Below are 135053 nucleotides of genomic sequence, written 5' to 3'. Positions count from 1 at the left end.
TTACTGTTTGGCAGAGAACAAAAGTAACAAAGGGTTAAAATTGGCGTAGCCGGCAGGATGTCATTTAGTAATTTGCACTGAAAGGTTTGATCATGTTGGTTCTAGCTTTTGGTAAATCAATTGTGTATGTTTTGCAACAGTGTATGCATGCAAAGGGGATAATTGCAATATTTAGCAAAAGTGATAATTTGTTAAAATATGTCTAAAGGGGTAAATTGTTGGATTGGAACGATTAATGCGATGTAGAAACAACTGAAATAATAAATACAGAGTTTGGAAAAAAGACAGCAAAAAATATGTTCATAATAGGTGCCCAAATCAATATGTTGCTTGCACTATCTGTATACAAACAACAACAGAGTTGAAATTGTATTAAAGAGGATGTTGAAATACACAGAACACAGTGTAAAGTTTTAGCACACTCACATATTGTAGATTAAATCCCTGCTATCAATTTCCCAACAGGAGTATTGGTTCAGAAACTGTTTTATTATGGCTTTAGAGGAACTCTAGGGATGTTATGGTAACACAGCAGGCTATAGTATAGAATTCCAGATGGGCACTTGAGAGTGTCCCCGAGGCAGCTTGGGGAACTTAGTTATGAGGATACACAGACATCAGGAAGCTTGCTTACCAATTTTAAATGCATACCACACAGTTAGCAAAGATGCTCTAGACGAGTAATATTGTAGCACTAGCACGTAGCACTTTATATCTATGTTTTTTGCGCATATGGATAAGGGCAGACTATGGTTTTGCCATTATTCCAGATGCGCACGGAGGTCTATTCTTATAGTAAATGTATTATCAATCAATTGATTGTGTAATGTGTTTTGTATTATATATCATTTTGATTTTTTGACAGTGTATATGGAGTACCAATTTGTCACTGAGTCACATCAAGCAAAATATTCACTGTTTTTATATGTAATAGTATAATCTGCCTTTTACATTTGCAATTATATGAGTTTGTCCTTTGAAATTTTGTAGGGGTGGTCCGATCTCCATGGCAACCACCCAATTGTGTACGAGGGCTGATGGAGCACTGGACCCGGAAGTTCTGCGATGCAGGGTGGATGCTGGAGGCGACGGGGGAGTGAGAGTCCTGCCATCTCCCTAGCGACCGCCGGGTTATAGGTGACACTTCCGGTGGATTGGCTCTGGCGGACATCCAGAGAGACGGGGAGGAAACCTTGGAGACGCGGGAACACCGGTGGGCGGGGTAAGAGATGTTTGGGTATTTATTTCTCACTATTTGCACATTCTTGTTGTCCTAATGAAGGGGTGAATTTCCTTGAAACTGTTGACCATCAAAACTTCACGTTGTTTTCACCTTTATGGAGTCTCAGAGTGCCACTATGGCTACAAGCATGGGGTATTTCGGGCTCACAGCCCATACAGATGGCAAATGACCAAGTTACCCCACAGGGTTTTGAGTGCCGGGTATAAAAAGCTGGAGATATATATATATATATATAGTTCCTTTGATTGCTTGGCACTCCGGACGATGGGGGTAATTACCGTGGTGCCGTCAATGTATTGGTACAAGCTCCTGTTCCCTGGCGTCTTGTAAGGACCCAGAAAGAAAACTGACAGCGGCACTCCAACGGATTTTAGAAAGAAATCACCGTTTATTCAAAGTGACAAAAGTGGCATTATACAGGCTTCATCAACGTTTCAAGGCACGGCGGCCTTTTCATAAGGATGCGCCCAAATGAGTATATAGTGCCAGTGTGGATAATAAAACCTAGTTAGGTTTGGGATCTGCATTTTCATGAAAAATCTTGCTAGCTTACATTAGTTCATTTCAGAAGTATAAATATAATAAAGATATAGGGTGCATCAGACAGAGGAACAAGTGAGGGTAAAAAGAAGGACAAACAAGAATGCAAATATCCATTCATTGCATAATAGGAGATATGATCGTATAACATACCAAGAAAATGATTTAGATTCAGTATACAAATATCTTCAAAGAAACCTTGATGCTCCTTGGTATAACCACTTTTTTTTTAAAGTACTTGTATACTGAATCTACCCCAATTTCTTGGTATGATAGTATCTTATTTTATAGAATGAATGTATATTTGTATACGTCTGTATTGGCCTAGGTCACTTAATGCCTTTCTGCCATTTTATTTTGAATGTGATCTAGCTACATCAAAATTAACAATTAAAAAAATAGCGTTAATTATATTTTCACCAATAAATAGTAGTTAAAATCTGATATCTCTATCAAGTGACATCCTTGACAATGAACTTTCCTTTGTTCCCCACATTCAATCTATATTTAATAAGCATGTAAAATAACATCAAAATTATGGCCATACCTTACCCAAGACACTAAAAAACTCTAATCCATGCTTTTGTCATCTCCCACATTGATTTTTGTGATCTTACTAGTCTTACCAAATAGAACCTGTCACCCCTACAACCCATCATGAATGCAGCTACAAAGCTCAATCCCTCCAATGGTTACCTGTATTCTACCATATTCAATATAAAATACTTTTACACACAAGGTGATAAATAGATTGTTAGCTTGAGAGCAGGGCCCTCCTACCTCCATGTCGGTTTGTATCTACCCAGTTTGTTTAATCACTGTTGTTTCTAATTGCAAAGTGCAACGGAATATTTATTTCGTTATAAGAAACAAAATAAAAATAACTGTAAATAATAAACCAAACTACACCAACATACATCTTTTTGCTTATCTCAAATATCTCCGAACCAGACCTCTTTGCTTATAACAGGATCTATGTATCTCATCCACAGGCATTATTTGCTCCCATTCAAGATTGCAAGACTTTCTTTGGGCTGCACACACTGTGGAATCCCCTCCCACGCATAATACGACTCTCCTCTAGTCTACAAATTTTCAAGCATTCTATGAAATGTCACCTCTTCAGGAAGCTTATCACATTCTGGAACTGCCCACATAAACTTCTTAAACCTTTTGTATCCAATTATATCCCCAATGTACAGTCCTTTGCATATCCTCACTTATGTTCTCTTTCCCATTCTCCTGACCCCAGCCCTAATTTGGTTAATACCGTCATCTGGCAGATACTAGCCAATATATTGTAGCGCCACAGAGCAAAATCTATGGATATCAGTCATTATTATAACATTTCATTTAAAAGGCACTTCAAGTAGTTCGTAGCACTGTACATAGGGCACACATTAGAACAATACTGGGTACACAGAAGTGGACATTACAGTTATTGTAAAGTGGGCACAGAGCACATGTAACAATTATACAACAAATCTCAGTACAAAATGAAGCTTAGATGTAAGGAAGTAAAGGCGTTGCGTCATACTAGTAGGTGCTTTTGGAAGAGTTGAACCATTACAAGTGAGAAGACATGTGGGTGTAGATGGTTACAGAAAAGGAGACATCTGTAATAGAAGTCCAAAAATGAGGGCTGTGAAAAAATGAGAGAGGAGGGCTCTGATCCAAGGAGCTTACAATCTGGAGGGAATGGGAAGAAAGGCAGGTGACACGAGGCACAAACAAGTTGGTCTGGAGTATTCTATTGGCTAATGCATCTTTTAGCAGTTACTAAGAACATTTCAAAACAGGTACAAAATGTCAGTGGAACAACATCAAGAAGTTCAATTTAACCACAGGCATTAATGTCACATAACTTTCTCTTACCTCCCAACTTTCTAAATAGGGGAAGCAAAACTTCTCAGCAAAGCCATGCAGTGCAGATATGAGGGAGTGGCATCTACAAAAGTGGGTGTGGTCTACCCGGAAGCTGCACCACTATCCATGCCTCCACTTTACTCACAATGGTGGAATGCCCAGGGCTATGTGAGAATGGTAGGTATACTTTCCAGTACTTTCTATGTTTCTGTGTCAGACCCAATACAGTTACCAACCAGATTCTAATTATTTTAACGTAAGGACAAATATCTAAGATAGATGGTTATGCATAAACAAAAGCAAAATACAGTTGGATTATGGCACATTGTAACGTATGATTATCACATGGTGAGGTCACATATTTAATCATCAACAACAACAATTCTGCCAAAGGTGATACATTCATAGTCAGGTGAGTACGAGAACATTGTGATGAGAGTAGATAACTCATATAGTATATATAAAGGGAAAATCCGTACATGTTACACTATATAAAAAGAGAAGAGCCATACATGTTACAGATCAGATATCCAGACTGCACTGTGTGACAGAAGACAAGAGGATGGAAGCCAGACCTGACCTGAAGCTTTACCATGTGCATGGGATGGATTCCAGGGATCACCTGAATTATTTTGGAGCAGACAGTGTGTTCAGAGATGAGACAGTGGTGTTTGTTATGGAGAAGCTGCACTGCGCATTAGCACCAGGTGAGTATTCAGCTTACATTGTTTCCTCAGATATATACAGTACATGGATATTGTATATGACTGCTGTTATAGAATACAGGGTGAATACATTTCTCATCAGCTGGGGAATGGGAACAGGAGAAACGTTCCTCTGGAGAAGCTGATTAACCAGGGAAACGCCACATAGGATATTCCCTCAGCAAGTGCTTTGGTTGCACCAGTATTTCCTGATGACCATTATTACATGTGGGACTGAATCATCCTCCATGTGTTTGGCACTCACCATCGGCAACACTCTGGTAACTACATATTCTATCTCCTACTCCCAGACAGATGTGGACAGATGAGAAGCCGACTACTTACCGAGGTATCTCCCCTGAGCCATTGTTCCCAGAGAGGAGCAGAACAATGTAGGCCGGTGTGCCATTTATCAAGGAACCTTTTGCACTATTTTACACCTACTGTATGGTTCCATGTTTATACATATGATCATATATGTTACATAGTATGTGTATATTCTTTATGTGACCCCTATACAGGTTTTTAAATATTTAAATATATGTCAAAATGTTACTTTAACATTTTTATAATATACATACGGGATGGTATCGGCATCGTGGCATTTGAGATGCCAATGATCAGAAGACTTATGCACAGATTCCTGACACCTGGATGGTAAGAATTCTATCATCCGATAACCAGTCACTTCCTATAGCCTAAAGGGGTGTACACATGGAGCAATCTTTCTAAGCGATATTGACTACATAGTCATAATTGCTTAGAAGGATAGTAAAGATCGCTGTCAAGGTGACAAATTGTCCTATAATATCGCTTAGTAAAAAAGAGTTGCCAGGCAAGAATATTTTGACTTTGATGAAATGCTGATATTCTCTGCTGAGGGAGATGTTCACTAGGCGATCTGCAATGAATACCAACCAAGTACGTTCATTCTAGTATAGTCAAAATCGCCCATAGACAAAATGGCTTAGTCAAAATCGCTGGTGCATTTAGTCAAATGGCTAAGTCAAAATCTCTGAAGGTGTGTACACATGGAGCAATATGATTGCTGGCAATATATTGCTCAGTGTCCCGTTTTCATCAGCGACCAGAGATGGTTGCTGATGAAAATGTCACACTGCCGGGAGAAGAGGCAGGGGAAGTCGCTGGTCGCAGGAGCATGCTCCTCTGACCAGCGACCATTAGAGGGCTGAAAACGGGAGCGCGCACCTGGCGATTTATCACCGGTGCACACTCCAATCACTGGTAATATGGTCGCTCAGCGACCATATTGCCAGCGATATATGCTGAAATCACCCCCGCGTGTACACAACTTTAGTTAAAGTCGCTCACTAGCAAAAATTGCTCTTACTAAGATGGGAGTTCTGCTGAAGATGGGGTGCTGCCCATAACAACCAATCAGATTCTACTTCTTATTTACTAGAAGATAAGAGATACTGTAGTATTTGATTAGTTGCTTTGAGCAACATCCTGACTTCAATAGAACTTCCAACTTAGTGGGGGCGTGGCCTGGCAGCCATTCTAAAAAAATCTCCCTGGAGCTCCGACAAACGAACAATCGGAGCACCTCTCCTACCCTCCACACCTGGCACCCCAGCACCCCTACCTTCCGTGGAGATCCCCAGGAGCCTGCTGAGTAAGTTGCGGAGCCAGGGAGGGGACTGGATCCCTTCCTGCGGGTTGCGACACTCGGCTCTCCCTACAGCCGCGCCCGCCATCTTGAAAACCCGCGGCCAGGGTTTCTCCATTCCTCACACTCCCTGCCGGCTCAGGGTATCGCATCCTCGCCGACAGAGCTCACCACAACCCCGCTCCCTCCTCCAAGAGCCCCGGAGCCGGCTAACCCAGCCGCAGACACAGGAGAAGGCTCCACTACCTCCGTGCAGGCTGCGGTGATTGACACCTCACAAGACCGCACCTGACAGCCCATCAGTAGGCGGCTGGAGACTCCCCGCTCCCCCTGCTACCCTGCCGAATCTCCTACCTACGCTCCCAACAGAGCCCTTCCCTAAGGGACTAAGGAGATAGACTCTCAGGGACCCTAACAAGCCGCGGACACAGGAAAGTGAACTCCCTTCTGTAACCCTGCACTTGCAGCGGGTAAGACTCTCTTTATACTGGGGTGGGCTGACATCTCCCCCTCCCAATCAACTACGTGTTTGAGCAGCTTTCCTCACCCTCAATTCCCTTTACCTGCCAAGAGCATAGAGATTAAACCTGTCATAATGCTACTATAACCCCCTGAACAGGTCTTCCACCTCAGTGCAGTGTGAGTTGCCTCATATTATTAAAAGTGACTCCCATACTCCCCTGATACTGAGAGCTCCAAAACAAGAACCTCAACACTAATGCATATGAGTTGGAGGAACTTCCCTGCAGTGTTTAATTCGGTCTGAACAATTAATATCAATCCGCTACCCTCCCCTGCATGAATATACCGTTTACCCATCAACAAAGTCTTATCAGTTGCTTCTTGCTTTTACATACTAATTTTACGTAAGTCATCAAAACAAAAATGTTCTGACTGACCCAACCGTGGGAGGAAAGAGAGATTTCATTTTTCAAGATGCTCAACCTACCCTGCTAATTTTCTTTAAATTTCAAGCTACCATATAACTGAACATTACACTACTCTTCTCCAGCCCAAGTGGTTAGTCTTAATCCCAAGGGCTACTATCCTCTCCGTCAGCACCACGTCGCAAAAAAAACGCAAAAACTCAAATAACGCGAAACCAAACATCCTACGTGCATGGGAGAAATCCGTCACCCTTTCTAAACACTCTCCTTCCCCTAAAGTGACATCTGACACCGAGGATACTCCCTCTTCTGAGATGGCGCTCACCGCGAAAGACATAGTGACAATAGTCACCAAGACTATACAAGCAGAGGTGAGATCGGTTCTGGCGGAGTTCAAATCGGAGATAGCAGAACTAGGCTCTCGCACCGATACATTGGAACAAAAAGTAGATGAGGTTTGTAACTACCAAGCTTTCGTCGAACAAGAAATCTCTGAAATCAGATCGGAGTTTGAGGCCTTTAAAGATCATCTAAAAGATCTCAAAAATAGGAACAGGAGAAACAATATCAGGATCCGTAACGTTCCCGAGACAGTCACAACCGACACTTTACAACCTTATTTAGAAGCCCTCTTCCTGCAACTAGCCCCCAACATTCCCAAAACAGAGCTCCTGCTAGATCGAGCTCATCGCGCTTTAAGAGCAAAACCTCAGACCTCTCAACCACCCCGAGACATAATATTGAGATTCCACTACTACACCACCAAAGAACGCATCATGGCTGCGGTACGAGGCTCACCCTCTATCACCTATGCGGAATCTCAACTGCAGATTTTTCAAGACCTGTCTCCATCTACCCTGAAAAAAAGGAGAGATATGGTCAATATTACGAAAGCCCTCCGAAACCACTCTATCAGATACAGATGGGGCTTTCCTTTCCAGCTGATCATCACTAAAGATGGCACTACCCACACCATCAAGACTCCTCTACAAGGCTTTGAATTGCTTCAGAAATTCGGCATCATCGACTCCATCCCGGACTCTCTCCAATCACCATCTTCATATGTCCGGCCCGACCCTCCAGCTCCCTCTCCGGAGTGGGCGAATGCCTGACTGTTCCTATCAGATGATATTCACCATTCAACATAGACTACGTTTCGGACGTTTTCTATTTCACGATAAGTATATTAAGCTTCTTTAGTAGTGCGTTTACAGTTAATGACTTCTGCTCTGAACAGTTTTTATACACTACAACCCTGATTTGATACCGCTGTATTAACCCGCCCTGAACGTAGGTTTTTTCATAATCATTATGGACTACTTCAGCAAAGTGTTAACTTTTATGTTTCTTTCAAGTTGCCTTTTTGAACAATTATTGCTCTATATCACACATTTTCGCTTTATTCCACCTTTTTTCTCCTTAAACAACAGGCCTCCCACTCACCTCGTCTCCTCTCCCACACCCCCATACATTGAGCATCTCCGCTACCTGTAATGCTATTTCTTCTCTTTACTCCCTTGTCATTCTACTGAATGCCACACACATACTATTGGTTCCTAACTGCCCCCAGCCACGCCTCCTCTACCGGGCTTTGCCATCTTGGCATTAGCCCTCCCAAACCCAAGTCTCTCCCGCTCTCTGGGAAAGCTTACTACCTTCCTTTTGCCCTCCCTCTTCCACTTCAATCCTTCACCCCAACCCCTCTTCTTACTCAAGGTCTAACTGAATTTGCTGGTTTTAACTGCCTTAATGTTATTGTTTCTCTACACTACGACCCTCCATGACTCTAAAAGTTCTATCTCTTAATGTCAATGGCCTCAATTCACCCACAAAAAGAGCTATGGCCATACAGTTCATGAACAGGCGTAACCCGGATATTATAATGATACAGGAAACCCACCTCAAACCTCCCCACCCATCAGTATCCTCTAGAAAATTTCCCCAAGCCTTTTACTCCTCTATGTCTGCCAAACGACGAGGCACTGCTATTCTGCTCCACCGTGACCTTCCCATTATCACTAATAACTCCATCTCAGATGATAAAGGCAGATTCATTATACTTACAGGTGTACTTAACCAAACCCCTATTATACTCGCCTCAGTATATGCCCCTAATATGCAACAGAGCTCTCTATATTTCACCTTTTTTTCTCAACTAGCGCAACTCCCTCCATGCACCATAATAGGTGGAGACTTCAACGCTACCATACAACCGTCACTAGATAGATCCCACTTGATCACAGCTTTACCCAACCATGCTAGGCTGTCGAAGCGCCTGCTCACACACTTAGTACGACATAACCTATATGATACGTGGTGGGTGCTTTACCCTTCTGCGAGAGGCTTCACCCATTTCTCTCCCCCACACAACCTACATACCCGAATTGATTTCATCTTCACCGACCGTACCACCTCTCAAAACTTAATAGAAGCTCAAATTGTCCCGATCTCCTGGTCGGACCACTTGTCCATAGAACTCATTATCCAAACCTCCAAACAGCCCCTTCCACCGCAACAATGGCGTATTAATGACTCTCTGCTCCTCAAACCTGATATCCTCTCCGACCTTAGCTCAACCCTCTTAGAATACTACTCTATAAACAACACCTCGGACACCCTCCCAGCCATACTCTGGGAAGCACATAAGGCTACCATCAGAGGTAAATTAATTGGCCTAGCAATTGCGCACCGCAAAGTCACCCGCAAATGCATACAAGAATTAGAGACTACCCTGTCAACCCTCACCCAAGCACAACAATTTCCTAAACAACGCACATACCTGAAAATCCTCTTAATTAAAGGCCAACTTAACCAACTCCTTTCATCCAAGGCCGCCCAGGCATTACTCTGGGCAAAACAGAAATTTTATGAAAAATCTAACAAGGCAGACTCGTTACTAGCTAACCAACTCCGAGCCAAACACACCAAAAACAGAATTCTTTCCTTAAAATGTTCAGACAGTTCACCACATACAATTCCAGCACCATGGCATCTCAATTCCGCTCTTTCTACGAAAACCTCTATAACCTTGAAACATCCGCACTTGCTAACCCGGAGGCCTTAGACAACTATCTTACCTCATGTCACCTCCCTAAACTTACCCCAGACCAGTTAGAAGCCCTCAACGTTCCTATTACCCCTGACAAGATTGTTGACGCCATCAAAACTCTTCGCCGGTCCTGATGGTTTTACCAATCTTTACTATAAAAAACTCGCCCAACCCCTCGTCCCAATGCTTACTCTTTTTTTTAACTCCCTGTTACAGGGCCAGCCGATAAACGGGGCCACCACCAGGGCTAATATAATTGTTATCCCTAAGCCCGACAGAGATCCAACTGACATGGGCAACTACCATCCGATCTCCCTGTTAAATTCAGATCTTAAGCTCTTCGCTAAAGTCCTGGCTAATCGCCTAGCCCCCCTTCTCTCTTCCTTAGTCCACCCAGATCAGGTCGGGTTTATTCCTAATCGCCAAGCCTCAGACAATACTAGACGCCTTATTGATCCCATCTATCTAGCTAATAAGCGATCTGTGTCGGCCCTGGTGTTGGCTCTTGATGCCGAGAAGGCTTTCGACAGAGTGGCCTGGCCCTTCATTCGCAGCACCCTAGCCCACATGGGATTTAAAGGTCCTTTTTCAGACGTTATATTGGCCCTTTATAATAACCCCTCGGCCTCCGTGTTGGTAAACGGTCTTAAATCTCCCCTGTTTGAAATAAAAAATGGCACACGCCAGGGATGCCCTCTTTCTCCTCTCTTATTCGCCCTAATAATGGAACCCCTTGCCGCCCGAATCCGCATTAACCCAAGCATCAATGGCATCACAGCAGGCCCGGTAGACCATAAAATTGCTTTATATGCAGATGATGTCATACTAACCCTCACCAACCCTCTTTCCTCGCTCTCATCCATTTTTTTTTTAAATACAACTCTATAGTTAATTCTCTAACTATAAAATCAACATCGTCAAATCCGAGGCTCTGGACATTAACATTACACCAACCGAGCTTTCCAACCTCCAATCAAAATTCCCACTTCGATGGCAATCTAGCAAAATTAAATATCTGGGAATCTACCTAACCAAATCACACACAGATCTTTATTCAGCTAACTTCCCCAGGCTTTTTGCATCAATTAAGTCAGACCTTTCCTCTTGGAACCCACAATTCATATCTTGGACGGGACACATGGTACCCGTTAGAATTCACTCTATATGGAGCTTCCGGTTCCGGGTTACATGGGCTAACACACGCAGCCCGGAGCTCCGTTACCCTGACCGCAAACAGAACCTTTTAAAGGCTTAACACAGCCTCTACCCGCCCCAGCATCAACCCATTACCTCTCCCATCCTCCGATGGACAAACTCACCACCTCTGCCGGGACGCACGGACCGCAGGCTCCCCGCCAGGAGAAGAGACGCTCTGCAGACAATATGGCAGCGGCTCAAGGTGCTGGCGTGGGCTCCCCAGCCCATAAGAAGGCTGCCGCAGAATACACTGATACTGCACTACAGGTATGCCGACCCCCTGATGCCCCTGTGACTTACGGGGAAGTAGTGGACGCCATCAGATCCACTATGGCTCCGCTACTGACACAAGCAGTGTCAGATATAACAGCCCAGTTAAAAGCCCTGACCCATAGAGTCTCCACAGCTGAGAATCAACTCGGAGCAATGTCTCACGATATCTCTGACCTGAAACAGAGCACGAAAGATCTCACTACTGACAACTACCAAATATGGAATAAACTGGACGACATAGAAAATCGTTCCAGAAGGAACAACATTAGACTGGTGGGATTACCCGAATCCATTAAAGGTCCAGCACTAGCACATTTTGTGCGTAACACCCTCCCGGAACTTTTAGGTATCACTCAAGAATGCCAGGATTTGGTGATTGAGCGAGTGCATCGTGTGGGTCCCGTACCCACACCAAATAAACCCAGACCACGTGTCACGCTGTTCAGGTGCCTGAATTATTTACATAAAATGGCGTTTTGGTCGGCTTCTAGGCGAGTCAAGGATCTCAATTGGGAAGGTACAAAACTATACATATTTCAGGACTACTCCGTGGAACTGACCAGGGCCCGAAAAGCGTTCTCCCCTATCTGTTCAAAACTGGTCTCAGAGGGTCGCAAATTTGGCTTGCTCTATCCAGCCCGCCTTCGTATTTACGATGGCTCCTCCCATAGAGACTTTCTTTCCCCAAGAGACGCCGAAGCCTACCTACGCGAGCTAGCCAGGGCACCTCCAGAAGACATCACTGACCCGATCTCAACCCCAAAGCCATAACCTATATCACCTACAATGCTTGTCACTCGGAATACCTGAGGTCCTCGTTCTGGACTGAATAACGCTGTCCTCTGTCATTTACCCCTACTCCCTTGGTATCTTGATAAAGACACCCGTTCCATCATCCTCCTACAAGACTCTAGAATAGTTTTGCTCTGTATCATTCAAAGAACATATTTCAATTGAAGACATCTTCCCCTGCCTACCCATGTTAGCCTCTAGTCGGTCATGCGGACTGCCGGCTGAATTGTCAAAGGCCATGCGATACCCTGAGCCTACCGCTACACTCCACTTTCCGGGGAAAGCCCCCGGCAACACATAAAATCCTCTTCTTCCAGAGACCTCACAACAACCATTATCTGGTTGTTGGCTTGCCATAACAGATGTAAAACTCTGATCTCTACTTTAAAAATTGCATTTATGTTAAGGGATAATCATTTCTCCCCTATTCTTACAGTTAAGTTTGCGGTGGGGTGATGGATCTCCCCTCACCCATGTTCCGCTAGTTGAATTTAGATCGCAACATACATAGTCCATTTGTTCAAAGGAAGTTGGCATTTATTGCTCCTGTTATACCCCCTTCGGTATTCTTCAAAAAATGCCTATCGTTAGATTATGTGTTATCCTGCTTAGGATATGTGTACTTGTCGTGTGTACTTGTGTGCTATCCCTCCCCCCCTTTCCCTCCCCTCTCCCCTTCTGTATTCATTCTACCTCTATAGATATGGGAACCCTCAACCCCTTCAACACTCATCAATGCCCGACGTGAAAATTGGATCCTGGAACGTGGGAGGCTTCAATTCTCCGGCCAAGAGAAGAAAGGTACTCTTATATCTCAACAAACAAAACTTAGACATTGCCCTCCTCCAAGAAACACACCTTATCCCCACTGAAGTCGCAAAATTAGCAATGCTGGGATGGTCGATATTAGCCTCCAGTCCTTTTACCTCCAGGGCCCGAGGCTGGGTTATTCTTATAAAACGCTCCATTCCCCATGAAATTTTAGACACATTTACTGATCCTGAGGGCCGATACGTAGCAGCTCATGTAAAAATTAGAGGCTCCCCCATTTTCCTAGGCAACGTATATGCCCCAAATACATACTCTAAACATTTTTTCCAATCTCTTATAACATTGTTCTCACCATTTTCCCACATCCCATTACTTATCAGAGGTGACTTTAATTTAATATCCTCCATCCAGCTAGACAGATCACACTCTACATCCGCCTCCACCTCTTTACCTAAATTAGGAGTTCCTCTATTCGCAGAACAACTACAACTAATAGATGTCTGGCGGGCACATCACCCCATAGAAAAAGACTACACCTGCCTATCAGCTGCCCATTCCACTCTGTCACGAATAGACTACCTTCTATTGTCACATTCTCTCTTCCCCTCTTCCACTGAATCTACAATAGAGCCCATAACCATTTCCGATCATGCCCTTATCACAATATCCATCTCCTTAGGCAACACCACCCAAATCTATAGAGCATTGAAATTCCCCTCATATCTGGCAAAATCACCTGACTTTAGAAGACGCTTGGAGTCGGCATGGGACGACTTTGCCTTACATAATGAAGCACACCTGGAAACAGATCCAATGTTATATTGGATGACAGCCAAAACAGTCCTCAGAGGAGTCATTGTGTCCTATGTTGCCCACTCCAAGCGCAAACACGCATCACAATACTTATCATTACAAACTACTCTGACCAACGCTTTCCAAAGTTTTAAATCAGCCCCTAGTCCAGCCAAAAAAACTTCTTATATCCAGGCTAAGACACAATTTGAAGAATACATGACATCTCTAGGCGACAGACATCTATTTGCGGTGAATTATCGTTTCCACAGATTCGGCAACAAAACTGGAAGGCTTTTGACAAACCTTCTAAAGGGATCCCACCCACCATCAGTAGTCCACCCACTTCAAACAAGCTCTGGCTCTACCACTAAATCGGACCCTGAAATAGTTGATGTACTAAGACAGTTTTATAGTGCACTGTACTCTGATCCGCCCCTACCTAAATCTACCCCAATGTCCAGCCTTCACATTGAGGACACCTTCTGGGATAACATCAATTGCCCTACATTACCTACTGCGAATGCTAATGCCCTTATAACTCCTATAACCCTGGAAGAACTAGAAAAAACCATTAAACACTCCAAATCAGACAAAGCCCCTGGCCCAGATGGCCTAAGTGCCGATTTCTTCAAAATCCTACTTCCCCGAATAGGCCTCCCTCTAGTCAAGGCCCTAAACTTGATTCTAAATTCCCTTACTATTCCCCCTCATTTTAACACTGCAACCCTCAAAGTTCTACCCAAACCTGGAAGGGATTTGTCTCAACCGGGGTCTTATCGCCCAATATCTCTACTTAACCTCGATTATAAATTTCTGACAAAAATACTTGCAGACCGGTTGAAGACACTTATGCCTTCATTAATACACCCTGATCAATCAGGATTCATTACAGGTCGCCACTCAGAAACAAATATTAGAAAGGTCCTATCTGCCATCTCCGCCTCCAATGCACAGGGGGCTCCTTCCAACATGCTACTGTCATTGGACGCGGAGAAGGCATTTGACCTCATTGAGTGGGAACACCTGTACTTCACACTATCTAAATTCGGCTTTCCTCCTCAATTTATCTCTTTGATCAAATGCCTGTACCTCCATTCCCACACCCAAATATCCTGTAACGGCTTACTATCAGATTCATTTGAAATTAAAAAAGGTACTAGACAGGGCTGCCCCCTATCTCCACTCCTGTTCGCCCTGGCTCTAGAACCTCTCGCCCTGGCTTTGAGGTCTACCGATCTCTTTTCTGGCATACAAGTAGGCCCTATAAACCTAAAACTTTCGTTGTTCGCAGACGATATGCTTTTGTTCATTTCTAACCCATCCCGATCCATTCCAGTTATATTAGATATCATTTCTTCTTTCGGTGCCAGAGCGGGCTATCGGATTAACATAACAAAATCTGAGTTACTCTCCCTACACCCCCCAGGCAATACTCCTCCACCCTATCTATCATCGTCCCCCTTTCGCCTTGCTCCCACATCCATCAAGTATTTAGGTATTCAAATCCCAGCGCAGCTTGACCATCTATATTCTGTTAATTTCACCCCAGCCATTTCCAAAGTTAAAACCCTATTAGAAGGTTGGACATCCCTACCTCTCTCCCTATTAGGTCGTATAGCAGTCATCCGAAGTATAGTGTTTCCAAAAATATTTTATATAATGCAAAAATTACCTGTTAAACTATCACTACAAGATTTGGGAACACTACGGAAATCTATCACATCATTCCTGTGGGGCGGCAAAAAGCCGAAAATAGCTCTTTCCAAATTGACCTCCCCCCAAAGGATGGGTGGCGCAGGTCTCCCTGACTTCGCCATGTACTCAGCATCTATTATGTTCCGATACGTGACAGACTGGCTACACAACACATCTAACTATACAAACAATGAACTGGATACTGCCCTCTTCCATCCATACTCCCCAGCTGCACTGCTTCACACTCCCCCCAGACTTCTCCCTCCCGCGATTAAACACCATTTACTATTTAGAGACATTTACCTCACATGGAGATCCATAAACAGACAATTACACAGAGACCCTCACTACTCTAAGCAACTACCTATATGGGGCAACCCAAACTTTCCCCCTTCCATCACTAATACCACGTTTCGACTTTGGAGGGACAAAGGTCTAACTAATTCATCGAAAGTTTTCGACCCTGGAGGGAATCTCCTCCAATTCCAAGATCTGCAGGAAAAATTTAATATACCCCACCGTGAATTTTTCATGTATCTTCAGACTAGACATTACCTTTCTTCTCTTGCCGGAAACCCAAGGACAAATCCTACCCCTCCTATGCAAGACCAGCTGCAGTTAATGCTAAATTTATGCGAAACCAAAACCTACCGCCTATCTATGTTATATTCTCTTTTGATGGCTAGAACCTCTGAGAGTCGCTGGACTGTGGCGAAAAGCCAGTGGAATAGGGACTTTGCAACCCCCTCTTCTTCAGCACAAATGCAATCCCAATTCATAACCACTATGAAAACTCTTCAATCCTCCTACCTCCAAGAGGTACACTTAAAAACAGTACACAGAGCATATATTTCACCCGCTCAATACTCCCATTTTGAACCGTCTTTCTCGGCAGAATGCCCAAAATGCCACTGTACTTCAGCTTCTTTATTGCACTGTTTATGGGACTGCCCCTATATACGCCGATTCTGGTGTAAAATTATCGATTACCTCAAACGTCTATTCCACATCTCAATATCCCCAGACCCGGCAGCCTGCATTTTGGCAGACTTTACTAACTGGAATTTAGGCCCGCATCATATGCAAACCACCCGCCTATCCACCATTATTGTCACAGTGGCAAAAAAGGTTATATTGACCCACTGGCTGTCCCGGACATCCCCTTCGCTCTCAGAGGTTCAGCAGAAACTTTTACAATTGCTATACTTTGATAGGAAAACTACTCTGACCCATTTAAACTCTAGTCTCACTACGTTCTATAAGAAATGGACCCCTTTCATAGCTGACCTCCGTGCTCCAGTACAGGACTCTATTCTTCAAGTATTTGACTCAACGGAAAGATTGATCTACAATCAATACACACCATCTGCCTCGAATTACACGCTCCATGGACCACTTAACCACAACGCACCGACATCATCCAGTTAACTATACTCTATGTAGCCTTCAAAGGATTCCCTCACAAACGATATTACAGAACCCTCACCTCCCTTCCCCCCCCCATCTCACCCTATATACTTACCCCCTGTATGTATGTGTCTTGTCTTTTTCTTTATAGTATAGAATAAGATGGTATTGCAAACTGATTATTAGAATTACTAGAACTACAAAGATTAAGTTGTGTAGGTTATGTAGAGAGATGTATAGAGTTACCACGGTATCTCACAACCGGCCATGTTAAAAGGTCAATTTACTATCCCCTATGCTTGATGTCAGACTCCCCATATAACGTTGGTCGTGTTGAACGGTGTCCAGAGCTGGATACAGCTCAAAACCCCCATGCAACGCTCCAAGTATAAAGTACAACAATGCCGTGCCAATGTCTTTATCTTTGTATGTATGTTTATTTTCTTATGTCAAAATTCAATAAACAGATATTAAAAAAAAAAAAAAAAGAATTCACTCTATATATCCATCTACCTCTGACCAATGCTGGAGACTCTGTGGCCAAAAGGGTGCTTACCTGCATATATGGTGGAGTTGCCCAATTATTCAACCCTTCTGGACTGACGTCCATGAACTAATTAACTCAATCTTAAAAATACAAATACCCCCCTCCCCTTCCTACTCCCTACTAATCCCCCACATCCTGCCCGCTTCTCAAAAACTGATCAATCACATCCTCAATACAGCTAAATGCATGATTGCCAAAAGTTGGAAGAGTCATATACCCCCAACTAAACCCGCCCTGATCAACGCTATCTGGGCCACATACAGAATAGAAAAAATCACCTCGTTCTTGAACGATATCTCACTTAATTTCATTAGAACTTGGTCCCCCTGGTCTACCTACTTTCAGACTGAGGCACCCTTGACATACATTTAACTCCTCTCCTCTTTTTTTAAAGTATTTCGAGAACCACCGGCACTTTCAAAACCAAAACCTGCACCTTCAAAACCTTTAAAAAAAAACTCCTACTTTTTCCCTTCCAACTCACTACCTACCCCCCCCCCCACCTCCATTTTTCTTTTTTCACCTTCCGCCCAGACCAAAACCTTCAAATCCTTTCCGTCGCCCACCTTTAACCTAACAAAGGTTATCGACTTTCTCTACAATTGTTCACTCTCGTTGTCAATTGTCCTCTCTCAATTTTATACTTGATTCTTGTTATAAGGAAGCAAATCTTTTTGGTCTGTTATACGATTTAACTGTACTGCTTGTTTTTAAAGTTTGAAAAATCCAATAAAAACCTATTTAAAAAAAAAAAAGAACTTCCAACTTAGTAAATTTACCCCTTAGTGCCTAACCCTAACTGCCCGACCCCAAGCCTTATCCTAACCATAACTGCATAGTGACTAATCCTATCCCTCCCTTCTTAGTGCCAGGTGTATTAAGATTTAAAAAGTGATAAAGTGGAGAGTGGTAAACAATCGGACAATCATTTTTGTCATTTTTTAAACCCCGCCTTTAATATGGCAGTTAGGGGCTGATTGGCTGACTGTTTATCACTCTCTAATCCTAACCGCTTCCCACATGCGCCCTTAGATCCCCCTGCCAGCACCCTAGCCCTAACCTCCCCTATACTGCCTAAACCTAACACTCCGGTAACCTTTCCCTCACCCCCGTGGCCTAACCCTAACCAGCCCCAGCATACTTATATTGGAATGTTGGATGTTGGAATCCCAATGTAAGATTTGTAACATTTCCCCATAAGCCTCCTTCCTGCAGCCTGACTCTCCCCCATCATATTCCTGACCAAGGCCTAGACACCCCCCAATACAAACCTTTCCAGACTTCCCTAGTGACTAATCATCCCTTCCTAGTGACAAACCATTCACCCTATGCACCCTTGCCTTAACATTCCCCCTGTCTGCAGCCTTGCCCTAAACCCCCCTATACTTCCTAAACCTACCCCCCCCACACACACACACACATACATTCACAGACTATTCTTAACCAGCCCCAACATTAATATATTTGGGATTCAGTTGGTGTTCCAGCATTGTGAGCAGTGTCGTAGATCCAGCACTGTCTGGGCATTCCAGTATCAGTATTCCAACTGTCACCTTCCCTTATAACAGGATACCAAACACATCCCTATCAGATGTATCAGTTCACTACACTGTGCTGTCTTCTGTCTCCATTGTTCTACTTACCTTGGTGAATGTCTTCACATCTATGTTGGCAGAGTGTTGCAGTGTTTGGGTAATGTTAATCCACACAACAGAGTAATCAGAACATTAGTTGGCAGTGCCAGGGACTATGCAGCAGCTTGTAAGAAATGTAATGCCCCCAGTAGCTCATGCTTTTGGTGGTAACAGACTGCATGGCCGTACAGTCTGATACTCTCAAATATAAGCAGCAGTGAGATCGTACCAGGCTCCGCTCCACAGTGTTAATGCTCAGCAGCATGAAACTTCTCTCTCAGACAGTGGAGGAAGGAAATGAGACATCCGGTTCCTTCCTGTACAGAGCTAACACTAGGGGACTCACTTGAGAATGCTCAGTGCTGTCTAGTGAGCACAGGCGACCAAGTGAAGAGCGTTCTAGTCTCCAACAGCCGGTTGGTGCAGAGCCCAGGATTTACTCCCCTTTTGTCTTTTCCTGCTTAAATACAGATGGGTGCCGGATGGCTGACAGACAGTCGGGATTCTGACAGTCATTACACCGATGTCAGAAACCCAAATTTTAAAGCCTGACACTCCGGATTCCGATGGCCACCGGCTATTCTCCCTCGTGGGGGTCCACAACCCCCCATAGAGGGAGAATAGGTGGCAAGCGTAGTGAGCCACAGTGACCGCAGCGTGGTGAGGGCAGCAATCCCACAAGGGGCTTCATTGCGCTTCCCCTGCTGTCTGAGTCTGGGCAGTTGGGATCCCAACGTCAGGCTAATGACTGTCGGGACCTTGATTGTCGGGGTCCTATACCACACCCATACAGATATGCCAGATCCAAAACACATCTTTATCAAAGCAAAATCATCAAGGACACTATGTTGATATATTTGATACAGATTGAGCGGGTCTCTTCTTTGCAGGGGATGGCGATGGCGATGCCAGCCGCCATCCCCCGCCACCCGCTATCTGTACTGCGAAAGGGGACACGAGCGCACGAGATGCGCGGGTGTCCCCTTCCGACGGCGCTTCTCCCGGGTCCCCGCCGGCTTGTCGGTGGTCACCCGGGGTCCCCACCGCCTCCCCGCACCCCCTCCTAACCCTGTAGTCTCCCTGAAGCGGAGACGGACAGGGTTCCCGTCGCCCCATCGACGGAAACTGAGACTCACGCGCGTCTCAGTCAGATGGAGAGCCGGGCTGCTGGCGGATCACCAGCGGTGAGGTTCTGGCGATTCGCCAGCAAGAGGGAGCCCGGCTCCATCTGTATGTGACACGTTGACATCTGTGGGCAACTGAGTCTGTTTATGTATCACTAGCCCAGTGTATAAGGACACATCTTTTCCAATCTTATGGAGTAGAAGATCGCTATCCCCCAAACTCTATGACCACAACACATTTGTGTTAGCAGACTTGGAAATCATAAACATGGCTACCTATTATTCAATGACAGAATATATCATATTTGGGATCAATTCCAGTTCTCAGACATATAAGATCCCCTGTTATATACCGGAATATCTGCAATCACTATGTCTCATATACACCATGTCTCATATACACCATGTGCCAATTACTTTGCAGCAATGCAGTAACCCTTAGATTGCCGGCCCTTTATTACTGTATGGTGGTAGGTAAAGGCTCTCAGGGGCAGATGTATGAAGCCTGGTGACGTGATAAAGCGGAAGGTGATAATGCAGCAGCCAATCAGCTCTTAACTGTTCTGTGAAAGGCAAGCTTTGAAAAATGGCAGTTTGTAGCTGATTAGCTGCGGTGTTATCACCGGACATTTTACAATTTACCAGGTTTAACAAGTCTGCTCTTCAGTATCATACCATGAAACATAGATTATGAAATCCATTTATTCACTATTTCACCAATGCTGGGACACACATTATCATTCTTTGCCATTGACTCACTACAACTATATAGAATGTTACATTCCTACTTATCTGAGTCTATCCCCGCAGGCCGTATTAAAGGAGAAACTTTGATTGACATCAGTAAGGGATCCACCATTCATCATCTTTTTGGTTTCTGTGAATATTTTAAAGAGATCATAATACTAAAACTAACAGACTCCTGTATTATGGAACTCAACAAATGGGTGAACACCCGCACTGGGGCGTTTGATTGGACTCATGCATCTAAGATTGCTGCCGAGCTGGCAGGTGTCAGGTAATATATGATTCTAATCATGTAAGAACATAAATTATGATTCACATGAAGAAATCATTCTAACAATCACATAACATAACAGGTCATTGTTACAAATTTGACAGAGATCAGATAATTATCTACTGTACTGTACGTGCAACACCCTAGATACTAATTGGGTAAATGAAGGTGTCTGGGAATCCATTAATAGAGTTTACAGCAAGGTCGTAACCTGAGTCAAAACAGACTTTTTAGTCCAATGTCTGTGTCATATAGTTACAGTACATTATCCTATGACAGAATACCTTTAATTGCTGGTATATATGGTATAACTTTAATACCAACACTCACACTCACATATCCTTACCTTGTTCCTGGTGCTACAAGGTCTACTTATTCAAGTAGAATCAACCACATGGTGGGGGAATCTAAACTCATCTATCATTGCCATGAGCCTACAGTAGCATCCAGGTGGTTATAAAAAAAATAATAATTCCCAAACCAGGCTGGACCTATAGGAGATATATGTGTATACACATACAGCCCTTCTCCAATCATTGCAATGATAGGTGAGTATGAATGCTCCCCTCCTCACATGTAGAGGATCATCCCTGGAGAAGTGGACTGCGTGGCACCAAGGACAAGGTATGTATATGTGATAATTTGTACTGTCAACAATGTTTGTATACTGTCTTTATTTTAGTAATTCTGAAGGCGGATTATAGGCAACAGTAGGCTCTTTATGAACCATATTCTGTTGCTTGTGGTTCTCCAAGTACCAGCATAATTCTACATTTACCTGAAATGCTATAAACTTAGCACTCAACTAAACTTAGCCCTCATGGCTAGGCTTCGTCCTAGCCATAAGGGATCATCACAAGCAGAGACCCCTTCTTTGTGTATGACCCCCATTATCTGAGGAATCCCAAGGCTGTGGTGACTATTTGGGGGTTAATGCTTTGGCCAGGGCCGGTGCTAGGGTGTCCAACGCCCTCCTGCAAACCATACATTTTGCGCCCTTTCACATTTCCATTGCAACAAGCTGCAGCCCGATTGTGGGAGTGTATGCAACATGCGATCCTATGGAGGATCTCAGTATGCATACACCATCTCATTGCTATGTCCACAAAATGTTGGAGGCACTAAAGGTGCCCATACACGCTGCGAGAATCGCATACGTTATGGCCTAGATCGCATCGCACAGCATGCATGCAATGTGTGTGCGATGCGATCCGAAAGCAGTACAAAAAGTATGTGCAGCACTCATGACTGAGGGGGAAAGGAGGGGAGAGAAGGAGGAGATGGAAGAAGACGGGAGGAGATAGAGGGGGCGGAGTGTTGAGGACTGGCAGCAGCACTGGCACATCACACTGAGAAGAGGGAAGGAAGGGGAGGGGCGCTGCTGCCTGTTCGTCTTTTAATTGACAGCTGACAGGCGCAGGGAGCAATGGGTAGGGGGCGGATCCGGACATGACATGTCATCCAGGCATTCACAGACAGCGCTACATGCCTCAGTGCAAGTGTCCCTGAGGAAGAGGGGGCAGGTCACAGGAGGAGCACAGTGTGTGCGCGGTGCAGGGAGATGCTCAGCCTCTCCATACTGCCGCCCGCTGTTAGACAGGTGCTACGGGCGGCGTGCAGGAGGCAGTGACAGTGAGGGCTGAGGCAGCTTTAGCAGAGCAGGGAGGGAGACGGCGCCTTTTCAGCATGGCGTCTCCCTGCTTTGCAGGAGCTGCTGAGTGGGTAGCGCCGGCCCTGGCTTTGGCCATGGTGAACTCACCATGCATGTTGTCTGGCTGTGGAATTTTCATGCTGCCTTTAGTAAGTGCTGGTTTTTAGAAATTTGGGCGATATCTAGGTGTATTTCTCTTCTGTATATCCACCAATAGGGCTGGCTCAAGAACCTGGTGCTGATTCTAGGAAATAAGGGGGACAACAAAAACTTTTACTCATATTTCTTTCTGGCTCAAAGTATTTTATCACTGTCTGAAGCACACTCCCACTGCATACTTCCAAGGCTGTTCTCAGACCACTGAATGAGTGCAATGAGTAATCAAATGTCCCAATCCAGTGTACAATAAATACAGTGTCCCAATCCACAAACATTAACCAAAATCACAGTTGTCATGTTAGTCACTGGGCTGATTGGCTATATGAGATTGCTCTCAGCCAATCAGTGATGGTTTCTTTTCAAGCATCTGCTGACTGGCTGAAAGCAGATTATTGCCAAACTTGGCATAAAGGAGATTGTTGCACAATGTCCACTTTACTAGGAAACAAGAATGCAGTGTTAATATAACATACAGTAGTTTCATTACATTGGCTATTTGAAACATGCACAATGTGAATTAAAATTACATGATATGATGTGTGTATAAGACACAACGGGTGACATTCTATGGGATGAGATAAAAGCGCATTTTTTTATCTCGCTCCACATCGCCGCTCTTCGCACTTTTTTAAATCACATTTTGGTACTCTTTACTTAGATGGGCGCCCGTCGTGGTCATCGCGGGTACATTTATGTCTGGCCGCGACACGACCGACGCGATGCCCGCGATTTCCCATTGAAACCCATGTTAAACATGGAAATCGTGTCGGTCGCGTCGCGGCCGGCCATAAATGTACCCGCGATGCCCGCGACGCGATGCTCCCGATTTGCCATAGGAATCAATGTTAAAAGGCCCGATGGACACGATTTTACTGCTAAATGCCTCAATGGACCCGATTTGGCCATAGGAATCAATGTTAAATGGGCCACAGAGCCCAAATAAGCACAATTAACCCTTAAATGTCCCCCCAAATTTTTAACGACACCCCACGATCCACGCCAACCCGAAGCGTGGCGAGCGCAGCGAGCCCGCGAGGGGCGGCGGTACGCGTCCTCCGACCTTTTCATGCCCTACTATCCACTAGGGCGTGGAGTGAGAATAGAATAGTGTGGCGAGCGCAGCGAGCCACCGAGCCCGAAGCGTGGCGAGCGGACGCGGATACCTTCACAGTTATACGCGTCCCCTCGCGGGCTTCACAGGTGTCCGTGGCGACGCGGACACCTGTGAAGCCCGCGAGGGGACGCGTCTACCTGTGAAGGTATCCGCGTCCCCTCGCGGGGCTCGCTACGCTCGCCACGCTTCGGGCTCGGTGGCTCGCTGCGCTCGCCACGCTATTCTATTCTCACTCCACGCCCTAGTGGATAGTAGGGCATGAAAAGGTCGGAGGACGCGTACCGCCGCCCCTCGTGGGCTCGCTGCGCTCGCCACGCTTCGGGTTGGCGTGGATCGTGGGGTGGCGTTAAAAATTTGGGGGGACATTTAAGGGTTAATTGTGCTTATTTGGGCTCTGTGGCCCATTTAACATTGATTCCTATGGCCAAATCGGGTCCATTGAGGCATTTAACAGTAAAATCGCGGTCAATCAGCCTTTTTAACATTGTTCCCTATGGGAAAATCGCGGTCATCGCGGGCATCGCGATTTACCCGCGATGCCCGCGATGCCCGCGATGACCGCGATTTTTACCCCCGACGCCCGCGATTTCAATCGCTGGCGCCCATCTAGGTAAAGAGTACCCACATTTTTATGTAATAAATCGCATATTTAATGGGATGCGGTTTGGAGGCTGAAAAGTGCGATGTAGTGCGAGTTGCGGCGAAGTGGTGCGATTTTATGACACAAAAAAGTTTGATTTCTTCCGCCGTTCATGTGTGAGTTTTGGACCAACCGGAGTGCGTTTACAAGACTGTCTACGCATGACTAAGAACCCCCTTAACCTATTGGCCCACCTCTGTTCCCTCCATTATGCATCACACCCCCTATATAAAGGGGCACTGGCGCCATTTCACTCTTTGATAGGAAGTAAGGAGCATGGAGAGGAGCAGTGGCAGTGTGAGCAGAGGAAGAGGTGTTGGTGGCAGAGTGAGGAGTGGCAGAGTGAGGAGTGGCAGAGTGAGGAGTGGCAGAGGGAGCAGTGGCAGAGGGAGCAGTGGCAGAGGAGGCAGTGGCAGCAGCCAGCCAAGTGGGAGAGGCAGCAGAGGACTGCTGAGGTCGTCCTCCATTACAGGGAGAGCCAGCAGTGTGGCAGGCAGCATGGCCACAGCAAGGCCAGCCCCAGACCAGGCCCTGGCGGACCAGCCCCAGCAGGAGGAGGTGGAGAATCCGCTGGCATCCCCATCCTATACCCAGGACCTATTCCATTACCCAGAGCAGCTGCAGGAGGGCCACATGTCAGAGGTGGAGGAAGATGGAGGTGAGGAGGAGGAAGACACTGGCATGGAGGAGGAGGGGTACATGGCTGGAGTAGAAAATGAGGAGGAGGAGGAGGAGTTAGAAGCTGGCCGCACAAAAAGTGTCCGAAAGGTCAGATTCTCCTACGAGGAAAATGCTGCGCTTGTCCGGGCTATCATACCCGTGTTTGACCGGTTACTGGGGAAAAGTCACCACAAGACCACTGCACAGCGGAAAAGGGCTATGTGGAAGGACAACACCCAGGCGGTGAACGCTGTAAGTCAGCACAAGCGCCTGGTCAGAAACGTCAAGAAGAAGTTCAACGATATAAAGAGGCACCTCAAAAGTAAAATGGCCATGGAGTTGGAGGAGGCCACCAAGACTGGCGGAGGAAGCCCCACCACTGTCTGCTACATGTCCTATGAGGTCAAGCTCAAAAGAATCATACCCCCTGAGGTCCTGCCTGGCATGCACGTCGCGGATACCGATAGGCCGGCGACGCCACCCAGAGCTGGTAAGTGTGACCACATGCAATCTTAAACATACATGGCAATGTTTTCAAACTGTAATGTTCACTTGTATTGTTATTCTATGTAAAGTGCTGCTGTGGAACTACATAGCCCAGCAAGGTCAGGCAAAAAAAATTGCCTACTCCTACTTTCAAATTGGTCATAATGCTGGGCCTTGTAGTTCCACAACTGCTTATATTGATCAACACTTTAACATTCTTTCTAGCAGCTTAACATGTATGTGGCCCAAAAAACATTGGTGTACTGGTGTTTTTTTTTTTTTTTAAATCTGTTTATTCAAATTTTCATTGCTTAACATAAGATAATGAACATTTTGCGTCCCATGCATTTTGAACAGGTGTCTGTAAACATATCATCTTACAAATCATTGTATCTTACCATCAATATTAAACAGTTGACAAAGAAGATATTCTCTGAATTGCTCTGTGACCTTAAACACCACGATTAATAATTATTACCAGCTATGCCTTGATAGGGACACGTTTTCTACTTTGCTATTACACCTGTCCCTTAGTAGTCCTATTTAAATTGAACATATATTACATGGAACAATAAAAGACCAAGACAGGACAAAACGTGACAATACACAAGAAAACATCAAGGAAGGTATAGGGGGGGGGGGGGGGGGGGAGGGGAAGGAAGGAATATTAATGTTAGTACGATTTGTTGAAGGTTAGGAAGTGACATCCTGCGATCAGATTACAAAAAAGAAAGGTATGTATATACATTCATTCATATTAATAGACTGTTTACACCATACACAACTTTCATCTCTAGACAGTCACCATAATTCTATGAATAAACCTTTAATTTCAGTATGCCAGAATCAAGAGAATATACCTATTCAGAGGTGTTCCATACCTCCTTTGAATCTGTATTACAAATTCTAGAGCAAGGAAGATATACAAAGTTGCCTTATACAAGGGATAAAGGAGAGGTATACATTTAGATTGTCATTCCGATTCGTTTGTAGTTTCAAAAATGGAGAGAATATGGGCCTTAGACTTAGTGTCCAAGGTGTTCATAAATGGAGACCACTTTGCCATAAACTTTCTCACTCCATGAACAAGATCCAATTTGGCATACTTCCTATCAAAATATAAAATCTGTGTGAGTTTTCTTTTAAGGGTCTCGAGTTGTGGAGCTGCTCTTTTAGTCCAAAACATAAGTATGCATTTCTTTGCAACCGCCAAGATTATAATAAGGAGAGCTATATCATTCTTGTTAAAATTTTCCGTAAACCATTTTTTAAAGGATAAGCCCATCAGTGCCAAGGGGTCAAAGGTGAACTTTACATGAAACATTTCATACAAAAAGTTTAGAACCTTCCACCAATATCGACGTACTTTACAGCATGACCACATGCAGTGTGCAAAGTTGGCCACAGAAATTCCACACTTCATTCAAGCCCCAGTTTCTTCTTGGACCATAAAACTACGTCTATGTGGCGTTATGTATGCCCTGTGTACAGTACGCATAAAAACCTCTTGCCGATAGACTGCATTTAACACCTTAAGTGATTGTGGCGGCGTTCCAATAATATCTTCTATTTGGCTAATTTCTGGTATGTCATTAGCCCATTTTTGTATTAAAAGCTACCATTGAGGGGTGTACTGGTGGTTTAGCTGCCATGCCTACATACCACAGATTTTTCACCAGTTGTAATGTGTCAAATAGTTTAATAATAATCTAAATAAAATTTCAGGTGTAAAACATATGTCAAATAATGTGGGGACTAAATAATGTAGTCCTTAACCAAAGGAAGTATAGTATTGTCCAGTAATGTCATTTCAATGCATATTTTGCATAAATGTTTATCAATTGCAAGGTAGATAATGGCTGCCCATCTTTCCTTTCACAGATTGTCCGTCCCGAAGTGCTCACGCATCACAGAAAAGAAGGCCCGTTGGAGCTGAATCTGTGGAAGCAGGTAAAGGAACAAAAAACAGGCCATTACACATACAGTACACACACCCATGTCACATCAACAATATCTCAGACTGCATTCATCTCCTGCTGCTACATTGCAACGGAAATGAATGTAATCTGACCTAGCCATCTCACTTATTATTAATGTCAATGTTACATGCTGTATCGGGGTACATGTGTAAGTACATAATACCCCTAGGTATGTGCGTTCAGCATCTCAAGCCCTTTCAAAAACAGTACTGAAGAGAGACTGGCCTATATATGCATCAGTACTTATCTCTTCATCTGTATCCACAGGTACTATACAACTAGAAACACAACCCACAGAATCCTCTGTTATGATGTTGGACGAAATGGACATCATTCTAAAACCCGTGGAGACCTTTGCGGCTGAGGAGGAAATACAGACGTCATAACAGAGTGATCTTCCACCAAGTGGGGTGTCTCCCAACCCACCCCCACCCACAAACACACCCCATACAGCAGCTTCTGCTGCACAAGTAGCTAACTCCTTGGTAAATTTCAAAGAGAAACAAATTGAATTTATGGCCTCCCAAAGCCTGCAAATAGGGAACATCCAGGGGTACATGCGTCACACTTTTCTTCAATTAAAAAAAATTTCAAGGAGTGTACGGGTTGGTGTAGGTACTCATGTGCGCATGACTAATAGCATTGACACCCGTTTTGCAGATCTTACTTCTGCTGTAAGGGAACAGAATAGCCATATTGGAAGCTTTGCGCAAAGTATAGCTGCACTTAGCCAATCGTGTACAGCGCAGACCAATGCCTTAATAGGTATGCAGGCACAAATTCAGCAGATGGAGGTCAATGTCATAGGTGCAGCAGCATCTACACTGAGTAGTGTATCTAGCACCCCAGTAAGTGGCTCCCCCACTTCCCCACCCCGTCTGAGTATTAGGACCCGGGTTGGCCTGGGTGCAGCTTCAGGAAGTGGTTTAGGGTGGGCTGATGGTGGGAAAAAATAGTTAATTTGTTTTTTATATTTTTTATTTACATGTCATATGCAATACATCTTGTAACATCCCCCGACAGTACGAATGTTTGAGTGACAACAATGCAGGTTGTTTATGACATACTATACTGCATTAAAAATGTCTAAACGCATACCATTTTGTGTGTGTATTATTTTTAAAACAATTGTTTGAAATATGACATAGTGTAATGGTATATGGCCATGGGATTGCTGAAAAGTAGTGTTGGGTAACTCCTGGCCCGTCAAAGGTTGTGGAACTACATATTCCAGCAAGCTCTGGCACTCATTGTTTGGACTGTAATGGTTATAGTGTGTCAGGGCATGCTGGCAGGTGTAGTTCCACAACACCAGGTGACCCATGTTTTAGAGCAAAATTAATTCATACATATTACAAATGTACTTACAAGGTTGATTACAGCAAGGGATAGGTCAGCACCACCAGCTGCATCAGTTGGGCTCTGTGTATTAGGCTAAATGTGGGTGGAAACAGATGGTATTGCTAAATAATTTGTTTAAGAGTACACTTACAGCAAAGGTACATGTTGGAATACAGGGCACATGTGCTTACCAGAAAAGTAACACCTGATGATTTCTGTACGCACCAGATTCCCCCTCTGCGTACCCCTCACTACCCAAGGTGTGGTAGGTTGGGCTTCCTGCATGACTGCTGAATGTTCCTCCTCCACATAGGCTGGTTGGGACAGGGCTATGTTGTGTAACATGCAGCAAGCCTGGACGATCATCACTACTTTTGATGGGTGGTAAAGCAGCGTACCCGATGACCAGTCCAAATACCGGAATCTACTTTTCAACACTCCAAACGTACGCTCCACCACATTGCAGGTTGCAATATGGGATTCATTATACCGTTGCTGTGCAGGGCCCTCTGGGGAGCGCAAAGGTGTCATGAGCCAGGAAACACACCCATATCCTGAGTCACCTAAAACACAGATAGGAAGTTATTGCCTTATATGGTAAGGTATGTGCATTGTGCAAACAGGAGTCACTGGGACAAGAGCAATATGCTTGTGAAACTGGAAACACACACATTCGAGCAGGTATAAATAAGGACAGACAGGGTAATATGTAAAAATGTACTTACCTAGTAGCCAGCCCTCTGGCATTTGTTGTTGGTTGAATCTGTTGCAGAGGGCTGAGTGCCTCAGAATATAGGCTTCATGGCAGTTCCCAGGGAAGCCTGCTACAACACTTAGGATTTTGAGATGACCATCACATACCACCTGAACTTTCAAAGAGTGCCACCCACGCCGATTGACATAGACGTATCCCCGCACGTGCGGTGCCCTAATCCCAATGTGTGTGCAGTCTATAGCTCCCAGCACGTGAGGGAATGCTGAGATTCTATAGAAAGCCACCTTGTGGTCCTGCCACTCCAACTCAGAACGTGGGAATCTGATGTATGTGCACCACAACTTCTTTAAAGCAAGTAACACTTGCGTAAAATGCTTAGAGAAAGTGGGCTGTGATACCCCCAAGGACTATGAGGTCACAGACTGAGTGGAGCCAGTGGCCAAATAGTAGAGGGTACACATTAATTTCTGCAGCCCAGACACTGCACAGTTGCCTCCCCCGAAGGGTCCAAATCATCTCTCACCTGCTCATATAAGTCCAACAGGTTATTGCGGTTCAGCCTAAACATCCCCACAACCTGTTGATCCGAGAGGGAGTCAAGGTACAGCCGAGCACAATACATACGTGGGGTACGCAGTAGTCGGGGGGCTACCTGTTTGTACTGAATTTTTGTTATTTATTCAATGTTATGCCAAGCTTTGTCTCCCTGTATTGTTCCTTTGTACGGCGCTGCGAAACACTTGTGGCGCCTTATAAATAAAATTATAATAATAATAATAATAATAATCTGGTGTGCAGCTTCCTCCCTCCTGCGCAGCTCCTCCAAATGGGCCACATCACAAATAAGCAACTCCAAACCACTCTGCAAAATCTCCATGTCTCAAACCCTCACAGGTGTCCTTAATGATGTTGGGGTATATGTAGGGGTGTTTCTGAGTGAAATTGAGGGCACCTGTGTTGAAATTAACCATTTGTGCACTTGACCAAAGTGAGTTCTGGGCCAAATCGCCCAACAGAACCTGGTCTGAAAAAAAGTGCGATTATTAGACACCTTAAAAGTGCGATTTGCGAAAACGCATTCCATTAAATAAGCGATTTGTATACTTTTCTGTACGAAAACATCTGGATGCGATAAAAATGCGATTTTTACACACACTTTCAGTCCGCATGAGTTATCGCACATAATATGCGATATCCGTCCCTTAGCGCATCCTATTAAATATGCGATTTCAAGGAAAAATGCGATGTCGCCATTTTTTTTTACTAATAATCGCCAAAAAACACAAATCTCATCCCATAGAATGTCACCCAACTAGTCAGGCATGGTACATGACGTATGAACGATACATGAATATGAACAGTGGCGTAACTAGAAATTTTGCGCCCCCCTGCCAAAAAAGTTTTGGGCGCCCCCCCTGCGATATATTAATTTTTTTAACCTATATGCTCGTTGCCGGGAGTTGCAGGCACTGTGCGCACTGAGCTCTCCTGACAGAGAGAGGGGAGGGGGGGGGGAATATGGTCAGAGAGGGGGAGAGATGAAGGGCAAGGAGGGGGGAACAGATGGTGGGCAGGGAGAGGGGGATAGATGCTGGGCAGGGAGAGGATGATAGATGCTGGGCAGGGAGAGGGTGGTACATATGTGTGGAGAGAGAGTGGTTCAGATATGGGCAGAGGGTGGGGAGGAGACAGATGCTGTGAAGGCGGGGACAGGTGCTGGACAGAGAGGTATTGGGGGACAGATAATGGGCAGGAAGAGGAGGACAGATCCTGGGCAGAGAGGGATGGGGGACAGATAATGGGCAGTGAGAGGGGGTACATTCTGGGCAGGGAGAGGAGGAGCATAAAAGTGCTTGCTGCCTATGGGTCTGGTAGTAGTTTTATGCAAGATCCCCACTGCAATAAACTGTGCAAGTGTCACACGGATTCACCAGGCTAATCCTCCTGGCACCTAATTGAATTCCCTGGGAAGTGTTCAGCATCCTGGCGTTTAACATACCAATGCTGGCATCCCGGCACCAGAATCTTAACATTAATTAGAATGCCGACTACCGGGATGCAGAACGTAAGTATACTGGGGCGGGTTAGAGTCATGTTGAGGAAGGGGGGCAATAAGGGTTAGCCTGCGGGTGGGGAAGGTTAGGGTTAGGCTGCAGGTGGGGGAAAATTTGAGTTAGGCTGCAGGGAGGGAGGGTTAGGTTTAGGTAGTGAGGTACAGGGCTTAGGGTTAGGCAGTATTTGGGATGGTTAGGTCTAGACACATATAAGGGGTCACTTAAATTTAGGATGCCTGGGCGGGGGTGGGGGGTTAGGTTTAGGCAGCAGTTACAGGGGTTAGGGGAAGAATTAGGCTGTGGGGACAAGATTCCCTCCTTTGGGATGCTGGTTCGGTATTTTGACTGCCGGCATCCCAAATGCCGGCCATCTGTCTGTATCCTGAATTCCCCCCATAGTCTACACATATTCTAAGCAAAATGACACCCCACACCAGCAAAGCTTTCATATGTCCACACTGACACATATATTGTGTGATAGATAGATAGATAGATAGATAGATAGATAGATAGATAGATAAGCTCTCCCCTCCCTCAAGACACTTACCTGATTAATGAAAAGGTGGAGTAGGCATGCAGCAGGGTCTTCTGCTCTCTGGAGTATCTTCACCCCTGACCTCTGTGTCTCTCATCCCAGCCTCAGGCTCCTGGGGTTCATCAAAACTTCCTCCTTCAGCTCCTCTGGCCAGAACTGAGCACTCCTCCGTTAGGCCCCGCCCCCTCTTCCTCTCTCTACCCGGCTCTAGTGTTTCTATGAAATGAAACTTTGGCTGCTGATTGGAGGACGGCGGCCATCTTTTTGTAGCCCTATGGGGGCAGCCATTTTTATTAGCTCCGGCTACAGCATCTGCCAGCTACAGGAGCAGCAGGACCAGCCTCTGCCTAACAGGCAGCAGCCACGATCGTGAGTGTGGGGGGGAGGGTTTTTTTTTCACTGACATACACACTGTCACACACTCACTCAGTGATGTGCCGGCACCCAGCGCCCACGCAGCCCCTGCTCCTCCAAGCAGCAGCGGGGGCTGCCTTACTGTATCTACGCCACTGAATATGAAGTAGTTATCCAGGGGGAAAATGGTAGTAACATAAAGAACACATAAGGGAGCAGTAAACACTTCACAAAAGTAATTGATAGTTACAAGTAAAGAGTTTATTCTCTTTGAGGTGATTTGTTTTGTGGCTGAGGTGATTTGTTTTGTGGCATAAAGTAGAATGATATACAAACGAGATTACAGAACCACTAGCGCTCCTTCTTGTTCACAATTGATTGATAAGGAAGCGATATTCCAATCAGGTGTATTTTCAGAACCTGAAACAATACAAAATGCCTCCACACACACCCTCACATGAATGAAATATGAGGTGAAATGGAGGCAGTTCAGACAGATTGGTGCAATACGTCTGGTATTAAAGGGGTTAACAATTTATTCGTTTAAAAACACTCACAAACATATGAGGTAAATAGGCATGTAAAGCAAATCCCATATGGTAACAACTGCTGGGCTAGTGTCCCGTGAAAGTTCTTCTCACCACCAAGATGTCATATGGTGCGGAGTAGAAGGTGTCCGATAGCCGGCTCAGGATACCTCAAACCCGTCGGGGAAATGGCAGCAGCAGAAGTCCACAGCAGGGGATCCAACACACTTTACGCGTTTCGGACGCTCAGGTCCTTCGTCAGAAGTGTGTTGATTACTGTCCAGGGAGGGGTATTTATACCCATAACAATGTGGCGGCAATGTCCGGTTTTTTCTATACAGCTGAACGGTGATTATACTCACTTCCCCGTTCTGGCGACTCCCGGAAGTGCGTCACCGCTTTCCGGAAGTAGCTTGCGGGTCATACGTGCGTTCCACCTGGATAACGGACTCTCCGGAAATAGAGCTATATCTCAGCCGCTTTCCGGAAGGCACTCTGCGTGTCATACGTGCGTTCCACGTCTCCGTGGACAGGGGAATCAATGAAGTTTCATTGACACGCTGGCTGCGCTTCACAATTACTATACAATAAATAATAATAAAGTGATTTAGTGCACACAAATAGATAGAGCGCCACATTTTACATATTCATGGGTAAAAATACTCTAAAAACAATTAGTATATAAAAACAGTTTAAAAATGACATAGAAAAATGACATATAAAAATGACATAAAAAGGCACCAGGCAGCAAAAATGATGGTTGAATTGTAGCAGCAAGATCATGTTAAAAAACATTTTAATTCAAAATCGCCATTAAGGCCCTTAGGGATCAAAGTTTTCAGCAGGTGTATCATTTTAAGGAGACGTGGAACGCACGTATGACACGCAGAGTGCCTTCCGGAAAGCGGCTGAGATATAGCTCTATTTCCGGAGAGTCCGTTATCCAGGTGGAACGCACGTATGACCCGCAAGCTACTTCCGGAAAGCGGTGACGCACTTCCGGGAGTCGCCAGAACGGGGAAGTGAGTATAATCACCGTTCAGCTGTATAGAAAAAACCGGACATTGCCGCCACATTGTTATGGGTATAAATACCCCTCCCTGGACAGTAATCAACACACTTCTGACGAAGGACCTGAGCGTCCGAAACGCGTAAAGTGTGTTGGATCCCCTGCTGTGGACTTCTGCTGCTGCCATTTTCCCGACGGGTTTGAGGTATCCTGAGCCGGCTATCGGACACCTTCTACTCCGCACCATATGACATCTTGGTGGTGAGAAGAACTTTCACGGGACACTAGCCCAGCAGTTGTTACCATATGGGATTTGCTTTACATGCCTATTTACCTCATATGTTTGTGAGTGTTTTTAAACGAATAAATTGTTAACCCCTTTAATACCAGACGTATTGCACCAATCTGTCTGAACTGCCTCCATTTCACCTCATATTTCATTCATGTGAGGGTGTGTGTGGAGGCATTTTGTATTGTTTCAGGTTCTGAAAATACACCTGATTGGAATATCGCTTCCTTATCAATCAATTGTGAACAAGAAGGAGCGCTAGTGGTTCTGTAATCTCGTTTGTATATCTTGTATTTTTTGGTGGTGGGTGTCAAAACACCATCATTACAGTAACCCAGCTGCATACCTTTAGTTTTGCGCTTGGATTCTTAAATCCATTTCTCAGATTATAAAGTAGAATGAGACATAAAATTAAAATAAACTGAAACACCGTTCTGCAATGACAATGTAAATATAATGGTTTATTTTCTAGTGTCGATGAACAAGTAAAGGAAGAAAAGGTAAAGGAGACAATTACGCGCATTATGAAATGTGACATCAGCAAAGAGAATCTCACGGATCCTGTGGTGTTACCACAAGCCGACTGTCTAGTGACTGGGGTGATGCTGGAAGCGGTTAGTCAGAACCAACAAGATTACATCAGAAACCTGAGGAAGATGTCAAAGCTGCTTAAACCTGGTGGATACTTTATTGTTATTGGTACCTTAAATGCCACATATTACACTGCTGGTAACCATAGGATACATGTATTTAACTATGATGAAAGTTTTGTAAGAAAGATCCTCACCGATGAAGGATTTGTAATTATCTCCTGTGAGTTACTTGATAGCAAGGTAGAGAGTGATCTCATAGATTATAAACAAGCGATGGTTCTTACAGCTGTCAAGGGGAATATATAGGATGTGATTGGAGGCCATTGTCTGGACGATTCCTTCAGACGCTTCCTAATAATAACTGATCTACTCTAGTTATTCTTACCTTGTAGTTATTCTTAGCTTCTATAGTCATCAGTCATGTACTAAATCTTACAAACCGTACAGCTCTTTTGTGACATAGATAAAGTTTAATTAAAAAATAAATGTCAGTATATTTATATTATTTTTTTATCTAATCCAAAATTATAATAAGTAGTTTGGGGCATATAATAGCTCCGCTACTGCTCTTCTCTGTAGTTTTTTTGTGCTTCTATCAAGTAAAGACACCGGCATTATCAGGAGAATATCCTGTAATTGGGTTAGTTATTATAACCCTGGCCACCTACAGGCCCTTATTCAGATCTGATCGCAGTACAAATTTGTTCTCAAAATGGGAAAAACCATGTGCACTGCAGGTGGGGCAGATGTATCATGTGCAGATAGAGTTAAATTAAGGTGGGGTGTGTTGAAACTAAAATCTAAATTGCAGTGTAAAAAAATGCAGCCAGTGTTTACCCTGCACAGAAACAAAATAACTCAAACAAATCTAACTCTCTTTGCACATGTTACACCTGCCCCACCTGCAGTGCACATGGTTTTGCCCATCTTGAAAAAAAATGTGTACTGCGATCAGATCTGTATAAGGGCCTATGTGTAGTGTTCACCTATGCATCACTGCGATGCAGTGCGATTTTACCGGGTTTTTAATGCATTAGGGAAAAAAATCGCATGCGATGTAATTTTTCACAGAAATCATGGACATGTGTTCAAATCATGTAAAATGCACCCCGATTGTCATTTTTCACACTGTATCACCCCCACTATCAACGCCAACCTGAAGCGTGGCGAGCGCAGCAAGTCCGCGAGGGGCGGCGGTACGCGTCCAACGACCTTTTCATACCCCTACTATCCACGTCGGTGTGGAGTTGAGAATAGAAAGTGTGGCGAGTGCAGCAAGCCACCGAGCCCGAAGCGTGGCGAGCGGATGCGGATACCTGTGAAGCCCGCGAGGGGACACGGATAGCTGTGAAGGTATCCGCGTGCGCTTGCCACGCTTCGGGCTCGGTGGCTCGCTGCGCTCGCCACACTTTCTATTCTCAACTCCACGCCGACGTGGATAGTGGGGGTATGAAAAGGTCGTAGGACGCGTACCGCCTCCCCTCGCGTGGGGTGGTGATACAGTGTGAAAAATGACATTTGGGGTGCATTGTACATGATTTGAACACATGTCCATGATTTCTGTGAAAAATGACATCACATGCGATCGCATAGCATGCGATGCGATCGCATGCGATTTTTCCCTGTGCGATGCCCATTGTGGGAGCCGTGATAGTATGCAGGTACCCACAAATCTAACTCTCTTTGCACATGTTACACCGGCCCCACCCCTGCAGTGCACATGGTTTTGCCCATCTTGAGAACAAATGTGTACTGCGATCAGATCTGAATAAGGGCCACACTGTAGTTCTTGGAATGGACTAGTCCGGTGACGCAATTTCCCAAAAAACTATGTACAATCATATCAGTGATTATGGTGACTACAGGTTGAGTCTCCCATATCCAAAACTCCAAAAAATACAATATACAAAACTACAGATATTCGTGACGCCTCTGCTTTCTGACAGTTCAATGTAAAAACCTTTGCCTAGTAAACCAACTTATTTAACATATTATATAAAACTATATTCAGGCTGCTTTTGTAAGGTGTATTGTATATGAAACAACTGACTTGTGTGACCTTACAAAAATTTGGTTTTATGCAAAATGTAATTGAAATATTGTATAGAATTATGTTCAGGCTCTGTGTATAAGGCGTATACAAAACATAATTGCATTTTGTGTTTAGACTTTGGTCCCATCCCCAAGATGCTATGCATGATTAGGTCAACAGTCTATAGGTTGACCACTATAAGTTGACACACAATAGGGTGACACATGAAAAAGGCTGACATGCATCAGCTCTTTTGGATTTTAGTATCATCTGTATGCGGATGATACTCAGCTCTACCTATCCTTCCTGGACCTGTCCCCATCTGTATGCGGATGATACTCAGCTCTACCTAGCCTCCCTGGACCTGTCCCCATCTGTATTGGGCCATGTCTCTGAATGCCTTTCTGACGTTTCATTCTGGATGTCATCTAGCCACCTTTAACTTAATATTTCTAAAACAGAATTAATTATATTTCCACCAATGAAAAGTAGTTACCAACCAGACATCTCTATCTCTGTTAAGGATATAACCAGTACCAGATTAAGCCTTTGGGGGACCCGGGGCACTTTAGACAGGGGGCCCTTGCACTTGTCATTACTGTCCTTAAGCTGCATGGAAGAATATTACACAGACACACATACATACATACATACATACATACATACATACAGACATACAGACATACAGACATACCACATGAAAATCCTGTGTTTGTCACTCTGCATCTTACTCTGTAGGAGACCTCACAGTCCCAGTGATGCCTCTGATTAAAAACCCTCCCATGACTAGGCTGCTGCTGCTGTCCTCCATGGGCCTGAGAAGCATGTAATGAGCTCCACCAATCAGAGCTTAGCACACCTCTCAGCCACTGCCCTCTTGTGCAAAGTGTCATGGGACTTAGTCAACTCCCAGTAATGCACTGCACTCCCAATATCTACTTCTCTCATCCACACTCATTACTCACTCCCATTCCCGACTGCAGGACTTTCTTAGAGCTGCACCCAATCTGGGGAATACCTTCCCAAGCACAATAAGACTCTCCTCCAGTCTCCAAACCTACAAGCGTTCCCTGAAACTCAAATCACATCCCCACTGTACAGTCCAAACATATACACTCTCTTCGTTTTCACATTTTTCATCCTCCTGACCCATGGCCAAACTGCTGGGTCACCATATCATGGGTTGGGATCGTTTGGTCGAATGCATTATGGTCGAATGTCATTACATCGAATCCATTAGGTCGAATTGCTAAAAGGTCGACATGATTCTAGGTCGACATGGGAAAAGGTCGAAATGATTCTAGGTCGAAAGGTCATTAGTTCGACAGGTCATTAGGTCGACAAGGTCATTAGTTCGACATTGTCTAGGTCGATATTCACAAAGTCGACATGGGGTTTTTCACTGTTTTTTTACCTGAATGTCAACACAGTCGACATGGACACAGTTTAAAGTGCACTGCATCCCCTCGCATCGCTCGCTGCGCTCGCGATGCGTCGGGCACGGTGCCTCGCTACGCTCGGCACACTATTTTATTCTCCCACCACGCCCTAGTGGATGGTAGGGCATAAAATACCGCCTGTCAGCACATGTCGGCTCAAAAAACAGTGAAAAACCCCATGTCGACTTTGTGAATGTCGACCTAGACAATGTCGAACTAATGACCTTGTCGACCTAATGACCTGCCGAACTAATGACCTTTCGACCTAGAATCATTTCGACCTTTTCCCATGTCGACCTAGAATCATGTCGACCTTTTAGCAATTCGACCTAATGGATTCGATGTAATGACATTCGACCATAATGCATTCGACCAAATGACCAAACTACCTTCGCTACAGTATATAGGAAACTGTTAATAAATAAATTATGTCAATATGGTCAAAAGTCTACAGAAGTACAGTAGAGAGTGGTCAAATTATTGAATGTCGACCTAGACACTGTTGAACTAATGATCCACATCTCCCCTCCCCCAAGATGTCTCATTATGACTACAAAATACGGTGGATTTCTTTAGCCAACACCTAAAATAAATCCATTACAAGAACTGAAATTTTGACTTTGATGCTATGTACACAGATAAATTGTGCATATTTATTGGCAAAGTCCAGTGTTTATTTTATCAACAATTGTTTTGACTAAGGGGAAACACTGATGACAGATTTATTTTGAGAATAAAATGTAAACTAAGATTCACTGACTAAATACTGACTAACATTTTTGAAAACAATTATGATCTTTCTAACATGCATTTGTCGGAATGGATCCGACAATACCGATTCAATTGTGCAGCCAAATCCAACTGTCGGACTTAAGCGAAATCTGCTGGATTTGGCTGCTGCTGATTCTGCTGCTCACTCATCAATCCGACTTTTTTTAAAGTCGGAATAAGATTATCAGAAATGGGCTAAAAACCTGTAGAATTTGGCCCCGTTCCGACAAATGGATTGCTGGTGTTTCAGCCGATCCATGTGTATCCGATAGGTTGGACTATTCCGACCTGTTGGAATGAATATATAAAAAAATATATGAATAGCTCAAATCATGGATTTGAATAAAAAAAGGCAGAAACTGACATTTTTCAACAAAAGTCAGTTTCCGACCCTAAATGAATAGTCCCCAATCAATACTATATATAATATTTGCAGAACATGTTTATGACCTCTTATGAAGTATACATTATTACTAGATTACTAATGATATATGTTAGTACAAGAGTAACTCAGACTCAGTATGTAACAAACTATCAGCCTACTAAGCCTAGATTACTAATGATATACAAATTGGGAGCAATATGGTAAATCAGACTCAGTATGTAACACACTCTCAGCCTACTGAACCTAGATTACTAAGGATATACAATATGGGAGCAATATGGTAAGTCAGACTCAGTATGTAACACATCATCAGCCTACTGAGCCTAGATCACTAATGATATATGGGAGCACTACGGAAAGTCACACTCAGTATGTAACAAACTATCTGCCTACTGAGCCTAGATTACTAATGATAAACAGTATGGAAGCAATATGGTAAATCAGACTCAGTATGTAACACACTCTCAGCCTACTGGTCCTAGATTACTAATGATATATGGGATCACTATGGTAAATCAGACTCAGTATGTAACACACTCTCAGCCTACTGGTCCTAGATTACTAATGATATATGGGAGCACTATGGTAAATCAGATTCAGTATGTAACACACTCTCAGCCTACTGGTCCTAGATTACTAATGATATATGGGATTACTATGGTAAGTCAGACTCAGTATGTAACACATCATCAGCCTACTGAGCCTAGATCACTAATGATATATGGGAGCACTATGGTAACACAGACTCAGTATGTAACACACTCTCAGCCTACTGAGCCTAGATTACTAATGATATACAGTATGGAAGCAATATGGTAAATCAGACTCAGTATGTAACACACTCTCAGCCTACTGAGCCTAGATTACTAATGATATACAGTATGGAAGCAATATGGTAAATCAGACTCAGTGTGTAACACACTCTCAGCCTACTGGGCCTAGATTACTAATGATATATGGGAGTGATATGGTAAATCAGATTCAGTATGTAACACACTCTCAGCCTACTGAGCATAGATCACTAATGATATATGGGAGCACTGTGGTATATCAGACTCAGTATGTAACACACTCTCAGCCTACTGAGCATAGATCACTAATGATATATGGAAGTACTATGGTAAGTCATACTCAGTATGTAACAAATCCAAAGCCTACAGAAGCTAGATTACTAATGATATACAGGGGTACTATGGTCAGACTTTGTGGGAATTTACTAAAATCGACGACCACAGTCAATTTGCGTTGTCAACAGGTATGACCACGATTGTACCATGTGAGTGAAATAATTGTGCTCATCAAAATATTTATTGACCCTTTTTAGGCCTTCATTGGTCACCAGGATCTCCCCCATGGTCTCAGAAGGGAACTTCTAATCGGTCTCCAAACAAGTCCAAACGGAAGAAAAAGTCCTTTAATTATGTAGGGAGGATTTATTTACGTTAGTGGCAAAACAACCGGCTGAAATGTTTCCTCTAATTATGACACATGATACTTCCAGTTCAGTGTTGCCCATAGCAACCAGGTCACTCCAGTTCTGGCCACAGATAAAGATCTGAAATGCTTCAGATCAACTAAGCCATTTACGTGTTATAGACGTAGGAAGAATTTCCACAATCTATTAGTACACACTGATGTGTCAGGGTTTGGTTCTTCCACAGGCTCAACTATAACATATAAGAGACCAGAGTGTTATCACTGTCTGAATTGTGCCACATGTGGATTTTTGATTGCTAAAAATGTGTTTTATCATCCTCACAATTTGATACAGTATAAAACTAGACATGTACTTACCTGTGAATCCCGGTTCTTAGTATATATTATTATCTGTCCTTGTGGACTATACTACGTCATCTAGAAAGTTTAAAGAGCGTATGGCCCTCCATTGGTCTGCCATAAAGGCAGCACTGATGGGGAAGCCAAACGATCAGCCTGTAGCTGCCCATTTTAGAGCAAGAAATCATAAAATGTGTACTTTAAAATATCAAATAATTGATCATGTGCCACCCTCACCTAAAGGCGGTGATCGGAATAAAATTCTCCAACGTCTAGAAACTGCTTGGATTTATAGGCTGGATACAGCAGCTCCTAAAGGTTTAAACAAATGCATTATTTGGAATTCTTTGATGTAATCACTATCCATGTAATGAAGCTTTATATAAATATCTGATGTGCGTTAATATTTATCGTATATTTCTCTCTGACATTTTTTAATATCTTGTAAATTTTATCAATGTGTATGTGTATGTATAGTGTTTTCTGTGATTATTTGTATTGTTATATGTTAGAGATGCTGACATTAGCTTGATTCGTTCACCTGCACCAGATGGGATAGACGCAGCGGTGTTGCCATTGTATTTGTCAGCTGTGCAAGTTTGCTTAGGTCATTGACCAGCGACTGCACGGACGGCATTGTTACCGAGTGGTATAGCTGATAGCATCTCCCAGATACACCTGGAGCGGTGGGCAGTGAAGGCGTGTAGGCTGCTCCTACATAATGTGAGTGTATCATTTTACTTGCTGTATGTCTTTCCCTCCTGACTACTGGGCTCTGTGCTCTGAAAATGTTAGAGGACAATAAAAGTACGCTTGCATGATCCTGTAGTGCCTGACTATGCTATACATATAAATATATATTTATATGTTTCAAGGTTTTATTTACCTCTTCATTAGACTAGTGTCTGATGAAGAGGTAAATAAAACCTCAAAACAATTTTAACATAAGTGACCTGTATCCTGTATTTATTGGGAGTGGGGCCATCTGCAAACTACTATTGGGTACCTGTATTGAGGATACTTTGGACCGGCACCCTTAAAGTTAATATTTCGGCGGTGTTGCTGCTTCTACTTCTGGAACTATATATATATGATGGAACTATATATATATGATGTATGTTATTAGGCTACATGCTTGTCTTGAAAACGATGCGGCAGCATCAAAACGTTGACCTATTTGCATGTAACCAATGCTAATGGATATCACCTACTAAAAATATCTACAAAAGACCCCTGGAGTGACTCTGCTTCTTTGTCTATTTCCAAATTCTATGGAAGGCACCTGGGGCACTTGATTATTTACTGGAGGAGTGCCGATTCTTTTCCAATCTCTCTCTCTCTCTCTCTCTCTCTCTCTCTCTCTCTCTCTCTCTCTCTCTCTCTCTCTCTCTATATATATATATATATATATGTATAAAGACAAAAATCCCCAAAATTGCGCTATTAAAATACAATATTATATTAGGTGGTTGCTGTTGACACTCTATCCCCTACTAGTAGGGATAGAAAAAACTAACTATACCAACAATAGTGTCCTCAGCGCCCCAACTTAGTAATGTCCAACAAATAATTCAATAAAAAACATTGACAAATACAATTGTAGTGGTTCTTTTTATAAGAAGCTTTTCTCTTTTTATTTTCAGTACATCTGACCAACACCCAACGCGTTTCGTCTCGTTAGAGACTTCATCAGGGGTTCATGATCTTAAAATAAACAAGATTTATCAGAAGATAAAGATAGCACGATTTGAAAAGAGAACCGTAGTTAGGGTCCAATTGTGACACCTCAGGAGACGATAGGTGTAATAGAAGCCTTCTTATAATCTTTAAGATGTTTATATATCTAAAAGCTTGAATGGAGAACCTATTTAGGGAAAATTCAACTCTTGTCCCAATGTATCCAAGAAAACAAGATCTTTTCTTTCCTGTGTCTGAGGAAGATGTGTACTCATTGGGATCCAGACTGCAGAGGATGACAGACTGTGAGCTCCAGCACTTTTTACAAAAGGTATATTTTGTGAAAGAACAATCTGTCTCCCTGTTGACTGAACCCGTTTTTTTTTATATATAACTTTTAAAGTGAAACGATGCTGCATAACCGCACATCCCAATAGGATCCACTCGAGGTCCATCCTGTTTAAAAAGTGGAAGTCGTTCCGTGTGTAGTATTGCTATACACTATACTAACAACATATTGAAAGTCACCCCTGAGGAAGTCAGTGTGACGAAACGCGTTGGGTGTTTCAATCGAATACGACACAAACTGCAAACAAAATTTTAAAATATATTCAATTTTATTGTGTATTAAATTGTGAAAATTGTAATAAGTGTCATTATTGGTGGTGGAGAGTTAAAATCATTGGCGCACTCTGTCCTTTTGCTTCTATCCATATATATATACCTATATTGACTACCCTGCTCCCCTTTGATAAAGTCTACAGTTGGACAAAACACATCGGGACCCTCCACGAATGATTTTTGGCTATTGAGCCATTAGACTAATGTTCTGCTCCTGTACACATTGCTCTCTAAAGGCATCCTAATTGGGCCAGGATATAAACTACAAAGAGAGCTAAGTATACTTTCCAACAAATCCAAGACTTTTTAGTCATATGCTTATGGTCCATTATATTTTTTACTTGATACTTCTGGTCGGGGGCCAAGGATGGTCGCACGCATGCAAGCTCTCATCCACATAAGCTTCCATCCCCAGCCCCTGGAGAATTGGGAAACCTGTGAATGGATGGAGGGGGAAAGGAAAAGGGAGGACAGGTGCTGGTGGCACGGTGACCCCTCCTCCCCAGGCCAGGATAGGTGTCCCACCACACCCCCGGCATGATGACAACCCACGTAAAGGAAATGCACGTAAGATGCAGCACTGGACCCGGCTGCCTTTGTGACTCCAGCGGAGCACAGCTCAGCCCCCCAAGGTGGCACCAGAGGCTTAGGACCTGGGGATGGCACCAGAGGCTCAGGACCAGGGGACGGCCCCAGAGGCTCAGGACCCGGCTGCATTATGACCCCCAGAGGTGGTCCCCGGCATGATGACCCCCAGAGGCAGCGGCGACCCCCATCAGCACCTGGAGGTGGCACCCGTCCGCGGCAGAGACAGATCATGCCCGCAGGTCCCAGCCGCTGTCCCCAGCACCAGCAGATGCAGGATCCCTCTGTGCTGTGGCGCACACCCCCACCACACCCAAGGGAGGAGGTATGATTAGACCATAGGGGCAATGCAAATGGCTGCCTAGGATCTGTGCTTCTCAGCTACATGCAGCCCCATGTCCCCTGTATGATAACTTTACTGTCTCTGCTGTAACTGTGCTGTCCATACTGTTACCTACCTGGCTGCGGCAATGACCAGTGGTGCCGCTGATGGCTGCCTAGGCGCTGTGCAGCTTGGCAGGTATATGTTCTCTGTGTGCCCTTATACTGTCCCTGCTTATATTGTCACTTACCTGGCTGCTAAAGTTACCAGTGGTGCCATAGTTGGCTGCCTAGGCGCTACGCAGCTCAGCAGGTATTTGTTCCCTGTGTGATACTGTACTGTCCCTGCTTATATTGTTACCAACCTGGCTGCTGCAGCGACCAGTTGCGCCACTGATGGCTGTCTAGGCACTATGCTGCTCGGCAGGCATGTGTTCTCCGCATGTAATGTCTCAATGTAATGTATGTAATGCCTCCCCCCACCCCACCCCCATTCCTGCTTGATGCTGCACTGTAAATACACAAAAAATTCCCAGTGTGCGCAAGCACATATGGCCAATAAAGTTTATTCTATCGTATTCTATACATTTTATATGAGGATATCACATTTTACCCGATTGGAATCTTGCGTGTCCTCATGCATTTTACTATTTACATTCTGAAAGTTAATATAGAAACGCGATATATATATATACATATATGAAGAAGATTAATAAAATCGAAACGTTGAAGCACAGCTAAGCTGAGTGGGGAGTCTTATTGATATTCCCTGCATTACCTAAGTCCGTGAGTGCCACCCATCTACCTGCGATATCCATACCTCCAGGGGAGGCACCAGGCACCTTACAAACGGATACAACTTATGGAACACGGGAGTGCCGAGAACCTGATAAGAATATATCAAGGACTTGCATAAGCCCTTAATCTAAGGCACCCGGTACGAACTACCACCACCTTGTCCTCAGTGACACACTGCACGTGGATTCCCACACAGGATCCATCCTTTCACCATCACTATGGAACCAAGCATCGATGATACGATGGGGTACAGAAACCAAACTATACCGCAAGATGCCATTTACTCCTTATCTGAAACCGACGCAGATCGGATTCTCTTCAAAGAACTACTACCCACTGTTGTGGGAACAGAATCTACAGAACATTGCTTCCAACAGTTCTTACGACTAAGAAAAAGGGAGGTAGATTTCTTATTGCATGGAATCACCCTCTCCAACTATTACAGAGACAAAAAGATCCCCAGGGGCTTCAGAATCCGTAATGCCCCCACCATTGGCCGGTATAACCCAGAATTCTGCCGCAAATGGGTTGGAATCTTAAATAAAGCATCACTTGATCTAATCCTGCTCGTTGTGGAAGAAAGCTCCAGAGAACTTACCACAGTCCGGGACAAAATCAAATTGTTGGAATCCACAAGCCTGCAAATTCTCCAATCTGACACTGAGCAAGATTGGGTGAATAAATTGAACCAACAAGTGGAGAAATACAAAGCAGAACTACTACGCTTTAAATCTGACAAATTGACTGCGGTGACCCGTGATTATGAGGAGAACCGCGTATACAACTGGGCTCAAAACCCCACCACAAGGACCAGACGAACAAGACCTAAGCAGTACAACAGACGAGGAAACCGTTTTCCCTTACAAACGGAATCGTCCAGTGCGGCTTCAAACAGTGATACAGACCGATCCAGCACCAGCACAAAAAACTCATCGGCAAGGCCCCCTTTAGAGGTAAAAACCAGAGGCCAGCAAAAACCAGCATCCACAGAACCAGACGTGGAGGCCAATGTCAAAGGGAAAGGAAAAAAGAGCACAAAGACAAAGAACTGATTTACAACTTATCCTCCCGCACGCTGACAACAGATGAGTACAGTGTACTACAGAAGGGACTCAGCTTCATACCAACGAATCTGCCTAATACACTAAATAGTAAAATTGATGTCGCCAGACTCAACAGGCAATTAAGATTGAAAGAATACTTTAACAATCAGGAATCAAGCGCAATTACTACCACGATTCCAGCTCGCAAATGTCCGGTCAAAATCAAATCGACTTTTGACCCAGTATCCAATAATCCAGCAATAAAAGCCTTCACCAGGACACTGTTACAAGAGATAAAGACTACTGATGAATGCCGCTCAAACCCACAGAAGAACCTATCTCAATCCGAACACAAAGCCCTTAATGACTTGGCTAATTATGAAGACATCACGATTCGCCCGGCAGACAAAGGGGGCGCCATCGTAATCCAGAACCTCACTGATTACACAAAAGAGGTCTACAGACAGCTTTCTGATGATCAAGTTTATCGAAAATTACTTCATGACCCCACAGATGACTTCGTACAAGTGTTATCGGATGTCCTCCAAACGGGTAAGCAGAATGGCTTTATCAATGAAGATACATGTAGAGCATTATTAACTAGCACCCCCAGGGTCCCGGTGTTTTACACCCTACCGAAGATTCATAAAGATGGGGCAAATCCACCAGGCCGCCCCATCATATCAGCCAGAGACTCCTTGTTCTACCAAGTGGCCAAATATCTTGACTTTTTCCTGCAACCAGTAATCCAGAATGAGATAACTTACTTAAAGGACACGAGCACCTTTTTAGAAAAACTGAGAACTTTTGAGACTGTACCAGATGTTTGTTGGCTATGCACGGCTGACGTAGTAAGCCTATACACCAGCATCCCTCACCTACGCGGATTAGAGGCTGTTAAAAGATTAATAACGGACAACCCTTTATATGAAGGTCCGGAACCTTCGTTCTTTCTTGAACTGCTCTCTCTGACTTTACACTGTAATTACTTTTTGTTCAACGGTGATTTTTTTCTACAAACGCTGGGCTGCGCGATGGGTTCTTGCGCAGCTCCAGCATATGCAAATGCCATGATGTTTACTGTTGAAAATGAACTTTTTTTCAAAAATGCCAAATATAGCAACAACATTATCTTTTACACCAGGTACATAGACGATGTATTTATGCTGTGGGGTGGGTCTAAAGATGACTTCTGTGAAATGATGAGTGATGTTAACACCATTGACCCTGACATAAAATTCACCTTTGAAATCCATGACAAAAGCATTCACTATCTAGACGTTAATGTCATCAAAGAAGCCAATAAATTGAAAACATCCATATATTGCAAACCCACAGACTGCAACAACCTCCTGCAAGTATCCAGCCATCACCCTAAATCCCTCAAACGAGGATTACCGTACTCCCAATTCCTTAGAGTACACAGAATATGTAGCGACCCAGCGGATGAAATCATCCAGCTTGAAAACATGACCAAAAAATTTCTACAGAAAGGCTATAGCAATAAATCACTACAAATTGCTAAATCTAAAGCCCTCTCAGCCCCCAAACAAACTCTAGCAAGAACAACCAATACAGACAAAAACCTTAATTCTGTTATATGGGTAAATAATTATACGACCAGCAGTAATAGTCTGACGCAAACAGCAAAACAGACATGGCCAGTAATACAAGCTGATCCAGACTTATCAACCCTGCGTAATAAATCACTACTCCCTTGCTACAAACGGGGAAGAAATCTGAGAGATAAATTGGTCCACACGGACATTACCAAATTTAAACAAAAGTCCAGCACACACTTTCTGACAAAAAAGAATGGCAATTATAGATGCCTTGGATGCACTACTTGCTCACACCTGGAAACAGGGGATCATTTTGTCCACCCTCATACGGGCAGAAAGATCCCTATTAGACATGTATTTACATGTTCTAGTAAATACGTTGTATATTTTTTGCGCTGTCCCTGCGGGCTTTATTACGTAGGAAAAACCATTTGCACGTTCAAAGAACGTATGGCCCAGCACCGCAGTGCTATTCGACTTGCCCTAGAGGGTAAAAAAATAGACCAGCCGGTAGCTAAACATTTTCAGCAGCATCGACATACCTTGGCATCACTCAGGCATAAAATGATCGACACCGTCCCTGACGACATAAGGGGAGGTGACCGGGCTAGAAGGTTACTTCAGATAGAATCTAAATGGATACATAATCTGAACACAGTATCACCGAACGGTTTAAATGAATATCTGTCACTGAACTGTTACTTGTAAATGTTTCACTGTAACCTCTGTTATAGAAATGTAACTTTTTTACTAAATGTACATTGCGGAGCAAGTTAGGTTTCAAGCTTGCAAGTACCTACAGCATTCTTAAATGTTAAACTTTATATTGATTTAATTGCTACACTGTATTTACAGAATGTACATATGACTGTGTTCCACTCACTGTTTTTATATGCTAATTCACTGACTGCGTGGCAGCTGACTGAGGTGTCTCACACCTATGACGTCATTACCATGCCTCCACACCCTGATCACAAGGTTTTCTCACCTGTATATATACCTGTACCTGTACCACTTACCTGTCATTCCTGAAGAAGATTAATAAAATCGAAACGTTGAAGCACAGCTAAGCTGAGTGGGGAGTCTTATTGATATTCCCTGCATTACCTAAGTCCGTGAGTGCCACCCATCTACCTGCGATATCCATACCTCCAGGGGAGGCACCAGGCACCTTACAAACGGATACAACTTATGGAACACGGGAGTGCCGAGAACCTGATAAGAATATATATATATATATAGATAAAGGAAATAGCCGGCACTCTAAGTCTCCAAAACAGCCGTACATCAGTTGCGGTGCCTTCCGATATTCAGTGAATAAATAGCAACAGTTCAGCCAGCGGCACTCGCATATAACAAAAACACTGACTCAGCGAGCTCAGTTGAATGACATGTTTCGGTTTTATTAACCGTCCAGATATCTGAGGACGGTTAATAAAACCAGTGCCGCTGGCTGAACTGTTGCTATATATATATATATATATATATATATATATATATATATATATATATATATATATATATATACACTAAACATCGGCATTCACCTTTCTTAGTTTTGGGTTGCCCTATGGCTTGTAACCACATTGTTTTAATAGACATTGTAGGGGCTCTGCACACACTAAATTAACTGATATTAATAAATAGTGGAGATTTACTTCATGAATTGATCAATGCATTTAGGCCTGCAGACCACTTCACGGGATCCCACTTTTCTGCAGGTCCTAACACTATCACTCAAAATGGTTACAATACACATAGCTATGACATAAATGTTTGATTCCAGGCATGCTATCTGGTCTAAAGCTCACAGCACACTATACTTTTAAAGGTGAGCAGCTACCAACACACCTGTCACTAATCATCTAGGAAAGTGGTTAACATAAGCTATGAAATAAAGGTTAAAACAGGTTGCATGAGAGATTGTGACCACAATAAGACTAATTAAAAATAATAATCTAATAAACAATATATACACTAAACATCGGCACTCACTCATATATATATATATATGACAGGTGTGCGTCTGTTTCTATACTGACCAAGCTAAATCCGTTGAAGTGCCGCCCTATAGTATCGCATGATACTTACCTGCCTATACTTGTTTAGAGGGCACCGCGGTTGTTGATCATTGATTGGGAGTGCCAGACCAAAACTAAATTGCTATATATATATATATATATATATAAAACAAAAGAAAGGAGGAGCGCACAGGTGAGTATAATCATACAGTGTTTACTGGAGAAAAGTGTAGGCTCACATACAATTAAAATAGCAGTATTCAGCATGTGTAGGAATCACCATCAATACGTCAGCTTCATAACACGGGCACCGGTGGACATCCAGGGAACCGGCAGATGGAGACAGCTGCGGCGAGGACGGAGTTCCGAACACGAGGACTGCACAACAGACGGGAACCACAGTAACAGAGATCCGATACGTCAGGTGACCACACCCCAACGCGTTTCGTCACTGATGACTTCGTCAGGAGGCGTGTCAAAGGTACGTATGGCAGGGTATTTTATAAGCCGGCTAAATGAGCTCAATGAGTAAACAGCATGTACCAATTAAGTGAGATGTGCACATTGCACGCAGAGAGAAGAACAAACATTCAATTTAATTTATTTAACAGTATCCAACTGGCAGCAAAAACATATAAACGCCCCAGCTGGAATTACAACATTTCATAACATTTACTAATAAATATTAAAAAATAATCAAATATACAGGTACAAAAATACAAATATATAAAAATACAAAAATACTCTAAACCAAGTTAATAAAAACAGCATATAAATATATAAAGATATATCATTTAAAATTACAGCTAATGCTCAGATACGGAGATGAACAATTATAGGGAAGCAGAAATACCGTACAAAAATACAAAAATACAAAAAGTAGTAGTATCAAAATAAAGAAATGGGACAAGAAAGAAGAACAGTATTAGTAAACTCGATATTGGGATAATGAGTATAAACAGATATATATATATAAATATATATAATAGGTGGATTTATAATCACCCATAATAAGTATTAGCAAAAAAGAGACATCAATTTAAATACACATATAGATTATTATCAAATATAAAGAAACCGTACAATAAAGTGCAATATAGCGAAAAACAAGGGGGTAATACATTGCTCTGCACAGGAGCGATGTAAGGACACTCACACTATAGGCACCGTGAAGGGGCAAAAACCCAACAACAACACGGAGCCAGTGCAAGCGCCCCACATCAAACCTACTAGTGCAGAAACGGTACAATGTCGACCCCCTCGTTTAAACCCATAGGAGACATAGTGTTTAGAGTGTAAATCCAAAATGTCTCTCTTTTACTCAATTTTGTCAGAATATCACCACCTCTCTCATCGAGGGTGATGTGCTCTAGCGCTTTGAAAGAAAAATTCTGTAGATTAGAGGCACAACAGGTAGCAAAGTGTCGAGGGACACTGTGTGTTAACACTTTATTTGTAATACTCCTAGTGTGTTCTAACACACGTAGTTTTAAAACCCTTTTAGTCTTTCCGACATATTTTTTGCCGCATTTACACATAAGCATATATATAACATGTGTAGTAAGACAGGACATCCTGCTTTTAATATGCCAGGATTTGGTGTGTTCGGAGTTCCAGAAAATAGATCTTTCTTTATCAGCAAATTTGCATACCTTGCATTTATTGCATGGAAAAAATCCATTGCATGTTTTTAACCAGCCTTCTTTATGGTCATCTACTCCTTTTAACATACTAGGCGCTAATCTATTCTTAAGGGAAGAAGCTTTTCTGAAAATAACTTGTGGTCTTTCAGGCAATAAGGGTTTTAAAATCGGATCAAGCAGTAATACATCCCAATGTTGGGTAAGAATCTGTCTAATTTTATTACTATCGCTATTAAACTTAGTAACAAACGGAACCATAGTATTAGAATTACGAGGTCTCTCTTTATATTGAAGTAATTCTTTCCTATCACGTTTACGAGCCTTTTCCTTACATCTAAGGACCAATTCATTAGGATATTTCTTTTCGAGGAATCTGCCGCTATATACATCAGCTTGTTCTTCAAATTTATCGATGTTAGCACAGTTCCTGCGCACTCGTACAAACTGTGAATAGGGAATATTATTTACCCATTTTTTTAGGTGGCAACTGTTATAATGTACGTAACTGTTGCTATCAACTTGCTTGATAAAGGTACTGGTTTCAATAAATTTGTGATCCTCTGACCAATTGGTAGTGTCCAAGAATAAATCGAGAAATTCAATCTTATTTTTATCAGTTTTTGATGTAAAACGAAGATTATGACAATTAATATTGATGTCTCTAACAAAATCATTAAAAAGACTCTCCTCACCATCCCAAATAATAATAATATCGTCAATATAACGATTATAACTAATAATATTCTTCTTGTAGATAGAGTTAATTTCAATATTAGACTCCTCCCACTGTCCTAAATATAAATTAGCGAGGCTGGGAGCATAAGGCGTTCCCATAGCAACCCCGCATAATTGTACAAAGTATTCACTCTGGAACACAAAGATGTTGTTACTCATGACCACCCGTATACTATCTAAAATAAATTCGCGAAAAGTGTCATTAAGTGAATGGTCACCATCAAGATAATATTTAATAGCTTGGAGGCCGCCCTCATGGGGGATAGAAGTATAAAGTGCCTCTACATCTATAGTGCACCATCTATATGTGTGTTTCCATTCGAACTCCTCAAGCATCATGAGAATTTGTGTAGAGTCTTTAGTAAAAGAATCCAATTTCACCACATACTTCTGTATATGTATGTCAATAAATTCAGAAAGACTTGAAGTAGCTGAATTTATTCCAGCGACAATAGGTCGCCCAGGGGGTTTTATCAAACGTTTATGTATCTTAGGCATATAATAAAACAGCGCTAAAGGTGGATTTTCGTTAATAATGTATTTAGATTCGCCAATAGTAATACAGCCATTCTCGATACCATGTTTCATAAGTTCTTTAATTTTATCAATGACAAGGGGAGTGGGATCAGTCGCCAACCTGCGATAGGTGTTTTCATCATTAAGGAGCCGATATGCTTCCTCAAGATAATCATCGCGGTTCAAGACAACTATCCCACCCCCCTTGTCAGCCGATTTAATCACTATATTGTGGTTATCCTCCAATTTTTTAATGGCTGCTCTTTCATGTTTTTTGAGGTTATCTCTAAACATGTGGCTATTATTATCATCACATAATCTATCAAAATCCTTCTTTATTAAATTAAAAAAGGTCTCCACATTGCTGCCACGCGACTCAATGGGATAAAAACTAGATTTAGGTTTAAGTTTTGTCTCACTGGTAATCTGGGTGCTCTCTGTCTCCACAACATCATTGTTTTTATTCATCTTAGCAAAGTGACGTTTTAAAGTGAGAGTGCGCACGAATTTATTGGCATCTATAAATAATTCAAAGGGGTCAGGGCCTTTCTGAGGAGCAAAAGATAATCCTTTGCTCAAAACATCTTTTTCATCCTTAGTAAGAGGATGATCAGATAAATTAAACACACCTATGTAGTTCCTCCATTTTCAAGAACGCCCTCAATGGAGGAACTACAAAAGAGGCGTTTTGGATGCAGAGAACAGTCCAAATATCTCGCAAAAAAGAAAACAGGAGTCTGTAGACGTGGGAAAAGAGGGGGAAAGAGGTCAAAAACAAAGGAAATACAATCTTTAGAGGGTAACATAGGTGTGTTTAATTTATCTGATCATCCTCTTACTAAGGATGAAAAAGATGTTTTGAGCAAAGGATTATCTTTTGCTCCTCAGAAAGGCCCTGACCCCTTTGAATTATTTATAGATGCCAATAAATTCGTGCGCACTCTCACTTTAAAACGTCACTTTGCTAAGATGAATAAAAACAATGATGTTGTGGAGACAGAGAGCACCCAGATTACCAGTGAGACAAAACTTAAACCTAAATCTAGTTTTTATCCCATTGAGTCGCGTGGCAGCAATGTGGAGACCTTTTTTAATTTAATAAAGAAGGATTTTGATAGATTATGTGATGATAATAATAGCCACATGTTTAGAGATAACCTCAAAAAACATGAAAGAGCAGCCATTAAAAAATTGGAGGATAACCACAATATAGTGATTAAATCGGCTGACAAGGGGGGTGGGATAGTTGTCTTGAACCGCGATGATTATCTTGAGGAAGCATATCGGCTCCTTAATGATGAAAACACCTATCGCAGGTTGGCGACTGATCCCACTCCCCTTGTCATTGATAAAATTAAAGAACTTATGAAACATGGTATCGAGAATGGCTGTATTACTACTGGCGAATCTAAATACATTATTAACGAAAATCCACCTTTAGCGCTGTTTTATTATATGCCTAAGATACATAAATGTTTGATAAAACCCCCTGGGCGACCTATTGTCGCTGGAATAAATTCAGCTACTTCAAGTCTTTCTGAATTTATTGACATACATATACAGAAGTATGTGGTGAAATTGGATTCTTTTACTAAAGACTCTACACAAATTCTCATGATGCTTGAGGAGTTCGAATGGAAACACACATATAGATGGTGCACTATAGATGTAGAGGCACTTTATACTTCTATCCCCCATGAGGGCGGCCTCCAAGCTATTAAATATTATCTTGATGGTGACCATTCACTTAATGACACTTTTCGCGAATTTATTTTAGATAGTATACGGGTGGTCATGAGTAACAACATCTTTGTGTTCCAGAGTAAATACTTTGTACAATTATGCGGGGTTGCTATGGGAACGCCTTATGCTCCCAGCCTCGCTAATTTATATTTAGGACAGTGGGAGGAGTCTAATATTGAAATTAACTCTATCTACAAGAAGAATATTATTAGTTATAATCGTTATATTGACGATATTATTATTATTTGGGATGGTGAGGAGAGTCTTTTTAATGATTTTGTTAGAGACATCAATATTAATTGTCATAATCTTCGTTTTACATCAAAAACTGATAAAAATAAGATTGAATTTCTCGATTTATTCTTGGACACTACCAATTGGTCAGAGGATCACAAATTTATTGAAACCAGTACCTTTATCAAGCAAGTTGATAGCAACAGTTACGTACATTATAACAGTTGCCACCTAAAAAAATGGGTAAATAATATTCCCTATTCACAGTTTGTACGAGTGCGCAGGAACTGTGCTAACATCGATAAATTTGAAGAACAAGCTGATGTATATAGCGGCAGATTCCTCGAAAAGAAATATCCTAATGAATTGGTCCTTAGGTGTAAGGAAAAGGCTCGTAAACGTGATAGGAAAGAATTACTTCAATATAAAGAGAGACCTCGTAATTCTAATACTATGGTTCCGTTTGTTACTAAGTTTAATAGCGATAGTAATAAAATTAGACAGATTCTTACCCAACATTGGGATGTATTACTGCTTGATCCGATTTTAAAACCCTTATTGCCTGAAAGACCACAAGTTATTTTCAGAAAAGCTTCTTCCCTTAAGAATAGATTAGCGCCTAGTATGTTAAAAGGAGTAGATGACCATAAAGAAGGCTGGTTAAAAACATGCAATGGATTTTTTCCATGCAATAAATGCAAGGTATGCAAATTTGCTGATAAAGAAAGATCTATTTTCTGGAACTCCGAACACACCAAATCCTGGCATATTAAAAGCAGGATGTCCTGTCTTACTACACATGTTATATATATGCTTATGTGTAAATGCGGCAAAAAATATGTCGGAAAGACTAAAAGGGTTTTAAAACTACGTGTGTTAGAACACACTAGGAGTATTACAAATAAAGTGTTAACACACAGTGTCCCTCGACACTTTGCTACCTGTTGTGCCTCTAATCTACAGAATTTTTCTTTCAAAGCGCTAGAGCACATCACCCTCGATGAGAGAGGTGGTGATATTCTGACAAAATTGAGTAAAAGAGAGACATTTTGGATTTACACTCTAAACACTATGTCTCCTATGGGTTTAAACGAGGGGGTCGACATTGTACCGTTTCTGCACTAGTAGGTTTGATGTGGGGCGCTTGCACTGGCTCCGTGTTGTTGTTGGGTTTTTGCCCCTTCACGGTGCCTATAGTGTGAGTGTCCTTACATCGCTCCTGTGCAGAGCAATGTATTACCCCCTTGTTTTTCGCTATATTGCACTTTATTGTACGGTTTCTTTATATTTGATAATAATCTATATGTGTATTTAAATTGATGTCTCTTTTTTGCTAATACTTATTATGGGTGATTATAAATCCACCTATTATATATATTTATATATATATCTGTTTATACTCATTATCCCAATATAGAGTTTACTAATACTGTTCTTCTTTCTTGTCCCATTTCTTTATTTTGATACTACTACTTTTTGTATTTTTGTATTTTTGTACGGTATTTCTGCTTCCCTATAATTGTTCATTTCCGTATCTGAGCATTAGCTGTAATTTTAAATGATATATCTTTATATATTTATATGCTGTTTTTATTAACTTGGTTTAGAGTATTTTTGTATTTTTATATATTTGTATTTTTGTACCTGTATATTTGATTATTTTTTAATATTTATTAGTAAATGTTATGAAATGTTGTAATTCCAGCTGGGGCGTTTATATGTTTTTGCTGCCAGTTGGATACTGTTAAATAAATTAAATTGAATGTTTGTTCTTCTCTCTGCGTGCAATGTGCACATCTCACTTAATTGGTACATGCTGTTTACTCATTGAGCTCATTTAGCCGGCTTATAAAATACCCTGCCATACGTACCTTTGACACGCCTCCTGACGAAGTCATCAGTGACGAAACAAGTTTGGGCGTGGTCACCTGACGTATCGAATCTCTGTTACTGTGGTTCCCGTCTGTTGTGCAGTCCTCGTGTTCGGAACTCCGTCCTCGCCGCAGCTGTCTCCATCTGCCGGTTCCCTGGATGTCCTCCGGTGCCCGTGTTATGAAGCTGTCGTATTGATGGTGATTCCTACACATGCTGAATACTGCTATTTTAATTGTATGTGAGCCTACACTTTTCTCCAGTAAACACTGTATGATTATACTCACCTGTGCGCTCCTCCTTTCTTTTGTTTTATGCATTTATCGAGGCCGTGACAAAGCCTATTTGGAGTGAGCAGCACCACATTTTGGAGAGACGGAACCTATATATTATGTGCTAACCGTGCGCAGATCCTTCACTTGTATGTATGTATATATATATATATATATATATATATATATATATATATATATCAGACATTAAGAATCATTACATGTCTTTTAAGTCGACAACATTTACATTTTCAGCATTAACTATCTTTTAATTTAAACAATCTTATCATTCCCTAAATCAGAGGGGTCTGCCCGGCTCTTGCTCCAAGTTTCACTGGTGAACAAATCGATTGCATCACTTGGAAGGGGTGTGTTACTATGTTTACTCGAATATTTGAGATTGAGCCACCCATGAAGAGCAACAGGTCCATCGGATCATGCTAGGGATAATCTGAGATTGGTCAAAGGATTCTCCACCCTTGGATTATCTAATCCCTTGGAGTCTTGTTCCATCCTGTCTTTACAGAGTTTAAGATGGTTATGATGTACGATTTTTACGTTGCCATCATCTACTTTCTTTATCGCGTATACTACGGTATCTACAGTGGATAAATGAACAACTTTATAGAGTTTGATTTCCCAAATAGGGTTTACTACTCCTTTGATTATTTATTTTTAAAACTCGTTCTCCCATTTGTAGTCGCACTGCATTGGCATTTTGAATATAGTCTCTTTCCCGATGATGAGGAACTTCCTCCATTCACTTTTTGACTACCTCTTTGGCGAGATCTATCCTATGCTGGTGTTCAACTACCCAATCACTTTGGGAAGGGTTTATGATCTCTGGTAAGGTATTGATTTCAAAATCAGCTGGTAACTTTTCCATCCTTCCATAAAGGAGGTAATAAGGAGTATGCCCTGTTGAAGCATGTTCCAAATTGTTATATAAGTAAGTAAGCTCAGGTAGTAAGGAGGGCCAATTCATCTGTTGGGCCAGGGGCAAAGGACGAAGCATTCCCAGCAAAGTCTGGTTGGCCCTCTCACATTGTCCATTTCCTTATGGGTGATATGGCGTGGTTCGCAGCTTTTTGCACCCATAAGTATTGCAAAGTTCTTTAAATAACGAGTCAAAGGCAGGCCACTGAACAGTAACGATTTGTTCAGAAAACCCATATGGATGGATACAGTGCTTCAAAAATATTTCTGCTAAAATGTTTTGGCTGTCAGATCTCTGACGGAACAGTCACCATGAATTTCGAATAGTGATCGAACATCATCAAAGCATATTGGTATCCTGCATCACTTGGTCCCAGCTTGACATGATCTAATGTTACTATTTCTAGAGGGAATTTACTTCCAATGGGTTGCAAGGATGCTTTCTGACCAGGTTGCACGTTCCTCTTTATGGCATAAGCAGAGCACTTTTCAATCCAGCTTTCGACATCTGCATGTAATCCGACCCAGAAAAAGTTCTTTCTAATAGCGATTTCTGTTTTCTTTGTTCCAGAATGTCCGGATCATTCATGGTAGGCTTATAAAATTAAATCTCGTTATTCATAGGGGACGATTATTTGACTAAGAGTATCATGTGTACAGGGGTCAGTGCCAGTAGCTGCTTGGTAAATCTCGATTGGAAAAGTACACGGCCGATTTTAGAGCAGCCAGAGATTCCTCTATCTTGGGAAGAGGATAAGCATTTCTATGTGTTAAAAACATAAATCTCCATCTTTCTTTCGGACTAATACCAGTGGCTCAGCCCACAGGCTATAACTGTCTCGAATCACTTTGCATGCTTTCATTTCCTCAATTATTTTCTTTACTGGTTGAGATAATGCAGGTGGAATAGGTGTTGCTGTACCTTTATAGGAGGAGCAGCCCTAGTGGGAATGTGATGTTGAATCTCCTTGACTCGTCCAAAGTCATTGGCATTTTTACTGAAGGTCTTTTCATTCTTCAAAACTAAGCATAACACTCCAGCTTTTTCTTTCTCTGGTGTGTCATGATCACCAATTTGTAATTTGTTCCACCATGGAGCTTCGGACTGGACTTTCTGCTCATCTCTGGTGACTACATTTTGTTGTGCTGCTACAATTTCCATGTCTATGACATCTTGGAAATTAACTTCATAGGTTTTTGCAATGACTTGGAATCATGCTACCTTGATGGGATGATTATGATGATTCAATAGTCTTACTGGAACTCTCCCTTATACCACAGTTACCATTGCTCTGGCTAGTACGAATTGTTCAGCCCAAATTTTGTGTCTCCTTTGAACAATAGCATCATAAACCCTTCCTCTTGGCCTGATCTTTGTCTTGTACCACACATAATTTGAAGGTAACAAGATGTTTTGTCGCTCTGCAGTACGGACAGTTCCAATATCTCCTCTCTTGTTAGCAAATGTTTGTTGGCTTTGTAGAAATGGATGGTCTGTTGCAAGGGTCGTCGCTCATTGAGATTTCAAGTAGATAACTCTTGTTTTACTGTGCTAATTAATTGTTCGGGACAACTATTTAGAATATTCATTCCAATTACTGGTGGCACCCATTGATCTTCAACAGCTGTAATTAAACACCCTTGGTTGGGCAATTGGGCTTGTCCTATTCTAATTTCAGCCTTCCAATATCCACAACACTAAATGCTTTGTCCATTGCTGGCTAACAAATTCAGCCATGCCAGTGGTGGTGCTATTATCTCTTCCTCCATCCAATGTCTTGCAAACTCAGCCCACTGAGTAGTAGTAACTTGCGGTATCTATCCGGTATCTAACAATGCTGGTAAACTAACACCGTTGACTTTAATTTCAATGGTGGGACAATGTCATAAAATTTTGGCATCCATTCTTGGGGTGAAAGACCTATTACTGTGGAGTCTCCCGATGGTGGGTCCTGGCCCTCATGATCTCTTCTTTTAAATGCTCTGGTTGGCAGCAATTTAGATCAATATGCCCGCTTCTCTGATAACGCCTGCAAATGGGTCTTCCTTGTCTGTGGGAATCGACGGGAGCTCCACAAAGTATTTCTCCCACTAATTCCATAATGGGATTCTCTTTCCATCCACCATAGTCTCTGTTGTAATGATGTCTCCTTTAATGCTCTCAGTTCACGACAAAGATCAGACATTCCTTGTGTCAATTCAGCAATGTGCCCCTTTATTTCTTTAATTTAATCTTTTGGAGGCAGTGGATTGAATTTGCTGCTGAAGAGTGGGTTCAACAGGTATAGTCCTTGTTCCTCTCTTAGGTCTATCGCCTAAAACTTTTATTATCATCTCTTTGAAGGCCACAAAACTAAGGTGATTCTTAGCGATGTAACATCTTCAATTGTCCTTTAGTATTCTCATCATAGATTCCATCTAGGAACTGATTGATTAATGTCTCATCTTCCTCTATCATTTCATTTGGAGCACAGAGCACATATTGCCTCTTGCAGCTCCACAGCAAATTCTTGTACTGTTTTGTGTGGTTCTTGCTTTCGAGAATAAAACTGTGTTTTCAGTTTTGATGTTTTAATATCAAACACTTTTGCTAGCTTATTAAGTATCTCTGCTGCTGATTTCTTTTGACTTTCTGGCCATGACTTTTCTCTTAGCAAACCCTCTTAGTTGTGCCATAAGTATTTCAATCTTTTAGTTTTTATTCAATTCATATAACCGAAACAAGGCTTCAATCTGATCTCTAAAGTCACAAAATGCATTAATTTCAATCACAAAAGTAATTGATAGATACAAGTAAAGTGTTTATTTTTTTTAAGGTGATTTGTTTTGTGGCTGAAGCATGAAAAAAACTAAAGTGAAACGTACAATTCTGCAATGACGCTTGTACCTATTATGTTATATAATGGTTTCTTTTTTAGTGATGAAGAACAAAAAAGGAAGAAAAGTTAAAGGAAAAAATTAAACGCATTATGAAATGTGACTTCAGCAAAGAGAATCTCACGGATCCTGTGGTGTTACCACAAGCCGACTGTCTAGTGACTGCCGGGATGCTGGATGGGGTTAGTCAGGACCAACAAGATTACATCATAAACCTGAGGAAGATGTCAGAGATGCTTAAACCTGGGGGATACTTTATTGTTATTGGAGTCTTAAATGCCACATACAGTATTACACTGTTGGTAATGATAGGATACATGTATTTAGTTATGAAGAAAGTTTTGTAAGAAAGACCGTCACCAATGAAGGATTTGTAATAAGCTCCTGTTAGTTACTTGATAGAAAGGTAGAGAGTGATCTCACAGATTATAAACAACTGATGGTTCTTACAGCTGTCAAGAGGAATATATAGGATGTGGGTGGTGGCCATTGTCTGGATGATTCCTTCTAATGTTTCCAAATGTAACAATTTATCTACTCTAGTTATTTGCTTTTTTGTGGAATAAAGTTTATAAAAAAAAACATTTATGTAGATTTAAATATATATATATATATATATATATTTTTTTTTTTTAATCTAATACACATTATAATAAGTAATTTGGGACATATAATAGAGCAGTGGCTGCTTTTCTCTGTATTGGATACTGCTACTGTCAAGACCCCTTGTGGAGCGAAATGCATCAGTTACATGGACTTGTGCCCCTTTACTTTTGGAGCTATTGTGCTGTGGAATACCAAATTGCAAGTGATCCACTGACAGTGTTCCTTTCAAGCCAGAGGCAGTGTTATTTTGAATGCACTCCCATATCTCCTACAATTGAGGATATATTTGGCAGTGACACCCATATAATACAACCGCTGCTTGATTCTCACAACTGGATAAAAAGTATTTTTAAGATCCAGCACACCTCGGATCTATACCACCGGGCCACCGGCTCCATATGTTTATAAATGGACACATTCACTTTGATTTTTAATATTGACTTATTATTTGAAAGCTTCCATTTTTTTAATATATATATTTTTTTCTGATCCTGATCCACCTATTATGATCCTAATCCATTTATTAGTATTTTTATTATGTGTACATGAATGTTATATTGTTATCAGTATATTAAATGTTTGATCCATCATATAAAGTATCTGTTATTTAACAGCCCCTAACAGTCTGGCTCCATATTTGTAATTAGTGCAGAGATTATCTATATTCTAGTTTTTTCTATTATCATGTAAAGATACCGACCTTATCAGCAGAATATCTCATAATTGGGTTATTTATTATAACCCTGGCTATATACTGTAGTTCTTGGAATGGACTAGTCTGGTGACACTATTTCCAACATAACTATGTTAAATTATATCAGTGATTATAGTAGGACTACAGGTTGAGTCTCCCGTATACAAAACTCCAAAAAATGAAATATTCAAAACTACAGATGTTTTTGAGCCTGACAGAGATACGTAGTGACACCTCTGCTTTCTCACGGTTCAATGTATGGATTCGTTGCCCATAGAAACATCACATGTGAAGTAGAATATACATCTTAGTAAATTTCCCACCACTGTATTACTGTATATAAAATTGTACACAGGAGGCTTTTTTTGACTTTCTTGGCTGAACACAAAATTGGTTTTATGCAAAATGTAATTGAAATATTCCATATAAGTATATTCAGGCTCTGTGTATAAGGTTTATACGAAACATAAATGCATAGGTCGACATGGTCAACAGGTTGACACAAGCAAAATATTGACGTGTAAATGTTCAACATGGAACATGCCTCACGAGCAAAACCAGCTCTGGGCTGTTTGAGATGGTGCTGGTTGCAGAAATGCAGGGGGAAAAAATTGGTGTTCGCCTTTATTTCTGAAACAAAAAAAGAAAGAATAATAGGGGTCACCGTCCCCTGTATTTTTGATAACCAGCACCGGGCTACTTTTTATACAAGTTCCCCTGGCCAAAGAATGAAACCATGGCTGTCCAGTCCTAGATGGGTCCCTGGGGGAATAGGGCCTCCAGGGCACTTATGGCTCAGGCTGAAGGCATGGGCTGTCCCAGGCACCTATGGGTGGTGTGTGCTGGTCTAATGTTTAAAGTGTTATACAAATAATATAAAACAAGCTATTGGATTTTGTTGCAGAACTACAAGACCCAACAAGCCATTTCTGGATGCTGGGATTTGGAGAACCCTAATTTCCAGAATGCAGGGCATTAATGGGACCAGGGATGGATTGGGATGCAAAACCAGCCCGGGAAATATACGGAAGCAGCCCTGGGGGCGGGGTCTGCTGAGGGGGTGGAGTCTGTCAAGAGGGGGCGAATCCCGACTAAAAGAATCTGATTCAGAGTTGCATAGAGTTGCATGCAGTTGCGGCCTTCATTCAATTTTTATGCAGTTGCATATGCAACTTTACACCAGGGTTGGCAGAATCAAAAGCAATAGGCCCTGGTACTCTGCAATAGATAAATTGGTGTCATAATAAAAACTCTGGTGGTTTATATACCCACCACTGCATTACCGACCCCTCTATACCCATCACTGCATTACTGACCCCTCTATACCCATCACTACATTAAGGACCCTTCAATACCCACCACTACATTGCTGAACCCCTATATTTATTTATTATTTATTAATAGTTTCTTATATAGCGCAGCATATACTGGTGCTGGGGACACTGGTGGGAGAGGAGGAGTGGCGATGCGGTTTGGGATTCTGCTGGGGTATTGTGGAGAGGGGGGCTTGCGAGGGAATGAGGAGGTGCTCTGGTGACACAGCGGGGAGACCGAAGGGGGGGGTCTGGCAGAGTGGTTGGGGATGCTGCTGGGGGATGAATGGGGGCTGAGGCACCTGTCGGGGGAATGAGGAGGTGTGCTGGTAACAGTGGCGGGAGAGTGCAGGGGTGGGGTGGCAGTGCGGATGAAGATGCTGTGGGGGTGGTTGCAGGGAGGGGGGCTTGTTAACCTGGTGGGGGAATGAGGAGATGGGCTGATGACACTGGCTGAAGCGAGCAGGGGGGTGTGTCCAGCCACAGTGCTGCTGCGGCCGGTCAGTCCCCCCTCCCCCTACCCGTGTCCTGGCAGAGTGCTAGTGCTGCTGCGGATGGGCCCGCATTCCCCCACCTGTTAGGTGCAGACAGAAAGGCTTCTCCAGGGGGGGGGGGGGGGGGCAGTTGCTGTCAGACCTGCTGCTCCAGAAGGCCCAGCATTATGCACACAGGGGATGAGTGACATTCTGGCTAAATATATAAGAAGGTATAGGCTGCACTCTGTGATATCCATCACCCTTTACATGCAATTATATGTTAGACCAAACAATTTAAAATTCATTAAAAACTATTTTTATTTCTTAGACATAGGTTTCATGGTTCAGTTCTTCCAAAAACGAATATCCAACGCATTTTGTCATAAATGACTTCATCAGGGGACAGTCTTTCTAAACCATTGAATACAGGTTTAAGGGGTGGATCCTGTTTGAGGATAACTTTTGTGTCAATAAAAATACACTTTATTCCAACAGGAAAATGGATTTCAAATGAAATACAAGAGATTTCCCAAAAAATTGGATTTTCCAACAGGTAGTAAGTAGTAACCTGGTTCAAATAGACAGAATCATGTGTCACTAGTGTCTGAATACAGCAATGCGGATGTGAGCACTGTATATACTATTATAGATATAGAACATGGATTAAGGGCAGTGTCATTTTTTCTGGAAAAAAGTAATCTTGAAGTGTCTTTACAACAATTCCTTTTAGATGGTATTGAATTGATTTTAACAAACAACTATTTTATCTTTGATGGAACTTTTTATCTACAAACGGTTGGGACAGCCATGGGTAACAGGTTCGCCCCCAGTTACACTAATCTGTTTATAGTGTATTGGGAGGAACATCGGATATGGCAAGATGGAGTGCTGGGGGCGGGCCTAGTATCCTGGCAACGTTTTATTGATGATGTTTTATTCTTCTGGGATCAAGACTTAGATGCACTGGACACTTTTTGCGATCAATTAAATTTAAATATGTCAATTAAACTCACTTTTTGTAAAAGTCAAGAGAGGATTTATTTTCTTGATCTTTTAATTTATGTAGACAATGGAAGTTTGGAGACCAAAACCTTTAGAAAAGAAACAGACTCCAATAGCTTTATTGAACACACCAGTATGCACCACCAAAATTGGTTGGATGGGATTCCATTCAGCCAATTTACAGTACCTGTATAAAAAGAAATTGTAGCATTGCCCCAGGATGCGAACAACAATTGGAAGAAGTCTCTATTAGACTGTTGAATAAGGGTTACAAACAGGAAAACCTAGAAAAAGCTAAATCATGCATTGAAACAATAGATAGGGGCGAGCTTTTAAAAACAAAGGATAAAAAAAATCAACTGATAAAGCTCAAAGGTATTTTATTTCTCGTTTAAATTAAAATTTTAAAGATATTGAGAAGGTTTTTTAAATCTAATTGGAAGATTTTATTACAAGATCCCGTTTTAGCAACCGATAAACCTTCTTATCCATCATTAATTTACAAAAAAAGCACCTTCCCTTAGGGATAAACTTGTTCCTAGCAGTGTGGAACCAGAAATTCGACAAAGTATTCGAACTAAGGGTTTCCACCACTGTGGTAGCTGTTTAATGTGCAAAACGGTGAAGTGCTCTGTGTCTAAAATTAGTAATTTTATGGTGAATGAACAGAATAACTCCATAAAAGATTTTATCACTTGTAATTCTAGAAATATTGTTTATTTTATTGAATGCTCATGTCACTTGTTTTATGTTGGCAAAACTACTAGAAATGCAAAAACTAGATGGGCCGAGCATATCTACAGTATTAGGAAAGGTGTCGACACACATTCGGTGTCGGCACATTTTAAGGTCATTCACAATAAAAAAGAATGCTCCATAATTAATTTTGCTGGAATTCAGCAATTATTACCAAAAACTAGGAGTCGAGATCTAGAGAAACGTCTATCCCAAGCAGAAATGAAATGGATCTATGAACTCAAATCTCTTATCCCCAATGGCCTGAATAATGATTTTGAACTTAAGTGTTTTTTAACCTAAATTATTAATAGTCTTTTCAGAGCTCTTCTTCCTTTATTGTCTTTTAATTATTTATGTAAACATTAATGTTTTTTATATATGTTTATGCCCACCTTTTTTTTTGCACATTTTTCTTAGAGATATAGGGTGAGATTTAATAGGATGAGAGATTCAGAAAGTGAGAGATTTGGGAAGAAACCTCCAGTTTTTTTAAAGCGGCAACCATTTACACTGCAAAACCAGTTTGATTTTGAAGTGTAAATGATTGCCGCTTTAAAAAAACTGGAGATTTCTTCCCAAATCTCTTACTTTCTGAATTTCTCATCCTATTAAATCTCACCCATCACCTCCCATAAATGGATTTTTAATTTATGTGTTGCTATATTCATTTAATTGCGTCCATGAACATTGGAACGCAGGGTGGATTCTTGAAGAGGACTTCCTGGATCAGACAGGAAGCGGTCACATCTAGTGCTGACGGTGGAATGCAGGTGAACCGCAGACGCTATTTCCGGAAGCAGTGGTTGATGCGCTTCCGGTACACGGAGGTCGTAGAGACGCGTGGATGAATTGTTTGCCGCAGGAAACCCGGCTAATTGTGTATACCGTACATTGCTATGCGCCTTATGTATGTTGAGGGGTATAAATATATACCGGAAACGACATTACACGCACTTCTGATGAAGGACAGTATAGTCCGAAACGCGTTAAGTGTGTGAAGGTCCTTTATGGTTTTGGCTGCCTGGTGATCTCCTTCCCTGGATGCACGGATCCTTGAGCCGGCCCCTGGATTACAGTGATCTCCCTTGGTTCTATCGTGGGTGAGAAGTCTAGTATAGGAGTGGCCCAGCAGCATTTGCCATTTGGACATGTATTGTGCTTTTATACTTATTTAAAGTTTGTGAGTGCATTTTTTTAATAAACCTTTACTGTTTATCTTGAGATATTGCACCAATTGTTTTTCTATCTTTTGGTCTCCAACCCATCCCATTAAAAATTGATGTTTGGATGCCTTGGAGATCTATTTGATTTCAGAATCACAATATCTGATATGTAGGCTTAAGTTGGAGGGCAAGCCCAGCTGTGATTGCCTATGGAATAATAAAGTGCTTTATATACATTGTATGTATGTGAGTGCATCTCGTTGAATAAATTATTTCCATCTTTTGAAGAAATATTGCACCAATTGTTGTTTTCTTTGTATCTCCAAAACACTACAATTGTGGAGTTTTGAGGGATTATTTTACAGACTTGTGAAGGTGATTCCCCTTTATCGGGACTTATGGATCAGCTGACATCTGTTTTATAAGTTATGTATTGTATTACATCTTTAAGTGCATGGTGTGATATGTTTAGAATTGGAGGAAGCGCTTATTGGTGTCATTTTTTTTGCACTTTAGACCTTGTGCATGAGGGGATTTAGAATAGAACCCAACGTGTTTTGTCTCTCAAGAGACTTCATCACGGATTTTCAATGGAGTCCCCATAAATATAATAAGCAAAATGATACAACAATGGTAAAAAAAATTACATTTGTTCATAATTCAGGCTTCGGGATCTGCATGTTCATGAAAAATCTTGCTGGCTTACATTACTTCATTTCAGAAGTATAAATATAATAAAGATATAAGGTGCATCAGACAGAGGAACAAGTGAGGGTAAAAAGAAGGACAAACAAGAATACAAATATCCATTCCATGCATAAAAGATATGATATGATCGTATAACATACCAAGAAATTGATGTAGATTCAGTATACAAATATCTTCAAAAAAACCTTGATGCTCCTTGGTATAACCACTTTTTTTAAAGTACTTGTATACTGAATCTACCCCAATTTCTTGGTATGTTATATGATAGTATCTTATTTTATAAAATGAATGTATATTTGTATACATCTGTATTGGCCTAGGTCAATTTAATGCCTTTCTGCCATTTTATTTTGAATGTGATCTAGCTACATCAAAATTAACAATTAAAAAAACAGTGTTAATTATATTTTCACCAAAAAATAGTAGTTAAAATCTGATATCTCTATCAAGTGACATCCTTGACAATGAACTTTCTTTTGTTCCCCACATTTAATCTATATTTAATAAGCATGTAACATGCATCTAAAAAAAAAACATCAAAATTATGGCCATACCTTACCCAAGACACTAAAAAACTCTAATCCATGCTTTTGTCATCTCCTACATTGATTTTTGTGATCTTACTAGTCTTACCAAATAGAACCTGTCACCCCTACAACCCATCATGAATGCAGCTACAAAGCTCAATCCCTCCAATGGTTACCTGTATTCTACCATATTCAATATAAAATACTTTTACACACAAGGTGATAAATAGATTGTAAGCTTGAGAGCAGGGCCCTCCTACCTCCATGTCGGTTTGTATCTACCCAGTTTGTTTAATCACTGTTGTTTCTAATTGCAAAGCGCAACGGAATATGCTGCGCTATATAAGAAACTAAATAAAAATAACTGTAAATAATAAACCAAACTACACCAACATACATATTTTCGCTTATCTCAAATATCTCCAAACCAGACCTATTTGCTTATAACAAGATCTACTGTATGTATCTCATCCACAGGCATTATTCGCTCCCATTCAAGATTGCAAGACTTTCTTTGGGCTGCACACACTGTGGAATCCCCTCCCACGCATAATATGACTCTCCTCTAGTCTACACATTTTCAAGAATTCCATGAAATCTCACCTCTTCCGGAAGCTTATCACATTCTGGGACTGCCCACATAAACTTCTTAAACCTTTTGTACCCAATTATATCCCCAATGTACAGTCATTTTCATATGCTCACTTATGTTCTCTTTCCCATCCTCCTGACACCAGCCCTAATTTGGTTAATACCGTCATCTGGCAGATACTAGCCAATATATTGTAGCTCCACAGAGCAAAATCTATGGATATCAGTCATTATTATAACATTTCATTTAAAAGGCACTTAAAGTAGTTCGTAGCACTGTACATAGGGCACACATTAGAACAATACTGGGTACACAGAAGGGGACATTACAGTTATTGTAAAGTGGGCACAGAGCACATGTAACAATTATACAACAAATCTCAGTACAAAATGAAGCTTAGATGTAAGGAAGTAAAGGCGTTGCGTCATACTAGTAGGTGCTTTTGGAAGAGTTGAACCATTACAAGTGAGAAGACATGTGGGTGTAGATGGTCACATAAAAGTAGACATCTGTTATAGAAGTGCAAAAATGAGGGCTGTGAAAAATTAAGAGAGGAGGGCTCTGCTCCAAGGAGCTTACAATCTAGAGGGAATGGGGAGAAAGGCAGGTGACACGAGGCACAAACAAGTTGGTCTGGAGTATTCTATTGGCTAATGCATCTTTTAGCAGTTACTAAGAACATTTCAAAACAGGTGCAAAATGTCAGTGGAACAACATCAAGAAGTTCAATTTAACCGCAGGCATTAATGTCACATAACTTTCTCATACCTCCCAACTTTCTAAATAGGGGAAGCCAAACTTCTCGGCAAAGCCATGCAGTGCAGATATGAGGGAGTGGCATCTACAAAAGTGGGTGTGATCTAATCAGAAGCTGCACCACTATCCATGCCTCCACTTTACTCACAATGGTGGAATGCCCAGGGCTCTGTGAGAATGGTAGGTATACTTTCCAGTACTTTCTATGTTTAGGTGTCAGACCCATTTTGCCCCATACCAATACAGTTACCAACCAGATTCTAATTATTTTAACGTAAGGACAAATATCTAAGATAGATGGTTATGCATAAACAAAAGCAAAATACAGTTGGATTATGGCACATTGTAACGTATGATTATCACATGGTGAGGTCACATATTTAATCATCAACAACAACAATTCTGCCAAAGGTGATACATTCATAGTCAGGTGAGTATGAGAACATTGTGATGAGAGTAGATAACTCATATAGTATATATATAAAGGGAAAATCCGTACAGGTTACAGTACATAAAAAGAGAAGAGCCATACAAGTTACAGATCAGATATCCGGACTGCACTGTGTGACAGAAGACAAGAGGATGGAAGCCAGACCTGACCTGAAGCTTTATCATGTGCATGGGATGGATTCCAGGGATCACCTGAATTATTTTGGAGCAGAAAGTGTGTTCAGAGATGAGACCGTGGTGTTTGTTATGGAGAAGCTGCACAGCGCATTAGCACCAGGTGAGTATTCAGCTTACATTGTTTCCTCAGATATATACAGTAGCATGGTTATTGTATATGACTGCTGTTATAGCGTACAGGGTGAATGCAGTGCTCCTCAGCTGGGGAATGGGAACAGGAGAAACGTTCCTCTGTAGAAGCTGATTAACCAGGGAAACGCCACACAGGATATTCCCTCAGCAAGTGCTTTGGATGCACCTGTATTTCCTGCAGACCATTATTACATGTGGGACTGAATCATCCTCCATGTGTTTGGCACTCACCATCGGCAACACTCTGGTAACTACGTATTCTATCTCCTACTCCCAGACAGATGTGGACAGATGAGAAGCCGACTGCTTACCGAGGTATCTCCCCTGAGCCATTGTTCCTGGAGAGGAGCAGAACAATGTAGGCCGGTGTGCCATTTATCAAGGAACCTTTTGCACTATTTTACACCTATAGTTCCATTTTTATACATATGATCATATATGTTACATAGTATGTGTATATTCTTTATGTGACCCCTATACAGGTTTTTAAATATTTAAATATATTTCAAAATGTTACTTTAAAATCTTTATAATATACATATAGGATGGTATCGGCATTGTGGCATTTGAGATGCCAATGATCAGAAGACTTATGCACAGATTCCTGACACCTGGATGGTAAGAATTCTATCATCCGATAACCAGTCACCCTCCCTTCCTATAGCCTAAAGGGGTGTACACACGGAGCGATCCTTCTAAGCGATTTTGACTACATAGTCAAAATTGCTTAGAAGGATAGTAAAGATCGCTGTCAAGGTGACAAATCTCCCTATAATATCGCTTAGTAAAAAAGAGTTGCCAGGCAAGAATATTTTGACTTAGATGAAATGCTGATATTCTCTGCTGAGGAAGATATTCACTAGGCGATCTGCAATGAAGACCAACCAAGTACGTTAATTCTAGTAAAGTCAAAATCGCCCATAGACAAAATCGCTTAGTCAAAATCGCTGGTGCATTTAGTCAAATCGCTTAGTCAAAATCTCTGAAGGTGTGTACACACGGAGCAATATGATCGCTGGCAATATATTGCTCAGTGTCCCGTTTTTATCAGCGACCAGAGATGGTTGCTGATGAAAATGACACTGCGGGGAGAAGAGGCAGGGGAAGAAGCTGGTCGGAGGAGCATGTTCCTCTGACCAGCGACCATTAGGGGACTGAAAACGGGAGCGCGCACCCGGCATTTATCACTGATGCACACTCAACGACCATATTGCCAGCGATATATGCTAAAATCACCCCCGTGTGTACACAACTTTAGTTAAAGTCGCTCACTAGCAAAAATCGCTTTTACTAAGATGGGAGTTCTACTGAAGATGGGGTGCTGCCCATAACAACCAATCAGATTCTACTTCTTATTTACTAGAAGATAAGAGATAGTATTTGATTAGTTGCTTTGAGCAACATCCCAACTTCAATAGAACTTCCAACTTAGTAAATTTACCCCTTAGTGCCTAACCCTAACTGCCCCCCCCAAGCCTAATCCTAACCATAACTGCATAGTGACTAATCCTATCCCTCCCTTCTTAGTGCCAGGTGTATTAAGATTAAAAAGTGATAAAGTGGAGAGTGATAAACAATTGGACAATCATTTTTGTCATTTTTTAAACCCCGCCTTTAATATGGCAGTTAGGGGCTGATTGGCTTACTGTTTATCACTCTCTAATCCTAACCGCTTCCCACATGCGCCCTAAGATCCCCCTGCCAGCCCCCTAGTTCTAACCTCCCCTATACTGCCTAAACCTAACACTCCGATAACCTTTCCCTCACCCCCGTGGCCTAACCCTAACCAGCCCCAGCATACTTATGTTGGAATGTTGGATGTTGGAATCCCAATTGTAACCTTTCCCCATAAGCCTCCTTCCTGCAGCCTGACCCTCCTCCATCATATTCCTGACCAAGGCCTAGACACCCCCCAATACAAACCTTTCCAGACTTCCCTAGTGACTAATCATCCCTTCCTAGTGACAAACCATTCCCCCTATGCACCCTTGCCTTAACATTCCCCCTGTCTGCAGCCTTGCCCTAAACCCCCCTATACTTCCTAAACCTACCCCCCCCCCACACACACACATACATTCACAGACTATTCTTAACCCCTTCCCGACATTTGACGAACATTTACGTCATGGCCGGGATGTACTTCCCGACGCATGGCATAAATGTACGTCATGGCTTTAAACTGTCACCGCGTCTATAGACGCGGTGACAGTTTGGAGATGTCTGCTGTCCCTGACAGCAGACATGTCCCAGCATGTCCAGGGGGGGCGGCGATGCCTCCCCCCCGTCGGCGATCGCTGTGATTGGCTGTTCAAATGTGAACAGCCAATTACAGCGTTTTCTGTGTACCGGCGAATAACGTTCGCCGGTGACACAGGGATCGGTGGTGATTGGTGCTGTAAAGTACAGCACCAATCACCACGGGGTGTAAGGGTGACACTGGTGTCACCCCACCTCACCCTACCCGCCCCCAAAGGCCGTGATTGGTCCGTCGGACCGACGGACCAATCACAGCCATGGAGGGTGATTTAAACTAACGGTGACTGCACTGCAGACGCCATTCCGGTCTGGAATTGCGTGCAGTGCGGTCACCGTGCCTATCTGCCGTGATATACTGACCTGATCCTTGCAAATACTTACCTGATCACTGCTTGTAGCGTGCTGGATGCTTCCAGGATCTTGTGACTTCTTGTGACTTCCTGTGTTGTGCTGCTGCAGTGTGATAGAGTTATAGATAGAGAGATATAGAGAGATAGAGAGAGATAGAGAGAGATAGAGAGAGATAGTGACAGAGAGTGCTATATTTTGTGTCTGCTGCCCCCCCCCCCCTGTTGTGCTGATCAGTATATCTGTGCTGATCAGCAACTTTTTGGGGGTGCTGTTTTTTTTTTAAATATATATACAGCTGTGCTGCGTGTGCAACTGACTGCTGCCCCCCCTTTTGTGCTGATCAGTATAAATTAACTGATCAGCAACTTTTTGGGGGTGCAGAGTTTTTTTTTATATATATACCTGTCAGTGCTGCTGCTGCAGTGTCATAGAGTGATAGATAGTGAGAGATAGAGAGATAGAGAGAGATAGTGACAGAGAGTGATAGAGAGTGCTATATTTTGTGTCTGCTGCCCCCCCTTTTGTGCTGATCAGTATATCTGTGCTGATCAGCAACTTTTTGGGGGTGCAGAGTTTTTTTTTAATATATATACCTGTCAGTGCTGCTGCTGCAGTGTCATAGAGTGATAGATAGTGAGAGATAGAGAGATAGAGAGAGATAGTGACAGAGAGTGATAGAGAGTGCTATATTTTGTGTCTGCTGCCCCCCCTTTTGTGCTGATCAGTATATCTGTGCTGATCAGCAACTTTTTGGGGGTGCAGGGTTTTTTTTTTTATATATACCTGTCAGTTGCTGCCAGTTGCACTGTCAGTTGCACCAAAGGTTGTGCACCTGCTTCCCCTCACTGGTAATCAGTGTCGCATCAGTGATCACCTTTTTTTTGAGGGTGCTGTGGGGTCTTTTTTAATTTTTTTTTTACACACACTGTGATTTTGTGGGTGTCCTGTGGCCACTGTGCGCTGATCAGTGACGTACATCACTGATCAGCTTTTTCGGCACAGGGTTGATCTATTTTTTTTTTTTTTTTTGATCAAATTCCTGTTGCCTTTGAGCGCTGTTCAGTGACGGACGTTACTGACCAACATCTGTGCTCAATTTTTGGCGCAGGACCTTTTTTTTTTTTTTCTGCACTACATACACACTACACACTACATACCCCCCCGGGTTGAAATAAAGTTTGTACCCCCCCTACACTATACACGTGTTGAAACATTTCACTACCAGAAACACAAAAATAAAAATGGCATCCCAAATGTCATCCCAAATGTCATCCCAAATGTCATCCCAGTCATCCAGAAGAATGTATTCAGCGGAGGAGGCATATGCCATGCTTGCCTCTGACTCTGACACAGCCAGTGATGCAAGCGGGGAATTTGAAGGATTCATCTTAAGCTCCTCTTCCTCCTCTAGTGATGAGGGACCCCCTCAAAGACGCCCCCGTAGAGCAGCTGAGACCCCCCCCCAATAATTGATCTCGTATGGACCCCACCACCAGACAATTTTGAGCCCCAGGTTCCTGAGTTTTTGGCCATCCCAGGAATCCAATTTGATTCCACAGGTCTCAGAGAAATTGACTTTTTCAAATTATTTTTCTCTGATGATTTTATAAATTTAATGGTGGACCAAACTAATTTATATGCCCAGCAGTTTATTGCTCAAAACCCCACGTCATCATTTGCTAGGTGGACCCCTGTAGATGCAGTAGAGATGATGACATTTTGGGGTCTGGTGTTTCATATGGGCATAGTAAAAAAGCCAGAAATTAGGCAATATTGGAGTACAGATGTTCTGTACAGCACCCCACTTTACCGTATGGCCATGACCCGGACTCGTTTTGAGTTAATCCTTAAATTTTTGCATTACAACGATAATGCACAGTGCCCACCCAGAGATGATCCCACCTTTGACCGGCTATTCAAAGTCAGGCCGGTCATTGATCATTTCAGTGCCAAATTTGCAGAGATGTACATCCCAGATAAATTCATTTGCATAGACGAGTCCCTTATACATTTTAAAGGAAGGGTTAAATTCCGCCAGTACCTTCCCAATAAGAGGGCAAGGTATGGCATAAAAATAACAATATAATAATATTTAATGAGAGCGCATAATGGAAATTTTTACATATTTATTAAAGTAAAAATATATAAGACATTTAAAACGGTATAACACCTTCTGAGGAAACCGTCCGAGACCTATGACGGAGAAACGCGTCAAGGAATGAGCTTTATGTTATCTGGGCATCGAGAATAATCCACGCCACCACTCCAAGGCTAACCCGAACTTTGATCACCCATTCCCACAAGGATTTCAATGCAGGTTAGGAGTGACAGCACCCGCCAAACAACAGACGCGTGGTGTTAAGGGTTCCCCACTGCAGGCGGACGACCTTTCCTCCTGGCGCAGGCAACATCTATTGCACCAGTTGAGGACCGCAGATTGCAGCTACAACACCCCCCCCCCCCCCCTTGGGGGACCCATCCAACCTTGCTAACATCTGATCAATACGGCAGTTGTGATTTCCAGCGCCCGGCAGGCAACTGAGACGTGACGCTGAGGGTTCCCAAACTGCAGGCGGCATACCATCTTCTTCTATGTGACGTATTGATACATCTATACTGTCCGAGGACCGCAGATTGCAGACTCCCCCTTGGGAACCTCCAACCTAGCCACCAATTTAATCACCTGGCCTATTCCAGAGCCTGTGGAACTACAAGAACATTCATGCCTTAACGTATGGAGTGGTGAGATTATTATTTCTGGATATTTATATCTTTTCATCCCTTATTCAATAAGAGACAATACTGAGAAACTCTCAGTTTTGGGACATTGGTCTTAAGATATTACCTCATTAATATAAGGGATTGATGCCTATTTTATAGTATAAATTCTGTATATACCGTTTTAAATGTCTAATATATTTTTACTTTAATAAATATGTAAAAATTTCCATTATGCGCTCTCATTAAATATTATTATATTGTTATTTTATTCTGTTGATTTTTGCTGGGAGCAGCATATAAAGTGCAATCTTACCACTTAAAGATTTAAATATCTATATAATAGCAATTGATTTTAATTTATAGTTTGCGCCTGATTTTTGATTGTATGGCATAAAAATGTATAAGCTGTGTGAAAGCACCTCAGGGTACACCCACAGGTTTAGGGTATATGAAGGGAAGGATTCAAGAATTGAACCGCCAGAATGCCCCCCCTCCCTCGTAGGTGTTAGTGGAAAAATTGTCTGGGATTTAGTGCACCCCTTCCTGGATAAAGGTTATCACCTCTATGTGGATAACTTTTACACTAGCATCCCCCTGTTTAAGGCCCTTGGTTCAAGAGGTACAGCAGCTTGCGGTACTGTGCGCAAGAACCAAAGAGGCCTCCCAAAAACGCACATTGCCCAAGTAATGAGAAGGGGTGAAAGCAGGGCACAATCCACCGAAAATATGTTGTTGGTCAAATATAAGGACAAGAGGGATGTCCTTATACTGACAACAATTCACGGAGACAGTACCACCTCCGTCCCTGTACGAGGTACCAGTACCCACACCTCAAAACCTAATTGTATCCTGGATTACAATAAGTACATGGGCGGAGTGGATCTTTCAGATCAGGTACTGAAGCCGTACAGTGCCCTGCGGAAAACAAAAATCTGGTACAAGAAGCTGGCCGTGTATATCATCCAGATGGCACTGTATAACGCTTACGTGCTATTCCGTTCTACCAGCCAGAGGGGGACATTTATGCACTTTCAAGAGGAAGTCATAAAGGGCCTAATATTTGGGAACCATCAGGCAGAGGGCCCCAGTACTTCTAGTACTGGCCCCCGTATTGTACCAGGGCAGCATTTTCCTGATGAAATCCCCTCCACTGGAAAAAAGGGCAGGACACAAAAAAGGTGCAAAGTTTGCTATAAAAAGGGAATAAGAAAGCAAACTATTTTCCAGTGTGACACTTGCCCCGACAAACCCAGCCTATGTATAAAGGAGTGTTTTAAAATATACCACACATCTATGGATTATTAGGTTCATCATTTCACCGTGCTTCGGGGGTCTTGCTAATGCCACATAGCACCCACCATTCATTCCACCAGAATCTGAGCCGCAAAATCCAAAAATCACTCCTTCCCTTCTGAGTCCTGCCATGCACCCAACTGGTATTTTTTGGTCACATGTGAGGCATTGCCGTACTCGGGAGAAATTGGGGCACAGATTTTGGGGTGCTTTTTCTCCTTCATACCTTATGAAAATGAAAAATTTTGAGCCAGAACTGCATTTTTGTGTAAAAAAAATGTAATTTTTCATTTGCACAGCCCAGTTGTATCAAAATTGGTGAAACCCCTGGGGGTTTGAAATGTACACTATACCCCTAGATGAATTCCCTGAGGGGTGTAGTTTGCAAAATGGGGTCACTTGTGGGGGGGTTCCACTGTATTGGTGCTTTGGGGGTCTTGCTAATGCGACATAGCACCCACCAACATTCCACCAGAATCTGTGCTGCAAAATCCAAATATCACTCCTTCCCTTCTGAGTCCTGCCATTTTTTGGTCACACATGAAGCATTGCCGTACTCGGGAGAAATTGGGGCACAGATTTTGGGGTGCTTTGTCTCCTTCATTCCTTGTGAAAATTAAAAATTTTGAGCCAGAACTGCATTTTTGTGTAAAAAATTTAATTTTTCATTTTCACTGCCCAGTTGTACCACAATTGGTGAAACCCCTGGGGGTTTGAAATGTACATTATACCCCTAGATGAATTCCCAGAGGGGTGTAGTTTGCAAAATGGGGTCACTTGTGGGGGGCTTCCACTGTATTGGTGCTTCGGGGGTCTTGCTAATGCGACATAGCACCCACCAAAATTCCACCAGAATCTGAGCTGCAAAATCCAAAAATCACTCCTTCCCTTCTGAGTCCTGCCATGCACCCAACTGGTATTTTTTGGTCACATGTGAGGCATTGCCATACTTGGGAGAAATTGGTGCACAGATTTTGGGGTGCTTTTTCTCCTTCATACCTTATGAAAATGAAAAATTTTGAGCCAGAACTGCATTTTTGTGTAAAAAAATGTAATTTTTCATTTGCACAGCCCAGTTGTATCAAAATTGGTGAAACCCCTGGGGGTTTGAAATGTACACTATACCCCTAGATGAATTCCCTGAGGGGTGTAGTTTGCAAAATGGGGTCACTTGTGGGGGGCTTCCACTGTATTGGTGCTTTGGGGGTCTTGCTAATGCGACATAGCACCCACCAAAATTCCACCAGAATCTGAGCTGCAAAATACAAAAATCACTCCTTCCCTTCTGAGTCCTGCCATGCACCCAAATGGTATTTTTTGGTCACATATGAGGCATTGCCGTACTCGGGAGAAATTGGGGCACAGATTTTGGGGTGCTTTGTCTCCTTCATTCCTTGTGAAAATGTAAAATTTTGAGCCAGAACTGCATTTTTGTGTAAAAAATTAAATTTTTCATTTTCACTGCCCAGTTGTACCACAATTGGTGAAACCCCGGGGGGTTTGAAATGTAAATTATACCCCTAGATGAATTCCCTGAGGGGTGTAGTTTGCAAAATGGGGTCACTTGTGGGGGGCTTCCACTGTATTGGTGCTTCGGGGGTCTTGCTAATGCGACATAGCACCTAACAAAATTCCACCAGAATCTGAGCTGCAAAATACAAAAATCACTCCTTCCCTTCTGAGTCCTGCCATGCACCCAAATGGTATTTTTTGGTCACATGTGAGGCATTGCCATACTCGGGAGAAATTGGTGCACAGATTTTGGGGTGCTTTTTCTCCTTCATACCTTATGAAAATGAAAAATTTTGAGCCAGAACTGCATTTTTGTGTAAAAAAATGTAATTTTTCATTTGCACAGCCCAGTTGTATCAAAATTGGTGAAACCCCTGGGGGTTTGAAATGTACACTATACCCCTAGATGAATTCCCTGAGGGGTGTAGTTTGCAAAATGGGGTCACTTGTGGGGGGGTTCCACTGTATTGGTGCTTTGGGGGTCTTGCTAATGCGACATAGCACCCACCAAAATTCCACCAGAATCTGAGCTGCAAAATACAAAAATCACTCCTTCCCTTCTGAGTCCTGCCATGCACCCAAATGGTATTTTTTGGTCACATGTGAGGCATTGCCGTACTCAGGAGAAATTGGGGCACAGATTTTGGGGTGCTTTGTCTCCTTCATTCCTTGTGAAAATGAAAAATTTTGAGCCAGAACTGCATTTTTGTGTAAAAAATTTAATTTTTCATTTTCACTGCCCAGTTGTACCACAATTGGTGAAACCCCTGGGGGTTTGAAATGTACATTATACCCCTAGATGAATTCCCTGAGGGGTGTAGTTTGCAAAATGGGGTCACTTGTGGGGGGGTTCCTAACTTTTAGCATCTTATGGTGCCTAGAAACCTACATGGTGCCTAAAAAATAATCTCATAAAAAGGAGGCTCCAAAATCAAGTAGGTGCTCCTTCTATTATGAAGCCTGTGGTTTGGTCAACGTGCACACTAGGGCCACATATAGGATATTTATGAAAACAAAAGAATTGGGGGAATCAATTTTTAGTCACATTTCTATAGTAAAATGTACTGTGTTCCTTAGACAAATGTATTAAAATTGAAAATCTGCAAAAAAAATGAAATTTTGAAATTTCACCTACACTTTGTTTTAATTCCTGTGAAACACCTAAAGGGTTAACAAACTTCCAAAATGCTGTTTTGAATACTGTGAGGGGTGCAGTTTTTGAAATGGCATCATTTATGGGGGTGTCTCACATACAAGTCCCTCAAAGTCACATCAGAACTGAACTGGTCCCTAAAAAAATCAGTGTTTGAAATTTTCTTGAAAATGTGAGAATTTGCTATTCATATTTTAAGCCTCCTAGTGTCCAAAAAAAATTAAAAGGAGGTTGAAATAATGATGGCAACATAAAGTAGACATATGGTCTATGTTAGTTATTAACTATTTTGAGTGGTATGATTATTTGTCTCACAAGCAGAAAATTTAACATTTTGAAAATTGCAAAATTTTCCATTTTTTTACGACATTTTGGTATTTTTCACAAAAAAACACAGACTGTATCGACAAAAATTTACCACTAACTTGAAGTACAATGTGTCACGAGAAAACAATCTCAAAATCACTGGGATAAGTAAAAGCAAAAAAAAGTTATCCCCACTTAAGTGATACATGTCAGATTTGAAAAAAAGGGCTCTGTCAGGAAGGCAAAAACAGGCTGCGGCGGGAAGGGGTTAACCAGCCCCAACATTCCTATATTTGGGATTCAGTTGGTGTTCCAGCATTGTGAGCAGTGTCGTAGATCCAGCACTGTCTGGGCATTCCAGTATTAGTATTCGAACTGTCACCTTCCCTTATAACAGGATACCAAACACATCCCTATCAGATGTATCAGTTCACTACACTGTGCTGTCTTTTGTCTCCATTGTTCTACTTACCTTGGTAAATGTCTTCACATCTATGTTGGCAGAGTGTTGCAGTGTTTGGGTGATGTTAATCCACACAACAGAGTAATCAGAACATAAGTTGGCAGTGCCAGGGACTATGCAGCAGCTTGTAAGAAATGTAATGCCCCCAGTAGCTCATGCTTTTGGTGGTAACAGACTGCATGGCCGTACAGTCTGATACTCTCCAATATAAGCGGCAGTGAGATCGTACCAGGCTCCGCTCCACAGTGTTAATGCTCAGCAGCATAACACTTCTCTCTCAGACAGTGGAGGAAGGAAATGAGACATCCGGTTCCTTCCTGTACAGAGCTAACACTAGGGGACTCACTTGAGAATGCTCAGTGCTGTCTAGTGAACACAGGCGACCAAGTGAAGAGCGTTCTAGTCTCCAACAGCCGGTTGGTGCAGAGCCCAGGATTTACTCCCCTTTTGTCTTTTCCTGCTTAAATACAGATGGGTGCCGGATGGCTGACAGACAGTCGGGATTCTGACAGTCATTACACCGATGTCAGAAACCCGAATTTTAAAACCTGACACTCCGGATTCCGACGGCCACCGGCTATTCTCCCTCGTGGGGGTCCACGACCCCCATAGAGGGAGAATAGAATAGGTGGCAAGCGTAGTGAGCCACAGTGACCGCAGCATGGTGAGGGCAGCAAGCCCACAAGGGGCTTCATTGCGCTTCCCCTGCTGTCTGAATCTGGGCAGTTGCGATCCCAACGTCAGGCTAATGACTGTCGGGATCTTGATTGTCGGGGTCCTATACCACACCCATACAGATATGCCAGATCCAAAACACATCTTTATCAAAGCAAAATCATCAAGGACACTATGTTGATATATTTGATACAGATTGAGCGTGTCTCTTCTTTGCAGGGGATGGCGATGGCGACGCCAGCCGACATCCCCCATCTGTACTGCGAAAGGGGACACAAGCGCACGAGATGCGCGTGCGTCCCCTTCTAACGGCGCTTCTCCCGGGTCCCCGCCGGCTTGTCGGTGGTCACCCGGGGTCCCCACCGCCTCCCCGCACCCCCTCCTAACCCTGTCCGTCTCCCTGAAGCGGAGACGGACAGGGTTCCCGTCGCCCCGTCAATGGAAACTGAGACTCGCGTGCGTGTGAGACGCATGCGCATCTCAGTCAGATGCAGAGCCGGGCTGCTGGCGGATCACCAGCGGTGAGGTTCTGGCGATTCGCCAGCAAGAGGGAGCCCGGCTCCATCTGTATGTGACACGTGGACATCTGTGGGCAACTGAGTCTGTTTATGTATCACTAGCCCAGTGTATAAGGACGCATCTTTTCCAATCTTATTTACCTATGGAGTAGAAGATCGCTATCCCCCAAACTCTATGACCACAACACATTTGTGTTAGCAGACTTGGAAATCATAAACATGGCTACCTATTATTCAATGACAGAATATATCATATTTGGGATCAATTCCAGTTCTCAGACAGGTGATAATGCAGCAGCCAATCAGCTCTTAACTGTTCTGTGAAAGGCAAGCTTTGAAAAATGGCAGTTTGTAGCTGATTAGCTGCGGTGTTATCACCGGACATTTTACAATTTACCAGTCTGCTCTTCAGTATTATACCATGAAACATAGATTATGAAATCCATTTATTCACTATTTCACCAATGCTGGGACACACATTATCGTTCTTTAATGTTGACTCACTACAACTATATATGTTACATTCCTACTTAACTGAGTCTTTCCCCGCAGGCCGTATTAAAGGAGAACTTTTGATTGACATCAGTAAGGGATCCGCCATTCATCATCTTTTTGGTTTCTGTGAATATTTTAAAGAGATCATAATACTAAAAATACAAGACTCCTGTATTATGGAACTCAACAAATGGGTGAACACCCGCACTGGGGCGTTTGATTGGACTCATGCATCTAAGATTGCTGCCGAGCTGGCAGGTGTCAGGTAAAATATGATTCTAATCATGTAAGAACATTAAGAATGATTCACATGAAGAAATCATTCTAACAATCACATAATAAAACAGGTCATTGTTACAAATTTGACGGAGATCAGATAATTATCTACTGTACTGTACGTGCAAGACCCTAGATACTAATTGGGTAAAATGAAGGTGTCTGGGAATCCATTAATAGAGTTTACAGCAAGGTCGTAGCCTGAATCAAAACAGACTTTTTAGTCCAATGTCTGTGTCATATACAGTAGTTACATTATCCTATGACAGAATACCTTTAATTGCTAGTAAATATGGTATAACTTTAATACCAACACTCACACTCACATATGCTTACCTTGTTCCTGGTGCTACAAGGTCTACTTATTCAAGTAGAATCAACCACATGGTGGGGGAATCCATACTCACCTATCATTGCGATGATCCTTCAGTAGCATCCAGTTGGTTATAAAAAAAATAATAATTCCCAAACCAGGCTGGACCTATAGGAGATATATGTGTATACACATACAGCCCTTCTCCAATCATTGCAATGATAGATAAGTATGGATTCTCCCCTCCTCACATGTAGAGGATCATCCCTGGAGAAGTGGACTGCATGGCACCAAGGACAAGGTATGTATATGTGATAATTTGTACTGTCAACAATGTTTGTATACTATCTTTATTTCAATAATTCTGAAGGCGGATTATAGGCAACAGCAGGCTCTTTATGAACCATATTCTTTTGCTTGTGGTTCTCCAAGTACCAGCATAATTCTACATTTACCTGAAATGCTATAAACTTAGCACTCAACTAAACTTAGCCCTCATGGCTAGGCTTCATCCTAGCCATAAGGGATCATCAGAAGGAGAGACCCCTTCTTTGTGTATGACCCCCATTATCTGAGGAATCCCAAGGCTGTGGTGACTATTTGGGGGTTAATGCTTTGGCCATGGTGAACTCACCATGCATGTTGTCTGGCTGTGGAATTTTCATGCTGCCTTTAGTAAGAGCCAAGTGCTGGTTTTTAGAAATGTGGGTGTATTTCTCTTCTGTATATCCACAAACAGGGCTGGCTCAAGAACCCGATGCTGGTTCTTTGAAATAAGGGGGACAACAAAAAAACGTTTACCCATATTTCTTTCTGGCTCAAAGTATTTTAACACTGTCTGAAGCACACTCCCACTGCATATTTACCTAGTCTAAGGCTGTTATCAGTACACTGTCCAAGGACAGTGGAATGAGTAATCAAATGTCCCAATCCAGTGTACAATGAATGCAGTGTCCCAATCCACAAACATTAACCAAAATCACAGTTGTCATGTTAGTCACTGGGCTGATTGGCTATATGAGTGGGATTGCTCTCAGCCAATCAGTGATGGTTTCTTTTCAAGCATCTGCTGAATGGCTGAAAACAGATTATTGCCAAACTTGGCATAAAGGAGATTGTTGCACAATGTCCACTTTACTAGGAAACAAGAATGCAGTGTTAATATAACATACAGTAGTTTCACTACATTGGCTATTTGAAACATGCACAATGTGAATGAAAATTACTTGATATGATTTGTGTATAAGACACAACTAGTCAGACATAGTACATGACGTATGAACGGTACATGAATATGAAGTAGTTATCCAGGGGGAAAATGGTAGTAACATACTTTCCACATAAAGAACACATAAGGGAGCAGTAAACACTGAACTGCTTCACAAAAGTATTTGATAGTTCCAAGTAAAGAGTTTATTCTCTTTGAGGTGATTTGTTTTGTGGCATAAAGTAGAATGAGACATAAAATTAAACTGAAACATTGTTCTGCAATGACAATGTAAATATAATGGTTTATTTTTTAGTGTCGATGAACAAGTAAAGGAAGAAAAGGTAAAGGAGACAATTACGCGCATTATGAAATGTGACATCAGCAAAGAGAATCTCACGGATCCTGTGTTGTTACCACAAGCCGACTGTCTAGTGACTGGGTTGCTGCTGGAAGGTGTTAGTCAGGACAAACAAGATTATATCAGAAACCTGAGGAAGATGTCAAAGCTGCTTAAACCTGGAGGATACATTATAGTAATTGGTACCTTAAATGCCACATATTACACTGCTGGTGACCATAGGATACATGTATTTAATTATGATGATACTTTTGTACAAAAGACCCTCACCGATGAAGGATTTGTAATTAGATCCTGTGATGTAATTGATAGAAAGGTAGAGAGTGATCTAGTAGACTATAAACAAGCGATGGTCCTTACAGCTGTCAAAAGGAATATATAGGATCTTGGTGATGGCCATTGTCTGGATGATTCCTTCAGACGCTTCCTAATAACAACTGACCTTCTCTAGTTATTCTTGCTTTATAGTTATTCTTAGCTTCTATAGTCATCAGTCATGTACTAAATCTTACAAACCGTACAGCTCTTTTGTGACATAGATAAAGTTTATTTATCCATTCAACTATCTTAGAATCCAATCCCAAGCTTTCAAGTTTATTTAACAGTCTGCGATGTGTATTTTGTGTTTAGACTTTGGTCCCATCCCCAAGATGCTCTGCATGATTAGGTCAACAGTCTATAGGTTGACCACTATTAGTTGACACACAATAGGGTGACACATGAAAAAGGCTGACATGCATCAGCTCTTTTGGATTTCAGTATCATCTGTATGCGGATGATACTCAGCTCTACCTATCCTTCCTGGACCTGTCCCCATCTGTATGTGGATGATACTCAGTTCTACCTATCCTCCCTGGACCTGTCCCCATCTGTATGCGGATGATACTCAGCTCTACCTATCCTTCCTGGACCTGTCCCCATCTGTATGCGGATGATACTCAGCTCTACCTATCCTCCCTGGATCTGTCCCCATCTGTATTGGGCCATGTCTCTGAATGCCTTTCTGCTGTTCCATCCTGGATGTCATCTAGCCACCTTTAACTTAATATTTCTAAAACAGAATTAATTATATTTCCACCAATGAATAGTAGTTACCAACCAGACATCTCTATCTCTGTTGAGGATATAACCAGTACCAGATTAAGCCTTTGGGGGACCCGGGGCACTTTAGACAGGGGTGGCCTTGCACTTGTCATTACTGTCCGCAAGCTGCATTGGAGAATATTACACACACACACATATAATATATACATATATATATATATATTTATATATATATATATCTCTTATATACAGTATATATTTATATATTTTGCCAGATCTGTCACTCATCCCCTGTGTATATAACGTTCCCGCCCAGCGGGATACACAAACCCGCCCCCCTCCCCCCTAGGGAAAAGACCAGTGTTTTATGTGTAGAACATTTTTATGTGTAGAACGTTCCACCCCCTTGACATCACCTCCCCCACCCAGCCAGGGTTACAGTAAATGCCCACCATCCACCATTACTCCACAGCCACCTTCCACCATTACTCCCGCACCCCCCCCTCTCTGCCAGCCCCCCCCCCCAGACCCCCCTCCCGCGATTCGTGGGACCCCTGCGACCCCCCCCCCCCGCGCGATTCACGGAACCCCCGCAACCCCCCCTCCACGATTCGTGGGACCCCCGCGACCCCCCCTCCCGAGATTCGTGGGACCCCCGCGACCCCCCCTCCCACGATTCGTGGGACCCCCGCGACCCCCCCTCCCGAGATTCGTGGGACCCCCGCGACCCCCCCTCCCACGATTCGCGGGACCCCCGCGACCCCCCCCACACTGCCGGGAGCTGCATTCTGTCCCCCACCCTCCTCCAGTTCTAGGGATGCCCATCGACCATCAATGATTTCAAATAATCGATGGTTTGTGGCCGATGTTGAATACTTTTGCCATCAATGTGGGAGGACCAGATGGTTTCCCTACATCGAGGGCAAAGGAGAACCGATCTAGTTTCAAATTTTTTTAAGGTGCCGGGACACGGAGCATAGCTCCGCCCCCCACACCCGGAAGTCCTGACACCAAGTTCTGATTGACCCATGGCCTATTCAGTCAGATATAATGGATGACCATCGATAGTTATCCAAGTAATATGTTACTACTATCGATGGCAGGGTGCAAAATCACCATCAATGCCAACCATCGATGGCGTCTGCACCAATGCCTATCCCTACTCAGCAACAGCCAAAAACTTTTACTACCCCTCATGCCCACACACCCCTATCACTGCCCTGCCTCCTGTTCTCCTGCCCCGTAACTTCCGCCAGTGGGGACCCTGTTTTGCCCACATTACCCTATCATGCTTTACCACCCAGCCTACTGCTCTCATGCACCCTAACTCCCACCCAGTAGGAGGAGACACTGTTTCAGGGGCACCATCCTATACTCCTGTGCTGCCACGCTGGACCCTCACCCACTGGCAGAAGCTGCACAGTGTCCCCCACCCTCCTCTTTAGTCCCCCTTATGCCCACACACCTCTATCACTACCCAGCTTCCTGCTCTCCTGTACTGTAACTTCCACCACTGGGGAGTTGCTGACGCTGTGTTGCCCACATACCCCTATCATGCCTCATAGCCCAGCCTCCTGCTCTCATGCACCCTAATTCCCACTCAGTTGGAGGAGACACTGACTCAGGGCCACCGTCCTCTACTCCTGTGCTGCCATGCTGGACCCTCACCCACTGGCAGAAGCTACACAGTGTCCCCCACCCTCCTCTTTAGTCCCCCTAATGCCCACACACCCCTATCACTACCCAGCCACCTGTTTTCCTGTGTCGTGACCTCTGCCAGTGGGGAGCCGCTGACTCAAAAACACCCTACCATACTATTGCACACACACCTCAACAACACGCACACCCCCCCCCACACACACACACAAATGTCACTGTACCCTCCACACTATCAATGTACATCTTACTCTGTAACCGTTTTTTAATTAAACAAAACAATACACACCCCTTCCAAATCATATGCTCTCTATTTAACACATTTCACCTATAACTCAAGTTGCAATACATACAATCTTACATATAATTCTAACCATATTTCTCACAATACAAACGTTAACAAATTAAAGGGGCGCAGCCCCCTACAACGGTGTAAAGAGCGCCCGTATGTACATATACATACACACACACACATACATACATACATACATACATACATACATACAGGGGCGCTGGAACGTTTTTAGGTTGGGGGGGGCAAGATATAATCTCATTTTGGCGCCCCCTAAATTGCTATATGTTACCCCCGGGCACTATACACACTGGCAGCGGCATATACACGTGGGCATTATACACCGGGCAGCGGCATATATGCATGGGCATTATACACAGGGCAGCTGCATATATGCGTGGGCATTATACACAAGGCAGCGGCATATATGCGTGGGCATTATACACAAGGCAGCGGCATTTACGCATGGGCATTATACACAGGGCAGCGGCATTTACGCATGGGCATTATACACAGGGCAGCGGCATATATACGTGGGCATTATACACCGGGCAGCGGCATATATGCATGGGCATTATACACAGGGCAGCGGCATATATGCGTGGGCATTATACACAAGGCAGCGGCATATATGCATGGGCATTATACACAGGGCAGCGGCATATATGCGTGGGCATTATACACAAGGCAGCGGCATTTACGCATGGGCATTATACACAGGGCAGCGGCATTTACGCATGGGCATTATACACAGGGCAGCGGCATATACACGTGGGCATTATACACAAGGCAGTGGCATATATGCGTGGGCATTATACACAAGGCAGCCTAGCCTAGCCGCCTCTCAGTGCGTGGCCGGCGGTGCTAATACTCGGGGAGGTCAGCGGGGGTCACAGACCTCTCCGCGCTCCCTCTGTCACCTGGCTGCGGCAGTCCCCGGCGCCGCGTCTCCTCACGCTGCTGGAGGTCGGCGGGGGTCACAGACAGGGCAGGGCAGCGGCATTTACGCATGGGCATTATACACAGGGCAGCGGCATATATACGTGGGCATTATACACCGGGCAGCGGCATATATGCATGGGCATTATACACAAGGCAGCGGCATTTACGCATGGGCATTATACACAGGGCAGCGGCATTTACGCATGGGCATTATACACAGGGCAGCGGCATATACACGTGGGCATTATACACAAGGCAGCGGCATTTACGCATGGGCATTATACACAGGGCAGCGGCATTTACGCATGGGCATTATACACAGGGCAGCGGCATATACACGTGGGCATTATACACAAGGCAGTGGCATATATGCGTGGGCATTATACACAAGGCAGCCTAGCCTAGCCGCCTCTCAGTGCGTGGCCGGCGGTGCTAATACTCGGGGAGGTCAGCGGGGGTCACAGACCTCTCCGCGCTCCCTCTGTCACCTGGCTGCGGCAGTCCCCGGCGCCGCGTCTCCTCACGCTGCTGGAGGTCGGCGGGGGTCACAGACCTCTCCGCGCTCCCTCTGTCACCTGGCTGCGGCAGTCCCCGGCGCCGCGTCTCCTCACGCTGCTGGAGGTTGGCGGGGGTCACAGACCTCTCCGCGCTCCCTCTGTCACCTGGCTGCGGCAGTCCCCGGCGCCGCGTCTTTTCACGCTGCTGGAGGTCGGCGGGGGTCACGCTGACGTCCCCGCTCTGCCGCTCAGCCTCCCTCTCTCCGTCCCCACTCTGCCATTAACCCCTTCTCTCCTGGGGCTTACATAGGCGGACAGGCGGGGGCTGGATCAAGATTAATCAGCCGCCCGCCCGCACAGCTGGTTTAGCGCCTCAGTAATTTTGGGGGGGGCAAGCTGCCCCCTCGCCCCCCCCGTTCCGGCGCCACTGCATACATACATACATACATACCACATGAAAGCCTGTGTTTGTCCCTCTGCACCCTACTCTGTAGGAGTCCTCACAGTCCCAGTGCTGCCTCTGATTAAGAACCCTCCCATGACTAGGCTGCTGCTGCTGTCCTCCATGGGCCTGAGAAGCATGTAATGAGCTCCACCAATCAGAGCTCAGCACACCTCTCAGCCTCTGCCCTCTTGTGCAAAGTGTCATGGGACTTAGTCAACTCCCAGTAATGCACTGCAAACTTGTGCAGTCAGTATGCTTCAGGACCTAATGCTCAGCACCATTAATCATTGTCACATCGGCATATAGGTGAAGCTGCAGCACTACCCCGCTCCCATGCACAAAACCTTTAGTTAAAAAATAGTTGTTTTTTTAAATACATGCCAACCACATGGGGCCCCTAGCCGGAGGGGAGCCCAGGGGTACTGACCCCTTTTGCCCCTGCTTTAATCCGGCCCTGGATATGACAATCACTCCTGCCACTCAAGCTCGCTGCCTAGGTATCATCCTTGACTCTCAACTGTTCTTTTTTACCCATGTTTAATGTCTGGAAATCTTGCCACATGTACCAAGAAAAACTGTCAAAATTCACCCTTACCTTACACAAGACACTGCAAACATTCTAATCCATGCTCTCATCATCCCACGCATTGATTATTGCAATAGTCTCCTTATTGGCCTTCCCCAATACAGACTCTCACCACTACAGTCCATCATGAATGCTGCTGCGAGTCTAATCTTCCTAGCCAGACATTCATCGTCTACAAAGCTACTCTGTCAGTCACTTCATTGGTTACCTGTATTCAACCGTATTCAATAAAAAAATTATTTTACTTACACACAAAGCCATAAATAAAACTACACCAACATACATCTCTTCTCTTATCTCAACATATCTTCCAGTCCTACCTCTACGCTCCTCCCAATATCTACTTCTCTCATCCACACTTATTACTTCCTACCATTCTTAATTGCAGGACTTTCTTAGAGCTGCACCCACTCTGTGGAATGCCTTCCCAAGTACAAAAAGACTTTCCTCCAGTCTCCAAACCTACAAGCGTTCCCTGAAACTCAAATCACATCCGAACATATACACTCTCTTCGTTTTTGAATTTTTTCATCCTCCTGACCCATGGCCAAACTGCTGGGTCACCGTATCATACCTTTGTAATCTGGTGGATTTAATGCAATAAAGAATAAATATCCTTGTGTATCAATGATTATTCCCCTAAAGATTGTAAGCTTGCAGGCAGGGCTGCCTGTAACTACCTTGTTTGTTGTATCACTGTGCTACAGTATATAAGAAACTGTTCATAAATAAATAAATTATGTCAACATGGTCAAAAGTGTACAGAAGTACAGTAGAGAGTGGTCAAATTATTAACTGTCGACCTAGACACTGTTGAACTAATGATCCACATCTCCCCTCCCCCAAGATATCTCATTATGACATGCAAACTACAAAACACAGTGGACTTTACCTGAAATAAATCCATTACAAGAACTGAAATTTTGACTTTGATGCTATGAAATGTACACAAATAAATTGTGCACATTTATTGGCAAAGTCCAGTGTTTATTTTATCAACAATTGTTTTGACTAAGGGGAAACACGGATGACAGATTTATTTTGAGAATAAAATGTAAACTAAGACTCACTGACTAAATACTGACTAAAATTAAAAAAAAACAATTATGGGGTCTAATGAATTAATGTCAGATCTTTCTAACATGCATTTGTCGGAATGGATCCAACAATACCTATTCAATTGTGCAGCCAAATCCAACTGTCGGACTTGAGCAAAATCCGAATGTTGGATTTGGCTGCTGCTGATTCTGCTGCTCACTCGGCACCATCCTCCCTGTCTCAAATCATCAATCCGACTTTTTTTATAGTCGGATTGAGATTGTCGGAAATGGGCTAAAAATCTGTCAATAGCAAAAAAGAAAGGGGAGATGCAGTGCTCGATTTAATGATTGGAACAATTGTAGCAATAAAAATGTATATATATTTAATTAATAACAAACATGGTTAATATGTGTATAACATATAAATTGTGAAAATACAATGATATAAAAATAATGTAATATGAAAACAAAGATACTGGGACCTGAGTCAATGATGGTGGGATAACCTGCTCTGGACCAACAAAGTACCAAGATGGAGTCCAATTAGAATCCACAAAACCACTGTGTTGTGAAATGCCGAAGAGATCGCTGGAGGTGTCCCAATCCAATGATGGACTTTGTATTGGCGGGGGGATCCTCTCTAAACTGCGTCCAGGCTTGTAAATAAGTTAAATTAACCACTGGAGGTATCCCAGTCCAATGAAGGACTTGTAAATGGAGGGGGATCCTCTCTAAAGTGTGTCTGTGCTTAAGAGTGGCAATGTGTTCCAAAGGGAGGAAGAGGCAATAGCAGGGTCTAGATGAATAGGCAGGTGAAATACAACAAGTTGGATCAGGTCCCAGATCATACACCAACGCGTTTTGCTGTCTCTTAGGGGACAGCTTTTTCAAGGTGACTGTTAGAGGCCCAGGGCTGGATTTAAATACCCTCATTGATTGACACTGAATGACCTCATGGAGAATAAAATTGGCTTATAATACACAAAAGTAATAAATAGCAAGACTCGGAGACAGACCAATATAATTAAAATACATAGCATAAGCAATATGCTTTTATAAGCAATTATAAATAAATATATTACACAGCAGTATATTCATCCCTGAGCCGGGATCTAGATAATCACTTCTGGATTACATTATTTTACATAGATAAACAGGAAGTTGTCACGTTTAAATTAAAGTAATTGATAGGCTGGATATTTTGAAAGGAACATTATACTAGAATGGATCACAGGATAAAGAAAGGTATTGTGTAAACCAAGATTACAATCAGACAAACCTGTCAAATTTGGCCCCGTTCCGACAAATGGATTGCTGGTGTTTAAGGTTGGACAATTCCAACCTGTCAGAATAAATATAAAAAAAAAAAAAAAAAATATGAATAGCTCAAATCATGGATTTGAATAAAAAAAGGCGGAAACTGACATTTTTCAACAAAAGTCAGTTTCCGACCCTAAATGAATAGTCCCCAATCCATACTATATACAGTATTTGCAGAACATGTTTATGACCTCTTATGAAGGATACATTATTACTAGATTACTAATGATATATGTTAGTACAAGAGTAACTCAGACTCAGCCTACTGAGCCTAGATTACTAATGATATATCGCAGAACTATGGTCAGTCAGACTCAGTATGTAACACACTCTCAGCCTACTGAGTCTAGCTTGCTAATTATGGCCCTTATTCTGCATCGTGCGGTACGGCCCGCGTGCGGCCGTACCGCCGATGTTTTCAGTCTGCACATGCGCAGAGGTCAATCTGCGCATGTGCAGCCCCATTCGCCGCAGACGTATTTCGTCCGCCGCAAAGGGGGCGTATAGGGGCGTGAGGGGCTTCATACCCTCATTTCCCTATGTATACGCCCCGCGTTTCATGGGCGTTCCCATGCAAACGCGGGGCGTATGCATGCTAATGAGGGTATGACGCCAGTGATGGGGGCGGAAAGCTGACGTCGCCGGATGTCAGTTCTCCGGCCCCATACAAGCTATCACACGGACGATTGTCCGTGTGGTCTCAGCTTGCGGGACCTGGTGGGGCGTGCGGCCCTGCCTTCGATGGTCGACGACCATCGAATGCAGGGGGCAGCTCCCACCATGGTGGAGGCGTACGCCCCACCATTTTCTTGCGGATCGCCAGCCGTCCGTGTACGGACGGCCGTGGCGATCCGTATCGTGGGCGGGGATTGGTTTGTGCGGCCGGAGCCCCGTGTGCGGCTCTGGCCGCACCAACCAGAATAAGGGCCTATATATGGAAGCACTGGTACGTCAGACATAGTATGTAACAAATCCAAAGCCTACGGAAGCTAGATTACTAATGATATATAGGGGTACTATGGTCAGACTTTGGGGGAATTTACTAAAATCGCAGACCACAGCCAATTTGCGTTATCAACAGGTATGACCGGGATTGTACCATATGATTGAAATAATTTTGCTCATCAAAATATTTAGTGACACTTTTTAGGACTTCATTGGTTACCAGGATCTTCCTGGATGGTCTCAGAAGGGAACTTCTAATCGGTCTCCAAACAAGTCCAAATGAAAGAAAAAGTGCTTAAATTATGTACGGAAAATGTATTTAAGTTGGTGGCAAAACAACCGGCTGAAATGTTTCCTCTAATTACGACGCATGATACTTCCAGTACAGTGTTGCCCATAGAAACCAGGTCACTCTGCTAAAAATGTGTTTTATGATCCTCACAATTCGATACAGTATAAAACTAGATATGTACTTACCTGTAAATCCCAGTTCGTCTGTCCTTGTGGACTACACTAAGGTCGGGAAGACATCTAGAAAGTTTAAAGAACGTATGGCCTTCATTGGCCTGTAGCTGCCCATTTTAGAGCAAGAAATCATTAAATGTGTACTTTAAAATATAAAAAAATTGATCATGTGCCACCCTCACCTAAAGGCGGTGATCGGAATAAAAATCTCCAACGCTTAGAAACTGCTTGGATTTATAGGCTGGATACAGCAGCTCCTAAAGGTTTAAACAAATGCATTATTTGGAATTCTTTGATGTAATCACTATCCATGTAATGAAGCTTTATATAAATATCTGATGTGCGTTAATATTTATTGTATATTTCTCTCTGACATTTTTTAATATCTTGTAAATTTTATCAATGTGTATGTGTATGTATAGTGTTTTCTGTATTTTTTCGTATTGTTATATGTTAGAGATGCTGACATTAGCTTGATTCGTTCACCTGAACCGCAACGCTGCAGTGTTGCCATGGTAATTGTCAGCTGTGCAAGTTTGCTTTGGTCATTGACCAGCGACTGCACGGACGGCATTGTTACCGAGTGGTATAGCTGATAGCGTCTCCCAGATACACCTGGAGCAGTGGGCAATGAAGGCGTGTAGGCTGCTCCTACATAATATGAGTGTATCATTTCACTTGCTGTGTGTCTTTCCCTCCAGACAACTAGACTCTGTGCTCCGAAAATGGTGCTCCGAAAATGTTAGAGGACAATAAAAGTTTCCTTGCATGATCCTGTAGTGCCGTGTTCCTATTCTCACCTCCCTGCCGGTTCACTAAACATCGGCACTCACCTTTCCTAGTTTTGGGGTGCCCTATGGCAGGGGTGTCCAAACTTTTTGCGATGAGGGCCAGATTTGTTGAGGTGAAAATGTGGGGGGGCCGACCATTCAGCCTGAAATTCTTTGAACCATTAATCACATCAGAATGGTCCCCCACTCTGCCCCCATTCACTCTATATCCCCCAGCCTGAACCTTCATTGTATATTCCCCAGCCTGCCCCCCCTTCTCTGTATTCTGCCCAGCCTGCCTCAATTCACTGCATGTCCCCCACTATGCACCCACTCTGTCCTCCAGCCTGCCCTCTTCTCCAAATATCCATCACTGCCTCCATTCAATGTATGTCCCCAAGATTGCCCCTCCTTCACTGTATGTCTCCCATTCACTGCATGTCCCCCACTCTGCACCAACTTTGTTTCCCAGCCTTCCCCCCTTCTCCGAATATCCATCACTGCCTCCATTCACTGTATGTCCCCAAGCCTGCCCCTCCTTTACTGTGTCTCCCAATCTGCCCCCATTCACTGCATGTACCCCAGCCTGCTCCTCCTTCACTGTATGACTGTCATTTACAGTGTGTCCTTCACTCTGCCTCCATTCACTATGTCCCCAAGCCTGCCCCTCCTGCACTGTATGTCCCCCACTCTGCCCCCATGGACTGTATGTCTCTCTGCCTGACCCCACAAGGGGCCCCCAGTGGCCCCTTGTGTGAGCCAGAGGATGGAGCGGCAAAGCAGGCACTGCAAGGACAGGACACAGATGCTTGGGCTCCCGCTGCCGCCCTCCTCCTCTCCACATGTTACGGGAGCAAGCTTCCCCCTTACTGCCCCCCCTCTCTGCACACAGCTGCCACTGTGATTGTGGAGGAGGGTGATATACGATTGTAGCAGCAGGGGTTGGACGCATACTCACCAGAAATGTTTGACTCCAGGCATGCTATCTGGTCTAAAGCTCACAGCAGACTATGCTATATATATATATATATATATATATATATATATATATATATATATATATATATATATATATATATATATATATATATATATATGTGTGTATATATATTATATATATATATATATATATATATATATATATATATATATATATATATATATATATATATATATATATATATATATGAAGAATCGGAAGAAAGAAAAAAAATCAGAACCAAAAACCAAAAAAAAAAATTTTAAATGAAAAAAATATCCAAAACTTTAAAATGTCAAGTATACATACATCCAAGGTTGTGGCTGTTCACTTTCCTCTGGCAGGATCAACGCGTTTCGGTCTAAATGACCTTTATCAAGATCTTGATTTGATCTTGATTTTAAAAAAAATTTGGTTTTTGGTTTCCGATTTTTTTTGGATGTATGTTGTTCATGTGTCCACATGAATTGCCCATGGGACCATTGTAAAGTGTTGTTTTAATTAAACTATATGGAATTTTTTACTTCAAACTGGCTTTCTGGCTCCATGCAAAAACATCAGTGATCAATATCCTATATATTGGGAAAAAGATACCATTACGGGCTTTCTGCCCCCTACCAAAAGGGGTGAGTAAGGTACGCCATCTGAATGGTGTATAATTATATATAATCCACACTAAATTATATAAACTCCTCATATTGGGAATTTTTATATTTCATACACTTGGGACACTGGAGCCACGGATGCACAGGTGAACACTGCAGTCACCTATGACACCACATAAGTGGGACAACACATGTGAAAAGAAACCTTTATAGGTTTGAAAACTCCCCTGAGATATCGCGAGTAGGGGTACGCTGTTCTTCTAGTAAAAGAAACTGCTACATGTGTATTTTTCTTCTTATCCACTGAGATTGCAGATCTCAGACACCACTGTTCTTTTTGTCTTTACCGAGAACATATGGAAGATCTGTGATCCAATCACACACACGTAAAGAAGCACACACTTTGAAAAGTTGAACCCCCTCCTGGACGATACAAAAATAAACCTTTATGAGAGGATTACTAACTAAACCCATGTGAGTTTCGGTACGCCCAGAGGGAACCAACTTACCTTCTCACTAAGAGCACTACGCATTTGAGCGTTTATAATAACGGACACAGACACAGTTATCTAATTTGTACTTTATTTTTATTTTTTCACACGCTAACACCATGATTTGGCAATCCTCACCCATCTGAGAACGAACATCATCCTGCCATCCCATCAGAGAGAGGAGCCCGAATACAAAAAGACTCTAAGTACCCTGTTTTGCGCCATTGGTTTGCATATCCCATTCTTTGTTCTAAAATTATATATATATATATATATATATATATATAGACTACCCTGCTCCCCTTTGAAGAGGTCCACAGTTGGACGAAATGCATCGGGACCCTTCCACAAACGCTTTTTGGCTATTGAGCCATTGGACTAATGTTCTGCTCCTGTATACGTTGCTCTCTAAAGGCATCCTAATTGGGCCAGGATATAAACTACAAAGAGAGCTAAGTACACTTTCCAACAAATCCAAGACTTTTTAGTGTATGAAATTGTAGTTTTTATTTTTCATTTCATTTTTTAGATTTTATTTTGTAAAAAATATTTTTTAATTATTGTCTCTATTGTTCCCCATTGTCGCCCCCATTCCCCGCTTTTTTCCTGTGTCAATTTTCAATGCATTGTATAGATTTCCTTTTTTTATAAATAAAACTATTATATATGCTTTCTTCTATTCTGACCACTTCAGTGTTATTATAAGATACAATATATCCCAGTTCACTTTGGAGGTAAGCTCCCAGGTGCCTGTATTCTCTCCTCCACTTCCCTCACAAAACACCCACCTGATAGACCAAGTCAGTCTTCAGAGAATTGGGCTGCCATCTCACAGACTACTAAAGTCATGTAGATATTATACAATTGTAGGACAAAAAAATTTTGTCCAAGAAATTGATCTGATATATATAGTCCAGGAACAGGTGGGCATCACTCCGGGTCTCATGCAAACAGGTGATACTTTAATGTGTTAAAACGGTCCATTTTAACACATTAAAGTATCACCTGTTTGCATGAGACCCGGAGTGACGCCCATCTGTTCCTGCACTGTATTGGTGGTATACCCACCTCGGGATGGCACCTGGGCAGTTCACCTTTGGGGAGCGGGGAGTGCTGGACATTCTACAAAAGTTAGATCAAGCCAAATAAAATATTGTATCCAATTTCAATCCATAATTGAGCACAATCTATTTTACATTAAAGTCCAGTATTAAAACAAGACTCTGAAGAAGTTCCAGCTACCCATTACTATTGACCAGCATTTAATGGACGTTCTCTTGAAAATGCCAGGCGTTCCCATGTGAATGCGCCAGTGACTTGGGTTTGGGGGGAGGGCAGCTGACTTCAGCTGCCCACCCTCTTACTGCACAGGGTGCTCACAGACGTAAGACTTCTCTCCGGTGTCTACAGTGCTGTATAAATCATTCTATGTTAACCAACCATCTAATGATTTCTACCCCACACTCAAGGCTGCGTATGGATTTTTATGCTTAACATCCATTCACAGCCGTGAGGCGGAACTCAGTGAGTGAGGGGGGTGGCCGCTCATATGGGCAGTGGGCAGTGTTTCATCCACATGCAAAGCTGCAAAATGTGCAGCTTTGCGTGTGGACCAGAATAAAGTCCTAAATGCCTTTCTGCAATGATCTTGGTACATCCAAATTAATATTTAAAAAAAATATTACATTTTTACCAATAACTAGTAGTTACCAATCTGTTATCTCTATTAAATATCAACCTTGACTCTGATCTGATGATAAAATAAACGACACCAACATACATCTCTTCGATTATCTCTAAATATCTCCAAACCCGACCACTTCGCTCATATCAAGAACTATGTCTCTCATCCACACTGATTATTAGCTCCCATTCAAGATTGCAGGAATTTATTCCAGCTGCACACACTGTGGAATCCCCTCCCATGCAAAATACGACTCTCCTCTAGTCTACAAATCTTCAAGCATTCCATGAAATGTCACCTCTTCAGGCTGCTTATAACATTCCGGGACTGCCCACATAAACATCATAAACTGTTCCTATCCAATTAAATCCCCCAATACACAGTCCCTTGCATATCCTCACTTATCTTCTCTTTCCCATTCTCCTGACCCTAATTTGGGTAACAACGTCATCCGGCAGATCCCAACCTATATAATGTAGCTCCACAGAGCAATATCCATAACACTGTACATTTTGGCAAACATTAGAACAATACAGTTTAAACAGAAGGGGACATTACAGTTACTGTAAAGTGAAAACAGAGTACATGTAACAATTAGACAACAATTCTCAGTGCAAAATGGAGCTGAGATGTAAGAAAGCAAATTAGTTGCCAGCAAATAAGTAGGTGCTTTTGGAAGAGATGAACCATTATAAGTGAGAAGGCATGTGGGTATAGATGATTGCAGAAATGGAAAAGTAGACAAAATTGTAAAAAAGGAACAAATACTGTAGTCGCTAATGACAGAATTCAATTGTATAAATCCGCTAATCCAGCTGCTGATTTAATGGGATCACCAATCCCAATAACAGGACAAAATTGGGAAATGAAAGATTGTGCTCAGATTAGAAAACAATTATAGCAAGTCTAAATAGATTAAAACTAATATAAAAAAAATAATACGACAATACAGTATACATAGCGTGTTATCTTTCTTTTTATGTAAGTATACTCTTTGAAGAACTTTTAATATCACAGAGGCAATGTTTTTCTAACTTTAGAAATGTTGTGTATAATTCTTTATCAAGCGAATGAGAGTGTTTCTCCTTAGGATAACTATATAACTATATAAACTGTTAACTGCTGACTGAAATGACCTTAATTATACAGGTAACTTCACTCTATCTTCTGTATTAATCTCTACAAGGTATTAACTTCCTGACAGCTATTATAGCTGAAACATAAGATTTGTACTGTAGGTGCTTTCATAACTATAAACGCCACAGAGTTGACTCCTGCTAAAATAACTGTAATCCTCCTGGAGCAAAAGGAAGAAAAAGTATGTCACAACATGGTGCACCTAGATTGACTCACATGAATAAAAGTTAGCTTTTATTAGCATGGTTTAAGATAGCGAAATATATAAAAAACACAGACAAAACAACATAAATGGTGTGTTTAAAAAACGATTACGGTTATAGACGATTACAATTTGGCTGTTTACAGTTTTCAGTTGCCAATATTTATGGGGTACTTTATGTACTGTTTATATCTCTTGGCTTGGTTCCCCAGTATAAAGGTGCATGGGATTGTGTGTTGTACAGTGTATGAATACCCGTGCACAATTCAATATGTCCAATGGTAGCACACCCTCTATAGAAACAGAATAAGGAGCATACTCATCCCCATTGTTCATCAGAGGGTCCACCTGTCATTCTCCAAAAATTAATGAGAGTCCTGTGCGAACAACACATCCTCTGTGTCTAATCCTCCTGGAGCACTACAACTGCTATAGGGCTCAACATAAATTAACAGTGCACAGACTTACTGTATAACTGGTATCCCTGGTTAAATAAATAGCAGCAGTATCATATTAAATGAATCTCCTTTTCTCTCTCCGTTATCTGCAGCAGTTGTAATTATAGTGTAGGCTATACTGTATGTTGGCAGCCAGATTTTAGATATCTAGCGTAAAGGGGCACAGTTCAACTAGTAGTGTCTCTCCAATAAATAAGGCTCTGTATATATGTAAGCAATGCTGCAGATCTGTGCGCTGTAAAGGCTGAAGTGTTAAATTACAGAACCGCTTTAATCAGTCTCTCTCCCTCTAGGACAGGCATTCTCAACCACGGTCTTCAAGGCACACCAACAGTGCAGGTTTTAGTGATATCCAGGCTTCAGCACAGATGGTTTAATCAGAATCACTCAGGTACTAATTAAGTCACCTGGGCTCAAGCCTGGATATCACTAAAACTTGCACTGTTAGTGTGCCTTGAGGACCATGGTTGGGAATGCCTGCTCTAGGATACAGTAGCTAGGTGTTTTACATTGCCTGGGACTTAACTTCAATGGTTATGGGCTGTATGGGGCAGCTGTCCTGTGGTTAAACTCTGCTGCCTTGGAGCTGATTTACCACTCACCACTCCCCTTTGCTGTCCCATCCTCTCTAGGTCTCCACCCAAACTCCATCTCAGCTGCCGCCTCCTCCGAACTTTCTCCACCGGGAGCGGATCCCTCCTTCTGAAGTCGGTGCTGCCTTCACCAATCAGCGTCTGGACACCGGGACCACAGGAGACTCCACCGGATTTGTCACAACCTCCAGTAAGCCTCTTTTCTCCCCTACGGGAATGCTCTCCACTGCTGCTATGCTGCATAGCTCTGGTTTTTCTCAATCTCCTCAGGGAACTGTGCCACAGCCGTTAACGGCTGCTGGTTTTAACTCTTTCTTCAAGCGCTTAGCACAGTTGCCCGCTCTCCCCACGAGCCGAAAAACTTTATTAAGGTGTCCAACATGATTACAACTAGTAGTCATGGTGGACACTATAAACAGGGACATTGGGATAGTCCTTGTATTTAGTCTATGGGGAGTCTCTTACTGGAATAGTCCAACTCCCTCTGGTGGGAGTTTCAGCCTATTATATTAATAATAAATGTACTGCTTTCCATGAAATTCCAAGTTGCCTTCTGTGAAGGCATTTCTATATATTCAGCATAACCTTCAATGTCACCTATGGGGATGGTATACTGGCAAAACACAACCTAAAGTATCTTCTACAAAGAATGATCATATGTTTATGGTCCATTATATTTTTTACTTGATACTTCCGGTCGCATGCATGCAAGCTCCCATCCAATGGAGTCTCCATCCCCATCCCCCGGAGAATTGGGCACCCTGTGAATGGATGGAGGGGGGAAGGAACAGGGAGGACAGGTGTTGGTGGCATGGTGCCCCCCCCCCCAGCCAGTATGGGTGCACAGCTCAGCCCCCAGCATGACAACAACCCACATGCAGGAGATGCACGGAAGACGCAGCACTAGACCTGGCTGCCTTTGTGACTCCAGCGGCGCACAGCTCAGCCCCCGGGTATGGCACCAGAGGCTCTGGACCTGGGGATGGCACCAGAGGCTCAGGACCAGGGGATGGCACCAGAGGCTCAGGACCTGGCTGCAGGCTCGGTCCCCGGCATGATGACCCCAAGAGGTGGTCCCCGGCATGATGACCCCCAGAGGCAGCGGCGACCCCCATCGGAACCTGGAAGTGGCACCGTCCACAGCAGAGATAGATCATGCCCACAGGCCCCAGCCACTGTCCGCAACATAAGCAGATGCAGGATCCCTCTATGCTGTGGCAACCCCCCCCACTACACCCAAGGGAGGAGGTATGATTAGACCATAGGGGGCATTGGTGTGGAATCAGCCATGGAGGCAGTGTTGCAAGTAAGGTGGTACGGGGTGGTACGGAGTACCTGTAAGAAATATGTTGCAGGTACGCAGTACCACTTACCCCCTGACCCACTGTCAATTCTATTTTTATTTTAAGTTTAAATATAATGCATCCGCAGCCCACCCACCAAGCGTTATGAGTGGTGCTGTATGCAGCTATCGGCTACTGTTGATTTAGCCTGTCACACTGACAGGCATCAGCAGCTATGACAGCATGAAGAGCAGGCTCCACTATTGTAAGCACAAGCTGCCCGTCACTCCCCCAAGCAAGAGCCAACCCACCCCCTGACATTCCCTGTTTCTCATTCCTTGTCTCCTGATGCCAAGCCACTATTGTCATTTAGTCACTCCTCTAGCTTTGTGTGACCACGCCCCCTCATGACACATGGCCACGCCCATTTTTGGTGGAGGCTATTAGTACCACCAAGAAAAAAATTCTACTTGCACCACTGCATGGAGGTCTCAACTCCAGCCCCAGGCCTCACTGACTATCCACAGGCCTCAGTAACTCTCTCCCCCTCCCACCACCACCACGCCTATGGTGGTTCTTCTACAGAAAGTTGGCACCGCAAATGGCTGCCTAGGATTTGTGCTTCTCAGCTACATGCAACCCCATGTCCCCTGTATGATAACTGTACTATCTCTGCTGTAACTGTGCTGTCCTTGCCCATACTGTAACCTACCTGGCTGCGGCAACGACCAGTGGCGCCGCTGATGGCTGCCTAGGCGCTGTGCAGCTTGGCAGGTATACGTACTCTGTGTGCCCTTATACTGTCCCTGCTTATATTGTCACTTACCTGGCTGCTAAAGTGACTAATGGTGCCATGGGTGGCTGCCTGGGTGCTACGCAGCTCATCAGGTATGTGTTCCCTGTGTGATACTGTACTGTCCCTGCTTATATTGTTACCTACCTGGCTGCTGCAGCCACCAGTGACGGCACAGATGGCTGCCTAGGTGCTGTGCTGCTCAGTGGGTATGTTTTACCAGTGTAATACTATACTGTCCCTGCTTATATTGTTACCTACCTGGCTGCTGCAGCGACCAGTGTCACCACTGATGGCTGCCTAGTCACTATGCTGCTCAGCAGGCATGTGTTCCCCACATGTAATGTCTCAATGTAATGTATGTAATGCCTCCCCCACCCCACCCCCATCCCTGCTTGATGCTGCACTGTAAATCCACAAAAGATTCCTAGTGTGCGCAAGCACATATGGCCAATAAAGTTGATTATATTGTATTCTATACATTTTAATACATTACATCTTTGCTCTTTATATGAGGATATCACATTCTTACCAATTGGAATCTTGCATGTCCTCCTTCAATTTACTATTTACATTATGGAAGTTAATATAGAAATGTACATATATATAAATATATATATATATTAGTGTGTATATATATATATACACACACATATATATCCAACGTTAAGAATCATTACATGTATTTTGAGTCAACAATATTTACATTTTCATCATAAACTATCTTTTACTTTAAACAATTTTATCATTCCCTAAATCAGAGGGGTATTACCTCTCTTGTACTTCGAATGGGTCTGCCCGGCTCTTGCTCCAAGGTTCACTGGTGAACAAATCAAATACATCTGGTTGGTTTGTTCCTTCTGTAATAGCATCACTTGGAAGGGGTGGTGTTACTACTGTATGTTTACTCGATTAGGTGAGATTGAGCCACCCATGAAGAGCAACAGGTCCATCGGATCATGCTAGGGATAATCTGAGATTGGTCAAAGGATTCTCCACCCTTGGATTATCTAATCCCTTGGAGTCTTGTTCCATCCTGTCTTTACAGAGTTTAAGATGGTTATGATGTATGATTTTTACGTTGCCATCATCTACTTTCTTTATCGCGTATACTATGGTATCTACAGTAGATAAATGAACAACTTTATAGAGTATGATTTCCCAAATAGGGTCTAATTTACTACTCCTTTGATTATTTATTTTTAAAACTCGATCTCCCATTTGTAGTTGCACTGCATTGGCATTTTGATTATAGTCTCTTTCCTGATGATGATGAACAGCCTCCATTTTCTTTTTGATTACCTCTTTGGCGAGATCGATCCTATGCTGGTGTTCAACTACCCAATCACTTTGGGAATGGTTTATAATCTCTGGTAAGGTATTGAGTTCAAAATCAGATGGTAACTTTTCCATCCTTCCAAAAAGGAGGTAATAATGGGTATGCCCTGTTGAAGCATGTTCCAAATTGTTATATACAGATGGGTCAGGTCCCATCTTTGCAGGGGATGGCGCTGGCGTCGCCAGCCGCCATCCCCCGCCAGCGCCATGGCGATGGTGAGAAGGGGACACACGCGCACGAGAGGCGCGCGCGTCCCCTTCCGACGGCGCTTCCATCCGTTCCCCGGGTCCCCGCCGCCTGCCCGCACCCCCCCCTAACCCCCCCTAACCCTGTCCGTCTCCCTGAGGCGGAGACGGACAGGGTTTCCGTCGCGCTAGCGATGGGGACTGAGACGCGCGTGCGTGTGAGACGCACGCGCGTCTCAGTCTCCTTGCTGGCGTGGCTGCTGGCGGGTCGCCAGCGCGTACGTTCTGGCGACCCGCCAGCAAGGATGGCAACAGTAACATACTGTAAGTAAGTAAGATCAGGTAGTAAGGAGGGTCAATTCAGCTGTTGGGCAGGGGGAAAGGACGAAGCATTCCCACAAAGTCTGGTTGGCCCTCTCACATAGTCCATTTCTTCGTCGGTGATATGGCGTGGTTCGCAGCTTTTTGCACCCATAAGTATTGCAAAGTTCTTTAAACAACGAGTCAAAGGCAGGCCCCTGATCAGTAAGGATTTGTTCAGGAAACCCATATGGATGGATAAAGTTCTTCAAAAATATTTCTGCTATAGTTTTGGCTGTTAGATCTCTGACGGAACAGTCACCATGAATTTCGAATAGTGATCGAACATCATTAAAGCATATTGGTATCCTGCATGACTTGGCCCCAGCTTTACATGATCTAATGTTACTATTTCTTGAGGGAATTTACTTTGAATGGGTTGCAAGGATGCTTTCTGACCAGGTTGCAAGTTCCTCTTTATGGCATAAGCAGAGCACTTTTCAATCCAGCTTTCGACATCTGCATGTAATCCGACCCAGAAAAAGTTATTTCTAATAACGATTTCTGTTTTCTTTGTCCCCAAATGTCCAGATCATTTATGGTAGGCATGTAAAATTAAATCTTGTTATTCGTTATTCATAGGGGATGATTATTTGACTCAGAGGGTGAGATTTAATAGGATGAGAGATTCATAAAGTGAGAGATATGGTGAGAAGTCTCCAGTTTTTTTAAAGTGGCAATCATTTACACTGCTAAACCAGTTTGATTTTGCTGTGTAAATGATTGCCGCTTTAAAAAAAACCTGGAGATTTCTCACCAAATCTCTCACTTTCTGAAGCTCTCATCCTATTAAATCTCACCCAGAGTATCATGTGTACAGGGATCAGTGCCAGTAGCTGCTTAGTAAATCTAGAGTGGAAAAGTACACGGCTGATTTTAGAGCAGCCACAGATTCTTCTATCCTGGGAAGAGGATAAGCATCTCTATGTGTTAAAAACGTAAATCTCAAACTTTCTTTTGGACTAATACCACGGGCTATAACTGTCTCAAATCAATTTGCATGCTTTCATGTCCTCGATCATTTTCTTTACTGGTTGAGATAATGCAGGTGGAATAGGTGTTGCTGTACCTTTATAGAAGGAGCAGCCCCAGTGGGAATGCTATGTTGAATGTCCTTGACTCGTCCAAAATCATCTTTTCATTCTTCTAAACTAAGCATAACACTCCAGCTTTTTCTTTCTCTGGTGTGTCATGATCACCAATTTGTAATTTGTTCCACCATGGAGCTTCAGGCTGGACTTTCTGCTCATCTCTGGTGACTACATATTGTTGTGCTGCAACAATTTCCATGTCTATGATGTCTTGGAAATTAACTTCATAGGTTTGTGCAATGACTTGGAATAAGGCTACCTTGATGGGATGATTATAAGGATTCAATAGTCTTACCGGAACTCTCCCTTGTACTACAGTTACTAATGCTCTGGCTAGTACAAATTGTTCAGCCCAACTTTCGTGTCTCCTTTAAACAATAGCATCACAATCCCTTCCTCTTGGCCTGATCTTTGTCTTGCACCACACGGAATTTGAAGGTAACAAGATGTTTTGTCGCTCTGCAATACGGACAGTTCCAATATCTCCTCTCTTGTCAGCAAATGTTTGTTGGCTTTGTAGAAACGGATGGTCGGTTGCAAGGGTCGTCGCTCAGTGAGATTTCGAGTAGATAACTCTTGTTTTACTGTGCTAATTAATTCTTCGGGGCAATTATTTAGAATATTTATTCCAATAATTACTGGTGGCACCCATTGATCTTCAACAGCTGTAATTAAATACCCTTGGTTGGGCAATTGGGCTTGTCTTATTCCAATTTCAGCCTCCCAGTATCCACAACACTCAATTCTTTGTCCATTGTTAGCTAACAAATTCAGCCATGCCAGTGGTGGTGCTATTATCTCTTCCTCCATCCAATGTCTTGCAAACTCAGCCCACTGAATAGTAGTAACTTGCAGTATCTATCCGGTATCTAACAATGCTGGCAAACTAACTCCATTGGCTTTAATTTCAATGGTGGGGCAATGTCATCAAATTTTGGCATCCATTCTTGGGGTGAAGGACCTATTCCTGAGGAGTCTCCCGATGGTTGGTCCTGGCACTCGTGATCTCTTCGTTTAAATGCTCTGGTTGGCAGAAAATTAGCTCAATATACCTGCTTCTCTGACAATGCCTGCAAATGGGTCTTCCTTGTCTGTGGGAAGTCGACAGGAGCTCCACGACCCGGCGCAATTCACCACTGGGAATGGGTGCAAAACCGCCGTGCAAAATCGATCTCATTGCCTATTATGTGGCGCCAGAGGAGGAGCCACCCCAACCACAACAAATGGTACAATCGGTACAATTTTTTTGAGCTGGTACAGGCTGTTAAAAAATGGTACTGTACCAGCTTAATTGGTACAGTTGGAGGGTATGTGATATTGATATATAGTGACTCCCCGCCCAGTGCCCAGATACTAACATTCCTTCCATATTTGAATTTGCTCTTCCTGTTCTTGCCCACATGGCCAGAAGCTGCTGCTATTTCTCCCACTAATTCCATAATGGGATTCTCTTTCCATCCACCATGGTCTCTGTTGTAATGATGTCTCCTTTAATGCTCTCAGTTCAACGCAAAGATCAGTCATTCATTGTGTCAAATCAGCAATTTTCCCCTTTATTTCTTTAATTTAATCTTTTGGAGGCAGTGGATTGAATTTGCTGCTGAAGAGTGGGTTCAATGGGTATAGTCATTGTTCCTCTCTATCGCCTAAAACTTTTATAATCAACTCTTTGAAGGCCACAAAACTAAGGTGATTCTTGGCGATGTAACATCTTCAATTGTCCTTTAGTATTCTCATCATAGATTCCATCTAGGAACTGATTGATTAATGTCTCATCTTCCTCTATCATTTCAGTTGGAGCACAGAGCTAAATAGCTCATATTGCCTCTTGCAGCTCCACAGCAAATTCTCGTACTGTTTTGTGTGGTTCTTGTTTTCGAGAATAAAACTGTGTTTTCAGTTCTGATGTTTTAGTATCAAACACTTTTGCTAGCTTATTAAGTATCTGCTGTTTTTTTTTGACTTTCTGGCCATGACTTTTCTCTTAGCAAACCCTCTTAGTTGTGTCACGAGTATTTCAATCTTTTAATTTTCATTCAATTCATATAACCGAAACAAGGCTTCAATCTGATCTCAAAAGTCACAAAATGCATTAATTTCAGTCACTCTATTATCCCCGTAATAAGTGGGAAGCCATGGCACACTAAAATAATATGGTACAGTTATTGAGGTCGGTGTACTTACGGTTGAGCTTATTCCATCTGATGCATCTCCTTACTCCTCATTGAGTATATGCCTTTCTTAACTTTTGTCTTGAGACATTTAGAGTTACCAATGGCTGTAGAATTTAAACGTTTCCATATCCTGTTTGTGACGCCAAATGTGAATCCTTCACCAAGTAGGTATCTCTTTCTTTCCCGGGTAAGTATCTTCTTCTATTCACAGTTTCATTAATATAAACAAACATATAATGTTCAAAACAATAAATTACAAATGTGCAGTAAAGGAGGTTTTATTATACTAGAACTCTGCTTTCTTTTAGCTAATGAAAATCAAGGTTACTAGCATGCAAATAGATCAATGGATAAATTCAACCATTAAAGTACAGATAATTATCACTTCTATTACTAAATAACGAACTCCCTAAAAGCTACTTAATGCATTAAGTAATTGGCTGCAGCATCTAAACCCACTAAGAGCAATTATTGTCTTTCTAGAATTAATTCCTAGTCAAGTCCTTGAAGACAATATTCCTGTGGCCACTAGGGTCACACAAAAGCGCTGGTTATAATACAGAGGATGATTCTCTTTTTGGCCTTTAGCCAAGCTGCGGCCCCCTAATTAGAGGAATTGTGCACCTCTATGGATCAGAAATGTGTGTTTGGTATCCAACTAGAAGCTGGTACACCTAGGAGGCGCTGCTTAGCCAAAAATCAATTAGGATATCAATGATGTAAATATCATAAATTTATTAAAATACATAGTTCTGTAGCAACATAATAAAAAGAATATAATATGACATACATGACATACAACACATAACATAGACAGATTTTATGGCTAGGCTGAGTATAAATTTTCTCTATAGATGTATATTGAGGCTATTTTGTATGTGTGATATATCACAGAGGCTTTTCATATATATTTACCAGTCCCAGTGTCCTTTTTGTTATGAAGATCCTTGCAGAAGACAATGTGACATTATATACTGGACTTCCTCCCTTTATCTGAGCCAGATGATGATTTGTAATCCTTTTGGATGGGATCCGATACGAAATCCCGGCGGTCGGGATCCCGGCGGTCGGAATCCCGACACTGGAATCCCGACCGCCGAAATCCCGACATGGGGGGACGTGGATCGCCCCCCCTTGCGGGCTCGCTGCGCTCGCCACGCAGCGGGCCCGGTGCCTCGCTACGCTCGGCACGCTATTTTATTCTCCCTCTATGGGTGTCGTGGACACCCACGGAGGGAGAAAGATTCGGGATTTCAGCGGTCGGGATTCCAGTGTCGGGATTCTGAACGCCGGGATCCCGACCGCCGGCAAATTGACCGCATCCCTGCTGGATGGTCTACCTTATATTGAAGGGACCGGCACCAGGTGGTGTCCGTACAATAAATCACTATTCTCCTGCTGCAGAACGTTTTATAACAGATCTCTGCCGGTAATAGGCTGCGGCACTGGGCTGTGCTTTCCGGGCTTTTATGGGGTCCCGGAAAGCACAGCCCAGCGCCGCAGCCTATTATGAGATGTGATGTGTTTCCCCGCTTACTTATGTCAGCGGCTTCATCAAGAGGAGGGAGGAGGGCCCTGCTCCAAGGAGCTTACAATCTAGAGGGAAGGGGGAGACAGACAGATGACATGAGGCACAAGCAAGGTGGCCTAAAGTAAGCGAGGCAGGGAAGGACAAGCATGTTACAAATAAGGGCATAAACATGATTTAAGTATTCAATTGCAAATGCATATTTTAGCAGTTACTAAGACTATTTCAAAGCAGGTGCAAAATGTCAGCAGAACAACAAACAGAAGTTCAAATTAACCACAGGCATTAATGTCACAGAACTTTCTCATACCTTTCAACTTTCTAAATAGGGAAAGCTGGACTCCTGTACTTGGCAAAGCCATGTGGTCAAGGTATGGGGGAGTAGCATCTACAAAAGGGTGTGTTTCCTCACCAGAAGCTGCACAAAAAGCCACGCCTTCATTTTCCTCATGATGGGTGCATGCCCAGTGCTCTGTGAGGATGGAAGGTATGCTTTACAGTACTTTCTATGTTTGTGTGTCAGACAAACAACACATTAAAATGCAATGTAAAATAAAACTTCTGTAATGCCATTTTGCCCCATACCAATACAGTAACCAACCAGATTCTATATATTTTAAGATAAGGACAAATATCTAAAATGTTTTTACAAGCTTACTAAGATGGAATGTAGAGGGTTATTCATAAACAAAATCAAAATACAGTTGGATTATGGCACATTGTAACGTATGATTATCACATGGTGAGGTCACATATTTAATCATCGTCAATAACAATTCTGCCAAAACTAACACACTCATAGTCAGCTGAGTATGAGAACATTGTGATGACGGTAAATAACAATATATATTTTAATACATTTAAAAAGAGAAGAGCTGCACACATTACACTACATATAACGGAAAAAAAAAACATACATATTACAGATCAGAGACCTATCCTGCACTGTGTGACAGAAGACAAGAGGATGGAAGCCAGACCTGACCTAAAGCTTTATCATGTGCATGGGATGGATTCCAGAGACTACCTGAAATATTTTGGAGCAGACAGTGCGTTCAGAGAAGAGGTTGTGGTATTTGTTATGGAGAAGCTGCACAGCGCATTAGCAACAGGTCCGTTTTCAGTTTACATTGTATATGGTTATTGTATATGACTGCTGTTATAGCGTACAGGGTGAATACATTGCTCATCAGCACTGTGTAATGGGAACAGGAGAATCGTTTCTCTGGGGAAGCTGATTTAACAGGGAAACACCACATAGGATATTCCCTCAGCAAGTGCTTTGGTTGCACCTGTACTCCTACAGACCATTATTACATATGGGACTGAATCACCCTCCATGTGTTTGGCACATGGAGGATGTGCACAGGTGAGAAGGTGACTATTTACCGAGGTATTACCAAGGTATCTCCACAGAGCCATTTCTCCCTGAGAGGAGCAAAATAATGTAGGCCGGTATGCCATTTATCAAGGAACTTTTTGCACTATTTTACACTAAATCTAACACCTTTGTTTTTGTGTGCTACGAGTCAATCTCTGTCTTTATTTTGAACCATACTGCTTGATGATCTCAGGTTTCACTTACATTTACATCAGATATTCTGTCGCCATTTGTAAGTATTAAGTCTAATATTTGTATCTTTTGTCAGGAAGGCAGTAACCTCAGCATTTGTCTCTACAGGAATACATTATTGGAATGGCAGTAAATTGTCCCTCACAATTTCTTTTGTGAGCTTGGTATTGTTAGATTCCAATGCTACCACCAGGAAATTAAAATCTGTTATCAGATTCTTTAACATCGCCATTGCCACCTCCACATATTCCATCTGTGCCCCCACAGATGCCATTTGAGGAGATATTGACTGCAATATATCAATGTAATATTTGATGTATTTGCAGGTACTTAAGTTTGTCCCATGTAGCATTAATCTCAGGAATATCCGTCTGATCAGATACCATCCTAAGAGCTATCAACATCTCCACCGAGGATTCTTTCCCACTGATAATGGAGTATATAATGCTGCTCCACAGCCAAAATCAATCATCCCGATGGCTCTATCCACCTCATCAGTGTTTGGACTTTGTCCTGGATTATTTGTGGCTTTTTACAACTGTTCGCCCTTAAGCTGCATTTCCATTGCAAACTTCCATGTAGCATATTTCTCTGAGCCTTTTAGCTTTGTAAAGTTCATAGTGTGCCCTGTGCTGTGAATCTTGTCTCAACTTTGATAAAATGTCCTCTCTAGTTTTATATAGTGAATTTTCACTTTCTCTTTCTGATGTACTTTCTCAAACACACAGTCCTGGACCCAAAACCTGTTTGCAGAGTGTTGCGGTATTTGGATGATGTTCATCCACACAACAGAGTAATAAAAACATTGGTTTATTAAGTATTCAGATGATAACAGTAGTAAAAGATATAAGAGTTTCTGCAGCAGCATGAGATTCTGCACACACACACACACACACACACACACATAGCAAGGCAGTGTCAGAGACTATGCAGCTGCTTGTACTAAGCACAATACACCAGGTATATGACAGTAACTTACGCTTTTGTTGGTGACAGACTGCACGCCCGAGCAGTTTGATACTCTCTGGTATAAGCGGCATGAGATTGCTCCAACATATCTCCCAACATGACCCATTCCAGGAGGGACAAGATGCTCTGTTTCTGGACATCCTTGCCAGTGGCAGTTAAAGAGTTGCAGGGCTGCAGCACAGTCCAAAATTCAGATAGGGGAGCCCCACCAACTGCCACCCGAAACAGCACAGTCCGGACTCACTGGCAGGTGTGCAGTCCCACCTCTGCAACTGCAACTGGCAAGGATGTTCAGGAGCAAAGCATTTGCCCCTCCTGAAATATGTCATGTTGGGAGGATTCGGTATGAAATCCCGACGTTTAAAATCAGACAGGGTCAAAATCCCGAATAGGTCATAATACCGACAAGGACAAAATCCCGACATTTAAAATCCCAACAGGGTCAAAATACTGACATATAGAATGTGCAGGTGAAACAGTCGACACGACTTTCCGTCGACAGGTCGCAAGGTCGACATGGGTTTTTTCACTGTTTTTTTTTACCCAAATGTCGACACAGTCAACATGGACACAGTTGGAGGTGAACCGCAGCCCCTCGCATAGCTCGCTTCGCTCGCAATGCTTCGGGCACACTATTTTATTCTCCCACCACGCCCTAGTGGATGGTAGGGCATGAAAAACGTATGTCGACCTTGCGACCTGTCGAGGTAAAGTCATGTTGACTGTTTCACCTGTACATTCTATATGTCAGTATTTTGATGCTGTTATGATTTTAAATGTCGGGATTTTGTCCTTGTCCGGATTTTGTCCTTGTCGGTATTATGACCCATTCGGGATTTCGACCCTGTCGGGATTTTGACTATCGGGATTTTGACTGCATCCCTGTTGGGAGGTATGCATCAGGCACTGCTCCACAGTGTTACTGCTCAGCAAATTCACACTTCTCTCTCAGACAGTGGAGGAAGGAACTGCGACATCCGGTTCCTTTCTGCACAGAGCTAACACTTCAACTCCCCGGCAGTCATTGGTGGTTTTTGGACACACAATGTACTTACAATCTGTCATACAATCAATCACGCAACCAGTTGAGATTGTACGATGGGTACAATATCTTTCTGATGTATGGGGACCTTTAATCTCTCTGCACATGTTACATCAGCCCCCACCTGCAGTGCACATGGTTTTGTCCATTAGAGAGTGATTGTGCCTTTCCAAGTGAATCAGAATAACCCCCACAGTATAAGATGCCCTATTTTATACAGACCTATCTGCAGTCACCATGTCTCATACACACCATGTGCCATTCCTCAGTATTATACCATGAAACGTACATCATGAAATCCCTTTATTCAGTATGTGGCCAATGCTGGAACACATATTATCTTTCTTTGTGGTTGACTCACTATAACTATATAGACTGTTACATTCCTACTTATCTGAGTCTTTCCCCGCAGGCCGTATTAAAGGAGAAACTTTGATTGACATGAGTAAGGGATCCTTCGTTCATCATCTTTTTGGTTTCTGTGAATATTTTAAAGCGATCATAATACTAAAACCAACAGACTCCTGTATTATTGAGCTCAACAAATGGGTGGACACCCGCACTGGGGCGTTTGATTGGACTCATGCATCTAAGATTGCTGCCGAGTTGGCAGGTATCAGGTAAAATATTATCTAATCATGTAAGAACATAAAGCATTTATCACATGAAAAAAATCTTTCTAACGAACACGTAACATAACAGGTCATTGTTACATATTTGATGGAGGTCAGATGATTATCTACTGTACTGTACATGCAAGACCCAAAATAATAATTGGGTAAATGAAGGTGTACAGCAAGGTCATAGGCCGAGTCCAAGCCAACTTTTTAGTGCATTGTCTGTGTCATATTCTGTAGTTACATTTTCCTATGACACAACACCTTTAATTTCTAGTAAATATGGTATAATTGTATTCTACATTTAACTGAAATAAACTTAGCACTAAACAAACATGGGTGTTGAGGAAATGCCCTGGGCTTCATCCTAGCCAGGAGGGATGAGAAGGAGGGACTCCTTTTCTTGTGTGTTACAATTAGTTAATGCTTTGGCCATGGTGAACTCACCAATCATGTCATCTGGATGTGACATTGGCCCTTATTCAGATTCGAGCGGTACGGCCCGCGTGCGGCCGTACCGCCGATGTTTTCCGTCTGCACATGCGCAGAGGTCAATCTGCGCATGTGCAGGCGAATTCGCCGCACATAAATTTACTACGCCGCAAAGGGGGCGTATAGGGGAGTGAGGGGCTTCATGCCCTCATTTCCCTATGTATACGCCCCGCGTTTCATGGGCGTTCCCATGCAAACGCGGGGCGTACGCATGCTAATGAGGGCATGACGCAACTCATGGGGGCGGAAAGCTGACGTCGCCGGATGTCAGCTTTCAGCCCCCATACAAGCTACCACACGGACGATTGTCCGTGTGGTCTCAGCTTGCGGGAGCTGCCGCGGCGTGCGGACCTGCCTTCGATGGTCGACGACCATCGAATGCAGGGGGCAGCTCCCACCATGGTGGAGGCGTAGCCTCCACCATTTTTATGCGGATCGCCAGCCGTCCGTGTACGGACGGCCGTGGCGATCCGTAGGGTGGGCGGGGATTCGTCTGGTGCGGTCGGAGCCGCATATGCGGCTCGACCGCACCAACCAGAATAAGGGCCATTATTATCCTGCCTATAGTGCTGGATTTTGGAAATTTGGGAGATGTCTAGGCATTATTATAATTGTATTTGCAAAAACAGTGATGGCTAAAGAACCCAACGCTGGTTCTATGAAATATGGGGACCACAAAAACGTTTCCCAATATTTCTTTTTGGCTCAAATTACAGTGTTTTAACACTGTCTGAAGCAAACTCACACTGTATATATACCTAGTCCTTGGCTGTTCTCAGTCCCGTGTCTATGTAGAATGGACAGTGAAATGAGTCATCACATGTCCCAATCCAGTGTACAATGAATGCAATATCCCAATCCACAAATTTTACCCAAAATCACATTGGTCATGTGGGTCACTGAATAATCATGTGGGTCACTGAATAATCCCCAATGTTCGCCTTAAATAGGAAACAAGAATGCAGTGTTTATATAATATACAGTAGTTTCACTAAATTGGCTATTTGAAACATGCACAGTACAGTATAGGAGAAGCGACATCTGGTTGACAGAACATAGTATTACACTATCAGACATCTCAGTGCATTATGCTATAATTGATTATTCCACAATGCAAATGAAAATGGCATGATATGATGTGTGTATAAGACACAACTAGCCAGACATGCTATATGACAGGGGTGTCAAACTCAAATTCATCGGGGACCGCATCAGCAGTTTGGTCACCCTCAAAGGGCCGGTTGTCACTCCACGGGGGGGTGGCGATAGGCGATGCGGCGGCGACAGGGGTGGAGGGGGGGACAGCTGCGCCAACTTCCGCCCTCCAGTGGCCGGCGCCCTAGGCAAATGCCTAAGGCTGCCTAGTGGTGGCGCCGGCCCTGTTTGCCCCCCTTAACCCCCCTTAACTAGTCAGCTCAAGCTGAGGATTTCTGGGGAAATGGAGACCCTCCCTCCAATAAAGGTCTCCATCCCATCCATGTCAACCAAGGTCTGACTCTGAAGTGAATCCCAAAACTATCACATGGTGGCTTGGTGGGCTGCTGGTGGCATATTAAAATAAGTATATTTAATGTACTTATTTAATAAATAAGTATATGAAATATACTTATTTTATATACTAGCAATACAGCCCACCAAGCCACCATGTGACAAGACTCTGTGCTGCAGCTTGCAGCAGGTGTGTCACACCCTAGCCAGCATCATACATATATTATTTGGAGTGAGAGCCACTGCTGCACTTACTTCAATGCTGTGTGGCAGCAGGCTCCGCAAAAGGTGCTGATCCCCCGTCCGTCGCGCGCCAGGGCAGGCCAGCCGTCACCGCACAAACACCCCACGCTCAGGCTTTGCTCCTTTGCCTGAGCGTACTGCGCGGGGGGCACGGCATGACGTTATTACGCACGTCGCCGGGCAGTGCACTGAACTCCTGGGAACGCTCTGCGCTAGCGTTCTCAGAAGGCAGCCGGCTTTACAGACTGGCAGCGGCAGCGCGGGCCAGTAGACTTGGTCTGGCGGGCCGGATTCGGCCCGCGGGCCTTGGGTTTGACACCCGTGCTATATGACATGCTATTCAAGTAATGCAACATGAATAAAAAGTAGCTATCTATGGAAATAATGGTATAATGATACTATCCACATAAAGAACACATACATTAAGGGAGCAGTAAACACTGAACTGCTTCACAAAAGTAATTGATAGTTACAAGTAAAGTGTTTATTCTCTTTGAGGTGATTTGTCTTGTGGCTGAGGCATAAAAGAAAACTAAACTGAAACACACAATATTACAATGACACTTGTAAATACAGGTACGGTATCCCGTATCCGTACATCCCGAATCCAAATTATTCCAAAAAACTTGGGGTTTTTTTTGGAGAAATTCGAATTTTATTTTTTCCCCCCTAACCCTTTTTTAATACTAACCAAGTCCCCCGGCATCCACAGTAGGCCTTCAACATCCTCTCCGGCGTCTCCATCGGTCCCAGGAGTGCATTGCGTGAGTGCTCCTGGGAACTCGTGCAATGCACTCCTGGGACCGCTGGAGATGCCGGAGATAGTGCTGAAGGCCTGCCGTGGATGCCAGGGGACAACGTGGGAGCCGAGGGACCACCAGGGGACAAGTAAGTATGCCTAAAAATATTTCTTCAAAAAACTGGAAAAATCCCTTATCCGGAATGCTCGTGGTCCCGAGCATTTCGGATAAGGGAGACTCAACCTGTATAATGCTTTTTTTCTAGTGTCGAAGAGCAAGAGAAAGAAGAAAAGTTAAAGGAGACAATTACACGCGTTATGAAATGTGACTTCAGCAAAGAGAATCTCACGGATCCTGTGGTGTTACCACAAGCCGACTGTCTAGTTACTGTGGTGATGCTGGATGGGGTTAGTCAGGACCAACAAGATTACATCAGAAACGTGAGGAAGATGTCAAAGCTGCTTAAACCCGGGGGATACTTTATAGTTATTGGAACCTTAAATGCCACATATTACACTGCTGGTGACCATAGGATACATGCATTGAAATATGATGATAGTTTTGCAAGAAAGACCTTCACTGATGAAGGATATGTAATTATCTCCTGTGAGTTACTTGATAGAAAGGTAGAGAGTGATCTCATGGATTATAAACAACTGATGGTTCTTACAGCTGTCAAGGGGAATATATAGGATGTGATTGGTGGCCATTGTCTGGATGATAACTAATAACAATTGATCTTCCTAGTTATTCTTATCTTATATTTAGTCTTAGCCTCTATAGACATCAGTCATGTACTAAGGACCTTATCCTAGTTGGTTTGTATTCGCAGCCTTGCAATTCCACCAGATGCAGCCCTGCGAATGCCGATACGCACCCCCTTGCATGCCACATTTGTTCGCAGGAGCTGCAAATGGATGTTTTTCATAAACATCCATTCGCAAGCTGTGGGGGAACACCCACATCATTCAATGGTGATAGCGTTTATCTTACTTAACATTATATTTCTTATAACATATTATGATTCCTACCAGTACAGAGTATTATAAGATCCATATCTGTACTAGGATTAAACAATGAATGTCTCATCTACAAGAAGCTGAAACAGTTGACATGGATGTATATCCTGTCTAATGCTGGCCACACATCAGAAAGATATCGTTGAAACCTTCCAACTTTTGGCTGGTTGGAATGATAATCTTTCTAGTGTGTGGGAGCAAACGATTATCAGCCGTTTGCTCCCACATGGCCAAATCTGTTTGATTTTTCCCAGCTGATCGCCCTGATGTGTGGGGGAACTGTCCTCCAACTGCCCGATAAGTAGGCGGACACTGACCAGCAGTGTCCACCTACTTGTGTCACCAGTGGAGTCCAGTGCCAGCAGCAGCAGGAGGAGAGGTGCCAGTGTCAGTGACACTGGCACCGGCACCGGCAATCAATTCTGCCTGGCCCTCTGCCCCCCACCAGGTAGCATTGGCAAGGGGCTCGCTACAGCATGCGGCGCCGCTGAGGAAACCTGGTTCTTGTCACAGCAGGGCGGCTTCGGGTGGAGGAGAGACACAGCCTGAGAGCAATGGATTGCTGTGGACTCACTTGCCCGCGCCGCATGTCCTCAGAGCATTGGAGTACCGTCCGCCGCAGCTTCTGCTGCTGTTATACTGGTAAAGGAGAGCCGGCTGATCCCCTCCAGGCTGTTCTCCCCCTTCGGTCACTTAACTCCGCTGGTGCTCTCCCTGTCTCTGCCGGGAGTCGAGGTCTAATCACTGTGCCGCCTCTGGTCCTCTCTGCCAGGTGCCCTGTTCTCATCCCCGGCCCTGCTGGGCTCTCATAACTGCGCAGCCACTGGTCCTCTCCCTGCCGCTGCTGGGCACAAGACTCCAGCGGTGTCCCTAAGGTGAGGGCTGCTGGCGGGGGTTTTGCAGTAGTATACACTCTCTGCTAGACCTTCTCCCAGCAGGTAACTCCGGCATGCGAGCATTAACTACCTGACCCCCCCTCTCTCACCCCTCTCTGCCTGACTTTCCCCCTTCTCTCACCTCAACCGGCAACTTCCACCGGTCCCCGACATTTACCCGTTCCCCGGCAGCGGTACACCCTCCCCTCCTTATCCATCTGGCGCTGCTTCTTCCATCCCTCACCTCCAGTCTCTCACCTCCAGCCTCCCCTATCCCTCACCTCCAGCCTCCCCCCGTGTGCCACGCAATGAGCAGCCTCCTGCAGATACACAGAGTCCCCCTCTCCCCCCAGTGTAAGGTACATACTGTATTCTACTGATACTCTGTCATAACCATGTGTTTTAGTGACACAACAGAAAATGCCCAAACTATGTATGATATAAAGACAGGCTCTATGTATCGCTGGTGCCATAACTCCAATATACTGTATGGTGTAAAGAAAGGTTCTATGTATTGCTGGTGTCAAAACTCCAATATATGGTATAAAGACAGATTCTGTGTATAACTGTTGTCATATCCTCATTATAAGGTGTAAATACAGGTTTCTGTGTATCACTGGCGTAATGACAAGTTCTATGTATCATGGTTATGTAGCTCCTCTGGTGTATTGATAGGTTCTATACGTTCTATACGTGTCACTGGACTGGTGACAAAGCTCCTCTGTCTGATGTAAGGACAAGTTCTATATGTGTCACTGATGACATAGCTCCTCTGATGTAAGGACAGGTTCTATGTGACATAGCTCCTTTGGCATGAGGGCAAGTTCTGGAAGTTCCTCTAAATATTGCATTTCAGCTGCAGTTTCTATAGATAAAATTATACAGTATTGGAGAATGTTTCATCTCATTGGTAGCAAAATATCTGAATCAGGACTTGTAATACAAAAATGATGAGCCGCCATAGTCGTGTATTAATTAAATATAGAGAGGAAAGATTCTGCTTGAGCTCATTCGCTATGTGCGCTGGTCTTACAGTGTTGTTCCTATTGAGTAAGGAGTCTACACAACATTACTAATGCAGTAATATATCCAAATAGAGTGTGTAACTCACATCGTGTCAGGTAGAGAAAATGAGAAGCAATCATATTATGGCACCTTTAAGGATAATCCACATAAGCAAAGGCAACTGGAGAATTCTGCTGGACAAGTACTGCAGGTCACCATCCTGCGCAGTGCACTGTTATTATTAATAAGAAGAAGTAGAAGACTGTAACTAACACAAATGACTACATGCCTAATATAGTATCTCTGTATGCATCTTTTTCTTATTAGATTATAAGGCTGTGAGGAGAGTCTGTTGGTGTAATGGTTAATAATTTTGCCTTACAGCACTGAGGTCTTATTTATTAACAGTTTCTTATATAGCGCACACATATTCCGCAGCGCTTTACACAGAATAGTTGAACATTCACATCAGCCCCTGCCCCAGTGGAGCTTACAATCTATATTCCCTACCACATGTACATACACACACGCAGACATTCTAGGGTTAATTTTTGTTGGAAGCCAATTAGACTACCAGTATATTTTTGGATTGTGGGAGGAAACCGGAGTACCCAGAGTAAACCCATGCAAGTAGGCGGAGAATATACAAACGCCTCACAGTTAGGGCCATGGTGGGTATTGAACCCATGACCATGATAAATTTTGATTCTCTATGGGTTAAACTTCATGGTCTTGTGTTTACAGAGAGTTAACTGTCCACATTTACATGCACATACCTGTAACCTGACTCAGGTTCAGTGTAAACAGAGCAGACCCTGGTCCGACCTAGGTCAAAGTGCTGTAGAGTATGAAGCTGGGTCCATCCCTGGATACTCCTGTGTTTGAAGACCAGGGTCCGACCAGGGATTTTGGTGTAAAAGGGGTATTAGAAGGGCTAAAATGAGCAATATCTTTTAAAAGGTAATCAAGTGTGTATGGGGCTTATGTTGCAACACTGAGAAATATTGTTACAAATTATTTGCATTTAACAATTTGAATAGATACATGTAACTTTGAGATTGTCTAGTGTGTGAAGCAGAGTTTTCATTTACTTTCTCTTTTCACATGCTGTCTACTACATAAAGGTGGAATTAAACCGTTTTATTAAATTAAATGTAAAAAATAAATTAAAAAACAGAAGTAGGCCGAACCTGTCCACCTACTTCTGTGACATCAGAAGTTGGACAGAAGTTGGCTGGACGAAAAAAAAAAAAAAAAAAGTTTACTCGTTGAAAGAAAAGTTTGTTAGATGTGTGGGGAACTGTTTTAGTTGGACTGTCAAGTTGGATGGTTGGAGGTTTGAAGGGTTTCAGAAAAGTTGGTCTGAAGTTGGTCTGATGTGTGGCCAGCATTAAGTCATATGTTCCACTAGATAATTCAATTATTATGGACAGTAGTCAGATGTGGAACACGGGATGTGATAAACAAAAGAACCTTTCTATGTATGTTGGGGGAAGGAAAGCATATGACAAGGGTTTCTAAGGAAATAACTGTGTATTCTGGTATATATATGAGAGAACCAGCACCAGAAATAAAGCCTTCTCTTCCAAGTCACTGTCTTCAGTTCCTTTGGTCCTGGAATATCTGAATACTACTGCAGGTCCCATTACATCTCGTTCAATGGTCACCAACCATCAAATGATGTGGAAGGGACATGCACATCTAAGGATACTCTGAAGTAACCTTAGATGTGCGTGGGCATTTGGAAAAAAGAGGGTGGGCAGCAGACATCAGGTGATGTCAGCTGCCCGCCCCCAGTGCCCACATCACGGCTTTATCACCATGGGAACACCAATCATTTTCATGGGAACACCCATGAAACGCTGGGTGTTACCATGGGTGCTACTATCCGCCCCCACCCCGCCCACAATGTTGGGTGTGTGCACCCTGCGAACAGTCTGCTCACCGAGTCTGCATGCACCCGATGTAAGGACATGCACAGAAATGTGGCTGCACATGCACATACACCAAACATCGGTTATAGTGCGAAGGGGATGCAGTTTAAATCCCGGCGGTCGGGATCCCAGCATTCAAGATCCCGACGCCGGAATCCCGAACGCCGAAATCCCGACACTTTCTCCCCCCGTGGGTGTCCATTAGTTTGCCGAGCATAGCGAGGCACCGGGCCCGATGTGTGGCGAGCGCAGCGAGCCCGCAAGGGGGGGGGGGGGCGATCTACGTCCCCCCCTTGTCGGGATTTCGGCGTTTGGGATTTCGGCGTTCGGGATTCCGGCGTCGGGATTTTGAACGCCGGGATCCCGACCGCCGGCTTTTCATGCCGAATCCATGCGAAGGTACGGTCCGTGTAAACAGTCCAGAATAACCCCCTAAATCTTACAGACTTTACAACATTTTCGTGACATAGATAAAGTTTATTTAAAAATATGTATATTTTCAGTATATTTAAATATTTTTTATAATCTAATCCAAAATTATAATAATTAGTTTGGGGCAAATAATAGGACCGTGGCTGATTTTCTCTGTAGTAGTTTCTGCTACTATCAAGTAAAGACACCCGCATTAAGAATAATCAGTAATTTGGTTATTTATTATAACCCTGGATATATACTGTAGTACTAGTCTGGTGACACTATTTCCAGGATAACTATGTTAAATTAGATCAGTGATTATAGTAGGACTACAGGTTGAGTCTCCCATATCCAAAACTCCAAAATAGGCAATATTCAAACCTACAGATATTTTTTAACCCGACTGGGATAGTGACACCTCTGCTTTCTGATGGTCCAATGTACAAACCTTTGATTAGTAAGCTAAATTATTTAATGCATTATATAAAATTATATGCAGGCTGCTTATGTAATGTGCACTGTATATGAAATAACATGCAAACTACAGAAAAATCTAAAATTCAAAATACTCAGCCTGATTCTAAAAGAAAGTGCTTAGATCTATGTTCAAACTAAAAAAACGTACAAATTTTTTTTAGAATTGATATCACCGATTGCTTGGTGAACCTGATATACTGTAAGGTGGATTTCGTTTGCCAACACCTAAAAAAATCCATTACCAGAACTGAAATTTTAACTTTGATGCTATAAAATCTACATGATTAAATTGTGCACTTTTATTGGCAAAGTCCAGTGTTTATTTTGTCAACAATAGTTTTGACAAAGAGGAAACATTGGTGACAGTTTTATTTTGAGACTAAAATCTAAACCAAGATTCACTGACTATATACTGATTAACATTGTCAAAGATCATTTATGGATTCTATTCAATTAAAGTTGACTAAAAGTTTAATTAAAGTCGGATCCATTCTGACATGAATTTGTCGGAACAGATCCGACAATATCTATTCAATTGAGAGGGTGTCGGATTTGAGACAAATCTGAATGTTGGATTTGAGACAAATCCGAATGTTAGATTTGGCTGCTGCTGCTTCTGCTGCTCATCCGGCACTGTCCTCCCCGCTTCATATCCTCAATCAAACTTTTTTAAAGTTGGTTTGAGATTGTCAGAAATGGGCCAAAAACATGTTTTCCAACAGGTCGAAGCATTGTAAAACCGTTGGAAAAAATAAATAAAAAAAATGGAATATGTCGAATCATGGATTTGATTAAAAAGGAGTAGAAAACTGCAGTTTTCCAACAAACGGCAGTTTCTGACTCTAATTAAATAGACCCCAATGTGTTCTATATACAGTATTTTCAGAAAATAAATATGACCTGATATAAAATATATAGTATTACTAGATTACTAAATATATATGGGAACACTAGAGCAACTCAGACTCAGTATGTAACACATTATTAGTCTAGAATAGTAGTAGTAGTAATACGTTTATTTATAAGGCGCCACAAAGTGCCCGCAGCGCTGTACATAGCAAACAAAAATACAAATTACAAGGTAACATACAGGGTGTGTTGATAAAATACAGCATAAATAGGGGTATAGCTGGCAGAACTAAAATCAGCATCAGTTCAGAAGTAGGTGGTGAAATTGTTGAGGAGACTGAGGATGAAGTAAAGGAAGGGAAGAACAGGTCAGGAGCACTGGTGAGGTAAAGAGGTAGGATGAGTATGTGAGGAAGGAGGGCCCTACTCATAAGAGTTAACATACTAAAAGGAGGTGGGTGGACGAATGAAAAACAATAGGATAAGTAGGAACGGATGGGAACGGAGGCAGGATAGGAGGATCAAAAGAGGTTAGGAGGAGGGATAGGCTAGTCGAAAAAAGTGGGTTTTGAGGGAGCGCTTGAAAGAGGTAAGGGAATCATAAAGCCTGATGGGTGGCAAGAGGTTGTTCCAGTGCAGGAGGGGCAGCGCGAGAGAAGTCTTGGACACGGGAGTGGGAGGAGGTGATTAGGTGAGTGGTCAGTCGGCGGTCAGCAACGGAGCAAAGAGGACAGGAGGGAGTGTGGATAGAATTCAGTGAAGAGAGGTAAGGAGCGGTGGATCTGGAGAGAGCCTTGTAGGTGGTGGTGAGGAGTTTAAAGAGAACTCTGAAAGGAATGGGGAGCCAGTGAAGAGATAGACAGAGGGAGGAGGCGGAGGTAGAGTGGCGGGAAAGGAAGGTGAGCCTAGCAGCAGCGTTAAGAATGGATTGGAGAGGTGCAAGGCGGGTGAGAGGAAGCCCAGAGAGAAGGATGTTGCAGTAGTCAAGGCAGGAGATGGAAAGAGAGTGAATGAGAATTTTGGTCGCGTCAGTGGAGAGGAATGGTCTGATGAGTTAGATGTTGAGTAGGTGAAAGCGGCAAGACTGTGAGAGAGCATGAATGTGGGGGGGGGAAGAGAGTGAGGAGTCAATGATGACACAGAGCGCGTTTGATCGGTGGAGGTGATCTCGGTTTCCCCATTGCTGATGGAGATAGTGGGAGAAAAGGGGATGTTCGGGGGATGGAAGATTAGAAGTTCAGTTTTAGCCATGTTTAGTTTCAGGAAGCGTTGGGTCATCCAGGCTGAGATGGCCGTGAGGCATTCGGAGACCTTGGACAAGAGTGATGGGGATAGGTCGGGGGAGAAGAGATAGATTATGGTATCATCAGCATAAAGATGGTAATGGAAACCATAGGAGCTGATGAGGGAGCCCAGAGAGGTGGTGTAGAGGGAGAAAAGGAGAGGGCCAAGGACTGACCCGACTGGCTGTGGGGTAGTAGGAGAGGAGGAGCTCGGAGTGGAGACGGAGAAGGAGCGATCGGAGAGGTATGAGGTGAACTAGGAGAAGACCGTGCCAGTGATGCCAAAGGAGCAGAGGGTGTGTAGCAGGAAAGAGTGGTCAACAGTGTCAAAGGCAGCCGACAGATCAAGCTGGATGAGGATAGAGAAGAGGCCTTTGGATTTAGCAGATAGTAGATCGTTAGTGACTTTGGTCAGGGCAGTTTCAGTGGAATGTAAAGGGCGGAACCCGGATTGGAGGGGGTCTAGAATGGAGTTAGAAGTAAGCTGGCTTAGGAGAAGATTATAGGTCAGACGTTCTAGGAGCTTGGAGGCAAAAGGGAGGAGGGAGATGGGCCTGTAGTTGGATGGAGAGTTGGGGTCCATATTTGTTTTTTTGAGAATTGGGGAGACAAGAGCGTGTTTGAAGGAGGAAGGGAAGATCCCAGGATAGGGAAAGATTGAAGAGGTGAGCCAGGTGAGAGCAGACTGACGGACTGAGACGATGGATAATATTGGAGGGGATAGGATCGAGCAGGCAGGTGGAGGGAGAAGCGGATTGAAGGATAGAGTGGACTTCAGTGGCAGTGGTGGACAGGGGCGGATCCAGGATAAAATGACAGGGGGGGCACCATGATAAAAGAGGGTTTAGGTGGGGGAGGGCCAGTGTTAGTGGTGCCAGTGTACATGCTAAGAGAGCGGCAGAGAGAGGGTGGCAATGGGATTAAAAATAGGCCCACCATGGCAACAAAAGTGAAGGATGTAGTTGTGCGCGCGCCGAAGGCGCGCTCTGGAAAAGGGGGTGTGGCCACTCAACAGGGGGCATGTCCTTGAGTGTAGTGTACAACACCATATACAACTTCTACACATTATGCTACAAAATACTGGACCCCATTATACTTGCCCCTTACACATGATGCCAAATGGAATGAGCCAAAATTCAAACAATGCCACATGGAATGTGTCAAAATTCACATAATGCCACACGGATTGAGCCAAAATTCACATAATAACACACGGATTGAGCCAAAATTCACAAAATACCAAATGGATTGAGCCAAAAATCACATACTGTAATGCCAAATGGATTGAGCCAAAATTCACATAATGCCACATGGATTGTGTCAAAATTCACATAATGCCACACGGATTGAGCAAAATTCATAAGATGCCATATGGATTGAGCCAAAATTCACATAATGCCACATGGATTGAGCCAAAATTCAAATAATGCCACACGTATTGAGCCAAAATTCACATAATGCCACACGGATTGAAACAAAATTCACATAATGCCACACGGATTGAGCCAGAATTCGCATAATGCCACACAGATTAAGACAAAATTCACAATACGCTTCATAAACAGGGACATGTCCACCAAACGCGCGCATTAAACATTAACACCATAATGTCCATTGCACGTTAAGTTACACGGCATGATGTCCATTATGTATTATGCCAAACACCATACTGCCTATTAAAAATTATGCTACATACAGTAAGTGCTGCTTATCTACATGCTCATTGCCAAGGGTTCCATGCTCATTGCCAGAGGTTCCATGCTCGTTGCCATGTGGGATAACATGCTCATTGCCAATGGGGAATACATGCTCGTGGTAAATGGGGGACAGCTGCCGCCAGGCAGAAGTGATAGCCACTGACAGTGGCAGAGCCTGGCTGTATTCCGAGCACTGCAGGTCCCAGCTATTTGAAATAATACCCATTTCACACCAGAAAATGCATTCCCAGGTTGGCCCCTTTTACACCAGCCTAGTCCCTGCATTTTCTGGTGTGAGGGGGAGAGAAAACCACCCCTCCCCCCCCTTTAACCAGTTATCTCATTTAACCGGCTATATCTTCAGAACTAACTGACCCATTTACATGAGACAAGTATCATATTGAAGAACTTTTGAGTGGGCTTTGAATGATTTTAGTTCTAGAGTAATCTGCCCTCAAAGAACATTAACAGCCATGAAATTACATTTCAAAAATAAAAAAATCGATGGTACTTGTGAGTTATCCGGGCTGCCGATTTTGTCCTTAACTTAAGGACACCCGACCGACGCGATGCCCGCGATTTAGCCGAAATCGGGGGCATCGCGTCGGTCGTGGCCGTTATAAGGAGCCGCGACGCGATGCCCGCGATTTCCCATAGACAGTAATGTTAAAAGACACGATGGACACGATTTCCGACACGATTTCCCATAGACAGTAATGTTAAAAGACGCGATGGACCCGATTTCCCATAGACAACAATGTTAAAATAAAATGACAATGTGTAATTGGCCAATATGGGCATTTCACATTGGATATGTTTTAAAAAAAAATGTTTCATGGCCCCCCACCACCGTTAACGCCACCCCGCTATTGACGCCAACCCGAAGCGTGGCGAGCGCAGCGAGCCCGCGAGGGGCGGCGGTACGCGTCCTCCGACCTTTTCATACCCCTACTATCCACTAGGGCGTGGAGTGAGAATAGAATAGTGTGGCGAGCGCAGCGAGCCACCGAGCCCGAAGCGTGGCGAGCGCAGCGAGCCCCGCGAGGGGACGCGGATACCTTCACAGGTATCCGCATGCCCTTGCGGGCTTCACAGGTGTCCGCGTCCCCTCGCGGGGCTCGCTGCGCTCGCCACGCTTCGGGCTCGGTGGCTCGCTGCGCTCGCCACACTATTCTATTCTCACTCCACGCCCTAGTGGATAGTAGGGGTATGAAAAGGTCGGAGGACGCGTACCGCCGCCCCTCGCGGGCTCGCTGCGCTCGCCACGCTTCGGGTTGGCGTCAATAGCGGGGTGGCGTTAACGGTGGTGGGGGGCCATGAAACATTTTTTTTTAAAACATATCCAATGTGAAATGCCCATATTGGCCAATTACACATTGTCATTTTATTTTAACATTGTTGTCTATGGGAAATCGGGTCCATCGCGTCTTTAAACATTACTGTCTATGGGAAATCGTGTCGGAAATCGTGTCCATCGTGTCTTTTAACATTACTGTCTATGGGAAATCGCTGGCATCGCGTCGCGGCTCCTTATAACGGCCACGACCGACGCGATGCCCACGATTTCGGGCGCGATGAAAAAATCGGCAGCCCGGATAACTCACAAGGCAGCAGTGATGGCAGTCCTGAAAGAGTAGATTTTGGTTGAAAAGTAGGTAGCAAAATCAGCGGCTATGATGGAGGATGGAAGAGCTGGGGGAGGGGGGAGGGCAAGGAGTTGAAGGTGGTGAAGAGCCTGCTGGGGATGGATGATTGGGAAAGGATGAGGGACTTAAAGTAGGATTCCTTGGCCAGAGCAAGGGCAGAGCTGAAGGAGGAAAAAATGAATTTGAAATGGAGATTATCCACAAGGGAGCGTGATTTCTTCCAGAAGCACTCAGCAGTGCGAGAGCACTTTTTAAGGAATCGGGTGATAGACGAGTACCACGGTTGGGGGTTGGAGCAGCGAAGGGGGATAGAGGAGGGAGGGCAGGCAGAGTCCAATTCCAAAGATAGGGTGTCATTATAGAGGGAGGCGGCAAGGTTCGGGCAGGACATGACGGCGATTGGGGCGAGAAGAGGACACAGCGTGTTTGAGAAGGCAGCAAGATCAAGTGTGTTGATGTTATGCCGTGAGACATTGCACTTGGGAGGGGGGGTGGGAGAGGGGAAAGCCGTGAGGGAGAAGGAGATGAGGTGATGGACAGAAAAAGGAAAAGCCAAGATAGTGTAGTCAGTAAGGGAACAAGAGCGAGAGAAGATGAGATCTAGGGAGTGTCCTTGGATGTGGGTGGGAGAGGTAGTCCACTGAGATAGGCCAAGAGAGGAGCAGAGAGAGAGAGGAGTTTGGAGGTGCCAGGATCAGTGGGTTTATCCAAGGGGATGTTAAAGTCACCATGAATGACAGATGGCAGGTCAGAGGAGAGGAAGTGTGGAAGCCAGGCAGCGAAGTTGTCAAGAAATTGGGAGATAGGGCCAGGGGGGCGGTAGATTGAAGCGACACGGAGGTGGTAGGGGTAGTACAGACGGATGGAGTGAGACTCAAAGGAGGAGAAAAGGAGAGAGGGTTCAGGGTGAATGACATTGTAGGTGCATGAGGCTGAGAGGAGAAAACCCACACCGCCACCTTGGCGACCGTCAGGCCTGGGGGTGTGAGAGAAAGAGAGGCCACCGTGGGAGAGAGCAGATGGAGAGACAGAATCAGAGGTGGAGAGCCAGGTCTCGGTGATAGCAAGGAGGTGGAATGCGCTAGAGATGAATAGGTCATGGATGGCAGGGAGTTTGTTGCAGATGGATCTGGCGTTCCATAGGGCAAAGGAAAGAGGGGGGGGTGGGTTGTGTATTTATGTGGATAAGGTTTTTGGGATTGCAGAAGCGAGGGGGGTCGTTGGGAGGGTGCAGGGGCGAGTGGTCAGGATAGGTATGGGATGGGACGGGGGAGGAGCGGTAGGAGAAAGTGAAGTTGAGAGATTAACAGCCATGAGGACCAGAGGTGAGAGGGTAGGTTAGTGAAAGCAGACAGAGAGCAGGGATTTGGGAAGACAGACAGCATCTGTAGTAGATTTGCGAGGATGTGGTAGAAAACAGTGAGAGAGCTTGGTATGTGAAAGAGGAGAGAAGGTAACAGGCAAGGAACAACTGTCAGAGAGGAGACAAGTGAGTAGAATCAGGTTGATTGAGTAATCCAATTAAGTATGAAACAACAGCAAGCGAGAGGATGAAAGGAACAGAGAAGGAAAGAAGCAAAGCAGATAGGAGCAGGCGTGAAAAGGGAAAAAGAGTGCAATAAATGTGTGGCAAAGATAAGAGAAAATAACCGTGTATGAGTAAAATTAAATACAATGTTAGAAAAATATAGATAAAATGAATTAAATGTCAAAATTGAGCAACAGGTTACAATAGGATAGAAAGAAGATGAATATATCACAATAAAATAGAATATGAAAATTTAGACTGTGTTCAAACTCACCTTTTTCAGTATTCTAACTCACCTGCTTCAGTTTCCAACTCACAAGTCACTTAAGTAGTCAAGCTTCACTTTAGTCTGCAAGCTTCCCTCTCAATGAGCAAAGAATACCAATGATATATTCAGTTTCCAACTCAGTTGGTTTTGCAGTGTACATGATTGCCGCTTTAAAAAAACCTGGAGATTTTCTACCAAATCGGTAACTTTCTGATTCTGTAACCCTACTACACTTTACCCTGAGTATCTAACACATTCTCATCCTACAGAATGACAGATTTCCATTCCAAACAGCAGCACATTGGCCGTATTGGCTATGGGATTTAGACACTCGCACAAATTAAGGTTCTGCCGCTATTTTATTGTATATATATTGTTTATAATGTGACCATATCAAATGTGTAGCACACTATATATATATATGTACTATGTTACCTAATGTGTTTTAAATGATTTTTTAGATGTACTGTATAACATGCTCCCCACAGACGCCACCCCCAGCTCCACCCTAAGTGGGAGGCAACACCAAGTGGTATATAAACCCTGACCAGGGAAGGTGACAGCACCACCTTGAAAAAGACCCCAGAGTCGAAACGCATTGGTGCGGTGCTGTGAGCTTTTTTAACTCAGACCCTATGTCTACCTACTGACCACTGAATCTGGTGAGCATTCTGAGGCCTCCAATTACATCTGGGTTCCCAGTAAAAGTGCCAGTGGGTGTAATCAAGGTTTCTGTTTTATTTTGGACTTCTGTAAACCATGTTTTATGAAAGAGATACCTACCTTTTTATCAATAAATTGCATCTTTTGGACCATTACCCTGTCTAAGGAGTTCGTGTAAAGATACCCTGATAGGAGGAGTCACATACTTTACAAGTAAGCATACAAGTACGCATATCAGAGCAAACAAACCTTTACAGTATATGCTTATACGGTGTTTCCTACATGTAAGCATACATGTAAGAATAGTACATTGTGGGTGACACGTGGTGAACCTATACCTTTTTGATCCGAAAGAACACTGGTGGGAGAAGGAAGAACTGCATTAAGGACTAAATACTTCCTTGGGGATCCCCATAGTAATTTGCTGTGTAAACAAGACTACACACTGTATGTTTTTGTATTTTATTTCATGACCTGGATGGAGAGAAATACAAGGATTACCTATTCTGGACGTTGTTGAACCACACATTTGGGACTATAAGAGGCGTGTTTGATATACCTAAATAGTAAGATCATATTAATATCTTATACCTAACTATTGGGCGCTTTTTCCTGCCTATCCATTTACTACTGTTTATTCTCTACTGGGAAGGTAACTCTCAGTTTGGTTAAGTGCAGCCCTCATTTGCGCCAAGGATTATATTGCTTTTTTTCATTTACTCGCACAACTTCCTCATTCCCATCTTTTAGCCTAATAAGATGCTGGTTACTCCCATCTTTACCATCCCCCTTCACCATCCCCTGGGAATCTGCTTTATTCATAGTGAACAAAGCTCTGTTCCCCTATACGCACTGCTGTCCAGGTTTAGGTGCACCTGCTGTGAAACAGGGAGCTGAGCAACTGGCAGGAGTTGACATACTAGAGAGCAGGATTCCTCACTGTCAGCTCCCCCCATTCCAGTGATGGCTCCCTGGCTGCAGAGGAAGCCAGAAACCCCTGCAAGCTAGGCGGACAATTGGAGGGGACCTTACCTAAGTTTGCTTGCTGCTTCCCTTCCTGATGTCACATAATCTAGAGTCTGGTCTCAGAAACTTGAGGTTCATATCCTCTGGTAGATAAACATCTCCCCTTCCATATGAACCCAGTTCTGAGCCGATTGGACAACCGAAACAGAGTAATTAAGCTTTAAGCTCATTTTAATTTAGACATAGGGTTAAGCTGTAGCAATGCTATTTTAGCACGCTTTTACACCAACGCTACTGTAACAAATGCTGGGGTTTTATAGAAACATTTTTTGTGTGTGCCTAGTGTTATTAAATATAACTTTTATGAATGTTTCAATTAAAAAATAAAAATAAATGACAGTAATCGAATGGTAGTTACAAGCGGCGCAGTTATCCACTGGCCTATACCACTTGGTGATGTGTATGTAGAGAGTGCTCCCATTCAGAGGCAGCCATAGCGCCATTCTGGAAACATGATAAGTGTTGGCGGTACTGTATTCAGCCCACCCCAACCCCCGCCTCCCTTCCCTGGGAGACTTTTCATGGAGAATGCAATGGAAGAGGCTGATTCAGTCGATCTGGCTGGGGGAAGGTGCCATGCAGACACTCTGTGCATCATGCATAGTACTAAACATTACACAGCATGCTCTATGCATGCTCTACGGTTCTTTTGCATGGAGTCACACAAAAAAAGCTTTTATGAAAACAGGGTTTTTTGTGTGTGCATGCCTAGTTTTATTACATCTAACTTTGATAAATGTTTCAGTAAAAAAATAGCACATCTCTCTGCACGCAGCCACACCCTCTACAAGGTATTAACTTCCTGACAGCTATTATAGCTGAAACATAAGATTTGTACTGTAGGTGCTTTCATAACTATAAACGCCACAGAGTTGACTCCTGCTAAAATAACTGTAATCCTCCTGGAGCAAAAGGAAGAAAAAGTATGTCACAACATGGTGCACCTAGATTGACTCACACGAATAAAAGTTAGCTTTTATGAGCATGGTTTAAGATAGCGAAATATATAAAAAACACAGACAAAACAACATAAATGGTGTGTTTAAAAAACGGTGGCTCACCGAATTCGCACAGTTATAGACTATTACAATTTGGCTGTTTACAAGTTTCAGTTGCCAATATTTATGAGGTACTTTATGTACTGTTTATATCTCTTGGCTTGGTTCCCCAGTATAAAGGTGCATGGGATTGTGTGTTGTACAGTGTATGAATACCCGTGCACAATTCAATATGTCCAATGGTAGCACACCCTCTATAGAAACAGAATAAGGAGCATACCCATCCCCATTGTTCATCAGAGGGTCCACCTGTCATTCTTCAAAAATTAATGAGAGTCCTGTGCGAATAACACATCCTCTGTGTCTAATCCTCCTGGAGCACTACAACTGCTATAGGGCTCAACATAAATTAACAGTGCACAGATTTACTGTATAACTGGTATCCCTGGTTAAATAAATAGCAGCAGTATCATATTAAATGAATCTCCTTTTCTCTCTCCGTTATCAGCAGCAGTTGTAATTATAGTGTAGGCTATACTGTATGTTGGCAGCCAGATTTTAGATATCTAGCGTAAAGGGGCACAGTTCAACTAGTAGTTTCTCTCCAATAAATAAGGCTCTGTATATATGTAAGCAATGCTGCAGATCTGTGCGCTGTAAAGGCTGAAGTATTAAATGACAGAACCGCTTTAATCAGTCTCTCTCCCTCTAGGACAGGCATTCTCAACCACGGTCTTCAAGGCACACCAACAGTGCAGGTTTTAGTGATATCCAGGCTTTAGCACAGATGGTTTAATCAGAATCACTCAGGTACTAATTAAGTCACCTGGGCTCAAGCCTGGATATCACTAAAACTTGCACTGTTAGTGTGCCTTGAGGACCATGGTTGGGAATGCCTGCTCTAGGATACAGTAGCTAGGTGTTTTACATTACCTGGGACTTAACTTCAATGGTTATGGGCTGTATGGGGCAGCTGTCCTGTGGTTAAACTCTGCTGCCTTGGAGCTGATTTACCACTCACCACTCCCCTTTGCTGTCCCATCCTCTCTAGGTCTCCACCCAAACTCCACCTCAGCTGCCGCCTCCTGCGAACTTTCTCCACCGGGAGCGGATCCCTCCTTCTGAAGTCGGTGCTGCTTTCACCAATCAGCATCTGGACACCGGGACCACAGGAGACTCCACCGGATTTGTCACAACCTCCAGTAAGCCTCTTTTCTCCCCTACAGGAATGCTCTCCACTGCTGCTATGCTGCATAGCTCTGGTTTTTCTCAATCTCCTCAGGGAACTGTGCCACAGCCGTTAACGGCTGCTGGTTTTAACTCTTTCTTCAAGTGCTTAGCACAGTTGCCCGCTCTCCCCACGAGCGGAAAAACTTTATTAAGGTGTCCAACATGATTACAACTAGTAGTCCAACTCCCTCTGGTGGGAGTTTCAGCCTATTATATTAATAATAAATGTACTGCTTTCCATGAAATTCCAAGTTGCCTTCTGTGAAGGCATTTCTATATATCCAGCATAACTTTTAATGTCCCCTATGGGGATGGTATACTGGCAAAACACAACTAAAGTATCTTCTATGAAGAATGATTAGTACAACATCATATGCTTATGGTCCACTATATACATTTTAAAACATTACATCTATGCTCTTTATATGAGGATATCACATCGGCATCAGCTGTAACAGGTCATATTTACGGCAACACAGGATAGTTGGAGACTGAACCCTGGTTCTAATCCAGGCTTGGATGAGCCGGCCAGTGGTTCCTTAGATGGTAAGGAATCGAGACCTGATGCATTTCCCCGCTTACTTATGTCAGCGGCTTCATCAAGAGGAGGGAGGAGGGCCCTGCTCCAAGGAGCTTACAATCTAGAGGGAAGGGGGAGACAGACAGGTGACATGAGGCACAAAAAACTGTGGGAGCACAAAGAGTTTGTGCCAGAAAAGAGGTTACGCTGTTTGAGTGCACACTGTATATTTTAATATTTTTTTACTGTATTGTAATCATGAATATGAGATAAAATTTAACTTTTAATAAACTTGCTTTTAAAAAGATTTCCCCTTTGTTTTTATTCCTTTATATTCTTAGGAACAAAAGAGTTTTTGGGTTTTCTATGTGAAATATAGAATTAAAATCATATACATTTAGACATGGTGCTCATACAAAGAAATGAAATGAGAAAGTGTAGAGAAATAAAGTATTTAAAACAACAGAATGCCAGAGCCCGTGGTCTGCTGCACTTAATTTGATGTTTTCAATAATATAGTTTTATTACAGGTCTTCCCTGTGTCTTATTGTGTCTGTGCACTCTTGCCTATATTTGGCTTTAGCCCAGTTGACTATTCAGATGTATTTCGTATGGGGATATATGTTGATTGTTACTATTGCCAAATTTATTGGCGTCGAGTTCAGCATATTCCTTTTTCAGAAAAAGGTGTGTGTTGGGTTTGTTATTTTCCCTCAAAATTTGAGGTTATATCACTTCCTCTAAGCCTAGAGGTTGTGTTTACCCCAGCTAGTGATTATTATATCGGGGTTTCGGTTCAAAAAGGTTTTTTTTTTGGAAGAAAAAGTTTTTTGTGTATAGTTTTTATTTGCACATATCGCCTTTGAACTCTGATTTTAATGTTTATAGAGTTGCATGGTTTTTTAGTTTGTCTATCACTGTTCACCTCAAATGTGTATTTCTACACTGCAGCAAGGGTGCAGTTTTTTAATTTTCAATTAAAAACTGCAACAGGGCTCCAACTGTCGGTCCAGGCAGGGACCCTTGCTGCAGTGTAGAAATACACATTGAGGTGAACAGTGATAGACCCACTAAAAAACCATGCAACTCTATAAACATTAAAATCAGAGTTCAAAGGCGATATGTGCAAATAAAAACAATACACAGAAAACTTTTTGTTCAAAAAAAAAAAAAATTTATGAA

General features: G+C 43.1%; 3 protein-coding genes across 3 annotated transcripts; all 3 read left to right on the top strand.

Annotated features, from left to right (window-relative positions):
- Window positions 1-20927: 20927 nt before the first annotated feature.
- Window positions 20928-35584, top strand: LOC146041642 (indolethylamine N-methyltransferase-like). Its single transcript, XM_083161575.1, has 2 exons — window positions 20928-21172; window positions 35158-35584. The coding sequence occupies exons 1-2, from the start codon at window positions 20928-20930 to the stop codon at window positions 35582-35584; spliced, it is 672 nt and encodes a 223-aa protein (XP_083017701.1).
- Window positions 35585-61229: 25645 nt separating this feature from the next.
- Window positions 61230-84753, top strand: LOC146041641 (nicotinamide N-methyltransferase-like). Its single transcript, XM_083161574.1, has 4 exons — window positions 61230-61439; window positions 70199-70439; window positions 82152-82479; window positions 84327-84753. The coding sequence occupies exons 1-4, from the start codon at window positions 61230-61232 to the stop codon at window positions 84751-84753; spliced, it is 1206 nt and encodes a 401-aa protein (XP_083017700.1).
- Window positions 84754-106494: 21741 nt separating this feature from the next.
- LOC146041640 (nicotinamide N-methyltransferase-like) lies at window positions 106495-117404 on the top strand. Its single transcript, XM_083161573.1, has 6 exons — window positions 106495-106558; window positions 107840-107911; window positions 110202-110347; window positions 110925-110977; window positions 113234-113479; window positions 116705-117404. Exons 1-6 carry the CDS (start codon window positions 106495-106497, stop codon window positions 117129-117131), a joined length of 1008 nt encoding a protein of 335 aa, XP_083017699.1. The 3' UTR covers window positions 117132-117404.
- The last annotated feature ends 17649 nt before the right edge of the window (window positions 117405-135053 follow it).

Source organism: Crinia signifera, chromosome 19 (genome assembly GCF_055691185.1).
Source record: "Crinia signifera chromosome 19, ASM5569118v1, whole genome shotgun sequence".
In the NCBI taxonomy this organism is placed as follows: Eukaryota; Metazoa; Chordata; class Amphibia; order Anura; family Myobatrachidae; genus Crinia; species Crinia signifera.
This window is presented reverse-complemented; position numbering and strand designations above follow the sequence as displayed.

Excerpts from the sequence above, each read along its gene's own strand:
- LOC146041641 (XM_083161574.1), top strand. The coding sequence starts at position 61,230 with ATGAAATGTGACTTCAGCAAAGAGAATCTCACGGATCCTGTGGTGTTA. Across the intron at positions 61,440-70,198 it reads CATACAGTATTACACTGTTG|GGAAAATCCGTACAGGTTAC; the intron begins GTAATGATAGGA and ends ATATATATAAAG. Across the intron at positions 82,480-84,326 it reads GCCGAGCTGGCAGGTGTCAG|TGTCGATGAACAAGTAAAGG; the intron begins GTAAAATATGAT and ends TTTATTTTTTAG.
- LOC146041640 (XM_083161573.1), top strand. The coding sequence starts at position 106,495 with ATGTCATCAAATTTTGGCATCCATTCTTGGGGTGAAGGACCTATTCCT. Across the intron at positions 107,912-110,201 it reads AAATGTGAATCCTTCACCAA|ATCAGAGACCTATCCTGCAC; the intron begins GTAGGTATCTCT and ends TACATATTACAG. Across the intron at positions 113,480-116,704 it reads GCCGAGTTGGCAGGTATCAG|TGTCGAAGAGCAAGAGAAAG; the intron begins GTAAAATATTAT and ends CTTTTTTTCTAG.
- LOC146041642 (XM_083161575.1), top strand. The coding sequence starts at position 20,928 with ATGTTACATTCCTACTTATCTGAGTCTATCCCCGCAGGCCGTATTAAA. Across the intron at positions 21,173-35,157 it reads GCCGAGCTGGCAGGTGTCAG|TGTCGATGAACAAGTAAAGG; the intron begins GTAATATATGAT and ends TTTATTTTCTAG.